This window comes from Nelumbo lutea, chromosome 1, assembly GCF_056320005.1.
Source record: "Nelumbo lutea isolate HS-2025 chromosome 1, American lotus-T2T, whole genome shotgun sequence".
NCBI classification, from domain to species: domain Eukaryota; kingdom Viridiplantae; phylum Streptophyta; class Magnoliopsida; order Proteales; family Nelumbonaceae; genus Nelumbo; species Nelumbo lutea.
The window spans coordinates 192,862,966-193,007,144 of NC_142684.1; the positions used below are offsets into that span (position 1 = coordinate 192,862,966).

Below are 144,179 nucleotides of genomic sequence, written 5' to 3' on the forward strand. Positions count from 1 at the left end.
GGCCAACCCATTTTTGCCTTCGGGTCATAGGTCACTAGTTCGGCTGTCAAGGTCAAACGAGTCAAACTGCTTTGTGTCAACACTATGTGTGTGTGTGTAAAAATACATATTTTATTAAAAAATAATATAATTATATTTTACAAATATCATAGTTATGTTTTTCATATATTTTATAATTATGTTTTACATATGTTATATATAATATATGTATTATGTTACATTTATTTATGTTTTTTAATTCCATTTAAAATTTTTTATTTATAAAAAATATTAGAAATTGTAATTTGGTGCAAAAAAGGGTTTTTCACAAAACATAGCAAGGCAAGGCGCATAATGCCCTTGTGACGTATAGATCTTGAAAAGTTATTCAAAGTAAAAAAAAAAAAAAAAAAAAAAGATAACCCCAATCACACGTCGGAGTGCAAAGTTATGGCTTCCAAAAGTTTGTACATAAACCTACAACTTGGTTATTAGGTCAAATAGGTTTATGGTTGAACCACCCAAGTTAGATGGTTTTTAACCAAAATGGGGGGTTTCAACAGAACCAAACCTAAAATCAAGGTTGAGTGACAGTTTGAACGATTCAATCGGGTAGGTCAACAACAAGTTGAAAACACTGATTATAAATAAAAAATGTTTTATTAATGATGGAAATGAAATGTAAAATTTAAAAGCAATTGTAAGAAAACTATTTTCCTATCAGCTCTCATTAAATCTTATATCTAAGGTATATTCTCTTATTAAATCCTATATTTAAGATATATTTTTCTCATCATTAAATTCTACTAATTAAATCCACAACATTAATTTTAATAATATAAAAATAAATATTTTGAAAAATAATTTGAAAACAAAACCATTTTCTTCCCTATTGGTGGTGGGTAATCAACTCAACCATTTGGGGTAAGCAAAAAAAAAAAAAAAAAGAACTGGGCATGTCATTAATATTGTATATTCATTATACTGAACAAAAATATGTATGAAATGTAAGAAGTATTTTTGTAAATGATGAAAATGGAATGCCAAAATTAAAACCAACTTAGAAATGAAATGGTGTCATAGTCAAATAATAAAATTTTTAAAAATAGAAAATACAAAGAATAAAAAAAAAATATTATACATAAGATATAGTTTTATTAATAATGGAAGTGTAATACAAACTTTAATGTCAACCTAAAAATCAAGATATTTTTTTGGGTCATGGGTTAGTGGTTTGGGTCAAATGGATTAACCGATAATATAATAGTTAAATAGTTAATATTTAACAATAATAAAAAATACAAGTAATCAAAAGAATATATAAAAAATTATATACTAATTATGTCAAACAAAAATTGAGTGTGATAAGTAAAAATTATGTATATAATGTAGATGAAATATATAATTTAAAATTGATTTGAAAGCAAAGCTATTTTCTTATTTAAATGGTGTGTCAACGATCTAACTTTTCAAAGAAATTCATGATGTCATAATTGAATAAAAACTATTTAAAAAAAAGATAGAACAAAAGATAAAAAAAAGTATAAAATTTTGTCAAAGACATTTCAGAACATTTCTAATGTTATATAATCATCATATTAAATAAAAATCATTTTTATTTAAGACAAAAATGGAATATAAAAGTAGTTAGTAGTAGTAGTAGTAGTAGTAATAATAATAATAATAATAATAATAATAATAATAATAATAATAGTATTTTTTTTGCGGGTGTAGTAGTAGTAGTAGTAATAATAATAATAATAATAATAATAATAATAATAATAATAATTGTTTTTTTAATTTATTTTTTTTGCGGGTGCACATTTAGTACAAGTATTTAAGTTTATTTTTAACCACATTGTTACTTTTATTAATTTTCAATTTCTATCTTAACTACGATATATCTAAAATTAAAGTAATTAATATAAAAAAATCATGCATGCAACGCACGTTTTATTTTAATGTGGGCTGATTGACCAACCCAAGTGCATAATCAAATTTCAGTTCAAGGGCCCACATTAGACAACTCATGCTTGACCTTGAACTTTGGCCTTGTGCCGAATTCTTAGGGTTGAGCTTAGATTGAAATTAAACCTGACCCAATCCGCCCAACTTACAACCTTACCTAGTAGTAGAGATTATGGTATCGGAATGCACCGATATGGGATACGTTACGACTACAAGTGTATCCTCTCACAATAAAAAAGAGAGAGCAGCATGACTTGAACCCACATTGGTCAATGCATGTCCAATGCTTAGGAGCACATTAACCACAAAGCCATTTGTTACTTTGTGATAGTAAGTGTAATAAAACAGCTTTTATTAAATTTAATGTTTACATGCAAACAAAAAACATCATACCTTTATTTTCAAAAACTTTAACTATAAATTAAAAAGAACAATATTCAAAATTAGTATTTTATAAAAAAATGGAATAAATAATTTATAAAATCCACATATATATAAAAAATGAATTTTAATTTAAAAAATTTATACAAATAAAATATTTATAATAGAACAGTTATTTTAATACTTAAATTTTATAAATTTGCTTATGATATATATCTTAAACTTTTATAAATTATTAATTAATATTTTAATTCACATTAAATAACAATGTACTTATTATTTACAAAAATAAAAGTACTATTTACAAAGTATTTGAAAATATAATATAAGTTGAATCTATCAAATCCATTAATCTATATTTTATATAAAAATAATAATTTTTAACTTTGAAATTAAAAAAATCAAATATTAATAATGGAATAATTATTTTAGTAATTAAAATTTATGAATTTTCATATGATATGCATTTTCAAAATTTTAATAGATTTGATATATTTTGAGTTAAGATTATATATTTTTATAAATTATTAATTGATATTTTAATTTACATTTTAGAATAACATATTTATTGTTTACAAAAATATAAATATTATTTATCAAACATTTAAGAATTAATTTTTTAGTTGAATGTTTTGTTAATGTTAAAATGTAAAAATAGAAAAATAGAAAAAATAACATAATAGTTGCATATGCTGCCTTGGATGCTTGATTGATATTAAAGCTATTAATATATTTATGGAATTTGTGTGAATTTTCTTAGCGTATCCAAGCATTTTCATATTTTTTCATTTGTATCCATGCGTTTACCAAGTGTATCTGTATCCAACTTGTTCGATACGATATCTGATATCGATACTTTAATCCTTGATAGAGATAATGAAATGACACCCCCTTCCATTTAGGAGGTCCAAGCCAAACCATTTGTGCATGGTAGGGCAAGTAGGCCTCACATGTACCCTACTTCACTTTGTTCCACTCCCACCTTGACTCCTTTGTACCAAAAAAATATATTTTTTCTAAGTCAAACCAAATCATATCATATCGGTTCAAATAGGGGTTGATTCATATTCAACCCAATTACTATGGAAAGAATTCGGATCACCCTTGAACCAAATCGAATTCAGACAATTGGCTACCATTTGCTTCCCCCACAAATGGGTTGGTTATGGCTACCTTTAAAATGAATCCATTCCTAACTAAGATATTGAATGAATTAATTCATGCCAATTTTCAAGAAAAGGGAATCTATTTTCATTCAATGAAGTGGGTTTACCCAGTCAAGTCATGGATAAAGGTTGTTTTCTAGTCTTTGCTCTTGTACGTTTATTATGGGTGCTTGGTTGAAGACTTGAAACTAGGGGTGCAATCGAGTCGAGTTGAGCTGAAATTTTATATGTCCTGATTCGATTTGACTAAAATACTATTAGGTTCATGTTCAAGTTTGATTTAATTAATTATTTGATGAGTACGAGTTTGGCACGAAAGTTCAAAAATAAATGTACGCTTATATTTTATAAATATGTATGATATACTTTTATAATATATAGTATATTTATATATTATATATAAAATATAAAAATACATTTTACGTAAAAATATTTTTCATAATATATATTACAAAATCAAGGTTCAAAGTATCAATACACCTGAATACGGTACACGGGGTATATCAATACTCCTTTGACCTATTTTTCATAAAAAATAGTCAAAGGACTAGGTCTTAAGCTCGTCTACCCCTTGAAATGGGCCAAATTCCTCAACCCTTCTTATTTAATGTATCAATGACCCACTTATACATGATGAAATTTTGAACCTTATATATATAATCGAGATAAAGTCACAAACTTATCCGTCAATATCGATTAGAATTGAACTCGAATTGAACCTAATTGGACTCCAACTTGAACTATTGGATGAGAGCTTGATTCAATTGTATCCCTACTTGGAAGTGTCAGTTAATTGAAAGAAAGGAAGAAAGAAAAATATTGTGAATTAGGACAGATGTCCCATTGACCACTGCGACTGGGAAGTTTCCATCATTCATATTTTGTTTGGGTATATTGTGTACCTCTGTTTCCTTCAAATACAAGATTTTAATGGTAACATCCCTTTCTTACTGATCAACTACAGGCTACAGCCCGTGGGAAGGGTTGAGCTAAGGATTCAGTTAAGCTAGTTCTGCTGCTTTTGAAGTGATCACAAAAGCAACTGAAGTGAACAACCCTAGACAACTGGGCTCTATAAAGAGACAGTTATGTAGGGCCATTATGCTTCAGCCCTCCCAAACGGGTAGTGTAGGCATATGCTAGACTGCCACCCTCCCAAACGGGTAGGCTATAGGCATCTGCTACGAACAAAGTGTGTAGAACATGATTACATGTTGACTCATGATTAGACCTGTTCATGGGCCGGGCCAGGCTCAAACCGAGCTTTTACTGTGTATTAACAAATTTTTTTAAGACCCGAGCCCAAGCCCGGCTCGACCATCAGGCCTATAACTTGGGCACGAAGCCCAAGCCTGGGCCTGGGCCCGAAATTTAGCCTATACTATTATTATTATTAATGTTGAAGCAGTTGGATAGAGAGAGATTGAAATTAAAAAGAAAAGAATAAAATATATATATATTAAATTATAAATATATATTTTAATAAATATTATATTATTTATATAATATATAAAAATACATATTATATATTTTATAAAATATATAATACTAAGTCGGGCCAGGCTAGGCTCGGGTTGGGTTTTTTTGACAAATCCCGAGCCTGACCCGAAACATAGTCGGGCTTACTATGTTAAGCCCGAGGTCAGGCCCGTAGGCCTAATTATATGACCAAGCCTGGCCGGGGTGCAGGCCAGGCTGTCGGGCTACCCGGCCCATGAACTGGTCTACAGTCATGATTAGTTTACATAACTCCTAAGTGTCTTGTTTGTAGTGGATTCGGAGTCAATTCATAGATCACGGTGGTGGTGTTTCGTTGCTTTTGTTAAATCATCAATAATGTCTTGCATAATTTATCCTCAGTCATAACTCTTAGGCTGTGTTTGGTTTGAAGCTTGCTTTCCCTACTTTTTCCTTCAAACAAAATAACGTCTTAGTGTAAATTACTGAAACCTCCCCCTAAAGTTTGATAATTGCAATCACTTTCCCTAAACTTTCTGGTATATTTGCAAATAGGCCATTTTGGTAGAATCTTCTAAAAATAAGCATTAAAATGTCTAAACTATCCATGCAATTACTTTTGACAAAAATGTTTATTTTCCAAAATTTCCTTCAAATGAATCACTACCTCAAACCTTTTCAATATCTTTTTTGAAATTGATTTATTTTCCATCCAAATTTGCCCTTGATATCAATCACTTAGGCTCAGTTTGGAAGGAATACAAATACAAATATGTAGAGTGAAAAATCTTGTATTTTGTATTATTTTGTATGCATTTGTATTTGTACTCCGTCCAAGCTGAGCCTCAAAGGTAAAGTTGTTAGACAGTGTATGCCCTTAGCTTCAATCAGAATGATGTATATTATGACATTTAATGTAAATGAATAAAGTACATATTTGATTCCTGTTATTATGGTGTGTTTATGTGTAATACCCTTAAACTGGACACATATACGACTCGTGTTAGTTTAGAATCTTCACAGCCATTAGATAGATCTAGGGAGATTTATCCTGCCAAGGCTAACACTGATGTGCCGCCAAGTTAGTTGGGGTGGCTTGTCTCAGCTGCTAGGGTGAGACCTGAGGTACATGCAGTGTAGGTTTTCTTAAAACCCTAAACCGGACCAAAATTCCAGTATTGCCCTGGACCTTGGAGATAGATGGGCAAAACTGGAATGTTACACCTGACTCCTAGACTCGATTATGGTACTGCATTGGGTGTCGGATTGAACTGTCTTTAATATGCCAATTAGTGAGATCCTTAGAGGAGGTCAAAACCTGGGTATGTTGGGACAGTCCGAGAATTCATCTGAGTGGGTGATCATAGTGACAAGATCAACCCCTTTGTTGGACAAAGTGAATGATTGGGGATGCACTTTCTATGATTGAAACCAAACCTGTCGGCAGTTGATTTCAACCGTTGAAATTTGTTTTGCAAATATATATATATATTATAGCTTCAAAATGTTTGTAGAAATGTTTTAATTCTTGGGATCCATGTGAGTAGAGAGTGCAGCACTGTACCTTGCAGCCAAGGGAGAGGTCCTCTCTTGTTGGGCAATGTTTGATCATTATGGGCTGAGAGGTTGTGTAAAACCATTGAGGGTAATACCTGATGGACTAATCTTGCATCTGCCCACAATCCTTGGGTTTTTATAAGGTCGCTTGACCTAAAGACCATTTAGTGTAAATGTTGGGCCCATTAAGAGCCCATGGTGATGGACTCAGGGGTTCATTGTCTCCTATAGTTAATTCGGTCAGTCCTTGTAACAAAGGCTGGGCTAAACCCATGTAGCTGATGTGTAGATCAATATTTGGGTCCCATGCCATACAAGGACAACCAACTGGGTAGCAGATTAGGAGGGCTAGTGAGCACATAGACTAAATGGGCATGAAAGCCCAATTCGAACATGCTTAATAAGATTAATTAAAAGAGGGCACTTCTGGGATTTGGATCAACATATAGGATAAGGGATTATCCATATCCACTTAAAGAGTCCAAATCCAAATAAAGATTTGGATCAGGAAACTCCTAATTTGATTAGGAAGGCTGATCTTAATCTGCAAATAAGATAAGGGATTATCCTTATCTCTTAAAGAGAGTCCATATCCAAATATAAGATTTGGATTAGGAAACTCTTAATAGGATTATGAGAACCTCTCTTTAAGGCTATAAATAGGAGAGCAGGGCGAACCTACAGAGATACAACAAAAACAATAGAAATCACAGATAGTTTGCTGAATTAAGAAATAAGAAAATATACAGTTCGACTGCTTCTGTCTTCTTCTCTTGCCGCCCTACCCAGTTTGATCTCCACCAGTGGGAGTGATCAAGAACAATTCTTGATATTGCCTAAAGACAGTTTGAAGTCGTGCTCACCAGTCCTCCATCACATTCTTGTTGAAGAATTCGGTTCTTGTTGAAGAACCATCCTGTTGATTCATCTTCACATCATACCGTGTCATCTTCGGTAGAAATAGCCTTTGGTCTTCTCCTTGGGCGTGAACACCTTCATTGGGGGTTTATTATTACTCCGTATCAGGTATATCCCTCTACTCCCTTTTGGTTTCAGATCTAGTCAGATTTGGTTTCAAGATTGATCATTGAAAATCCAGTTTTCTAAAATAGGGAATGTGATTCCCTCATGGGAGAGAGAGAGAAATTTTTGAAATTTCCCCCAACCTTCCTGCAGGGTTTGGCCATTCATATGATGGATTTCTCATCCCTTCAAAAGCTGCAACTTTAAATTTTGTTTTATTTTTGTTCATAAAGTTTGTATTGTTTTTTTAGAAACCAGTCTCAATAGTAATTGTATATGTATTTTGGACATTTTGTGGCTCTTGTTAAAGGATTCTAACATAAGGGATCTATTTACAACCATATCTAAAAGTTTAGGGGAGGTGATTGCAATTACTAAACTTAAGGGGAGGTTTCAACAATGGTCAAAAACTTCAGGGGTGGTTTTAGCAATTTACCTTAACTCTTAAAGCAAGTAGGTCTTTAGGGGGCACTTGGCTCATTATATAAATGAAGTAACTTCTTTTCTGATATCAATTGGCTGTCAATAAAAGAAAAGGATAAATTGTTGAAACCTCCCTTGAAGTTTGGTAAATGCAATCACCTCTCTTGAACTTTTTGACCCAATTGCAAGTACCCCCTTTTTTAGAATACTCTAACAAGAGACATAAAAATGTCCAAAATACCCATGCAATTACTATTGAGGCTGGTTTCTATAGAAAAATCAATACACATTTTATAAACAACAAAAAAAAGAGAACTTAAAGTTGCATTTTACCTTTGAGTAATTGTATAAAGGGAAAATTTGGAATACAAATCAATTTCAGAAAAGAGGTTGGAAGGGTTTGGCCTAACAATTCATATGAAGAGAAAGTTAGGAAAATAAATATCTTGGTCAAAAGTAATTGTATGGGTATTTTGGACATTTTCATGCCTCTTTTTAGAGGATTCTAACAAAAGGGGGTATACTTACTACTATGTCCAAAAGTTCAGGGGAAGTGATCTCAATTACCAAGATTCAGGGGAGGTTCCAGCAATTCACCCAAAAAAACAAAGAAAAGGTAAAGGTGTTTGGTTTCTCATACATAATAAGTTATATTCTTATATTGAATAGAAATATAACATAATATTAATATCATATCATATCATATAATGTATTATAAAATATTATAATAATTATGAACAATCAACTAACCATTAATAATCATTAATATATAGGTTATTGTTAATTTATTTAATGATTAATTAATTAAAAATTAAATAAATTTTATAATAAATAATTATTAAAAATAATTGAATAATCAAGTATTTAATAAATAGCTAAATGATAATTAAAAATTATCATCATCATCATCGTCATTATTATTATTATTGTTATTATTATATGAATAATTTATGAGAACCTGTATTCTACATAGGTCACCCGTAAGAATATGGGTATAGATGTAAATGATAGAAAGGCAAATGGACTAGTCAATGGTAAACTTTGGAGAGTGATGGCACATCTGTAAAATCAGTCTTATTGCTTTTAGTTAGTAGCCAAATGCTCTTACTGCTAAAAATTTTAAGCATGAATTACAGTTAGGGGTGGGTTCGAGGAGGGTTTTGTAAATTTTACACCCAACCTGCCTCCTTAGACTCCCAACCGGTACCTTTCCCAAAACCTATAACAGGTTGGAATTTCAAAATCCAAATTCTCTTGTTGCACATAAAAATGCAAAACCCTCATTGCATTTAAGGGTGGGATGGGTCGGGTTGGTGGATAGGGTCTAGAGCTCAAAGCTAATCTCCTATTATTTCATGTTAAATATAATTAATAAACAATTACAATAACATGAATAAATACCAAAATTTCTAATGATTTGATTAAAACACATAGATAACATATAAAATATCAATTATCATTACCTAAAATTCAAAAATATTATTAAATTAAACACCTAATACATAAGTTCACATGCCTTCCAACAATATGTGGTACTGCACCCTACCCTTATCATACGAGTTGTAAAAATTCCCAATAGGTACCATGTACTTTAGACCGAGTGCCAATTTAGTACTCAAACTTTAAAATGCGACAATCTAATACCTGAACTTTCAAAATGCGACAATCTAGTACCCATCGTTAATCAGTCATTAAATGGCATGTGAAAAGACAAAAGTACCCTTAAAATATAATCTAATTTTCTTTATCAAACTATCTGCTAAATGATTCAACTATTGGTATGTTTGAAGCAATGCATGTCTGTGACATCGTCTCCTGTAACTTGGTAATAGCTGGTCATACTTGCCATGGGTTTCTAGAGCTGGCCCTTGATCTCTTCAAAGAAATGGTTTCTCGAGGCCTTAGAGAAAGCCTGTCCACATGTTCTTCAGTTTTGAGTATTTGCGGTAATGCTAGGTCTACCGAGAAGGCCTTCAAGTTCATTGCAGAGTGGATTTTCTTGGGTTCAACGCAAATTTGTTTGTTGGGTCCGCACTGATTGATCTGTATCCGCAAGCTTCATATCTTAACCCTGCTATGTAGTTGTTCGATGAATTTCCTGGTAGAAGTTTAGCAACGTGGAATTTGGTTCTTCGTGGGTTCTGTCAATTGGGTCTATCATATGAGGTGCTAGGATTCTACTTGAAGAGGAAATCAGATGTTGGGGTTGATCCAAATGATGTTACTTTCTGCTATTTGATATATGACTGTGCTCGACATAGAATGGATAGAGAGGGCCTCAAGATGCTTGAGACCATGATCTAGGAGGGTTTGAAGCCAGATGTTGTAACATTCTTGTTTGTGTTAATGGGTTGTAGTCACTCAGGTTTGGTGAGAGAAGGGCAATTAATATTTGAATAAATGGAAACAATCCATGCCGTCTACCTAGATAGGAGGCACTATTCATGTATGATTGATCTTCTGGGGCGAGCAGGCTTGTTAGAGGAAACAGAAGTGTTGCTAAAATGCTCACCAGTTAAGGGTGATTCAGTAAGGTGGAGTTCCCTGTTGCGTAGTTGTATAGTACATCGAAATGAGAAGGTAGGAAGAAGAGCTGCAATAGCTTTGCTAGAGCTTGGCCTAGACAATCCTACGGTATTGTTGCAGGCATCGAGCTTCTATTATGAAATTGGTGATACAAAGATGCCCATGAAAATTAGAGAATACAAGGAAATAGGTGAAATGAGAAAGGGGACATGTTACAACTTTATTGAGTCAATCAATCATGGCTACTCTTGACATCATGTGCAACCACTTACTCCTAGTATGTTCACATTATTTTGCTGCAGGTATACTTATCAATCTGTACAGTTAATCACAGCCCAGAAATCATACTGATGACGTACCGTATTGTCATACAATCTACGTTTTAGCTCATTCAACCTCAAGCAAAATCCAGATGACCCACCAGAACTATTTCCCTTTGCTGACTCAAAAGTCGGCATTTATTGTGATGATAATGGAGTCGATGCCAACAAATAAGATATCCATCCAAAATCTATAACATGGAAGGGAAGAATTTGTTGAGTTGCAATATAGAGGTGGGAGTCTAATAGACAATGGCCACTGCACCAAAGGTCACCTTTTGTTCTTCAAGCCTTCATCGTCTGTGTAGAAAGGCACCACCTTCTCTTGCATCGAGATCTTTGTCGACCAATTCCTCAACATGCTTCCAATTCAGAACCTTAACGTCTGTCTCTGATGGCCATCGTTTCTTCATTCCGTGCTAGCGGTTTACAGTTTGGGCAGAGGATACCGAGCAACAAGCACAAGTAGACTCTTCAATTTTTGTCTGGACTATTGAGAGCTTGAGATCTGTTTTATTTTCGTGAGAAAGAAGATAATGAACAATGTTTTTTTTAAGGGTAATTTTGACATTTAAAAAATATTAAATGACACTTGAGGTCATGTGATATAAATAATTGATAGCCCATCAACGGTAGGTACTAAATTGTCGCATTTCAAAAGTTTGGGTACTAAATTGGCACTTAACCTAAAGTACAGGGTACCTATCAGGAATTTTCCCAATCCCAAAACCTATACCCTTTCCAAAATCCGTTTTTCAAGCAAAAAAGAAAACCTGCCTCATTGAGGTGGGTAAGGGAGAATACCCTACTGGGTAGGGTAGAAATTACCATCCTTTAGGCCCTGTTTGGTTCGCAGGAATAGGGGTCTGGAATCAGAATCGGCTATTCCAATTCCAACTATTTGGTTGGGCAGAATTGGAATCCCATTCCCATTCCTACTAGAATATTCCCCCATTTGAGGGAATGGCCGTTTCCTGCCCTTCCCTTGGGAATGAAATCCCAATCTTGATATTTCTAATTCTCATTCTTGTCTGAACCAAACAGACTATGGGAATGGACCATTCCAATTCCAATTTCGGAGGATTCCGTTTCCAATTCCAAATGCAAACCAAATGGACCCTTAATTATATTTTACAAATAAGAGGTTTTTTAAGAGAAAATGAATACCTTTATCAAAAGAAAAATTGAGAAAATGAACAACACCTAAATGACTAGAAACCTAATGTGAACTAAACTCCACCTTAAATCAATGTATTTTACTTAGGCCATGTTTGGGAGTGCTTATTCAAAATAAGTGCTTATTTGGGCTATTAAGCACTTATTGGTATTTGGGAAATAAACCCAAATAATTGCTTATTTTAAAAATAAGGGCTTATTTTTTAAGCCCAAATTTCAACTTTTCTTTAACTGCTTATATAGTAAGCACTTATTCAATTTTTTTTTTCTTTCAAAATTGCCCCTAGTTGAATTTTAAAATACCACTTATAATATTATCCCTAGTTGAATTTTATAAAAGTACTTTTACGAAAGCAGCTTTAAGAAAGTACTTTTATGAAAGCACTTTTATGAAATTATTTTTATGAAAGCACTTTTACGAGAGTACTTTTACAAAAGCACTTTATAAAAGTACTTTCGTAAAAGTACTTTCATAAAAGTGCTTTCATAAAAGTTTTTATAAAAGTAATTTAATAAAAGTGCTTTCAAATGGTATATTTTGAGATTTTTAAAGAAAAATGAAAGACAAAATAGTCACAAATGCTTATTTAAGTGATTATTAGAGAAAAAAAACTACCAAACGCCCGATATAAAATAAGTGCTTATTTTAAAAGATAAGCACTTGAAAAAATTAAATATCAAATGTAAATAAATGCTTATTTGAATAAGCAGTTATTTTTAAACACTCCCAAATATGGCCTTATTAAAATTATTTTATAGATGAAAAATCAAAGATAATTTAACTTATCTAGCGATGGTAAATTGATTAATAGAAGAATAACGTTACCAAATGCTCATTAAAGTAGAGAGCTTCCTCCGTCACTCAATTATAGAATGGAAGAAAAGAGTGCGTTACGGTGGGACAGAAGATCTGATGACTATCTCAGAGGCGTGTGGAAGAAAAGAGTGCTTTTCAGAACTTTATTTTTATTTATTTTACAGTATATAACAACATGATTTTTTTTGAACGCAACGCATATGTTTCTGTTAACCTTATTTAATTAATTTACCTTATAATATTATTAATTTATTAATTAATTGAGAATATACAATAAAATGCATCATTGATTGGGGTCAATCATATATATAAATTATGATGACATGGTATACAAATGGTATTTGAATTTAATTTTTATGTCCGACATTTCATCTATATGGACAACCAAATTAAAACTTCCTTGATTCATCATACAGTAATATACTTTGGCTTCATGCAAAGACTTGGGTTAGTAGAGAAAACAGAACTCTGCTGTTTATGATAATGGATGGATAGATTTAGAGAGTAAAATTTAATCTGGTGGCATGGATTCCGGCTGCAAGCTTATCCAATGCATCCATTCAAGATTGAAGTCCCAATAACAGCTCATGTGCAACTGCCATGGCTGACTGGCTGTAGTAATTATAAACCCAAAGAGTCCAGCAAACCCACTTTGATGTCAATTATGTTACTAGACTTTTGTCTTGTTTCTTTGCTTCTAATTCTACCCTTATCTACCCTTGAATATTGTTTTTTTTATCATTTGAAGTGATACAACGGGGGTAGTCTATCCCCCAACTCATAACCCCAATCGAGGTGTAGGTGGGATTCAATCCTAAGTCTCCACTACAACCAACAAGAGATCTTATCAACCAACTATAATTGTTGGAACCTCTCCTTAAGTTTGGTAATTGCAATTACCTCTCTTTAACATTCTGACACAGTTGCAAGTAGATTTCCTTTGTTAGAATCTTCTAACAAGAGGCACAAAAATGTCCCAAATACCCATACAATTATTATTGAGGCTGGTTTTTACAGAAAAAACAAGGGATAAGTGAATTATACTCTCCCTCAGAAATCTGAAATTACAGCCACCTCCTACTCTATTAGTAACCCCCCCTATAAACCGCATCCTGCCCGTGGATTTGACATCCATTCACAATCAAGATTCAGTCCACCCTAGAAATCTTAGCTCCACATTAGGGGTAGACTTAACGGTTAAAACCCCAAAAAATAATACAAAATTCATAAACAATAAAAAAAAGAAAGAATTTAAACATGCAGCTTTACCTTTAAGTAATTGACATAAAAGGAAAATTTTAAAAACAACTCAATTTGGAAAAAGAGATTGGAAAATTTTGGGTTAGAGATTCATACGAAGAGAAAATCAAAAAGTTGAGAAGAGGTAATTGTTAAATAAAAAAGTAATCAAATTGAATAAATCATTTTTACCTAAAAATATTGAATAAACCATTGTAGAAAAAAAAAAAAAAGCAAGTAAAGATTTCTCTATTTGGAATCTGAAGCAAATTATACCCGCATGCATGAAGAGAGACATGTTCTCTTGCTCTCTTACAAAAAGTGACAGCAAGCGTTCATTTTAGTATATAAGGTACATCAATTCTTGGGCGAAATGGGTTGGAAATTGGAATCAAACATTAAAATTTTAATAAGGAATGATAGGATGTAGTCGTAAACCATCCCATCAGCACTCAGCAGCAACAAGATGGTTGGTGCATCTCCAAAATTAACCACCAAGGTTAGGTTGGTGGCCTTGTGGCCCAATAATAACCCTTCTGCTCTGGGTCCGGGTCCGGGCCCGCTTCAACGACAGTTTTTACAATTTGATCATGGGCTAATTGCTGGGTTAACCATTTAAACTACGACCTAGTGAGCGTATTCTGGTTAGATCTCTTTCATCTCTCGGGTAAATTCAATTCAACTATCTTAAACTTCAAATTATAATATCCAACAGGAAATATCGATCTGTGGAAGCTTTACAGTGATTTTAGAGGTTCGGAAACCGGTTTTGTTCTAACTATTTCTCTTGCTTTATAAATTTGGTGTTCATAACTACAACTAGCTAACTCTTTGAGTTCACTCCAACTTTCATCGAAGTAATGGTCTTCTACTTGATTAATTTCTAAACTTTTCACACTTTCAGTACTCTTTATTATGGGTTTAATTCCCCTTAAGGAACGATGCTTCCTGCCCTTTCAAGCTAGGGTCCCTAGTTTAAGCCTTGATCATTACCTACTACTGCCAAGTCACTGCAATGGGACTTGTCACTGCATATTTATCAAATAACCAGACCAGGGATCCGAAAGAATAGGCGTTCGAAGTGGTCTTTCGTCCAACTGCTGCTACAAATGTCACCTTGTAGCTCAGCTTTTGGCCTAACTTGTTGAATTTTAAGGCCTTAGGCTCAACCCTTACTGACACTCCTTCTGGTTCCTTCACTACCACTACATATCTAGCTCTCGGGGCCCCAACGTTAGTCACCGTTCTCTTGTATGTCAACGTAATGTTCTGGGCACCATTGTCAAAAAGCAGAGCGAATGATGGGTAGTTCAAGTCGCCTGGCTGAAGTGGACAAGTGAAACTCCGCCGAGCTACGAGAGCCATTTGAGATGAAGTGTAGTTCAGACTGCACAGGTAGTTCAGGTAGTCCTCAGTGCCGATATCATAAATTAGCCCCGGACCGGATGCTCTCTCGGGGTTGACATGTCCTGATCCAAATGCAAAAGGTGTTGCTAAATCTGAAGAGGAAGAAGAACCAGCAGCAGCAGCATCTTTGATTGGAGTAAATTTGTTGTTTAGCATATAAGCTGTTGTCATTAGAGCTGATTTGATCGCTGAAGGAGACCAGTCTCTGTGTACAGATTTAAGGAGGGCAGCCAGGCCACTCACATGTGGACATGACATGGATGTCCCTGAGATTATGTTGAACTCAACACTTCTTTTATCACTCTTCAGTCGAGTCGGGCTCACGGTAGGAGGCCAGGCAGCCAATATATTCATCCCTGGTGCCGTAACGTCTGGCTTGATCACATTGGGTGCGATTGGGTTGGGTCCCCTTGATGAGAATGCCGCCATCACTGGTGCAGGATAGCCATAAACTGTACCCTCAAAGTCAATAGAAGCTGTTGGTTTCTTGTCCGAGCTCACGTAGTCTTTAATGGCTTTTGCAGCTTTGGCTCCTAAGGAAGTCGCAGGTAAGACGTGTGGGTCGGCAAAAAGCTCTTCGCCTTGGTCTTCTGCGTTTACTAACAGCATCCCAGCACCTCCTGCCAACTTAACCTGTTCTCCTTTCCCGGTTCGACTGCCCAACCTTCTCTCACAGACAACAATTTTGCCTCGGACAATATCTGGAGAGAGGGAGCCATCAATACAGTACTCGACGGCCTTGCTACCTGAGCTGTCCCCATAAACGAGGGGTAGCATTGAAGTTGGCTTTCCAGAGTAAAGAGATGCACCCTTGAAAGCTAACCCGTTACCGAGCTTTACAGTGGTGGGGAAGCTTCGGTCGAGGTAGCTGGCAGCGACAGTCATAATCCACGGTGCAACATTTGCGACCGTAGATTCAGAAGGACCAGAATTTCCGGCTGAGCATGAGACGAAGATTCCATGCTGAACGGCCCCAAATGAAGCTATAGCAATGATATCACTGTAATAAGGTCGAGAGAAACTTCCCATGGAGAGAGACAACACATCGACCCCATCAGCAACAGCTTGGTCTACGGCAGCTAATATATCAGAGCCGACACAACCCGTTGACCAGCAAACCTTATAGGCTGCAATTCGGGCAGAGTACATCATTCCTGATGCCGAGCCTTTGGCCATGCCAAACAGGCTTGCATCATCAACAAAAGCTCCAGCTGCAGTTGATGCGGTGTGTGTACCGTGCCCCTGTGAGTCCCGAGCCGATCGATAATCGACTGTCTCATTGACCCGACCAGCTACAGCCTCATATCCCTTGAAGAAGGCTCTGGCGCCGATGAGCTTCTTGTTGCAATTTGAAGGCAAGAATTTGGTTCCTTTCTCGCAAGCGCCTTTCCAGCGAGAAGGCACCGGGGGCATGCTGGCATCTTGACTAAAGCTTGGATGCTCAGGCCAGATTCCGGTATCGACAACACCGATTACGATGTCTGCAGAGGCCAATTTGGAACCGTTCCAGAGTCCCTTGCCATTCTGCAGGCCAAGAAACTTGGGAGAGTGGGTTGTGTGGAGACTAAACATGTCGTCTGGAGTGGCAGAGACGAACCCATCTACGTTTCTCAACAATTCCACTTGTTTGGTGGACAACTTAGCAGCAAAACCAGTAATGGCGTTTTCATAGACGTAAAGGAGTTGAGGTGCTGTTGCTTCTTGCTCCTCCTCATCATCTTGGGCTGACAACTCGGTGATGGTATCCATCACTGCTTCATGCCATTTCCTGGTGTCCCCTGGAGAATGATCCAAGCTTGAAATCTTGGTGCGGTCCATGTGAACGACGTAAATCTGTCTTTCAACTGTTGCGTATGAAGAAGTAGTGACACCCATGACAGCCATTAACATGAAAAATAATGTCGGGAACATCATGGTGGCTGGAAAACTGAGGCCCCAAAACAAAAACAAAATCAGTTATATATGTTAGCGGCCTATAAAATAATTAATAAGAAGTTGCCATTGATTTATACCGCATGGATATAATAAATTGCTTATCATCATTATAAAATGCTCCCTCTACAACTTGGGTATGTATGCATGTATTCATGTATCCATGAATGTAGAAAAGATTTAAAAAAAAATAAGTAAAAATATTGGCCTAATAACCCAAATTCAATCTGATCCAAGCCCAACGATTGGATTTGTTGCGGTGCTTTCACCCAGTTTTTAACCTAAATTCAGCAATTTATATCTGGAATTTAAGGATATGTAGTACTTAGAAGTAATCCAGTCCCGGCCGGTTCAGCCTAATCTGATCTACCAACTCTTTGTTTATTATTCAAAAAAAAGGAGAATTTGGATTTTGCAGTACAAGAAAGCATAATAAAGGAGAATTTGGAATAGCCAATAGTGATGAAATCTTGCATATCCTTTAATGAAGTGAAATATGCTAGCTAGCTTTGTATTCATCTTAATTGCAAAGCTATTTAGAGAGAGAGAGAGAGAGAGACCTGCTATTTAGAGCCAATACGTTTCCGTCCTTGCCCAAGTATAGATGAGAAGTAACCAAATTGAAGAGGAGAGGAACTTGTATATATATATATATACGAGGCAATGGCAGACAAGGAGCTTATAAAAGTGAAAATTAATAGCAGAAAACAAAAGGGGTTTCTCTTCCCACTTTCCCTCTCCTCTTTCCTTTTCAAAGTGCACGCCTTAGGGAGTGCTAATGGATAAAACTTTAAAAGTGGGGAAAGGTTGTCCAGAGGTCTACACACCATGAGTCTGTGATGACTGACGAATGTGGGAGTGGGACCGACCGACCTTCTGAAGTTGCCACGTATCATGGCTTAATTTTCTATAATTAAGCCCAATCTAGAAGCTTGCAGACAAACATTAATGGTGAAGACTTTACAATGGTTATTGCATTCCCTGTTAATCGTGGGGCTCTAACCAGACGCTTTAGTTTAATTTTAATTACTGGCCTGGCGAAAACAGGTTCTCGTTATTGCTTGTGAAGTTGTGAATATATATATACAAGTGATGAATTAATGATGTTAATCCTTAGTTTATTCTTTCATTATTCAAGCACGCTGGCTTCTTTGTTTAGTATTGTTGTGGGCTACTATATATACCAGTATATAGTGCTTGCAATGATGCATATATAGGGCCATGCGTTATCTCCAGAATACCAACCCAACATGCTTAGTTGATTCAAACCAAACATATTAATATTGGGTTTATAATTTATCCTTGCCTTTTGTTAAAGATTCAATTTCGCTCCTTCCGACCACCCCCACTAATTGACACGTAATCAGCATTGTTTCAAGCTTAATATATATTTTCATTTTCAGCTTGACACTCAATTCGCTTAATTACGCGTCTGTTTGTGAAACTTGGAAGGAGGTTTGTGTCCTTTATAGAAGGAGTGAAAATAGACTCTCATCATCATGATAGTTGCATTCATCGATCGAGTCAATATATTGAAATACAACCCATTAAGTGAATAAAGTGGAAGTGGACTCCAGCTCCTCGCGTGTGGAATTGAGTGGGGGTATCCTGGACCATTACCATCTATTGTGATAGCTTAATCTCATCTGCACAAGTTTATACTCTGATTGGTTTCTTAATTAATTTTGGGAAGCATATTTGAATTTTGAAACCCCACCAATTAATCAAGAAGGGATGTTGATACTCTTTATAATTTTTTGCCTTTGCATTTGTTGAAAGATGATCATGACCAAATTAAGCAGAAATATAAACAAGTATGGAGGATTGATTATGAATAAAAAGAAATGATTTTCCCAATCAGAGTTCGGATTGGAAATGTAAACAAGTATAGAGGATTGATTATGGAGTGCGATGATTTATATTCGTCAGTTTCAGATCTGAACTTGATGTAAAAGAGAAGAAGTAAGAGAGAGAGGGAAAGAAGAAGAGAAGGAGAAATCAAGAAGAAACCTGTCTGAACCCAAGAGAATGAGAATAGTTCAAATTCTCTCTTAGGTCAGCCAGGATACATAATTTATTAAAATAAATAACATGTCTTTTATGCCTTTATTTAAGTTGGGACTCACCAGCACTAACTAAAACATATATCACCATATTAATAAAACTCAAAAGATTATTCTACCCTTATTTAGTTTAAGTTGGAGAGTATATATCATATAGTCCCAACTTGTTATATATGTAATATATTCTTGTCTGATTCAACTCTTTGGTGAACAAGTCTACCCATTGACTCCCTGTATTAACATATGTTGTACTTATCATTCCACTAAGAACATTTTCTCTCACAAAGTGACAATCAACCTCTATGTGTTTTGTTCTTTCATGAAAAATTGGATTAGAGGAGATGTGAACTGCAGTTTGATTGTCACAATATAGCTTCATCGGAGTGGTAATTGAGTATCCCATCTCCTATAGGAGATTTTTCAGCCAAACTAGTTCACAAGTTGTATGTGTCATGGCTCTATATTCAGCATCTATACTACTTTTTACCACCACATTCTGCTTCTTGTTCTTCCATGTCACCAAGTTACCCCCAAGGAAAGTACAATAACCTGTACTAGACCTTCTGCTAGATATAAATCCAATCCAATCAACATCTATATATTACTCTATTTCAATATTTCCACCACTCTTAATATAGCAAGCCACGACCAGGAACTCCCTTCAAATATCTTACAATCCTTAAGACCGCATCCCAATGTGGAACCCGAGGATTATGCATAAACTGACTCACTATACTCACTGCAAATGAGATATCTGGTAAAGTGATAGTTAGATAGTTTAGCTTGCCCACCAACCTTCTATACCTTCCTGGATCTTCAAACTCCTCACTTGCATCGCTGCTCAACTTGACATTCAATTCCATGGTGTTTTCGCTGGTTTAGCACCCAATAAGCCTGTCTCCTCTAATAGATCAAAAACATATTTCCTCTAACACAAATTAATACCATACTTGGACCTTGCCACTTCTATCCCTAAGAAGTATTTCAATTTGCCAAGGTCTTTTGTTTGAAAATGATCATGCATAAATGCTTTCAACTTGTCAATCTTGGGTCTATCACTGCCGGTAATAACAATATCATCAACATAAACTACTAACAAAATCTTCCCTTCATCAGAGTCATAGTTGAATATTGAATGGTCACCTGACACTATTTCATGCCAAACTTCTTTACGACTTCACTAAATCTTCCAAACCAAGCATGAGGGGACTGCTTAAGTCCATAAATAGTTTTTTTTAGCCTACACACCTTACCATCCTCCCCCTGAGCAATAAACTTGGGTGGTTGCTCCATATACACCTCTTCAAGAAAATCACCAGGAAAAAAAGCATTCTTAATATCAAGCTGAAACAAGTGTCAATCATGTATACCAGGTAGGGAGATCAAAACACGAACATAACCAATCTTGAAAACAGGAGAGAAGGCCTCTGTTTAGTCAAAACCGCATAACTGTGAATAACCCTTAGCAAACAACCGAGCTTTCAATCCCTCAACACTACCATTAGGCAAATATTTGACCTCATATACCCACTTACATCCTACAGTATGCTTACCCGGGGGAAGAGTGGTGAGATCCCATGTATGATTATGAAATAGAGCGGAGAGTTCTTCTTCCATCGCCTGACGCTACCCCGAAGAAATAAGGGCTTCCTAGACATCCTTAGGAATAGAAATAGAAGATAACAAGGAAACAAATTATCGATGGGAAGGAGATAAGTGAGAAACATAAACATAATTGGAGATAGGATTAAGGGTACAACTACGTTTATCTTTCTACAAGCCAATGGGAAGGTCAAGGTCAGAAACGAGGGGTGATGGTGCTGCAAAAGTCACTTTTGGATCCGTCGACAATAAAGAAGCTGGAGGGGCTGGTGCATGTCAATGCGTATACACTTGATGATATGTGGTCATGCAGGAGGAAGTGGCACCGGAGGTTAAGACTTAGGTGTATTTGGAACAAGAAGATCCACAACAGGAAGTGGAAGCGGAAGGAAAGAAAAAGGGGAAGAGACATTTGACCCAGAAAAGAACGGAACCGACTCAAAGAAGGTAATGTCGGGACACACAACACAACATTGAGAACTAGGATTGTAACAATTGTACCCTTTCTAGGTCCTTGAATAGCCAAGAAAGACACACTTCGTAGATCATGCATCTAATTTGTCTAGTTCAAGACCAAGATTATGAACAAAACACACATACCAAAAAACCCAAGTAGTAGGAGGAAAAGGAGATAACGTAGGAAACAAAACAGAGAAGGGAGATTGACCATCAAGGATAGACATAGGCATTCTATTAAAAAGCAAGATGTAAGCACAATATCACTTCAGAAACGTTTGGGTACATTCATATGGTGCAAAAGGGACCGAGCGGTTTCTAAGAGATGGCAATTTTTTCGTTCAGCTACTCCATTTTGTTGGGGGGTGTAAGAGCAAGAGTTTTGATGAATAATACCATATTGTTCTTAATATTGCTGAAAGGGTATAAAAATATTTTCAACCATTATCTGAACCTAGAATCTTAATGTGAATACCAAATTAAATGTGAATTTTAAAATGGGACTTTTGAAAAATAGAAAATAATTCACTTATTTGTTTCATAAGATAAAGCCATATCATCCTTGAATAATCATCAACAAAAATAACAAAGTACTAGTCCAATCAATACCACCCACCATACAAAGGCTTCCAAACTATGCCATATACCCAACTAGTTATTAACACTTCTCTTGACAATGTACTTCAATTCAAAATTTATTGTAGAAAACTAGAAATAAACCCAAAGAAGAGGGGCTTTCTTTTGCCACTTGAAAGAGGGAGAGCCCTGCGATTGTGAGAGGATGTTTACGATTCAAATCACTAATTAGGGTTGCTTTTGGATAAGCTTATGGATTTGTGCTTTAGGTTTTGAAATGTTTTGATTTAAATTATAATGTTTTTAAATGCAAATATCGTCAAATACTCCAAACACTTTTTAGCTTTTTTATGGATACAAACACTTTTTAACGGAGCTTTGTTTTCAAATTTCAACATATCAAAAATCAAAAGTAAGAGCTTTTAATTAAGGATCTGTTTGGGAGGGCTTCAGCTTAAAACAAACTTCAGAAAGCGAATTAACATTTTGGTTGGACGAAAGCCCATTTGAGTTTTTTTGATTTTTTTTCATTAAATATAGCTTCTAAGCTGTCCGTGTAGAGTCCACCTCACAAAGCCAGAAGCCGCTGCATAAAGGCTTTAACTGTTTAACATATATAGGGTATGTTTGGAACCATTTACATTTATTGAAAAAATGGCTCCACATCAGCGCCATATCAGCATCTGGTGGGATAAACATTTTTTGGCTCAAAAAACACTGTTTGGTGTGCCCATTTATTAAAAAAACGCAAATAAATGTTTATCCATTTATTTGCATTGGTTTTCGTGCATATAGCCGTTGGGGAAGCGAGAAATTCTCGCTTTGGACATTTCATGAAATGCCGAGCTGAAGTGGATCCGATGTGGCCTCAGACGTGTCGTCTGATGATCCGGTGCAACCCGGATCTACCATTCTAAAGGTAGATCTTCTTCCTCACTCGATAACCTAAAGCACCAAAGAGAAGAGCATCTGCCGCCGGTGAGAAGGTCTTCTCTTTCTCCATTTTCTCCCTATCTTCTCTTCGCTTTCTCTATTTTCTCCCTATTCTCTCTTTGTTTTGTCTTTTCTCCCAACTTTCAGCAATATATCTGTTTTCTTTGAAGGTTTAAGAGAGTGTTGCCGCATCTGAGTGTTTCTCACCGCCGGTATGTTCTCTGAGTGTTGCCGCATCTATTTTCGTCATGTTATTTTTAATATTTTTCGTCAGTCTTCAACATACCAGTAATATCATAGATCAATATGATAAAAAAAAGTTGAATTTAGTGGATGTGTCTTGGATATTTTACAAAAACAGGATGGGTTTTGAATTTAGCAGACGTTTTTACAGTCAACGCTGAGAGAGAGAGAGGGGGAGAGAGAGTAAATACTAAATACTAATACAGGGGAAATGTAGAGTATATTTGCGGGTCAATGGGTGGTGCCGGTCAATGGGTGACTGGTTTTGGCTCTCTTTTTCTATGGATCTTCGTGGGAATTGGTGAAGAAGCTGGGTATTTATGAATTTTCCGGCTGGTATTAAGAGGGTAGTCGAGGAGGAAGTTTGAATACTATTGAAGAATTCTTTGTCTGCTATTTTTGAGTTTTATTCAAAGCTTTCTGAGGAAAAAATGGCGGTGAGTTTTACTTTTTGTTTATCTTTTTTATCTGCAGTTGAGGTTTCTTAATGTGGGTTTCTTGGGTTTTGATTACTGGTAATGATGGAATTGGATTACTGAATTGAATTCTGTTGCTTCCTTCTTTCTCTTAATTTTGTATTGGATTATGGTACTTGCTCATTCTTTATGTGTTTTGATAGGGGAGAAGGAAATTGGGCAAAGATTTCACAATGATGTAGGCTTATATACAAAAACTTATCTGACTTATTATCATCGCAAATTTGTTAGTATGAAATACATAAGGAGTTTGTGCTTCTATTTTTATTAATTTTATTGGATGCAATTGAGAGAGAGAATAGTAAATTGGAACGTGAAATTTACTTGAATTTGGGCTTATAGCCATCATTATATATATATCTATATATATATTGATGTAGCTGTTTCTGGTCACATACCAACTTTTTTGTGATGTATCAATTTTTTGGCCAAATATCTCGTCATTTGACCTGCTCCTAGGTGGCCTGTGACTCAGAGGATGATGGAGCTCCTTGGTGGCAAACTGCCTGGTGATGAGTTATTTGGTGGTGAGCTCAGTCACATACCAACTTTTTTGTGATGTATCAATTTTTTGGCCAAATATCTCGTCATTTGACCTGCTCCTAGGTGGCCTGTGACTCAGAGGATGATGGAGCTCCTTGGTGGCAAACTGCCTGGTGATGAGTTATTTGGTGGTGAGCTCCCTGGTGGTGAGCTACCTGGTGATGAGCTCCCTGGTGGAGAGCTACCTAGTGACGAGCTCCCTGGTGGAGAGCTACCTTGGTGGACTTGTCATTTGACCTGCTCCTATGCAGCCTGTAACTCAGAGGATGGTGGAGCTCCCTGGTGTAGCGCAACCCAACTACCCTCTGCAGGAGGTGATCTCCTCTCCTTTGTAGGCGGCGAGAGATAAGGAACCTGCAAGAACTGAACTAGGGGGCCCGGGGGTATTTACCCAGCGGGGGCTCTCCGATGCCTAAGTTAGCACTCTGATTGTCGAGAGCTTGAAGATGATATTAGAGGAATGAGAGAGCTAGAGAGCGGGGATTACCTCATTTTTTTCATTCTCTCCCCCTTGTCTTTGGGGGTCAGAGTCCTTATATAGTGGTGTCCTGTCAAATCAGGCGTAACAGCCTCTATCAAGTCAAGCGTAACTACCTCTGTCATTCTGCCGCAGCCGTTACTACCAGAGCTGAGGTGGTAGGTACAGGCGACTACTACAAAGTACGGCTCTGCCAGTCAAGGGACAACTCTCAGGACTGGCAGGCACGATGCCGCCTAGTGAGAGACGTGGGCATAGGCCTCCGGATCTGTCAGGTAGGAGATCTTCCTGCGATATGCCGAGCTGCCCCTAAGTGTCGAACTACCTATGCCGAGCTACCTGTAAGTGCTGAGCTGCCCCTAAGTGGCGAGCTCTTCGTAAGATGCCAGGCTGCCTACGGAGTGGCCAACTACCTGTGGCGAGCTGCCTAGCCGAGCTGCCCCTAGCTATACAGAGCTCCCTGAGCTATGTCAATCTGCTCGAGCTGTGCTGTGCTGCCCGAGCTACTCAGTTGTCAAGATGCTGCACTTGGTTTGCATGAGGTGCCAGGTGTCACAATTTCACCGGAGGGCCAAATCCGCCCTCTTCATTTGCCCCCCACTCCCGAGCTGAGAGTAACTCAGCGAAGGGAGTAGATTTCTTCTTTTGGCCCGTAAGTCGACGAGCTATAAGTGCTGATCCAAATCCTTAGGCTTTGGGAGCTGCCTGCTAATGGCGAGCTGCCTATAAGGTGAGGAGGTCTCCACCAGTTCAGTAGTGTAGCCCTTAAGCTCTGGGGGCAACTTATAGTTCACTTTTGCTGATTTTGCTCATGTTGAGGAAGCGACTGGGTATTTAGCAATAGTGTGGCCCGTAGGCTTTGGAAGCGACTCGTAGTCCACTCTTCTTGGCATTGCCATGCCGAAGAGGCGACTGGGTCTTAAGCAGTAATGTGGCCCGTAGGCTTTGGGAGCGACTCGTAGTCCACTCTTCTTTGACTTTGCCCATGCCGAAGAGGCGATTGGGTCTTAAGTAGTAATGTGGCTTGTAGGCTTTTGGGAGTAACTCGTGGTCCACTCTTTTTTGACTTTGTCCATGCCGAAGAGGCGACTGGGTTTTAAGTAGTAATGTGGTCCGAAGGCTTTGCCTGTGAGGTGCCGAACTGACCAGGCATTGAGCTACCAGTGAGGTGCCGAGCTTACCAGGTGCTGAGCTGCCGAGCTACCTGTAAGGTGCCGAGCTGACCAGGTGGGTGCCTTAGAGCTATGATTGCGCTGCATCAGCTTCGTAATGCTAGTCACACACTCCTACAAAAAGCTACTAGGAGCTCAACCTTCGGGGGCAGCACTACTAACTTTAGGTCGCCAGCTTACACGGGAGCCTTGGAAGGCTCGACTGGTAAGGGCGCCTATGTAGTCTGTTGGCCGCCAACTACCGTGGAAGCCATGAAAAGCTCATCTTTGTAGGGGGACCTTGCGAAGAGGACTGATGAGGCTTTATCCGAATTGAAGGTAAAGTTACTTAGTCTGTTAGCTCCCTGCATGGTTTTGAGTTCATAAAAAATGTAAACTATAGAGTGAGAGCTTCAATTTCTAAAAAGTGAGGACTTAGCTTCCTGGGAGAAGAGGACTTAGCTTTTGTAAAATGAGAACTTAGCTTTTGTAGGATGAGAACTTAGCTTTTTGTAGCGTGTTCTCACAGACGTTGCCAATTGATGTAACCGTTTCTGGTCACACACCAATTTTTTTGTGATGTACCAATTTTTTGGCTAAGTACCTCGTCATTTGACCTGCTCCCAGGTGGCCTGTGACTTAGAGGATGATGGAGCTCATTGGTGGAAAATTGCCCGGTGATGAGCTACTTGGTGGCGAACTCCCTGGTGGTGAGCTACCTGGTGACGAGCTCCCTGGTGGAGAGCTACTTGGTGATGAGCTCCTTGGTGGTGAGCTACTTGGTGACGAGCTCCCTGGTGGAGAGCTACTTGGTGACGAGCTCCCTAGTGGAGAGCTACTTGGTGATGAGCTCCCTGGTGGAGAGCTACTTGGTGATGAGCTCCCTGGTAGAGAGCTACCTTGGTGGACTCGTCATTTGACCTGCTCCTAGGTGGCCTGTAACTCAGAGGATGGTGGAGCTCCCTGGTGTAGCGGAACCCAACTGCCCTCTACATGAGGTGATCTCCTCTCCTTTGTAGGCGGTGGGAACTGAGGGACCTGCGAGACCTCCATCTTTTCCTCATCTTTTTAGGCGGCAAGAGTTGAGGAACCTGCGAGAATTGAACTAGGGGGCCTAGGGGTATTTACCCAGCAAGGACTCTTCGATACCTAAGTTAGCACTCTGATTGTCGAGAGCTTGAAGATGATATTAGAAGAATGAGAGAGCTAGAGAGCAGGGATTACCTAATTTTTTTCATTCTCTCCCCCTTGTCTTTGGGGGTCGGAGTCCTTATATAGTGGTGTCCTATCAAACCAGGCATAACAGCCTCTATCAAGTCAGGTGTAATTGCCTCTGTCTCTCTGCCGCAGTCGTTACTGCCAGAGCTGAGGTGGCGGGTGCAGGCGACTGCTGCAGAGTACGGATCTGCCAGTCAAGGGACAACTCTCAGGACTGGCAGGCACGGCGCCGCCTAGCAAGAGACGTGGGCGCAGGCCTCTGGATCTGTCAGGTAGGAAATCTTCCTGCGATATGCTGAGCTACTGCCCCTAAGTGTCGAACTACGTATGCCGAGCTACCTGTAATTGCTGAGCTGCCCCTAAGTGGCGAGCTCTTTGTAAAACACCAGGCTGCCTGCGGAGTGGCCAGCTGCTTATGTCGAGCTGCTTGTAAGTGCCGAGTTGCCCCTAAGTGGCGAGCTCTTCGTAAGATGCCAGGCTGCCTGCGGAGTGGCCAGCTACCTATGCCGAGCTACCCCTAGTTATACCGAGCTCCCCGAGCTATGCTGAGCTACTCGAGCTGTGCCGAGCTGCTCGAGCTGCTCAGTTGTTAAGAGGCTGCACTTGGTTTGCATGAGGTGCCGTGTGTCACAATTTCACTGGAGGGCCAAATCCACCCTCATCATATATATATATATATAGATAGATAGATAGATAGATAGATAGAGAGAGAGAGAGAGAGTCAAAGTGAAAGTGTCATATATCCACCGTTGGATATGTATTATATCACATATTAACCATTGGATCTGAAAATCGGGCTTCAAATTGAAGCATATGTAATCTGGACCGTTGGATTGACTAATGTATCCTATACACCACAATGAGAATACCACTGAAATATCCATATGTCTGTTTCTTGAAATGCCCCACCAAATAGCATGAAATGAAAAAACATTTATTGTTGCTGAGGTGTAACACCAAACAACAAAGTATAAAACATTTAAAATAAGAGTTTATCAGATAAACGCCCACCCAATAAACACAAACGAAAGTGTCTTCAAATTTTGTAAGATGGGCCCTACACAGAATGCAAAAACCCTGAAAAGCTCAAGAACATGTTATTTCAGCTAAGAAATTAGCTTTTTGGTGAAGCTAATTTTAAATAGTTTCTTCAATGCTCAATCAAAACTGAAGCCCTCCTATAAACGGCTCTAAGTATGGCTTATCACGGACAATGGGATGAAAGTTAACTGGATTAAAACTTGCCAATGGTTTGATAATGCATCAATCAATTACCAGTGGAGATGTAGGAGTGAAAACGGGTTGGACCATGATCCTATTTGAATTAAAATCCAATTCTATTTTGCTGGATTTGGATATACCTTTACCGGATTTTTGGATAGATCAGGTCATACAAATAGGATCCATTTAAATTGGATCAAATTCGGATTACCCCATATCCGATATATAGTAATTTTATAGTTTGATTTTTTGTATTATTTATGATATTTTGTAAAAAGACATGTATACCCTCATATTGTTTAAAATATATGAAAAAAAATGCTTGTATTATTTTTCTTTATATAGACTATTTTGTTTTTTTTTTCTGTTAAATAATTAAATCGGATCGAATAAAATTTAGACATGTGGCATCCTAGCCGTTTGCATCCTTACGGAGATGTGATTCAATCATAAAAAATTTTGGTGATTTTAATTAGTATAAAATAAAAGGGTTCGACTAATAAACTGGAATCATAAACGTTGTAGTGAATCTTGTGATATTTATCAAAATTCATTGATGGATTTTAATTTGTCAAAACTCTTTTCATATCATATCATTTCATTTCCGTATTATAAATTTTCCCATAAATAAATATTGTTTAGCGGAAATCCTTATCTTGGCGGGCCCTAATCTTCTTTGCTTGGAAATCTGACAACGAAGGAGGGACCTCTCATTGCCATCTCATCGTAACTACAATGAAGTGCCCTCCTTTCAATTACCTTACATATGAGTATATGACCCATGAATAAACGATCAATAAGACCCACCATTAAATGGGGGTTCAGCTATCTGATATTCTGATTTACGAGTTTCTAGCAGCTTATTCACTGTTAGATGGTGGGTCCTTATCTTTTTCTTTTTAGACATTTGGCAGCTTAACAAGGCACCTCATATTGTGGCATGCCTCTTTACCGTAAGACAACTTGAATAAATTTAGTCCACCAAAGGCAAGGGTGGTAGGGAAATGATGATGCCATGATGGCAGGCCAGGCCTTATGTATTAATTGGTTCCTTTGATAAACTTTGATAACAAGCGTTAATCAGTCTCCAAATAAACTGTAGTCTGTAGTTAAAGTTTCTATTTCAATTTTCAGTCTTCCTCACTTCAGCAAGACTGAAAAAAAAAATGCTTACCTCATTCTATAAGGTTTCCTTGTCACATTCCTTGAATGGAGATATTCTCCCTGAAGTAAGTAGTGCAATAGATATTCTCTCTTGTAAGCATAAGGGGAATTTTCTCCTAGAGGATGAATCAAGCTACTTATTGGGCCTCTGGCTCTGACATGAGGTATAGGTTTCTGACAGCCGGATTTATGCCAATATTGGAACGTGGATTTGTCCTCCTGATTGATCTCGAGTCATGATTTGCTTACAAGCTTCATTTTAACTGAATTATGGGATGACTAGAAGGAGGATTAGTTATGGCTGCAACCTGTCTGCTTCCACATTTCCGCAGCTTGGTTGTAACTTGTATCAGTTGTACGACTACGACCAAGCAATAGGTCGATTTGAGATTCGGCCCAAAATTATCAAGACCGAGTTGAGGACTAGGCTGTTTTCTGTATGGCCCGGTCCAATTGATTGTACTCATTGCCATCAGTAACCGGGTTAGCAGTTTGATCATCCGGTTCAAATATTTTAAAAAATAAAAAAGTTAAAATAATAAAAAAGTGATCAGTTACCAAATCAACAGTTTTTGGCAAAGGAAAAGTTCAGGGGTGAAAACGGAATCGGATGCTGAAACGGTAATTTCTCTTGTCCAAACAGTCCGACCATCTGATTCAACGGCGGTTGAATAGCAAACTATCGATGTGGGAGTTCGCAAGTCATGCCAGAAACCGGCCAGATTTACCTAGTGGCTAGTGATCTGAATGAGCAGGGATCGAAGTCAAGACTCAACTAAGCCTTTTAGAACACAGACAAATGGGTAAAAAGTAATTCCAAATGCAAGCTCTTCATTCATGCATTGATTCTTTCAATTGGATTTGCATAAATTTGATATCAGAGGTTCTGTGGCTCATACACAACAATTGGGCTTCTTACAGTGTGGTAAGAGCTTCTCCACACCAGCGAACCTGATAGCATGGTTGCAGCTCTCATGAGTTTCGCCCTCACCACAACCTTGAAGCTCCTTTTCTGGTTGGTACGAGAGAAGGATAGAATCGTGGGTTTCACAGTGATCTGAACACCATATGGTGCGTGGACAGTGGCCTTGTAGACGATAGCAGGGGGGCCAACATTGGTGACTCTCCTCAGAAACACCCCAACTGTTTCTAAACGCCCTTTCTTCATGCTCAACTGCATGGTAGGATAGTTGAGAGCGTCGGTGCCGCGTGCAGGTGGCAAGGATGAACAATTTATAGCCTTCGAACCCACAATAATACCCAAGGATGGACCACCGTAGCCTTCTTCACATAGAAACGGAAGGTAGGAAAAGTAATCCATGTCGTAGACTAGACCGGGACTGACAGCTTGGATCGGGTTCAGCAGACCAGCACCATACGCAAATTCTGCATCATTGTTGACTACTGGGCTCATGGCCGTGGCTGCAGATAAATAGCAGAGAGCACATTAAACTGCTGTGATCATGTACATGGAGAATTTGATTATTAATTAGAATGATTTGCCATTAACTGATTTCCAAATTAATCCTATCTTAGCGACCATGCATGAAATCCCGACAAGCAAGAAATGTTGTTTGAGCTTTTACCAGTGGTGATAATGGCGGATTTGATTGCAGCTGGAGACCAAGTTGGATGGAATGATTTTACATAGGCAGCTACACCAGCAACATGGGGGCATGCCATGGAAGTTCCAGACATGAGTGTGAATTTGGAATATTGGGTATCACCCCGCAACCCTGTAAGTGAATTCAGAGGGGTGTATGCTGCCAAGATGTCGATGCCCGGTGCAGCAATGTCTGGCTGTTCATCAATGGTAACAATAAAACAAGTACATGCGCATGTAGTGGGGGTCTGTTGGTGATTAAAGAAAAAAATTAAAGTCCATACCTTGAGAATGCGCTTGGATCCTGGATTTGGTCCACGAGAGGAAAATGAAGCCACAAATGGAGCCGAGATGTTCACCTGCTGGGTTGGGAATATCACTGCCGATGGTGATCTGATCGAATTGGTCAAGAAATGAAAGGCAGTGTGATTCTCAGCAATCCTCACATCCAAGTGATTAATTAATTCCAATCTGATCACTTGAATATATATACCTTGTGGAATTTATGTAGTTGCTAACATCTTGGCCGATGATTGGATCCACCATAGTTCCTGGTGCCATGAAAATCTGAGCTACATCAACTGCGTTGCTACTTTCTAAAATGGTACCGATCCCTCCAAGGCGTTTGACGACTGAATCAGCACCCCACACCATTAGCTCGCAATGAACAAGCTTACCCTTCACCTTGGCAGGGTCCAACGCGTCATCCATACAGAACCTGCTGAAACAGTAACAATTAACGCTGGAACGTATAACTTAATCATTTCCAATTGCTCAGGTGGTTTCCAATTCCCAAATTAAAACTCAGCGCCCATGCAGTGCATGAACAGTAGTGCTCTATAGTTTATGTCTGTCTGTCAAGCAGTTTCTTGGATATAAATATCTATATCCCATATATTTCAATTTGGGTATAGGAAGTGTTGGAAGCTTGATCCTTGACAAAATACCTTGCACCTTCCGCTACTTCTGGTGTGGAATTCATGGCTGCATCAGCCCCACTGACAAGGGGATAAAATCTTCTCTTGGGAGAGAAGAAGTTCACTCCGATTCCCTGCTTGAACCAATAAAATTACACAAATTAATTTATAATATCTCGCTCTAGGAGATGGGTGATTATATAATATATTAATTAGAATTGAGAAATTAATGACTTACGTAGAACTTCTTGCCATTGCCCAACACAACAGTGCTCCTAAAGGAGCGGTCCATGCCACTGGCAGCCACTGTCAAAATCCATGGTGCATGGTTAGACAAGCTCCCTGGACTAGGCCCTTCATTTCCGGCAGACGCCGTCGTAATGATCCCGTGTTTCATGGCGTGGAAGGATCCAATAGCTATGGCGTTACTCACATAGTTAGGGTTGTCTTCGCCAACGGAGATGGAAATAACATCGACACCATCTGTAATGGCTGCATCAAATGCGGCGAGAAGGTCCATGTCCGAGCATCCGGTGCTCACCCAGCACGCCTTATATGCTGCAATCCTCGCAGAGGGAACCGCACCCCGAGCCGTCCCTCGCGCCAGCCCATAGAGGCTTGCACTCTCTACTGGATTTCCTGCCGCAGTCGATGATGTATGACTGCCATGGCCCTGTACGTCCACTGGTGATAAGATGTCTGATGGGTCGTGTTCACCATCAAGCTTGAAATATCTGGCGCCTATGAGCTTACTTCAATATACCAAGACAATCAGGGAAAATTAACTAGTGTCAGTAAACTTGCAATTTTACCGAGTGTTGTGTGGTGTTCTTAACAGGGACAGTTTATTTTCTTAAGAGTGATACCCATCTGTTAGGTGGATAAATAACTTTTCCGGTTAGGGGAAAAGTTGCTAATACTCAATGGAACAAAAATGTCTCTTTTAATAATACATTTTTATGGCCAAAATGATCATTATCTTATTTATCTAGAAAATAAAAACATATGAATAAATAAATTTACCCTGATAAGTATTTTCTAAAAAAAATTACCAGATAATTGTACTTACCAGTCCTAAGGGTCCAACAAGTACACAGGGTTCAACTTTATAACATGCATGGGCCCAAATATGAAAGGCAAAGGCTGGAACTGGAAGCCTAACTCCGACTTGATCCATCATTGGCCAAAATGGAAGTGGCCTCCAAGTCCATTTTATTACTTAACATTTATCCTGGACTATTAAGGCCAACCTGGCCCATGTGCACTGCTGCTGCAAACGGGCAAAACTCAAGAGGACTGAGTGCCACCCCACCCTTAAGTATTAACTTTTTTAGATAAATAAAATAGTGGTTTGATAGCGAAATAGGATGGTTGCAACTTGCAACTTGCAATCAATCCACCTCAACCTCTTTCTTTCCGATAACAGTTATCAAATAAGGTTCACTTCTGGGCTAGGACCCAGGATATCTTCGGATTGGGGCCCGGAACAGATAAATAGCTGACTGCATCTGTGGGACTGTGGCCAGGGAGAGGGAAGGCTTTTCTTTTCGTGGGTTTTGATTGGTCAAAACTCTTTCCATACCATATTTTTTCCATATCATAAATTTTCCTATATATATATATATATAATCAGGTTGGAGTGGATAACCCAGTGGCTTTCTAGTTTTTGGCGTTTAATGGGTATTTGGTTAATGAAGTTTTTCGTTTTGTGGCATTATGGCTACGGGGGATTACTTGCTTGATTTTTCTAGACCAAAATTCGATAACCAAACAGGCCCTTATTCTTACACTCCAAAAGCCTGATATCTCTGTAGATGATTAAATTATGCAAGCAAAAGAACAACTACTCTAACAAAATATATCGATCGATCTTAACAGTCAGAGCACACTAAAAAATTCAATGGTAATAACCTACTTGTTGCATCCAGAGAAGTTAGCATATGGTCCGCAAGTCCCCTTCCATTTCACCGGCGGAGGTTCAAAACCCTTGTCACTAAAGCTCTCCGACTCCGGAGTGATCCCTGTATTAATGCTCGAAACTTGTATATAACAAAAGAAGAAGAAGAATCTAACAATATTGTTGAATTAATGCATCCAAGTACCAGTATCTATTAGGCCCACAATTATGTTGCTCTCCATGTTCGATCTTCTCCTTACTGTCTGAGGAAACCCAATAAAGTCCCATGATCTGGTAGTCTGTGGCTTGTGATATCGATTCGGAAACACAGAGATGACGCCGTTCATGGCTGCACAGAGCTATGCATGTCAATCTTCTTCAAAATACGCGTCCATGACATCCAACAAATTAATGAGAAACAAACATGTTTATGGGAATGGGATTTCACAGACTTGCCAACATGGTCGCTTCGCTGGGTGAGAGCTTTGCCGCGAATGCATTGAAGCTCTTAGTATAGCTGTGGACGATAGACTCCGTGGCAGAAACAACGCTGTTCAATGCTCAATGTAAATTTAGAAATCGTTAACAGAGATCGATCGAAGCTTAATAGAAGATGCATAAAGGGAGAGATTGAGCATATATACCTTCCTGTCACATCTGAGAGGATATCTATGTGCCTCTGAGCTGCAGCTTCTTTGGTGATAGTACGATCTCCCATGTAAACTATATAGAAATTCTGCACACATCGATTGCAGTGACTACATTTAAATCATGAAATTAAAGGAGTGCAATTAGAAGAAGACAGGATTAATGGAAGCAGGCAAGAAAAACCTTTTGCTCGTCTCCATTGACGACAATGAAACTCGTCAAGAAAACGAGAAGAAGAAGAAGGAGAAGATGGTGGCGAGGATATATCGGTTCATCTTTCGACATGTTTACAGCAGAAAAGAAACTTGGGATATATCTGTGTCTGGAGGGGTTCTCCTTTGACAAATGAGAGGGAATCTTCAGTATATATATTAATAGTTTGCAAGTGTGGACAGGATAGAAGAACACGTCAACTAATTTTTGCATTTAGACTTGGGTGGAACAAAACCGTCAAAGAAAGTAGGATCGAGATTTCAAAGAAAGGAAGAAATTAATCCGCTTATCTTGTGGTATTGTCAGAGACGTGTTTTTTTCAAGGATTACCTAATTTGGATTAATTTGGAGAAAAAAATATGGAACATTTCCAATCCTCCAATCCTAATATAGCGGTGGGATTATAGGACTGATGACTGGACCCAACCTTTTATATCCCATTCCCCAGTTATTTCGATTAAAGCTGTTATAACGCATACCCACACACCCACTGGACACTGTAGCAGCGCATTGGGAATATGTTCCCCTTGTCATCATTTAGGGAGATGTTCCCATTATTGATTGATTGCCTTTTGATGCGTAGAGATGTTTGGATGAATTTGTGGATCGGAGATCCGGAGTGATTCTCCACTGGACCGTTAAGGATCGGATACTTCTTTAATTATTAATTACGATCCATATGTAACGATACTTTGAATTAATAGTAATAGTATATGGACTTATGTAGGCCCATCATATGTGGGCCATTCTTTCGAAAGAAGAATTTTTTCTCCTCTCCAAAATCACAACAGATTGTACAATTCTGTTCTAGTACCATCTCTTACAATATAACGTTTTCTTTTCTCATTTATCTAACTTCCGTCTTACTTTCTAGTCCAAAATTGCACACTCTTGGCTTGTGGATGATTACTTCTTACATGTACGTTTTCGATCAAATTACTCATACGATAGAAACCTAATAAGTTTCCTTCTGAGTCTGTTTTCTTCCTCGGTATTTTTATTGGATTAAGTTCAGTCACATGAAATTAAAATATGGAAAGAGGAATTAATGTAAGATTAAGATATATACATTTTGGGCCATCCAAAATCGGTTGATCTGATGAGATATCTGGGAAACTGTCTAGATAGGGTCCATTGGATCAACCATTGAAACAGATTTAATTAAGTGCCTAGCTAGTGCCTACCATCTTTATGGTGAATTGAATTCATTATAATTAATATCTCTCATCTTTCGCTTTAATTTAGTATAATAAGAGTCTTTGATGAGAGATGAAAAGATAAATCAATTCTATACTTTGGTAGCAGACATAAGGAGTGTTATTCAAGTTAAAGGAAAAGTTACTTTCTTTTACACTAAACAAAGGTTGCTAACAATATATCCATTTGAGCTTTTAACAAAGCTTATGTAATGATTTACTTCAATTGAAATGTAAGACTTTCCTTGAATTCAAATTTAAGTCAACCTAAAAGGTTAAATTCTTTTGAAGAGACCCGATTAATCAATGTCCTTCTTTCTAGACCACTTTTTGAGATGTTATGACCCATTTGGCTCAGGCGAATTTTCCTTGAAGAATCATTCGGCCAATGGCCTTGTTTCTGTCATTCGGAGGAAAAGGAGATGGATTAGATTGTTCTTAATAATCTACTACTGATTACCTACTTGAGATGGTCATTCAGTACCTGTGAGATTAAGGCCCTGTTTGATTCGTGGGAATAGGGGTCTGGGATCGAATCGGAATGAGTTATTTCGATTTTAACTGTTTAGTTGAGCGGAATTGATATCTCATTTTCATTCATGTTAGAATGACATTTTCACATTTAAGAGAATGGTCATTTTCTGTCCCTCTCTTTGGAATGAAATCCTATTCCTGCTAATTCTAATTTCTATTCCTATTTTTGTCTGAACCAAACGGACTATAGGAATAAACTATAATCCGATTTCGATTCAAAAGGATTTTAGTTCCAACAAACAGACCCTAAATCTGCAGAACCGTAGGCTCTCCGTGGTATGATATGGCAAATTGGCAACAGGCTTCACGTCACATGCGTCCCACTATGCGTATTTGGTGAAAACCATCAGAAAATATTAGCAGCTATCAAAAGAAAGTATTTACTTTTCTTATACAAAAAAGTAAAAACATTTTTTTTTTTCTTTTGCTAAGAAGGGACACAACTTTTTTTCATCTTTTATTCATGGAGAGTGGGCAGTAAGGAAGATGCTTACAAATTTGGAGAGAGTTCTTTATGCAATACACACGCATGTGAACAAACACCACCCTAACTCCAAGCATGTAAGAGCAAGCATTAAAACATACCATATACTCCTTCAATAGGGTCCTTATACAGAACCCAACAAAATTAGTAAGGAAGACAAACCAAGGCTCGGTTGGAAAGGGTACAAATACAAATATGCACAGTTTAAATACATACAAAATATAAAGTTTTATACTCTACATATTTGTATTTGTATTCCTCCCAAACTGAACCTAATATGTAGAGTACAAAGACATACGAAATAATACAAAATACGAGGTTTTACACTCTACACATTTGTATTTATACTCCTGAGCCTAAAGTGCAAGAAGGTAAAAACAAAAAGAAATGAAGGTATGTGGAAAGAGAGATAACAGAGTGAGAGAAGACAAGACTGCTCCTAATGAAGTAGTAGTCCTCAGCAAGATTGAATGGTTATTAATTTGATGGGCGAGGGTGTTAAAAGCTTTTGAGGTTATACCCGTTAGGCTGTTTCAGCTTTTTTGAATAATTGGGGTTCTTTAGTTTTTAATTCTGATTCACAGAATGTATAGTGGGGATCAATGATTTTTGATTTATTCTGTGGTGCGCGGCTTGCCCTCCTTGAATGAATATGCACTCTTGAATCTTGATCTGCTTATCAAAAAATAAAAATAAGGCCAATGGAAAATTGAGCCCAATCTGCACTTATTGGGCTTGGGCTTGGGCTAGCCTTAGATGACATGATCTGAGCTTTAGTACTAAGATTGGAGGCCTGTAACTCTACGCAATCAGGTCGTGTTTTTACTTATTTATTTATGCCTTTTTTTTTTTTTGTATGCATAGCCATAGGTATGAATATCTAATGATATTTAGGCTCCATTTGATGCAATTTGCAAGACCAATTAGTTAGAGACAAAATCATGTCCAACAGGCTGGGCAATCTATCATGAATAGACACACTAGAATTATGTAGGCATATATCCCACTCACATAAGGTGTGGGTCTTACATGAGCCCCATGTGTATGAAATACTGGTGTGTTCACTTGTGATAAGTCACTCAGCCCAGTGTGCATGATTTAGGGGGTGTTCTATAGCATAGATGAGAAATTGGGTGCTATGTTTTCATCCACACCCCAACAGGGTAGTTGTTCTATAACGTGGACAAAGATGTGTGAACTAAATCACACTACACCTCCATAGGCATTTTATAAGATGTGGTGCATTTCAATCCACACCCTGTGTTTTGATTCTATACATCTCACCTACCACATTTGAGGTGATCTATTGTTAATCATTAGAAATAATATTTTATATGTTAATAATATACATGATAATAAATATTTGTAAAATTATAAGAATATTAATAATTAATAAAAATAATATTCAAAACTTAGTATTTTATAAATTATTATAAATAATAATTGTTAATCTTTTATATATATTAATACGATTGGGGTGCTCTCTCCGTGCATCAAATAGAATCTACTCATCCCACGTGAAAGCATGCCTATCCTATCAATTACAATAACAGTAATTTCTGTTATAAATTATTGTTATTAATTACTATTATAAATAACAGTAATTACTGATTATTACAGTAATTAGTGATTATAATTAATAATTACTATTATTATAAATATTTTTAATAATTAGATATTTACTTTAAAATTATAATTACTGTTATTAAAAAAATACTGTTATAAATTACTGATTATTATGATAATTTAACAAATATATAATTAGTGATTATAATTAATAATTACTGTTATTATAAATATTGTTAATAAATAGATATTTACTTTAATTTTACTTTAAATTAAAATTATAAATATTGTTAATAAATTTAGTAATTATTGTTATATTAAAAATAATTAAAAATGTTATTAAAAGTTTTGTTATTGATTATTTAATAAAATATTATAATTACTATTACTAATAAATACTGTTAATTTAATTTAATTTTGGTAATTATTAATTTAATGAATATTGTTAATAAATCCTATTCGTAAATTTAATATTTACTTTTATATTAAAAATAACTAAATAATATTATTAAAACTATCATTAATGATTATTTAATTAAATAGTATAATTACTTACTATTATTGATAAATGTTATTAATAACATTCTAACAACCGACAATTCGACTATCCAATTCGAACGAATGGCCCGTTCTGACAACAAAAGTTACAAGCAAAAAATTATGGAACCATTTTGGCCACCGATTTTCAGGTCGGCAATTTGGTCATCCAGTTCGAATGGACGGTTCGTTCTGACAACAAAAATTATAGGCAAAAAATTGAGTTTATGAGGTTCATTAAATAGTATCATACGTGTTATGTCATTCGAGCGTATGACTCATACGACCCGAAAACGGAACCATTCTGGCCATTGGTTTTTGTGTCGATGGTTTGACTATTCGGTTCGAACGAATGACCCATTCTAACAACAAAAAATTACGGAACCATTATGACCACTAGTTTTTGGGTCGACGGTTCAATTGTCCGATTCGAACGAACAACCCATTAACAACAAAAGTTACAGGCAAAAAATTGAGTGTATGAGGTCCACTAAGCAGTACCATACGTGTTATGTCGTTCGAGCGTGTGACTCATACGACTCGAAAATGGAACTGTTCTAGCCATTGATTTTCGTGTTGATAGTTCGAATGGACGGCCCGTTCTGACAACAAAAATTTAAAAAAAAATTAGAAAAGGCCAAAAACCATTGAATGGGTCAACGGATTAACGGTTCGACCACTCAGATCAATGAGTCGTTGACTGATTTAACGATTTTTGGCTAGGGACCGGGATTGGGGTAAAACGGAACTGGTTGCCTGGACGGTGCCTAATTAAAAAAAAAAAACGGACAACCCGTTCTGACAAAAAAAATTACAAGCAAAAAATTGAGTGTTTGAGTTCTATTAAGCAGTACCATACGTGTTATGTCATTCAAGCGTGTAACTCATACGACCTAAAGACGGAACCGTTATGGCCATCGGTTTTCAAGTCGACGGTTCAACTATTCGGTTTGAACAAATAGCCTGTTTTGACAACAAAAATAAAGAAAAATGACAAAAAACCATTGAACGGGTCAATAGTTTGACCGCCTAAATCAACGGGTTGTTGTTTGGTTCAATGATTTTTGGCTAGGGACGGAGATTAGGATAAAATGGAACCGGTTGTTTGGATGGTTCCCAATGAAAAAAATAAAAAAAATAGCCAAAAACTATTGAACAGGTCAATGGGTCGATGATTCAACTATTCGAATCAATGAATTATTAACCAATTCAACAATTTTTGGCCAAAGACTGGATCAACGAATGAATCAATAGATCGACAGATCCATTCCAGCCCCTGCTTCGCAGGGTCCCTCCGCTAGTATTAATATTATTATGTTTCCGACATAGTGTTTGAAGATACCATCAGTCCCCAAAGCTCTAGGAATCGTTTTCACTATTCATTATATTCACAAATTTCTGTAATTCTCTTAAAATTTTCAGCATAGAAAACATTGATTCCTATGCTCATGCGGTGAAGAAACTCATTGAAATTTCCCCGAAGTCCAAACTCTATAGATCCCATGTAAATTGTTAGCTTGTTACTGGTTCACTAATTGTCTTCATTTTACATGACCAAACCATTTCAATCGGGACTTTAAATCTTTTCTTTTCGTCTCCTTTTTCATTTTAGAAAGTTAAAGATATTATGAAGGGGCATGGAAAATCCACAAAAAATCAAATCACCAGTGAACAATTTTTTGTTTGATTCCACTTACACTCATATAGTATATATTCTATATACTAATTTCTAGGCAGTAGTCTGTAGGCAGAAACAAGGCATAGTATCATAACTACAGCGGCAAAATTCTGGAATTATGGGGGCCAGAAATCAACCTTTTCTTATGATGAATCTATTGTTTGTGTGAATATTTCCCTTAATTCCAATAGTTATTTTTAACCTTAGTAGCAAACCAACGTTCAATTCAATGAAAATCTATTGCAAAACAAGTTGGTGTTTCATAATATTTAAACATGCAAAACGAATATGAAACAGGGGTTTGGGTGTCACTTGAATAAGTTTTTTCACAAACTGTTGTATAATGAAAATGAAGCAGGGGTTCACCAGTTTGAATATCTTTGTAACACTAATGTATTTTCCAACCACTCAGGTTTGTTTTACAACTTAATTATGATTATAATTCATTCTTATTGTGGATTATTTCCCCCTAGAAAAAGTTATTTGTTTTCTACTAGTTTTAGATTCAACCACTCTTACTAACAAAATGAGTTTTACCAAGAAAACATGTAAATAGATAACTTTGTCACCAATTCAAACCTGGAGGGTTTATTAATTGGACACAAAATAAAAGCGGAAAAAAAAAAAAAAACTCTTCGGATGGACAAACACATGGATCTCTACGACCAACTTTAAACCTTACATGGAAGCCCACTTATTTATTTCTTGAGGCCCATTATTGATATATTCAAATTTTAATCTAGAATAGCCAATAAGCTGAAATCCGATCGGTTTCTTCATTTATTTGCTCCCCCAAGATTCAATTGAAAGGTTGCATGTGTCCTTCTTTAATAACCCTTGTATAATCAGCTTGAGAGGTTAAAGAAATTTGGTTTTCGTCCCTTGGAAACCAGGTTTCAATCCCCTTAGGGAGAAGCTGGTTTCCGCTGATCTGTGGATCAGGTTGCCAGGTCTTCCTATAGAATTCTGGGCTAAGAATGACCTGGAATTGATTTTAACAGACGTGGGTAAAATTTTAAAGGTTGGTGATGATACAGTTAAACTGTCTAGAACGATTTATCCTAGTGTTTGTGCGAGAGTAAATTAATCTCACTAAACCATTTATTCTGGAGATCCCTAGCCATTACTTGTGGGGGTGTTCAGAATCACATCAAGGTTTTCTATGAAAACATTTTTCATCTGTGTATCAATTGTGGGTGGAGGGGACATAAGTACTACGACTGTCCAAAGAATAAAAAGATCAAGACAAATGATGGATGGACAATAGTTCAGGATAGAAGGAAGCAACCCCTCCCCTCCTTTCAGAGCTAAAGTTTCTTGAAAAATATAGAGAAAGGCAACGGAACTCGAACAGGAACCACTGGACCCAAGCAAAAAATTTCAGGGTTGGGGTAGTTAATTCTCTAGAACAAGGTTCATAAGCGCAAGCCATGTAACAATTGAACCAACAAATTAGAACACTTCACAGAAGAGATGGGTGCAAGTCATCCAAATGGACACTATTTGTATACCCAAACCCACCAGGATTCAACAGAAATTTTCCTGTAAATTAGTAGCGCTCCGTGAAACAAAACTCAAAATTTTCTCTCGCCTAGTGTGCTTTCTTCTGATATTTCTTGCAGAAATGAGCAGTCAAACAAAAGCTGAAGATCGAGATTTAATGGCGAAAGCTGCCAAGGCTGCTGAAGATCTCTACTACTTGAGAGATACGTACATATTTTCTTGCTAACCCAGGGGAGAAAAACTCAAGATTACAAAGCGAAGCAGATCTCGCTCTCAAGCTTATTGACTTGATTCCATTAGGTAACCTTCAAGTCTAAAGTACCCATTTCGGATCATTGTTCAATTTTGCTCCTGTGTAGCCATTTCTCATTAAATTTTGAGTATTTAGCCATAGAAGCATTGACTAGAAATACGAGTTCGTTGCTTGTTTAGATGATTGAGGGCAGGCTGTTGTTGTTGCGCCTTACAGACAACTTATTGTAACTTTACCTATTACAGAAATCAATTTGGGTTTGTGGGCAGTGCAAGCAAGTGATGTGAATGTAACGGTTAAAGAACCACCTTTAAGTTTATGGGTTTGCTCCTATTTTTGTTTGGGTGAGCAAAGGCCTTCCACCCACTGCTTTTTTTTCCCTGTTGTATTTGTGTTCCCATTGTCACTGTAAGTCTTATTTTCAGTGTTTGCACCAACACACTGAAATTTTGTCCATAAACTCAAAAAAACTAAGGTTAATTTTCTGAATATTGGCATGAAATTTATGTACTTTAGTTGCAGTGCTTGGTTGCAGTGCAATTTTATTTGCACTAATACAAATGCATAGAAATTCAAATGAAAGAATATGCAAATTTTCGTTTAATTTTGTTTTGGGTTTTACTTTATTTTGCTCCATGTTTTAGTTTTTCTATTTATATTGCAATCAAACAAAATAAACTAAAATTTAAAACAAAAGTAGGTCTGAATTTATACTCAAATCATTAGCAGTTCCATAATTTTGTATTACTACAAATTTATTTGCATTGCAACCAAACACATTCTTAGATGCCATAGCTAGAACATTATGACTAAGGTGTCAGCCAAGGAATTTCATCCCTTTCACAGTATGTTTGGCGTTCAGTTTCTTATGTGTTTAAACTTTACTTTCTATCCTGTATAGGCTGTTCTTGGGTTTGCGCTTCTAGTTTTATTTTATTTGTAAGGGGTAACAGCATATAAGGGCAATTTTTGGGGTTTAATATCAATAAAAGTAATATATTTAAAAACATTTTAAAAATAGGTTAACTTTTTAAGAATAATATCAATAAAGGGCAAAAACACTGTTCATTTTATTCTTCTTCCCATTTATTCACCAGAGCTGCCATCTGCTGCCGCACGCCACCACCCACCACTGCCGTCTGCTACCGCCCATCGCCACTGCCGCCCACCTCCGGCAACGTTGTTGGAAGTGGCCGGAGGCAAAGGTGGCGGTGGCGGGCAGCGGACGACGACTCTGGTGAATAAATGGGAAGAAGAAGATGATGAACAGTGTTTTTGCCCTTTATTGAAATTATTTTTAAAAAATTAACATATTTTTGAAAATTTTTTAAATATATTACTTTTATTGATATTAAACCCCAAAAGTTACCTACACCTATTTGTAATCATTATTATCTATTTTCTTTATTCTTTATTTGGTTTCCACTTTCGCTCTTGAAAACTTTCATTTTGATTTGAGTTGTGTGTCATTTAAGGGACAATTGTCAGTTGAGTCATTATATTCTGTAATGACTTCATCCTTTTTGGGGGTGAACGAATGGGAGGAGGTGCCACTGGCACTAGCGGTAGAGGAGCCGGTGAAGGCTGCTGCGGCTAGGGGTGTCAAATGGACTGGATTTGGTCAAATCGGATCTAGTCCAATGTGAGTCCATTACAAATGGACCAGTCTAATCCAATCCAATGAATATTTTGGACCATTTTGGATTGGTCCAATTCAATATCTAGATCGTTCAATTTGTTCAAATTTATTTTAATTTAGATTGGTTTCAATCCAAAACTGATTCATTGACACTTATTTTCTTAACTTATATTACTGGATTAGATATTGGTTTAATCCAATCCAATCCAATCCAATATAAATTTATTTTGGATGGGCCCAGTCCAATCCAATCTAATAAATATTTTGGACTGGATTGATCCAACCCAATATGTCTTGTTGGTCCGTCGAATACATCCAATTTGATTTTAGAGTGGATGGATCTAGTCCAAAACCGGTCCAGTGACACCCTTAGATACGGCAATGAAAGAGGTTGTGGAGGTGGAGAAAGCGAACCCGCTGAGGAGGGAATGCTTGTTTAGTCTTGTTTCGTTCAAGGAGACAAAACGTGGTTGTGGATCTTCGGATCTTCCTTAGAACAAAAAGAAGGGTTTTGAGGAGTTCAAGTAAACAAGACCTTTAGAAGCACGAATTCATTTCACCGCCACCAACGCTAGCGAAGGAAGATGAAAAGAAGGAAGAAGTCAAGATTCCTAACAATGCCTTCATCTGGAAATGATTCAAATCCGTCGTCGGCAATGCCTCGTACAATCCAAGCCTTCTCGTCCCGACACTCTTATCCACTGCAAGGTCCGGAACATATACAATTATAATATTTCCAAACGATAGAACTTGTTAGATTGGTAATAATTTACAACATTTCTATCTTCAATCTCAATGTAGAAGACAATGAACAGTTCTATCGAATGATAGTTTTGATAGGGACCTATTATATACATACACATTTTGAAAATTTGAATCTTACATAGACATGATTTAAATTTCTAACACCAACTTGAGACAACCCTTAAAATTTAGGATATTGATAATGGATTTTCCCTTTTATTTATTTATATTTTTGAAATCAAAACATTCTTGGAATTCTCCGGTGTTGGAAAGTGGGATTTTGTTTAAACATTTTTAGGGTTTTGTTTAAAATTTGAAAAAGCAATCTAAGGGTACAAATCAGTCCGTTTGCAGAGCAGTTTATCTACTTTCATTAATCTTACTTGGCACTAGAAGTGACGTGGGCCCATCATAAATATATTTAGGATCAGGAGACAAAGTGGGCCCATCATAAATATATTTTTGCATTTAATGAGTTGACGGAGGCTCAGACTCTGTATCCATCTCAATTTCTATTTCAAGATAAATGTTGAAACAGAAATATGCTTCTGACTTCTGAGCAGGGTTTAGGTTTCTATTTATTTTAGTCCATTCAGAGTCCCCTAGAGTCTGGACAAATTTTCATTCAACAAAGCTATAGTGGTCCAATTTCCACTACCTTAGCTAATACATTGGCAACAACACGAGTATTTAAGGAACGTATTGGATAGATGGTTTGGCTATAAAGGAGACTCGACGCTTGTCATGGAATATTAGGTTTATCATCAAAGATGTCCATCGCCATAACCACTCGTAACTGATGCATTTCAGTGGCTTTGTTTATTTTACAAAATTTAAGCAGGTTGTAGATTTTATTGCTAACTTACGACCTTAATAAGCCTCTCTCCCTTCCTACTCTCTCTCTCTCTATTTGCGACAGCGACATCTCTTGCTCCCTCTCTCTTTCTCTCTTCTTCCGTTTTTCTCTACCTCCACTCTCTTCTTCCCTCTTTTCATGTTCTTCTAATCTCAGTCCCTACAACTGAGTCAACCAACGTCGTCACTTTGGTCAAAAGGCAAGCATTTAAGTATTAATAATATGAAGTGTTAAAAAATAAGACGATTTCGTAAATTAAAGAGTAAAATAAATTAGAAGAAGGTATTTTGGACATTTAGAAAACTCTAAACAATTAGATGAACATCTTTCTTTCGAAATTAATTGGTGGAATGCTAATAGAGGAGATCTTTGTCTAATAACCAAAGTATGAAAGTTTAGGTGTCTTTCTGACAAAAAAAATGTGTAGGCGTCTTTGTACACGGTTCTCATGGTTGCATCCTCTTGGTTGCATTGCCATCCACAGGGAGGGTTCCATCTAGCAAGAAGCTCACGAGTGGGTCGATCCAGTTTGGCTCTGCTTCCAGAATGGGAGCGACCTCCTCTGCCCCACCGAGAAAGATAGGCCGAGGTAAGTCCTCTATGTACACGATTCTCATGGTGTTGTGACTCGTGCTGGTTAACCGAGATAGGGCATCGGCCTCAGTGTTCTCTGACATCGGGATTTGTTTGATGAAGTGTGATAGGAAGTTGAGCAGAGCCTCCTTTACTTTTGCCAAGTATGCAATCATAGAGAGCTCGTGTGCTTCGTATTCGCCCGTAACCTGGTTGACCACGAGCTGGGAATCATTGCAGATAACTATGTGCTTTGCTCTTACCTTTTGCGTTAGGTTCAACCCGACTATCAGTGCTTCGTACTCCGCCTCGTTGTTGGATGTCGCAAACTCAAAGCATAGTGCGTATTCCAATTTCGTGCCACCCGGACCACGTAGGACTATACCAGCCCCGCTGCCCTAGTAGTTCGACGAGCCATCTACGTGAAGGATCTAGGGCTCCTCATCCCAGTTCGCATTTGGCCTAACCAAGAGAGATGTCACACTGGTTGCTACTTTACGGGGTTCAAACTCTATTGGTTTGGGAGCTCCGGGTTCACCCGAACTTGGGATCTCGGGCTCAACCGGCCCAGGGGCTTCGATGCTGAATGTGCACTCAGCGAAAAAATCTGCTAAGGCTTGGGCCTTAATGGCAGTTCGTGGCTTATACTGGAGGTCGTACTCGCTGAGCTCGATGGCCCACTTCGTTAGCCGACCGGAAACCTCGGGCTTGAGTAAGACTTGCCTCAGAGGTTTGTCAGTCAAGATGATAACGGTGTGAGCCTGAAAATATGGGCGGAGTTTTCGAGCTGTAATTACCAATGCGTATGCTAACTTTTCTATCTGCGGGTATCTCATCTCTGCTCCCTGCAGAATTTTACTGACATAATAGATGGGCCACTGAACCTGATCTATCTCTTTTATTAGTACCGAACTGACCACCTCGTCGCTTGCCGAGAGGTACAGTTCTAAGACCTTGCCCTCCTCGAGCCTAGCTAGGGTTGGCACAGTAGCGAGGTAGTTCTTTAACTCATCAAACGCAAACTAGCAGTCTCGGGTCCATTCGAACCCTTTGCCTTTGATTGCCTTAAAGAAAGGTAGACAACGGTTTGCCGATTTGAACATGAAATGGCTCAGAGCGACTATGCGGCCATTTAGCCTCTAAATTCTTTTACTTTTCAGGGTGGTCTCATATCTAGGAACTTACCTGATGTGACACCGAAGACACATTTGCTGGGGTCCAGTAGCCGAGGTCAGAATTGCGACTGTTTCCTTTGTGGGCGAAGGAACTTCATTGCCAGATAGTAGGTGCAGACCACTGCCCGCAGAATATGCGTAATTAGCCGCCCTATTATGGCATTGTATGGGGAGGGGGTTGCGACCACCAGGAAATCGTGGTTGAGTCTGACCACGCAAGGCCATGTGCCAACTTCCACAGGTATTGTTATCTTTCCGAGGGGCCTGACTTCCTCTCCGCTGAAGCCCACCAGAGGAGTGATTGAGCCCGCTTCTCTACAACTGTAGCAGGTCAAATGCCGACTTAAAGAGGAAGTCCGCCGAACTACCTGAATCCACAAGTACGTGCTTGACTTCGAAGTCGCTGATCCTTAGTTTTATGACAAGCGCGTCATTGTGGGGGTAGTGGACACCTCGCGCATCATTTTTCGTGAAGAAGATCGGTTCTTCTATCTTCGGCCTCTTTGGAGGGTTCTATTCTTCTTGGGCTATCTCGCGAACTGACGTCTAGGCTGCTGCCGAAGTACACCCTGCTACCACCGAACCTCCCACTATCACATGGATGGTTCCCCGAATTGGCCTCTCTTCTGGAGGCTGTTGCTGCAACGCTTTGGCCGGTCTGTTGCTGGATTTGGGGGCATCCTTTTCATGCTCTCCTTGCCGACCTGCCTTATTATTATTATCATTATGTTGTACAAAATTTCTCAAGTATCCGCGACAAATGAGTCCCTCTATCTCGTCCCGGAGATTATTACACTGTTCAGTACTATGACCGTGATCTCTATTGAAACTACAGTACAGATTTTTATTTCTCTCGTTTGGATTACTCTTTAGGCGATGTGGCCACTTTACGTATGGGGCGTCTTTGATCGTCATCAAGATCTCGGTCCGCCTTGTGTTTAACAGCGTGTAATCCATCCGAACTGCTAAGGGAGCTCGGGACGGCTGGCTTGGCTTTGCGTCCCGGGCCGGGTTTCTTCTGTCGCCTGGGTTGGAGGGCTCACCTTCTCTTTTCCTTTTCTCGATCCCGCCTTTGGTTCTTTGGTTGATTTCTTCCTCTATTCTCATGAACTTGTCCGCGAGCTTGAGGAATTCGGTCGCGGGTTGGCTGGTTACCATGTGCCATTTGAATTCATTGGACGTTACTCCTCTCTTGGCCGCCGCGAGTTGTACTGCGGGGTCTAATCGCGGTATATGCAAGCATGCTTCATTGAACCACTTGATGTAGCCCCAAATGGAATCTCCTTCCCCTTGGACTACTCCGAAGATGCTTTCCTCGGTTCTGGGGCACCGCTTGCTAGTAACGCAATGTGCGGTAAAGACCTGCACGAACTAGGTCCAGCTTCTTATTGGCCCGGGGGCTAGGTTCCTGTACCAGTTGCGGGCCACCCCCTAAAGGTGGTGGTGAAGGCCACACACATGCATGATTCACTGGCCCTAGCGAGGTGCATTTGGGATTGGAAAGCATCGACGTGGTCGTTGGGGTTAAAGGACCCATCATACTTGTCCAAAGGTGGGAGCTTGAAGTCTCTAGGCATGAGGACTGTCAGAAGTTCTGATGTGAGGGGGGAAGGAACTGAGAGAATTGAAACAGCTTTTACCTCGTTCGAGCTCGTCTCTTCCTTACCTCTGAGTTCGGGCAGGACATGGGTGGCAGTTTGGCGACTTTGCCGGCGCCTTCGTTGTTGAGTGGGCCTGGTACTGGCGCTACTGGCCTTTGTGTTGCTGAGTTCAATGGGCCCGGAATGTTGGTAGTCTACTGCTAGGGTGCTGAATCGGGGGTGATTTTACGGGCGAGGTGCTGACTTTACGGGCGAGGTTCCCGACCCGTCTACGAGCTGCGAGGCGGGGGTGATTTTCCTTTCCCTTCGGCCTGGGGATGAGACCTGACTGTTAGGGGGGTTCTGGAGTTGGGAGGCTTCTCCTCGATGAGGGCGTCCACCCTGAGGGGAGGCCTTAACCGGCTTTGGAGCAGGGTGCCAAGGTGGAAGCAGTGACTGGTTCAGGGGTAGTTGGGGGAACTGCTGTTGATAGTGGTGTTGAGAGAGGTGGTGTAGTATTTGGTGCTGCTGGAGTTGATGCTGCTGGAACTGTTGTATTTGGGATTGCATTGCTCGCATGCATTGGATCAGGTCGTCGAACTGGTTCTGGCAGGTCTCCAGGGGAACAGTAGTTGGTTCAGCAAAAGTTGTTTCGATAGGGAGTGGAAGAGAGATGTTCAGGGCAGGAAGTTTTAGGGGCGCCACTGCTTGTGGCGCATTCAAGTTGGGGATCCCATCCACTGGAAGGGGGATAGTGAACTGTCCGGTGCACACCACGGGGACTTAGAGTTGTTCCCCGGTGGTGTTCGTTTCTGTGCCACGTTCAGCATTGCTGGAAGAAGCCATGGGTGTTGGAGTTTTTTGGAAGAAGATGAGGTTATGAGAGTTTTAGAGGGATGCTTTTAGAAGCGTTCCCACAGATGGCACCAATTGATGTTACGCAATCCGGCTGGTCCTAGCTATCAACGGCCTTGCCTCTGAACGGAGCTACAGGGAACCTGAAACGGAGAAGATGAGGGAACTCCGAGGGAAACCCGATGAGATTGCTCCAAAGCTCAAGTTAGTATTCTCTCAAAGGCAAGATAAAATCAGATGGCGCAAAGTTCACATACCTTGTTCTTGGGGGGTAGGGAGCCTTTTATAACCACTTCGCGCACTCACTCCGAGGCTTTTGTCAGGTCGGGTATGATTACTTCTGTGCTCTGCCAGTTCGGGTGTCATCCCCTCTGCTGGGACAGAACCGCCACTGCTCCTTGTCGGAGCCGTCTCTGTAACTGGAGATGGCGGTGGCAGGTGGCGGTGGTAGGTGGCCGTTTGAAGTGCAGCTGTCAAGCGTCAGATCCCCAGTCAGTCAGGTGCACCGCCCTTGGATACGAACTTCCTCGGTGTCAGGCATGATACGGTTGTTCAGTTTGGCGTCCTGGAGGCGAAGTGCTGGAGTGGTGAGCGAGGTGAAGTCTTGAGTTCGGATAGAGGTGTGTCCCGAACTGCCATGGGGCAGGCCAGTTCGGTTTATTGCCCTTTGTGCTTGGCTCGGGGCCTAAGGGAGAATTCGGGCTCCTTGTAGGGAGTTCGGGCTCCTAATAGGGAATTCGGATTGTTGGTAGGGAGTTCGGACCGCTGGTTCCTCCTTTTGGTGCTTGCGCCTTAGACGTGCTGTTGTACCGAGCTGTTGCCTTTGCCACATATTGCATAATTATGAAGTCGGGCCAAATCTTCCTTCATCAGCGTCAAAAATAGTCATTCAAACTACGAGTGATTATAATCACTCCAATTAGAAGTTTTGGCTTCACGAACCAAGTAAAAATCAGTCCGATAACAATTTGAAATGTTTGAAAGAAAAAGAAAAATGAAATGGGAAGAATCTTGAACTTGGTAATGGTCATCGGTGCCATAGCCTACATGTGAAAAAAATAAAAAACCCCAACGGAGGAAGCTCTCGTACTGTCATTGGAATCTATTCTGGTCGGTGAGATCGCTGACTTCTGAGGAGAGCACCGCAACCGATGGAGGGCATTCTTTCGTTGTCATCTGCCGGAGAGAAAAGAGGAGAGGCAAAGGCTTTGGGGACACGTGGCATTATCACGTTTTGTGAGAATGTTTTGAGGCGCCAGGCTGCGAGGAGCAGATCCAGACTCATTTATGTGTTTTTCCCAAATGCACAGCTGAGATATAATTAAGTGGTGGTGTGAGAGCAGATCATCCGGTCTCATGAAGTTCCGATTTGATTCTCACATAACCGTCCTCACACCGTGATCAAATTTGGTCCGTAGGCGCTGTGAGAAGAGTGTGAGCACGGTTCCGTGAGGATCAAATCCAAACTTCTCATTGGAAACATCTCCCTTGAATTGAATTGGAAACATTTCCTTGAATAAAAACCAATAAATACGGGAGATATTCCTGATGCATAATAGGATATGTGTGTGAGGCGCCAGGTGTGAGTAGCAGATCCGGTCTCCCGTCTTACAGGTTTTTAAAGCCGTGCATTAGGAACATTTTCTTACTTTTATGAGGAGACTGTGAGGACTAAATTCAATTTCGGTCTCATGGCGCTGGCAGTACTAAAGTACTAAACCACTGAAGTTGTTTTATCTTTGGATTTGGACTTTGGGTTGACCGTGAACGAGGAAGGTGGACCCATGGTACCATACCGATAGGAGAGAAGAAGAAGAAGTAGGAAGAGAAGAGGCAACTGGAATGAGGAAGTCAGGAACAGGAGTAAAGAAAACAAAACAGTCTCTGTCCAACTCTCCAGTCTCCCTCATTTTTCCTGCGACGATATCAGGCAAATATATTTCCCTTTTTGTTTTTTTTTTTTAATTTTTCTGCGTTTCTTTATCTGTATTGAAATGATATGCTTCTGTTAGTTTCTTCTGCCGTGGGTATCAAATATGCGACAAGAGCGATTACAGTACTTTAATGATCTTGTTTTGACAACCGGATTGGTATATCTGTGACTGTAAACAAGTAGACTTGCTTAGGTTGGTTCTCTGTTTTGAGTATTTATTATCGATAGCCATATCTTTGGCTCAGTTTTAGTTATGGATTTCCTTTGTTTATCGTTGGTAACGAATGCAAATCTGTTGGTTCCTCGGAAGTACTGATGCTGAAGTGTTCTACATTTTTTCTATTAATCTTTAACAAATGGCAAATGAATGGAAACAACCAAGTCCTTTTTGTAGAAGTTCTCGAATCGTCTTTGCCCCTTTGTATCTCAGACCAAATATCGCAAATCTTATATTGAACCCTTAATCAGATTTCAAGCATATCATACTGAGCAGAGCAGACTAACGCAATACAGTTTTCTTTGTTTTTCTTTTATTCGTTCTAGCTCCACTACACTCTGCAGGGGAAAATTGGAAGTAGAACAGGTAAAGCGTATGTTCATAAAGATTTGGCATCTCAACTGGGTGAAAAACTAAAAATGCATTCTTCGGTTGGGCTGCTCGCTGATGCCTTTATCATTAATATACATATGCGGTGTGGAATCTTATATTAGTTCTAATTACACTTTTTAGCGGAAATTAGGGTTAGAAAGTTCTGAACTATTTGATTTCTATGCTTCTTTACTGTTAGAATAAGGAGAAAATAAGGCCTATTGAATTTCCAGTAATCTAATGGCATCTTGTTGGAATAAGAGTGCACATAAAGTAAGAAAATGGGAAAAAAATAGAAACCTAGATCCAACCTGAACAAAACGATCTCTTCAGAATCAGAGCATACTAACTCTACTAACAAGACAATGAGAAACATTTACATAATTATTGATAGACGAAAATATGGATCTACAACTCACATAGATAATGGTCATCCTTGATAAGCATGCCATCTGAAGCAAATGGGAAATGTCACCATAAACTTTTGTAATTTGTAGCTAAAGTGCATGGGTAGCACCAAGAAATCTAAATCCCTTTTTTGTAGTATATGGAAGTGCTACCTTTTCTTTTTGCATCTCATCTTCTATGAATTTGTTTCTTATATGGGGCTAATCGTAAATTTTGTCGTGCATGCACCACTATGATTTTGTTCTTTGAATTCTTTTAGCTTAAATGATTATTTGTAGCTCAGGTTAATCAGTGAATAATTCTTTATAAAACTCCACATCCAAGATTTATCTATAAAGTTCAAAAAAGTTTATAGATAAATCTTGCATTTTGGAGTGGAATAAAAAAAAAGGATTTACCTATAAAGTTGTGGTAGATTTATATGCCTTGTCTTACTCAACATTTTTAGCATGAGAGTACAACTTTGTTAGTCATTTTTAGGCATCAATCTCATGATTCTCATCCATTTTGGACCATCTCTGTTCCAGCCATCATACTGCCTCTACCAAGAATAAACCATTTCAGGCTTCCTTTTCTTTTTTCTGTGATTGGAACACATATTTTTGCCATTATTGTCTGATGATCATTATCATTTGGCAATTTTCATTTGTATGCCTATAATTAAGTCAAAGATAATCACCCTCAAAAAAAAAAAAAGAACTCGTATTATTTGGAGAATTACAATTCCATGATCATTTTAAAATTATAATATCAATCTTGCAATTCTGTTATTGATAAAAAAAAATGTCAATCTTGCAATATGGTCCCATCCCTGAATGGCAGAATCAAATAAGTCAAAAAATCATTTAACCAAAGAATCCTTTTTCACTTTTGTGAGGTTGTAAATCCTTATTTTTCCAGAAATCCTGGAGAAACAAATTGAGATACATACAGAAGTTTCCATTTATTTAGTTATGTAGATACATTTTCACAAAGTGATAAAAGATAATTTTCAAGAATTTGACTACCAGACATGTCATGTACATGCGTTATAGACATACCAGTTCTACTATTAAACAAAGGAAAATCTGTGATGCCAGAAAGACATGATACCAGGAGTTTGACCAATCAAAACCCCCTGTTAATTTTGATGAATACCCACCTGATTTGTTACCACTTTTATAATGCCGATTGATTGGTTGTAAGTTTTCCAGTATCATGTCTTTCCCACATTATAGTCAAACCCTTAAACAAAATATAATCTTCCATATAACTTTAAACTGTTTTGTTGGAAAAACATGTATCTTTTTCTTTTAGCAATAATTTTGTAGTTACATAGTTGTCATGTAAATCATATTCAAAGAGCATCCTTTTTTACATTGCAAACTTCCACAAGGTAATGTGGCATATTTCACATAATAGATGAAGTAAACTGTATGCAATGATCTGCATTCAGCTTTGTTGAGGTCTATGTTTCTGGTTCTTTTTTATCCAGATGGTAACTTGTTTGAGGTGAAAATATGTCTAAGTTATCCATATGGCAACAAAAGAAAGGGTACAGATACAGGTGGTTGTCAATAAATACAAGGTGAAAAATTGTTCATCTGGAATCTGGAAAATCATCAATTTATGATTTTTTTTCACTATGCATTTTTTTTTTGAAACTAAAAGCAATTTTTTAATTTTTAACGTTAGAAAGGTAATGGGTTTGGTTACTGACTTCACTGCCATGAAATGCAGTAGCATTCTTAAAAATTTGTTCTCAGAGACGAGTTCTATTTGCTCGTCTGTGACATGTATTATATAATTTCAACTATACTGTCCAGTGAGCACAAAAAAATCATATTTATTCTATAAAATGCAATCTGCATATTTCAGGTGTTATTATGTCCTTTTTTCTAATTTTCACAAAAGCAACAGCCATCAAATGGTAAAAGAATGTGCTGACAAAGATCTGGTTATGAAAATGTGATAGTGAAACAGAAACCTGCACCTGTATGAATGGTGCATCATCAACTGCTTATATTACATACTTGAATTCAAAAGTTACCTAACTGCTACTCTGCTAAGACTTGTTTCCCTTTTGTCAGAGATGTTTGACTAGAAGCAACTAATTTTGAACTTACATAGAAGACATTATCTCCATAAAGTATTTTCACTTACGGCTCATCTTTTGCAACAAATGAGATCAATGTGTCTACCTTTTGCGCTTGGATTTTAAAGTTGTCACTGATTGAGAATTGCTGTGCCAATTCCGTTTTCTTTGGTTGATGAACCAATTGTTAATTTGTTTTAGCTGTAAGCCTGTCTCCTCCACAAGTTTGGCCTTATCATCTTCCTGTAAATATCATACAGGTACATGTGTAAACAATTAAACTGGGACTCTAATTACATAAAAGAGCAGAATCATAAGCCCTAATTTAACTGGATGGCAAAAAGCAGGTTTGTCAGTTCAGAAAAGTGCAGATTTTATGAGAAATACATTTTCATTTTAGTGTAAAAAAAAATGATGTTGTCTTTGCAACATATAATAAGATATACTTTTCCTGTGCCTTTGTGAGGAAAAGGCATTCCTCAGAAGTGTAGGTATAATAAGAAAACACAGGTAGGTATTCTGCTTTCTGGTACTTGTTTGAACAGGTAGCTATTCTTATGGTTCTTTCGTCTCTGTTTTCTCAGTAAAATTTCACTTGGCAGTGAAATTTAAACTACTTGTTTTTGCTATGCATAGATGGTTCTTAGCTGACATAGTACTTCCTCTTGAAGGTTAACATCCTCAAAATTGATCAAAATAAGGTTAATATCTTCAAAGGTATGGACATCTCTCCAAAATGCTACATAGAATGGTGAATGGGATTAATTTCCAAATTGTATACCTCTTGCACTTAAGTGGCTACCAGACTGCTTAACAAAAAGAAGTGACTGCAAAACAACACTCGACTAAATAGAAGTCTATCAACCTTGGGAACTAAACAATGCAGCAGAAACAGCTCTGCAAAGTGTTTCCATACATGCTCCGCACTAAATTAGAGTGAAGAAAAAATTATTTTCACCTGCTCAGCTTTCTTAGGGATCTGATTAAACTAAAAACTGTTCCATTACTGTTACTTATTATCTTCCTAAATAATAAAAAGAAAATGTTAATGGGGCTTGCAAAGCTTGTCTGCTAGTTACTGATCATTGAGATTCTTCTAGGCCCCAATGTATGTTATAAACTTTGAAAATGTTTAAAACCACTTTCCTTTTCCAAATCAGAAAATGCATATGAATAGGGAAAACATTCACAAAGGGAAAAACTTTGGCATCATTTATCTTCATAGCATTTCAAATTATATAATTTCCAACCTTCAGCTTATCCCTATATTCCAGTCTTCATGCATGTCAAATTGCTGTTTTTCAAAGCCAATAACCTTAAGAAGGATAAGTCTATTGCTGTCCCAGTGTTGGTTCGTTGGCAGAAACTGTTGCCTGCTCTTCCTCTCCTTCACAAATATTCAAATTCATGTCTTGAAGGTGTTTTATTACTGTTTCTTCAGTAATACTGAAGGATGATGTAAGGAGTCTAGGCTCTTGAATCTAGAACCAACTGGGGTAAATCAAATAAGGGATCTAAGAATGTAAGTTCATATAAGAAGGATACAAGAGTGAGTTAAAAGGTTATCTTATGGAGTTTGCAATTGCATCTTCTTCCTATCATTCTTCTTTTTCTTTTTGCTCATCTCCTTCTCTCTCCTTTACTTGGCAGCTTTCTTCATTGTTTCTGAATTCTTTGTCACCATTCCCTTTGGGTTCCATTGCATGGTGAAGTTCCTAATTTTTTTGTTCTTTTTAGGGGTGTATAGCTCAAACTTCAGGATGTAATTGAATCTTAAGTTGCCAAGTGTTTGTTGGTTTCACCAATCAAAAGAAGTATTTATTAGATGCGATTCTGATCAAGCTGCATCAACTCGTTCTACCATTGATTCTTAGTTGTTTGGCACTTGTTTAGAATTGTAATGCACCCAAAAACATAAGTTGCAGGAGATCTTGGTAAGAAGAATATAAGGAGGATTTCAGAGGGAGTAGACAGCATGAATTTCACTAGGGAATTAAGGACTTAGATTGGGGAAAGTTCTATATTTCTATGATTGGAGGCAGAAGGGGATTCATGGGTGGTTGTGGGGTGACTAAGTTTAATTGCATTGGGCCTTGGAAGCATAGACATGCCATAAGGAGAGGTAAAACTGCTGGATAGGGAGTTAAGAGCTACCTTTTAGATGGACTCAGAGGTCTGCCAATGGCATGGCTGATACCTTGGCAAGAAGGGAGTAGTAGTATCCAACTTTTTTATTTTCTTGGGGGTGTCTTCTTGAGGAGGAAACATGTAACGTAAATTAAGAGTCATAAACGGGTGTAAATAGGAGTAAGTAGCAAGGTTAGCCCATTGTCAGGGATACCTAGCATATACTGATTGTACACCATTCTTTATCTAAACTTTAATAAAATTGATCAGTTACTGATAAAAAAAAAAAAAAACATGGACTCCACTAGGAAATTCTTGGAATAGAAGAACAAATAGTTTTTGAGGCTTCTATTTTGAGATCAATCTTCCATTTTTTTTCATGAAGCATATGTCTATACAACAAACTGGGTCAGCATTTTGGCACAACTCCAAGATCTTTGATCAATGACAAACTACTTGAAATGACAAAAAAAGATCATGAAAAGCACATCCTTATTGGAGAGCAAGAGATCAAGAAGTAATGAAATTTTATAAATAACTAGAAAATGAGACTAATAGATTATGAAGATATCAACAACCTAAGAGGATCCCCTTGCTGATAGACTTGATAAAAAAAAAAAAAAAAAAAAAAAAAACTAGAGAAACGTCCAGGAGGATTGATCTTCTTTCAGACTATGTTTTGGTTTTCATTTGGCATATAATATTTTAGAATATTTCAGTTATTGTTTATGATTGTCATATTTCACTAGACATTGACTTCTTTGACAAGTAAAAATCATGCCCTCAACAAATTTATATTATAACAATGAAAACTAAAGAACTTAGGAAGCTTTTATTGCTTTTTCCACATGTAATACATTTGAAAGAAAAAGAAATAGAAGTGAAATAAGCCACAGCACAGTATTGTAAATTATATTTATGAGTATGCTAAGAATTTGAAACAAAAAGTTGCAATTGCTTACTGTAGGGTAGGGCCACTTTGAGTGTTGTTGCCACCAATTTTTCAAGATCGTAGTTGTATCACCAGGCAATTTCCCTGCCCTTCTTTTTCTTAAGATTTCCTCTCTTACATCTTCAATTCTTGACCTAAAGCCCTGAAAGGCAGGAAATATGACACATCAGCTTGCTGTTTTGTTGGTCGTGTCTACTAAAAGAATTGGGAGCTTCAGAAAAACGAAAGAATTGGGAGATTTCCAGACACTATCAAGTACTTTACCTGCTTCAGCTCTATCTTCAACTCCTGCCTAACCCTCTCCATCAGAGATCTTTCAGATTCAGTTGGAAGCAGTGGACCAAATGACATCATGTCATGCCCATCAGAACCTGGTTGATCTAATGCAGAATCCATCTGTAGTTCATCTTCATCATCGGACATTGTAGCACCTGTTCCTTCCCCAAGAGTTACTCCTGGAATAATGAGCAGATGTGACTGTCAAATCTTGTACATAGAATTAAATGGTAAACCAAGCTGCCACTGTAACTTGTGAACAGTCATGGATGGGAAAATGTTACATTGAATATTGAACTCATGGATCAAAATTTCATCACAGACCGGCCTTAAACTGGCCCCTCTGAACCAGTTTTGGAAAAAAAAAAACACAAAAAACAGTACCGATACAGGCCAATACGCCAGTAGTATCAATATTTTGAACCTTGATTAAACTATTAATTTCCTACATGCATTTTAATTGTGCTCTCTTTATACCAGTTTAATTTAAGCTTTCCCTCATAGATATGTCTAATGCAAAAGCAACACAAGGCAGTTCAGAGTAGATTTCATGACAGTTACCTAGAAAAGACATGGGATCTTAAAATGTCTAATGCAAAAGCAACACAAGCTTTCCCTTATAGATATTTTTCTTGTTTCTTTTTTTTTTTTTTTCTTCTTGTTTTTTCCACTGCCTAAAGTGATTGTGGTTAACACCAAGACTGCATGTCAAATTTATACTCAGTTTTGAACAACAGAATACTTTCTGCTAGGAAACCATATAAAAGATTAAGTAAATTTAGATAATGATAAAATGGATAGAAACTCATCTAGAATTAAATATACAACCACAGACAACCAATTGAAATATAACATGGCCAGAGTGGCAGCTCTTGGTCTATGGTTCTACGCTTCTGTGCATTCCAAGAGTTCATGACTATTACCAATCTTTAATAAAAAACACTCTTCACTTTGGTCAAAATCAGTATAACCTACAGTCTGGTTTGAGATAAAAAAAAAAAGAAAAAAAAAATCATGATCTTCATCATTATCATCTGATTTCACTTTATCTTGACCATAACTTTCAGTCATAAATGTAACTGCATCGTTTTTCTTAATTATCATCTGTTTCTTCGTCTGATTCTACAACTTCGACTTAAATCATTCAAAGCCTCAAGTTCTCTAATTCTCAGCAATCAAATAGGATGCGATTACAAGAAGGTGCTTTTTACCGTGATTCAAACAGAATTCTCAGAAGAATTTTCAAGGGACCTACATAGATAAAATTCTTATTGCATAATTATTTGGATGGAAGTAATTTGGGAAGATATAGAAGGATGATACATGGATCAAAGTAGCTCCTAGTATCTAATCATTTTTAGCCACATAGAGAATGGTGTGACAAACCATGTCATCCATCCAAAAGGTTGGTCCATCTCCAATGATGTCATCTAATTGAGCCCTGTTATGCCATTTGTATATGGAATGGGGTGAGTTAGGACATAACAGCCCAAGTCCAATATATCTCATTTCAAGGAGCACAATTTTTGTCACTGATACACGAAATCCTTAGTGTTTTGGGTACCTTTCTTTCTCTCAAAAATCTAGGCTAGTTCTAACTTAACAATCTTTCTAGCCTACCACAATTTAAGAAATAAAGAAAAAACCATGTATAATTTAAATCCTGTTTATTTCTTATCTTTCATGTAAAGAAAGAAAAAATTATTATTTTTTTTCTGGCCGCTAGGTTGTGCTCCGATGCATCAAGAACCATTTTATCACCTGTGGTGTTCCAATTTCTCAAATTCGTTTCAACAAGCTAAAGCTGTCCAGAACACCTGATGGCCCATCAAGTTTGGTTAAAAAATAAATAAGATAATCCTTATCCTTTACCTTAACGCTATGTTTGGTTTGAAGGAAAAGATAGAGAAAGGAAAGGAAAGACAGGGCAATCTAGGCAAGGTTTGTAAAAGGTTTTCCTATCTTTCTCTGCATTTTCCTTCAAACCAAACATGGACTAAGAAAAAGTCTATTTTGGTTCAAAACATCAAGAGCCATCCCTTGGGTGAGTTTTTCTTATATATTAACATGGAAACATTTCAAAAGTGTTAACTGGTAAATAACGAATTCAAAAGTTTGACTGGGGCTAACAATTAAAGAAAATGGCCGGGGCCATTTTTAGACTTAAACACATTATTAGGATTTAGGATGATCCAGCCCATTTCCAACCTTAGTCTAACAAAAACAAAAAGATTTAAAAAAAAACATAATTAAAAGCTTGTTGCAACCATTGTTTTCCCTTGCTGGTTATTGGCATGATCTTTAATTAATAGCCTTCAGAATTCAAAGAACCTAATAGTGCAATTGACACTGGTAACTAACGCAAATAGACACAAGGGAATGTGTAGGAATGGCAATGGGGTGGGGCGGGGTGGGGAAGGGGAGCCTCTCCCCAATCCTGTCCCTGTGAAAATCCCCATCCCCATCCCCGTCCCTGTCCCTGCTAACGGGGATAAGGTTATTCCCATTCCCCGTAATTTTTTATAATGTTAATCATTTTGTTTTTATTTTTTATTTTATTTAAAAAAATAAAAATGAAATAATTAAAATTTACAATCCTATTAGAAATGATTCAAGCATGTTCAACCATATTTTTAAAAATATTAATATATAGACGTATGTGTACATATATAATGTATGCATACATATATATTAGTTGGAATTCCATAGGGCGGGGAGTGCTCTCCCCGTCCCTACTAACGAGGATGAAAATTTTTCCATCCCTACTAACAAGGATGAAAGTTTCCCCATCTCCATCCCCATGGGGGGAAAATCATCCCCATTCGGGGCGGATCCCCACGGGGATTGGGGGAATGGGGCAAATCACAAAATGGGGCAGATCCCCACGGGGGAAAATCAACCTTTTAAGCTGAGGTTGAATGTTTTTGTTTTTTTTGTAGGAAAAAAAAAGCAGAATCATCCATGCTATACCAATTCCTCAACATTGTTCCTCACACACAAAAGACGACATTTGAGCACAATGAGTCCTTAAATCAGTGCAAATTATAAACTAAAGGTTAAAACGTAAGGAGGGAACTTTTCTTCCCTATAGAATCACTGTCTACAACTCTTAAAATTAAAGTTTACTATCAATATGTTCAGTCAATTCTTATTATGCTTCTACCAAGGATGAGCAAATGGGTAGGTTCTACCCAGAATCAAATGGAACGACCTCAAATTGGCCTTGAACTGATCTATCCAATCTGTTATAGGTACGGTCTGGTTCCAAAAATTCTTGAAACTGGCCCCAACCCAAGTTGGTTTCAAGGTCTAGGGGTTTATCGTACCTGAAACAACCTGATGAACTGACCTTACTTGGCCTCGGTGGAACCTGCCTTGGAACTGAATTTGCCTTGAAATAAATCCCAAAATACTTTTGGGTATGTAAAGGTTTGAACCCAAACACTCATGGTTACAAAGGCCATGGTTTCACCTGACCATTGAATTAAGTTATTTGATCATTTCTTTTCATGTTAATGTTTGAATGTGTGCAATAAGTAATGTAGAAAGTAATACTTACAAAATTTAAATTTAAATTATAAGTTTTGAACCATATAATGATAATCTACGCATTAAGTTACTCAATTTAATCAATGAAAACAATATAAGTTTTAAACAATATATTATATTTATTAAAAATCAAGTTTTCAATGAGCATGTTTCTTTTTCTTTTTTTTTCTTTTTTTTTTTTTTGGGGGGGGGGGGGCGAGGAGGGAGTAAAGAAAGAATAGATTCCATGGGGGGCAGACCCTAGAATTGACCCCAGAACCCCCAAGGCCAGAACCGACCTTCACAGGGTAAGTTCTGGTTCCAAAAACCTGGAACTGACCCCTAAAAGGTAGGTTCCAGGTTCTGCCATGTAACCGAACCGACCCATGCTCATCTTGGAACTAAACTAGTCAAATAGGTCTGTTGACCAAATTTTATTTATAAAAATATGGGTAGATTTTGTTCTTTCCAACACAGCAGACCTGCAACACATATTCTCCCCTATGATATTCTCGTTTACATCTCTAACAAACTGATATTTATTTTCATAACTTAACTTCAAGAAAATTGTAATTTTATGGAAAAAAAATAAAGCTTTTCAAAAGACCATTAAGTCTTGTTTTTTAATAGCTTTTATCCTTGAATAAACACCATTTTAAATGGAAAGTGACAGAAGATATGGTGCTATTTAAAAATTGTTAAATTTGACTATTCCGATAATTATTATTTAATAATAGAATTATATTTATATAAAAGGAAATTTGGATATATATATATAGGCATAAATAAGAAAATTGGAAGCGAGAAAGTGCCTCTCGAGCCTATGTTTCTTCATGGGAGAGAATGTAAGTTTCCAAAAGAAAAAAAAAAAAAAGCATCCCTCGTTCTTTGCTTTCCAAAACCATCTATTTTTCATTCCCAAAATTAAGGAAAAATAATTCTTTATTAGGAATAAACTGTTCTGACATTTTTCCAATGTAACCATAATTTTCATCAACAAATATGCAATAAAGAGATATTCTAATCATCCTTAAAGGTCGGACTTGCATACACTTAATTTTTATGAAGCAGAAATGTTAAATTGCTCTTTATATTCATGAAAATATTCTTATGTATGGAAAAGATGTTGTATGAACTATGAACTCAAAAGGCTATGAATTTGGCATGTTAAAAGGCAAATATTTCCCCTCCTAAAATCAAAACAAGGAACAACTTGTTTCTAAGGAGAAATATGATCCCTTGTCTTCCAAGCATATTATTTTGCCAAGGAATGATTGTGTCACAAGGAAACGCCAGAATCATTCTAAAGTGATCCTTAGCTTGTCCAAGGAAAACTTCTTTAATTTCCTGGTGTAATCACCTTAGGAATATAGATACATATATACACATGTTTGTGCATACAGATATATATGATCATTTTGAGGGATGACATGGCCAATATAGGGTCAAGTTTCCATGTAATAAGTTGCATTTGACAAGTGTTCAGTGCTCTAGTCCAGATAAGCCCTATAAACTATTATTGGATTTCTCTTGCCATAATACATGATATTTAAGTTAAATGTACATTTGTAGATTGATAACTATAAACAAATATTTCAAAGTCATTGAATGAGTAAATAGAAAGAACCCAAAGACTCAATAGAATAGGACAAATAAAAAATAAAAATAAAAATAAAAAAAAAGGCAATTAACTAAGTTCGCAAACAAGTAAAAACTAGTCCTTCAGCTACCGAACTCCAATGCTGAAGATTCTGGATCTATTCACTTAAAAATCCATCTAACCAATATGAATAATTTATACTACTAAATAACTTTAAAATACTTGCTGAAAATAGTAGGAATAATCATAGTTTACAATCTCCAGTTTCTTACAATTTAAACAAAACGATAACAAGAGATCGGCTTCAGTGCTCATAAGACTGCTCACATCATTCGCGCAGTCCCTTGCAGCTATGTATTGAGAATATCTCTGTATTTGTCTGCTCTTTTGTTCATGGGAAGATATTCCCAAAGGACTGTGCAAACGGTGTGAGCACGGTCTTGTGAGGCCTAAAATCCTGAAAAAAGTTGGGTAGTATGATTTTTTTAGTTGAATGAGTTAACTCACAATCACTTCTGTTGTTTGTATTTTTGTAATACATAAAAACATAATACTGTAGAGTGTACTTGCAATCCATATCATATATGTCAAGATGAATATTTTATTGAAAAATGGTTTCTCCCTTCATATAAGGGCTATATATCCAGATGTTTGGGAGTGGGAGGGATGAACTGGATACATACCTAAGGGTTACCCAGATGTTAACGAGTTAACCTTTGGCATTGTTCTGAAAGACATAAAGGGCTTATTGTATTTTAGCCATTTCCTCTAGATGGGCGAATGTTTTATCCCTTCCTAAGGGCTATCCATATATGTTAAGGAGTGGCTTTTAGTCTTTGATCTTGATCCTAAATGCATTTTGGTTATTACTAATTAAGAAAATTATTTACCAACTAGCAATAAAGCTAAAAGCTAGAATAAAAATAATAAGAAATTTGAAGAGTTGGAGTTCGGAGATGCTTGTAGATAAAGAAATTTACATGTTAAATGTCATGAATGATGCACATTTTTTATTGGTTAATAATTATGTTATAAGATCTAAATCAATCAGCCAAACCTATTATTTTATGCCCAATGGTTTATGTAGTACATATAGAGCTAGAAGTTAGCACTACAATTAAGTGCACGTATATATGATTGGATGTAAATAATGAATATGTAAGAATTGAGTCTTCTATCAAAAGTTGGATTTCCTCTCTTCTATGAAATTAGTGGTTTCAGGGTGACGGATGAAGAGAGGAAATCCAACTATTGATAGAAGACTCAATTCTTACATATTCATTGTTTACATCCATATATATATATATATATATATATGTATATATTGGGAATTGAATAATAGTGGTTTGTTAGCTGAAGATTCTGTTGGATAAATTATAGCTAGTCGACAACTGTTGTTTTATAATCTTAGAGAAGGTAAAGATTTGTTGCAATTGAAATTTCATATTTTTCAAACTAGCTATATATATCAAATAAAGTGTTCATGTTCAGATAATTTCATCATCATTCTCCCCAACCGTCAATATTCTTTTGTTTTCTCCTTTATTTTTTTTTAATTTATCCAACCGTCATTATTCTTATTCTGCCTCAGTTTTACAACTTGAAAAAGCTTTTGCTAATTCCTTTTTTTCTCTTCGCAAGAGTTGGAAAAAAATAAAGTGTGTGGTATAGTGTCATGGGAAATTGCCAAAGTAATAACTAATCCAGTTTGTTCACAATACAAATTAATCTCTAGTCAAAGGAAGCCTTCAATTTCAAAAGATGGATGCATACTTGTTTTGTTTTTGGTAGAATAAAAAGAAATGGGATATCTCATCATTTGAGCGTTATATTTCACTTTCTACTGTCTTCTTAGCTTGGAGTTGTGGCTCAAAAAGGAAATACTGAGTACACCTATGGTTATAGAAAATGAGCATCCCTCCATAAGAAAAGAGACCACCCCAAACCGAATAGAGGGGATTTTCAAGGGGAAAAAAGAAGTTTTCCTCAGATTTATGTGTGAAATTTTATTTATGCATGCATGGAACTTTTAACAGTTGAAAAAAATTCCCTTTATATATGAAATAATCGTTTGCAACCAAATAATGTAAGGGGAAGACTTGACTTTTGTTGGTCTGATCAAAAGTGTTCGATCTACCCTGATATTATCAGTCAATGTTTGGGGAATCTCATTCAACATTTCCTGCACAGAACTTTTTGATTGTTTTGCCTTCTTTTTGGCATGTGATATGCATCTGCCGAAAGGAATTGCACTAATTCTATCCGCAAGTCCAGACCTCAAAACCAGTCTAAGAAGCTGCCACCTGCATTAACTAGTACTTACTTTCTGTACCAAAATCCCAAAAAATGAACACTTGGGTTATTATTATTATTATTATTATTATTATTATTATTATTATTATTATTATACATCATTCACTTTCCATGTTTATGAACTTTTTACATGAATATCCATGTGATGGCAGCTGATTATCTCATAACTTTGTAGCACTAAATAAGAAAGATATTAAAAAAATAATATTTGAAATATATAACAACTTTGGTTGTTTCCCAAGCACTCCAGTACATGTCCAAAGATTCCAAACTCAGCAAATCAAGAGGAATGTAAGCAAGAAGGTTCATGGGTTATCTAACAAAACAAATAAAAAACAATCAGAATACAAGTACCCTCTAGAAAGGCTAAATATTCAAATGAAACATCACCGGTTGTTGTCATTCTTTGTTCCCTCCCTCCATCACCCAACTAACTAAACCTCTCCTAACTATAAACTATTTCCTCCGTGGTCCCACTCCACCCACCTCTCTCCCACGGAAACACAGACTTACAAGTAACCCATATAGCTTTCCCCCTTATCTTTCCACCCACCAAATCCATCCAACATTAAAAGAACAAACAGATTAAACAAGAAAACAGCATCTAAAAAAAAAAAAACCCATCAGACTTCTTTATCATCTCTAAAATTAAACTTCTAATAATATTATGAGACAGAGAGACAGAGACCCTGAGAGTGAGAGAGAGGGCATACCGGTGAGAGATTGGAAGGACTGCTCTATTTCACGGCAAGCCATAACAGCTTCGACGGCGTGGACCCGAACATGGTTTTGGAGCTGTTCTTTGAATGAACACAAAACTAACAAATATTGAGCCTGTAAATAACACCAGATGAAACCATATTAAGGGTAAGGGAAGATTAGGGGGGAGAGTAAAAAATAACAGTTGAATATGAAGAAAAGGAAACTGGAATATCACTTTCGAGAATAACCTACCAAGAAGTTGTCAAGCTCCTGTCTCTCGTGGGGAGAGAGGACATGGTGTTGCTGTTGATGTCGGGAAGCATAGGATCGAAGGATATGGTGAGACTGAGCGAGCTGTGCATCGATGAGAGGTAAGTGATCGATTGGTGTAGCAACGCGGAGACACCCGACATGAGCGGCTAATAGCTGCTCATAGAGAGGATGTGTAGCGATCTCGGCCTTGAGCTGCCGCTGTTGATCGGCGGGAACAGCTACCGAGACCGACACAGAAACGTCATCGTGTAACCCACCAATGCTTCCACCACCAACCCCATGACCCAACATTCCTAAACCCGGTTGTTGCATTAGTAGAAGCCCAAGCTCAAACCCAGCAATCTGCTGTGTATGGGGAGTATGGAGCTTTTCTTTGTACAAAAGCTGTGTAATGCAACAGCTGAAAAGGAAACAAAGGAGAAGGAAAAAGGGTTGGAAGGGACTGAGAAAATATTATTACGAAAGCTAAAAGGAAAGATGGGTTTGAAGGACCACAGCCCTTTATACTTGAGCGTGAGTGGCGAGAAAAAGCAGGCAGTTTTCTCGTTATTGGCGATCTCACCAGAGACCCTGTATTGGGATCCGAGCACACGACTTTCTGTACAACCTCTGGACTCTGGACACTTATACAGTGGAGAGAGATAGAGAGAGGGAGAAAGAGGGCTAGATTGAATTGGGTTTACAATTTTTTTATTGTTTTTGTTTCGTCTCAGAACTCAGGACACAGATCAAACCTGACGCAAACCAACACAAGATAGAGAGAGGGGGGGGGGGGGGGGGGACTGGGAAAGGAGGAAGAGGAGGAGGTCCAGGAGAAGAACAAAAGGGTGAGAGAAAGAGAAACTAGAATGAAGCTGAATGATTATTAGTAAGAAGAAAGAAGATGAGTCAAGCCAAGCAGACAAGGCTGTCCCTATTCTCAGTCCTGACATTTTGATTGCTTCCTATATATTTCCTTATTTTTCTTTATAGGATCTGGTGCTGGGTATCTCTTAACCTTAACCCAACCTATGCTTAGCTACACGCCTCTTTAATTGATTAGGCCTTCGTAAGTCTATGTGGGTCTCTCTCTTTCTCTTCCTTTTATTTATTTTACATCTATTATCAACAGTCGGCTCATTACCAAACAAGAAAGAAGAAAAATGAGAGTCGGCTGAGGGTTGAGCTATCTCTCTTTGGCTGGCGTATGATGCTTCTCTCTCTCTCTCTCTGAAAGTCTGAAATTTTGATATCTGAGGGAAAGCAATAGGAAATACCGTTTGTTGGAACTTATTAAATGACTCACCACCAACTTTATACCTTCCGACGTGGCTGGGATGGGACCCAGTTGTGCCAATGATCCAAACCATTTGATACATCACATTTAAAAAGTCGTGGCAGGATTAAGAGCAAACGGTTAAAAGGAATAAGGACTGGTTGAATATTAGATCCTTGCAGTCCCTGCACGTGCACAATGCGCATTTTGGTACTTTTCTTCCTTCCAGTTGGTGGGCCCATACCACACCTAAAGCTGTTTAATTTGAGGCGTAAACAAACCGAATAAAGAACGAATTTACACTTTTTTTTGTTTATTTTATTTTCTTCTTCTTTGTTTTAATCCTTTTGTTCTAAGATCTAACTTCTTCGTGGGGTTGCGGTACAAGCAAGAAGCATTTATTCATATTTATTATAAATATATAAAAAACACAAAGGAAAGGATCATCTAGAATCTCCAACAAATCACCAGAAAGGTGGTTGAGTACCCAACAAGCAAGATCCAGTGTATTACTCGATCATAATACTCCACCCCCCATGAGCTCGGATCTGCTGACTACAACCTGTGCACGATCGGATGTGCGGCTGTAAAGCCTTGTGGAGACCCCTCAACCGGCCCCCCGCCCCAGAATTTAAAAAAATAAAAAACTTTGATTTATTTTATAAAGCCCAGTTTGGTTCGCAGGAATAGGGGTATGGAATCGGAACCAAAATGGATTATTCCGATCTCAATTGGCAACTGTTTGGTTGGGTGGAATTAAAATCTCATTTTCATTACTGCTAGAATGGCATTCTCCCGTTTGAGGGAATGGCTATTCCCTGCCCTTCTCTTGGGAATGAAATTCTATCTAGGAATGGCAATGGGGCGGGTTCGGAGTGGGGATTACATTCCCCATCCCCGACCCTGACCCCCAAATCACCCCATCCCCATCCCCGATCCCCGACCTCAATGGAGATGAATTCCTCGTCGGAGACCCAAATCCCCAAATTCCCCATCTATTACGCCAAACCTTCCCTTTCTATTGAAGCTCACCATCATCCTTGAGTTCCCATTCAAGTTTCTTCCTTTGGGTTCGGCTCACACTCTCAGCATTTCATTTGGGTTCGGTTGAAACTGTATTTGAACTCGAACTTTGAAGTCTGAACTATATTAGATAATTAAGATTTATTTTCTAGATTCTAGAATATAATGGAAATCAATAAAAGTTGAGAGAAAGACTGAAACTAAGAGAGAGAGAGAGAGAGAGAGAGAGAGAGGACTGTTAAGAGAGTTTAGGTCGATGATGAGAGAGAGTTCGAAGGGTGATGGCGACGGTGGTCGGCGATGATGATGAAGGTTAAAGGAAGATCTTTGTTCTTTGAGTATCTCTTCTCTCAATTCTCTGGTCTCTGTCGAGACTCAAGTATCTCTTCCTCCCCTCTGTCCAATGTTGACGGGCGAGTGGGCAGTGGTGACAGTCAATGACGACAGTCGGTGGTTGGTGAATCGGCGACGAAGATGAAGCTAGGGTTTACTGGTTCAATCGCCTCTCTTGTCTCTTCTCTCTTCTCTCTGTTGAAGACTCAGTCAATTTTTAGAATTTTAGTCGAAGGGTTTTCTTCAAGTGTTTATGTTTTACTATTTTATGAATAAATTAATAATTATTATAATTATATATATTATTATACAATTATAATATTAATCGGGGGCGGGGCAGGGCGGGGATTGCAATCCCCATCCCCATCCCCGAACCCGATCGAGGATTTAAGGACCACCCCATCCCCGACCCCGGCCCCGCCAAAGTGTCCCCCATATCCGATCCGTCTTGTCGGGGAGCCTGGGTACTCGTCGGGGATGGGGAAAATTGCCACCCCTAATTCTATCCCTAGTGGTTTTAATTTTCATTTTCATTCCTATCTGAACCAAACAGACTATAAGAATAGACCATTCCTATTCCAATTCTAAAGGATTTTGGTTCTGAATCCGATTGTGAACCAAAAAGACCCTAAAATGCAATAAGAAGCTTTATACAGATGGATATCTGAAGTCCGCTCCTATTCTATCATATTCGGATATTCCTATTTCGAATCTTTGGATTGGATAAATAGGATTCAAACAGAAATCGGATCAAATTTGGATCAATCCCCTATTCGATCCAATATATATGTTATTTATTTATTTATAAATATGCTATTTATATTGTATTTTTGTAAATTTGTTATATTATTTATTTTTTCATAAAAATATGTATATATGTGATTAAAATAATTGAAAAGATACATGCTTTTTTGTTTTCCTTTATTTAAGTTGTTATATTTTGTTTTTCTTTTAATAATTTATTTTTAAAAAATTAAATTGACCAGATCTTATCCGACTTCCTTGTCGGATTTGAATTCAAACCAATGTTTGTGAGATCTAATCAGATCAGATCTACTATTCTCACATCGAACTGGATTCAAGTATACCCTAATTCAAATCCGATCCAATTCGTTTGCATCCCTAAGCTCATAGATATTAGTGCTGATTCGGAATTGAAATTGAAATGGTCTATTCCTATAGTTTAATTGGTTCATATAGGAATTAGAATCAGCTAGAATGAGATTTCATTATCAAGGGAGGGAGAGGAAATGCTCATTCCCTCAAATTGGGGAGTACCATTCTACTAGGAATGAGAATGAGATTCTAATCCCACCCAACCAAACAATTTGAATTGGAATTAAAATGGCTCAATCTAATTCTTATTCCAAACCTCCATTCCCACGAACCAAATAGACCATGAGATTCTCAATCATGTAAAAGTAGTAAGAAATTATTTAAATAATGCTCATAACTTAACAATAAATATGATTTCAAACAAAATGAATTAGTGAAATAGAATTCATACACCTGATTCTATATAATTAGGACATGGCTTATATGATGATGATTGATGATTAACTATAAATCACACGTGAAATAAAATGGTTGTTGATGAAATCAATTTGACATGAGATAAGAATAGAGGTGTAAAGTAGGCCATGTCGAGTCGTCACGGCACAGTCCATGGGCAGCCCACCCTAAAGGTGACCCGTGTCATGTTGGCCTGTGGGCTGTCATGGGCTGTGCCATCCTCCCTAGTGGAAATTTTGGGGGTCGACTCGGCACGGCCCACAGCCCAGGCCTAAGCGGACCTGTGTCGTGCTGTGCTGGCATGCAGGCCTGGGTTGGGCCGAGCTGCAAGCTGTGTCGTGGGCTTGGACCGTGCTGGGTTGGGAGGGATATTTTGGTCATTGTAAAGTTATTTATAACTTTACCCAAAATGCCCCATAAACTAGTTGTTATATAGCTGTTGGGGGGCCATTTATGTCATTTTTTCAACCCCCATAAGCAAAATGCAGAAATACCCCCCTAATATAGCTATTTATAACTGTTGTGGGGGGGGGGGGGTATTTCTGTAAACCCCCCCCCCCCAAAAGTTGGGCCCAATGGCTATATTCTCGGGCGGGCCAAGTGCGGCCTATTACGAGCCTGGCAAGCCGTGCCATGCTGGCCTGTAGCGGGCTGTACTTCGTGCCATGCCGACACGTGGGTTACAGGCGACATGACACGTACTATCATGCCATGCCATGCCGGCCCATGGGCCTTGAATCCCTGACCCAACATAGCACGGACCTCCATTCCGGACTTGGCATGGCCCATTAGCCGTCATGCCAGGCCGAGCTAGGCTGGTCCAAATGCGGCCCGGCCCGATTTAGACCTATAGATAGAAATCTATATTTTTAACACTACGGCCCACCTTAATAAATTATTAAGGTGGTTCCTCCTGTATTGGTATACATGCCACCTTATGACCTCAGCTCCTATGAAATGAGAGGCTTAGGTGTTTCTATAATCTATATCCTATAGAATGAACAGTAGTGATCCGATACATTAGTAATCTAGTATAACACAAAAAATTATTATGAGGCCCTCTACGTGCCTTGCACATGGAAGGTTAAGTTTCAGAAGATTTTTTCATTTTGAAAATTAATACAACATAATCATTTTTTTTCTTCTAAAAATGTTACCAAATGCCAACTCAGTTTGTTGGACAAGACATGTGGCAAGTGACAGGGCTTTAGACTGCACTATGATTACTGTAGCCCCACACCCCAAAGCTTTTGCCTGAAGACAAATACAGACTAAGGACATAATTTTAGTGAAATAGAATGATGAGCATATTCAATTAATCAAGTATAGCTAAAGGCTTAGCTTAAAACTACAAATTAGGGAGGGTAATTTTTCTTATTTCCTTGATTCCTGTATGGATTCATCCCGAATAGGGCAGAGATGGGGATGATTTCCCCAATAGAGACAGAGATTGAGAAATTTTCATCCCCATAATTAGCAGTGATGGGGTAGGGACAAGGAGAGCACTCCCCACTCCATGAAGACCCTGATCCTCGACCTGTGTGATTCTCATTAATATATATATATATATATATATATATATATATATATATATATATATGATTATATATATATTATATATGTATATATGTACACATATATTTATATATTAATATTTTTAAAAATATGGTTGAATATGTTTAAATCTTTTCTAATAAGATTATAAATTTTAATTATTTTATTTTTATTCTTTTAAATAAAATAAAATAAAAAGAAAAATGGTTAACATTATAAAAATTTATGGGGAATGGGGATGAAAATAGGGATGGGGATTTTTGTAGAAACAGGGTGGAGAGAGACTTCCCGTCCCTGCGCCGTGCCATTGCCATCCCTACTAGAAATAGTGTTTGAGAGGCTGGGGCCGGATGGCTTTTACTGCTTTCACCAAACATAGTTGTTCAGCTTTCCATGCCATGGAAGTCGAAGATCTATCACAGGAAAGCCCTTCCCAATGGGTATTAAATTAGATTAACTCAAACAGTGATGGAGGTTATAGGGGAGGATGCGTTTGAAAGGAAGAAGAGAAAAGCCATATTGATATTTAGCTTTCAGGAATATGGTTAGATAGCTCCAAGAGGATCCTTTAATAATTGTTGGGAAACAATGATGGTGCCATTAGCCATGGTTGTCCTCGGAATACTAATTATCGTGTTAAAAGGAAGAGCGAGCTTGACATATTTTGTCAATTTTGATTCATTCTAAAATTCGAATGGGCCAAACAACTTTGGTCCTCTTGGGTATAATGCCCACCAGCTTTTTTCTTCACTGTCTTAATCATGATTGATTCTCCTCAATGAAATTTATTGTGGAATCACTTAAAAGGTTTAAGGTTCTGTCTTCTTCATATCACACTCCAAATCTAGGAATTTGATTTTTTTTTTTTTTTCCTTTTGTTGGACAGTTAAAAGGGATTTTCACTTGCATCTCAAAAAGGTGATGATTTGGGCCCTTTTTCTCGGGTAAATGGTACACACCCCTAATAATAGTGAAAAATATATAGTCCTTTTAAGCAAAAAAAAAAAAAAAATGTAAGTATCCAAATGTTTCAGTTATCATTTTCTTATTTTCTGTACGTTTATGTGCCCCCACAGTTGAGATATTGGGTATGGCCAAAATACGATATCAGCAAAATCTTATTGTTTTTTGTTGACATGGCAATTATTTTTGTCTTGAAAAGAAAATTCATAAATATTGGCGAGCACCCCATAAAATGATTCATTTATATCCTACTGTAACCATGATTTTCAAGGCCACCGGACAGCCGGACTTGAAAACCTGGGAACTGGTTAAGTAATCAGTTCCATTTCATTTTAAAATTGTTTTTTTGGTTAAAAATCATTGATTTGATCAACGATTCACTGACCTGGGGCGGTCGAACTGTCAACCTGTATAATAACTTTTGTATATATATTTTTTTAATTTTTTTAAGTCAAAACGGACTGTCCATTCGAACTGAATGATAAGACTGTTCAATACGAGAACCAGTCCCCGTAAGGGTTCTCTATCCAGTCCGGTTTTAAAAACCTTAACTGTAACCATCACCGTAACATTTTCTTGTGACCGACAATAAAACATGGACTAAAAGTTTTAAATTGAAAATATTGAGACGTCTGCTTTTTAAATTCAAAATTTGCTGTGGTGATGGCCGCAGCATAAGTAAACTCATTCAAAACACATCCCTTACTGTTATGGTATCCGCATTGACATGTAGGCAACATTTTGCAAGAGAATGGGTGCAAAAGGCATGTGTGGATGTAAATACAAATTTTGTAGAATACAAAAGGCATATGCATTGATGTAAATGCAATTTTGCACAAAAGTACAAATTCAGACTCGATTTGGTTTTGCATTGATAAACAATGTGTTGTGTTTGGTTGCAATGAGTACAAAAAACGAATTTCAAGGCTGGAATCTACCTGTTTTACAATGACCAACTTCGAGTCATGTTTTGAATGCAAAAAAAAAATGTCAAGTAAAACAAAATTTCTTTCATTTTCAATATACAAAGACCTATTCTTATCAAACAACTGCAAAAATAAACTGAACCAGAGTACAAAATCCTTTCGATTCTGCACTTGCACCATCACCATATATATGCAACTGTAGTGAAAACAGTTGGTGACTATAGCTTATTGATTATATGTTTTCTTTTGAGGAATGCTAGTAAACAACGAGTTTATGCAACTCTTAGATACAAAGTGCTTCTCCCCACAGACCACAGACAGGATGGGATGCATGTCAAAATTGTGAATATTGTTTTGTAGTATATCCCAGTCCCACCCACCATGACTATATAGTTATTCTTCTTTTACTTTTGATATGGAACTAAATTTGAACTTGAACTAATCCTATTACCACTGCAAATATGGAAACAGGCACAAACATTAAAGGAAAGGCCTGTGGTCAAGGCCTGTGGTCATGATGACCACAGAGCTTAGTTGATCCTGTCCTCACATGCCCAGTTATGATATCCTATTCATTTGATATCTTATAAGTTCTCTTGATACTCAAAAGCTGCAAAGTAAATCAGCACATCAAACTCCTACTATTGATTGCAACATCACTTGTAACTTGGAACAAATGATTAGTTCAATCCAAGAAAGGTCCAAGGCCCACAAAGAAAAAGAGCAGGAAATCTCTCTCTCTCTCTCTCTAACCCAGCTGCTCAACACCCTCCCCCCCTCCCACAGAAAAAGAATGGGTTTTGTGGGCCCTGTAATCGGGCATTTGGATCAACTTCTTGTATATCTTCGTCCTAGGGGGAATTTAGGACTTTGACGTATATGTAGGGGTGGGTAACCACACCTGGGCTCGACATCCCATAACCACCAAATACGAATCTATCTGAATTAAACTTTCACGGGCATTGGGAGTTGGGGTGATATATATTTGGGTAAATTTCTTAAATTATTCTTATGCTTTAGCTAATTCATTAAGTGTGCGTTTATTGTTTGAAAATCGATTAATACTATTTTTACTGTTTTTGATAATTGAATAACTCTATCCTTATCATTAGATTCTGTCATTACATAATATTTTAAAAATTCAATTTTACCCTCCACCTCTAACTTCCCCCTCTTTCTCTCTCCTTTACCCAATGTTAACTTCATCCCCTTCCTCCTCCGACCTCTCTCTATCTTCCCTTTATTTTCCTTCAACTGTCCCATCAACGCCATATCACTATCGGTTTCGAACCTTGCAAATCATAGCCTGGCTCCAAGCTCTCTTCGATTCAATAGCAGAAGCCATTGATGTGTAAGCAACGCCACCGAAGAGATCGACGGTAGCGGAGTTCTCTATTTCTCTCTCCTCTTTCTCAAGTATAATCAGCCTTAAACCTTGCTTTAATACCAGTGATGAACCATCCATTTCGATTCGCTCGCCATCTATTCCAATCTTCAATCTGCAAGAGTAAAGAAATCCTCCGATAATCCAGAAAAGCTCGATCTGCGCCAAATGACTACTCCAGTAATCCATTGATTGAGAGAGACCCCTGGTTTTGATTGAGAGAGACCTCTGTTCAATCTCGATCTACACCAGACAACTCCGGTAATCTTTGATTTGATAAATGGGATCTCCATTATCAAAAACAAGGTTCACACAACTAAGGTAGGTTATGTTTCTTCATAAAAAAAATGTAGGTTCACATAACTAATGGGAACTCCATCGACTTTTCAATCCGATGTAGCGCAATCTGGCTGCTCCCTGCAAGAGATGATCTGGCTACCGGTAATGATGGGCTTGATGAACCTGCAAGAGATGAATTAGAGAACCCAGGGTTGTTTACTCGGCAGGGTCGCTCCGATGCTTAAGTTATCACTTGGTTTGCGAGCTAAAAATGATATTAGATTGTGAGAGAGCTAGAGAGCAGAGATTACGTGTCCTCATCACCCCTGGGGGGGTGAAGCCTTTATATACTAGAGTCCTTGCGGGTTCGGTGGAGTAGTTCTGGAATTCTCACTACGACAGGATCCGTTTCCGTGTTAGTTGGGGATAACGCTACCAACTGATAAGGCTGACCATTTCCGCCTGAATCGGGGAGTGGGGAGATGATATTTAGCCGTTACAAGGTACGATCCCGTATGATGCAGAGTACGATGACGAGATCTCCGGGGTTGCCATGCGGTGATCGGTCAGCATTGCCTGAGCTTGTGCTCTTTAAATCCGACTTGATATGAATGCCGAAGTGCCTTGGGACCGAGGTGGTCCTAATGTGACCTTGCGCCGAGGTATACTCGTCCCGAGGTGGTCTGGTTATCCGAGCTCAATCCATTGGCGTGTCAGACTGAGTTGTTGCCCTGCTAGTTAGGTCGTGCCCACGTATCCTCCTATTACTAGGTCGAGTCAAATCACCCTTCATCACAATCGTCCATCTTTGCAAAGGGAAGAAGAAATGGAACATCTTTGCAAAGGGAAGAAGAAATGGAACAAACAACCATGTTCCCAAAGTCAGTGTCGCTCAAACATTTCCTTACCAGTCACCACCGTTCAAGTCTATGACCAAATTCGCAATCCATTCCTTTTGTATTTCCTTCTATAGTTAGTATTCAAGGTTGGGGAAGAAGGCTAACGGAGATGGTTCCGTCAAAATGGAACAAACAATTATGTTACTAGTGTCGAGTTGAGTGTTGCTCAAACATCTCCTTACCGGTCACCACCGTTCAAGTCTATGACCAAATCCACGATCCATTCCTTTTGTATTTTCTTCTGTAGTTAGTATTCGAGGTTGGGGAAGAAAGCTGACGGAGATGGTTCCGTCGAATCCATTCAAAGGTCTCGTCCGTCTAAGTCTGCAAATAGATCCACTCATATTTGCTACTGTTCAAAGCTCCTTTGAATCCATTCATAGGTCCTGCTCATCCAAGTCTCCTTCCTGTCCATTTTCTTTAATCTTTTGAACCATCTTGTTACTTGGCCAAATCTGCTCAGATTTGCTACTGATCAAACCTCACCTGAGATGGGATTGTATACAAGGGAGGTGGAGGGGGAAAACGAAGAGGCGAAGGGAGTGGAGGAAGAAGATCACTGCTAGAAGTTTGCATGGGCGGCGTTGATTTTGATCAATGATCACTAGACTCGACTTGAGCAGTGAAGACCAGACAAAAGCAGAATTGGAGGAGCTTTCAAGGGTAAAACAAACATTTCAGTATTTTGTTAATATTTTATTAACGATGCGAACGTTAAGAGTAGAGCTAATCAATTAAATACACCATAAGAGTAGTTTAAGAAATTTACCTTGTATATAATAACGATGGACAAGGAAATCTGTGATGAATTGGGATCTGCTCCTCACATAGGGCACCTCACAACGACCTCACAAGAAATCCCACCATGCATTGGGAATATCTCCCGTAAATAATAACACAAAAATACAAAATATATTTCCAGTACACAATGGGATGTACAAGTCAGTGTGAGACGCCATGTGTGAGGAATAGATCTGGTCTCATCTCAGACAACCATCTATAGCCATTGTTATGAGTTTGACCCTCTTCATTGATTACGTATATGTTTGGCATCAATGTTGCAGTTGTAGCATGCTGCTGATGTGTGGCTTGGAGCACCGTTTTCTTAGAAAATTGTGCCTTTTTTTTGTTTGGAATCGTTGCTATTAGATAGGACGTTTCCTAGAGCAACAACTTTTTTTATTTAGTACCAATACTACATCAATGCTCTATTAGTAGCAACAATTACTTTACTTCAAGCCATGCCTTCCTGATTTCCAAAACATGGCTTAAAACACCGTTTTCTATAGAAAAACGATTCCAAACATATAACTGTTTTCTTCTGAAACACCATTTTTTTTTCCTATATAACGCTGATAAGACGTTACATTATACTAGCCAGGCTAATTATTATAGCCTAAAGTCGTTCTATTAAAGTGGGTCTCTTCCTTCTATGCATGATTAGTTTTTGTTAATAAATAGGCAATCAGTATGTGAGAAATGGAGAAAGATGTTTGCTGTATTTACTGTATTTGGTATAGTCTTGCTTTTAACAAGTCTTACAAACAACTGAGTGAAAAGAGCATTGGTTGTATTGCTGAAAAAACACCAAGGGCACACAAGTCACTATCTCAAAGATGTAGTGGAATAGCAAAACAATATTTGTATATTTAATCCAAAATAGTTCGGATAACTATATTATATTATATATTTGTAGGTAAGTTTAAAAATAAATAATAAATAAATTTACAAGTAAAAATGATTGAGATTTTTAACTCCATTTGGATACAGGGTGTGATATTTGAGTTTGGATTCAGAGAAAAGGCATGACAAACCCAACTCCGCCCCGTTGACATTCGGTTGCTTACAGATTTTTCTTGTTTGTAACATCTATTTTAACAATTCAAAGTAAACCATATCTAATTTATATTCCTTTTTACGAGTTATGATTTGGTGAGCGCGTTCTCATGAGTGAGTCACGAATGCCATATTGTTAGAACCCATTTGGAAGAGATCGGATCTGTTCTTCACAAGCACATACTGAGAACATCTCATCTTCTGTACTTATTAATAAATATTCATGACAAATGTTTCTAATACACAGTAGATGTACGTATGAGACGCCCATTTGTGAGGATCAGATCCCGTCACCATTTAGAAAGGTTTGTGCGTTGATTGAGCGCCCTTTACTACTGAACAGCTGAAGCTATCCAGATTAGCCTTCACCGAAAAGTCAATTTCTCGACTCAACCACAGCGGTTTTCGGCTTTTCGGGGTTTTTTTAGCAAATACAGCTTCCTGACTTTCTGTGTGGGCCCTACCATGCAACCCCAGGAGAGCCGCTGCGGGAAAGCCCTCCCCAAACTATCACTTGGACCAAAAAACCGGATCTTGCACCCGTTACCGACCCAAATCGATTGGAAAACTGCAAAAGTTATTTTAATCGAATCAAAAATTCAAATGATTGGCTTGGTAGCGAATAAGTCAGAGAAGAAGAAAGAGGTTGATTGATTGTTCTGTTTCTCTCTCTTTTTTTTTTTATTATTTGTTAATAAGCAAGCGACTTTTTTATTGTAAGTAAGCGGTATATTTTGAAGCCTCCGATTGATGATTGATGATTGATCTTAGTATGCCTTCAATTCTAAGCCGAGCCGAGCCGAGCCGGATGGGTTGGAGTTAGACGATGACGTATCGAACAAAATAAAAAAGGAAACATTGGGAGTGGTGGGGACACACTCAGCTGTACATTTGTCGCATTAGTTGCCGGTTTTGACAGGTGGGTGTGGTCCCCACTATAATATGGTGTTGTCGCTTTCCCACCCTCCCCTGACCCCACCACCCTATCTATTCTAATCCGGGTATACCAAACGAGTTCCGAGTTTGGCTCAGAATTCAAGATTAGCTGATCAGGGCTTCAAGCAATAGCAATGAGATCCTGCCTGCTTGCTGCTGCTGCCGCTCATGCTCCGGTCCGGTTGTCGGTGCGCCTCAGAATCAGATCCTTGATATTCATATTCCAGAATCTCCGTCATCGGATCAGCTTGCTCCCACTTTGTGGACCCACTTCATGTGTCCTTGGGGGAGTTGGACTTGGATGGGGCTTTCCTTTCATTTTCCTATCTCTTTATATTCTCTCGAGTCTCGCCTGGACTATATCATGACGTCTCATGCTTCCTCCTAGGACCTGCACTGCATTTGGGTTTATTGCCTCTAGTCCTCTTGTCTCTGCCTACAATACATCCAAGATGCATTGACGATCAATTGCATCCTGGATGATCCCATTGTCAGACACAAACAACAGGGTGGGCCATCATGTGATGGATAGCCATGTGGCAACGTCGCTTCTTACATTATGTGAAGTGATCCCCGTCAATGGAAAATGGTAGAGGATTTCATTAAAATACGAGGCCAAAAGGATGCATGCCCACGTGGCAAATCAGGACAGTTGGCCTAATAGATTTTCAAGAGATTCCATCCCATATTGTTTGTTGATTTCTTACCCACGGTTCTTATCTGCGACACGTAGCCATAATTTTGGCCAGGTCAGAGGACTACTGTCCCAAGCGTATTATTGACAGCGAAACACGTCGATGTCGGCACAGATTATCTCAGGATCCAACGATGAACAGCATCGTTCCCTTGAAGTTGAAGGAGACTGCCATGAGAGCGCTCGCATTGGAATAGAGTAAAACAAACCGTGAGACGTGAGTGGTGTTTATTTTATTGTTTAATAATAATGCTGCAAATTTGGGGCGGGGCACCGAGTGATGAAAACGAGTGGCAGGGTGGTCCTATGATTTGCTGGAACGAGAACGCGCTGTTTACATCACCAATCACCAATCCAAGCTGTAAACTATCCCCTTGGATCGAGCGCACTGGTGAAAGCAGTAATCAAACCAGACAATTGATTGGTTTGCCCGAGGTACAGAACCCGATACAACAGTCCAGAGTTGGGATTCTCCTCAGTCCTCGGGATGGATGTTATATGGACAGATGACGCTGCCACTCAACAGTCCACAGTCCAGACACCTTTCCACCTGTAGAGAGGGGAAGCCCATGGAGCCCATAAAACACTATTATTAAAAGCCCATGGAAGATGCAACCCTTCTAAATTGTCAATGCGTCCCAAGTCCTAACAGCTATCAACTACTACTGTTGCGAACTATATTTCTGTAGAGGGGATGAGTGACTCATCTGACGCCATCGTTTCTTAAACCCAAAGCTGCTTAAAGTATAATCTAATGTGCTGTTGGTGGGGGCAGAACTATCACACCATACTTTGAAATTGAATCCATCTGTACTCTTCTCTCTGCACCAAACCAAAGAAGAAGAATTTTATATATTCGTTAGTTGGATGTTGTTGAGTACGAAACTTAATTCGGTGCTGTTGCGTCACTCACCATCTTACCTTAATTGAAGTATTAAACAATTTAAACGACGTAGACTATGAATATAAGAATAATGAAAAACAACCTTGGGGTCTTGAGTCTTGACCGTTATATTATAAAGTACATATTTGTGATCATTGGCTTGCCTGACTGTCTCTTAATAAAGGAGGAAAAGTTAGAGAGGGTCATCTCTCCTCCTTTGCAATGCAATCTCATCTACACTAGTGTGCAAATCTTTCATACTTTTGCACCAATACAAATGAAATTGCACTACAAATAAACAAAGCCAACAGAATAAATTGAATTGTACTTGGCAGCTCAGGTTGCAGAAGAGATAAATGGGCTAAACTTGCTATATGGAATGGTGGGCCTCAAAATAAGGTGAAGATTTTCTATACCAAAGTGATCATATACGCCACTCTAATTGCCCACTTGGAGGAGAGTCATTAAAAGGCTAGCTCGAGGTATTCCTCCCCTCAATCGATGTTTCATTCCAATGGCCCTTGTCCGGGTCCATATCCAGTCCCATATAAATCTGCCTTATTCTCTTTTAACCTTCTATTTCAACTATGGTAGCCCATATTTCGCTTAATTACAAAACTAGAGAATGATTATAATTTAGTTTCAAGTATACTATTTAGTTATCAAAAATTAAATTAAAAGAAAAAAAACTTATGCAGGTCTTGCATCTTTGTAATTGGCAATCTATTTTATTTGAAATCTCCTATTAATTTATGTTTTTTTTTTAATTTGATTTAAGATATTAAATGAGATGTTATTGGTAAACAATAACCCACTTTATTTGGTATTTACTATTTATCTAATAAATTTATTTTGATCTATTTATTTTTAAAAGTTAAACTAGGTTGCTTCCTAAAATTTGAATCAAGATTGTAATTAATAAAGTATTTTCTTTTTGAAAAAGAAGATCATTTAAAAACAAATGTGGGTTTATGATAATCTTTTAATGGGTCCCACCATTTGTATTTAATAGACTAAGGATAAACATGTATTAAACTAATAAATAACTGTTTGTTGGGAATGTTTACGAGTGAAACTACCCATTTTTTGAATCATATTCTTTGAATTAATAGGATACCACATGTCTAAATGGTGGTGGTTGGTTGTGAGCTTTAGCAGCAATTTCTTAGAAAATGCCACATGTCTAGCTTTCCAAAAAATGAGAAGCCCACATGTCTGAATGGTGGGAGGTTATAGCCTGGTAGAGAGTTATGGGCTTTAGCAGGAATTTCTCAAAAATTGTAATGTATCTAGTACGAACACATAATAATAATAATAATAACAAATAAAGTTGTATTTGATAACATTGCTTGTTTTGCACGATCAATACAATTTGGTGGTAGATATGTTTTGTCACATCATATATGAGAGTAAGTTCAGGTAGAATGATTAGACTTCACCTATCTGAGCAGGAAATCTCTAATTGACATTTCAACTATAAACAACAATGATCAATCCCACTGGTACTTTTAAGGATTGCTTGTTGTTTCAACCATAGATAACAGTTTTATGCCAATTTGTATTAATCAATCCAAAGCATTTCAGGTAAAAATGGCAATGGTACCAAATACAACTGAAAAGTGACATTATTTCCTAGTGTTTGTCTTTCGATGATTATATCTATGCAAGCACACAAGATTAGCCATGCAAGTGACAAGCATTAGTATCTTTGAAAGAATAAAGCAATCCAGAATGTATGTGGTTAGGCTATTGAGGAGCTCTTATACACATGTTTAGGCTGCAACATGAATCAGTATATACTTAGAATGAAGCCACTCCAATTTCAGCCCACTCCATTTTTTGTGGGTGTTGGCCTAGTTCCCACTCCCTATGGGCTGTCATTGGATTGGATTTAGTTTGAGAGTCCAGATTAACTATACACGAACCCCACAGCACATTGTAGCTATACATTGGGAACATCTCCATACTTATATCATTTATGGAAGATATTTCTAATGCACAGCTCCAATGTGCTGTAGGATTGGTGTGGGGAACAGTCTATGGGAAGCCAATCCAAATTCTTAATTTAAACCCAACGCAATTAAATTGGATTGGATTAGACCATAGTAGACAAACTACCATATTATTGGATTGGGTTAGCTTAATAACAATCCAATCCAATGTTTACTCCAAGATTAAAGCAAGCATTGTGGTACATATTGGTTTTTGGTATACCATATGTAGTTGCACAATAGGAAATCATAGAGAGAGAAATGCCTTCTTAAACTAACTTTTAATAATATAATGTTGGGTGGGGTGTTAGGTAGGTTTGAATTCAAGGACATCAAATCATCAAGTTGCATGGTGGGTTAGGGGTGTAAGTGAGTTGGGCTACTCACAAGCTACTTGAGTACCCAAATTCAACTCACAAATAATTGATTTCAAACTGAGCTTGAATAGTTAATCGAGTCGAGGTCAAAGTTTCATAATACTTAGCAGTCACAAGCCGATTTGAGTATTTAATAAAGTATCAAATTTTAATATATTTTTATTCATAATACTGTCGATATATTATGTTATTTAATATTTTAAGAACATTAGTGTTAACTATTTTAACAAGAAATAGTCATTTATCGTTAATAAGGGGCTGTTCTACAACATAATTGTTTTTTGCTTTCGTTTGTTTTTAGAATCACCACATCAGCATAAAATAAAAATATGTTCTTGATCTTTGTTTTTGTTTTCTAAGAGAAAAAGAAGTTAGTTTTGTTATAAAAAACAATACATGTTTTTGGAATCAACAAAAATATTAGCTTTTAAAACAAAAACAAATTTTCTACTATGGAAATTATATGATTTATGAAATATGGTGTCGAAAAAATCAAATGAAAACATGTTTTTGGAACTGGATTCAGGAACATGTTTTTTGTTTCAGTTTTAAAAATAAAAAGCACACACAACCACGAACATATTTTTCTGTGTTTATGTTTTAAGAAACAATTTGTTTTCAATGAAATGGGGCTTCGGTTTATTTCTGAAACCATATTCAAGAACATGTTTTTTGTTTCAGTTTTGAAAACAAAAAACACACAACTAAAAACATCTTTGTGTGTTTTTGTTTTAAGAATCAATTTGCTTTATATGAAATGGGGCTTTGATTTGTTTTTGAAACCAACAACAAGAAAAACAATTGATGTTATAATAGAACACCCCCTAAAATTGTACAATACAGCAACGCAAGCTCGCATTTGAGCTAAAGTTTGGCTTTATGGTAATGAGTATGTTAAGTATGGAATCGAGTTGAGTTTGAGTAAAAAAACAAAATTTGGTCGAACTTGAGTTGAATATCAAGTAGTGAGCTTTTTTAGTCAAGCTGAGTTCAATTAGGCTGCATTTGACATTCCTTATTTTTGAAAGTTTATATCATTTTTGCAGTTACAATGGGGGTAACCCATAAACCCCCTTCCCCCCAACCCAGGTGCAGGCAGGATTAGATCCCAAGCTTCCGCTACGACTAACAGGAGGCCATACCAACCATCTGGTTTTTCAATCCAATTAAATATGTAGTTTGAGCCTTTAAAGCTGTTTATCATATAAAACGTGTGCAATATAAATAAAAATGATTGTACTTATACCATAATAGATATCTAATAGAACATTTTTCTCATTGGATTGGATTGGATTGGATCATACCCTTTTGAATTTTGGCTGGGATTGTATTATAGCCATTATAGTAAGATGGATCGGATTTTTAATGGAATAAATTGTCCAAACTTGAACCCATACACCCTCAATGAGCCATCTTATTTTAAGGTTGCCAAACTTCATTACAAACTGGATGGGCTGATTCTTGGGCCATCCCATTGTGAACGTTGACTTAGGTCAGATTGGGTTTGGATTAACCTGATCCAAGTTTTCTCTATCCATGCAATAGCAACAACAATTTTCGATGGATTTCAAGTCTTTGAGGTGGGAGCCAACTCATCTTGGCCCAATCGTTTCATGCACATTTTCTTTATTTCTTTCTTTCTTCTGGGTGTCTAATGTGACTTTGGTACCAATCTCCCATGGGGTTCCATACGCTATATGCTAGACCCAGTTTAATCTTTACATGGATATACACAACACGAAGCCCACCGGCGCTCATATGGTGGATAGTTTGCCTTTTCCACAGGTTTTAACAGTGAAAACGGATTCAGTTCTTACAGCCGTGCTTTTAGAGCATCTCTATAGTTATATTTTTTTTCATTTAGGAGGAAATGTTCACCATGCATAGTTGCAAGTGTTCTGAGGACTAGGTGTGTCAAGTGGACTGAATTTGATCAAATCCAATCCAGTCCAATGTGAATCTATTATAAATGGACCAAGTCTAATCCAATCAGATGAATGTTTGGGATCAATTTGGACCATTCTAATTTAATGTCTGGACTATCAAATCTGTTTAAATTCATTTTTATTTAAATTGGTTTCAACCCAAACCTGGTCCATTAACACATATATTTTATCTTATATCAATGAGCCAGATATTGGCTTAATCCAACTCAATCCAATATAAATTCGTTACGGATGGACTGGGTTCAATCCAATCTAATAAATATTTTGGACCGAATTGCTCCAATCCAATATATTTTGTTGGTCCGTCCAATCCATTCAATTTGATTTTGGACTGGACGGAGTCCAATCCAAAACCGATCCATTGACACCCTTAGTGAGGACGGTGTAAAAACAAATTTTGTTCAATTCTTGAACAGACACCTCCTCAGAAAGAGGAATGCCAACTGGAAACTTCCAAAAGCTAATTCATCCCAAGACGACACCACAAAAATAGGAAGAGTTTAATTAAATAATGTACATCTGGACTGAATATTGGGGAGGGGGGGTGGATGCTGATTTTTATTTCACAGTAATAAAAAAGAGGACGATTTGGCTTGAGCCTCTATGGGTTCAGTTTCAGTGTATATTGAAGATTTGGTAAACTTTGGGTGTGGAAACACAGTCCAAGGGAATCCTATAGATACTCAATTGTGGGCAGGCCCACTAAAATTTAGGTCCAGAATTTGGCCCAATGGAGGCTAATATGGGCATTTTGGTATTGGGGTCAAATTTAGGGTTGGGTCATTTGGATGAGGTAGGAGATCCTGGCTGGGCAAAGCTTGAGGTGGTCAACAATTGTTTCTAACCAAGTTCAAATAAACAATGAATTCAATTCAGCCTAATTAAACCCAGGTATTTGGGGATGCTATCATGCTACACAGATTCTGTCCTGCCATTGTGCTTGTGTTTTTATCAAGAGCCATGTTTCCCTGTGAAATTGGAGGTCCTTGTATCATTTCTCACCATTTCAATTCACTCAGATGTTAGATTGTGTCTCACTCTACCTACTCCTTAAACTTGCTTGGGCCCTGTGGAGCCCATCCCTGCAGGATTTTTGGGCCGACTGCATCTACATAAGGCCGATCCATGAATCATTCCCAATTTCCCGTTGCGAAGGCGTGTAAGAAATGCGGAACCATGTCTCTTATGATTTATCCCATTTATTTCTTCTGTTATTGCGTAGGCATATACTCTCATCTAATAAATGCAATACTGCTTTTTATTGGAGGAGTTGTATTGTAAAGCAGACGACGACATGAAGATGAGAAAACAACAAGAGCAGTTTGTGTCTGTATCGTTATACAATTCATGATGAGTTTGGAGGGATTGTAAAGGGTGATTGATGGTGACGATAGGTGAGATGTAAGAACATTACATTTCTGTGTCACGTCATTTCAATTTCCTCGGGACTCATTTCCGTGCTCCTTTCGCTTTTTCTAATTTTCTGCGGCCAGCCAAAAAATATGATGATGGCTGCAGAGAGAAGCCACAAGCCAGGCAGGCGGCAGGCGTATGCCGCTGGTTTTGCATTTGTTTGAATTCGAGATGCTTGTTTGGATGACAAAGTGAGAAGAGGAAGAAGCTGACTAGCTCAGGTAAGACATCATGTTGGAACAGGTTTTTTGTTGGGAGGATATTCCAATAGTTGAGAAGGCTTTTTGCCTCTAGCTGGTTATAATGTAGACTAAGTTGAGGTGAATGGATGAAGTACTATATCAAGATTCTAAAATTAAGAAAAAAGTCAGAGGCTCAAGGAGTTGTTACTTTGGTAGGCACTCCGATGCTCAACTTAGTGGTGTGAGAAAGACGGTTGGGTCGAGTAGTTAAGAATAATGTTGGTCCAAGCATGAGAGGCAAAGTAGCAATATCAAGAGTCAAAAGTCCCTTACCCTGAGTAAATGATACCTTTTTATAGCCGAAGATTCGTGTCCTATTTGGATGAGGCTTTCGGGGTTGTCGGGGTAAAGTTACCTGCCGAGGTCTTCCGGATAAGTTTGTATCCCCGACGGAGTTGTTTCCCATGTCTATGCAGGACTCTCCTTGGTCGCACTTATCCGTCTTGCATGGTGTCGGCGTGGCTAAAGGGATAAGGCAGTCACGGAGGCTTCCACATGGCGCCCATAGCCAGCTCAACCATAACCCGAACACCACTTCTGCAGTTCCGAAGTCGAGGAGTGTAGTGCTCGGCCATAGTGTGGCATGGAAAAGCTTTGCGGTTCTTGGCTGAGGAACTTTAACTTCAGTTGAACATGTCTTTTTGAGTTGAGCGGTTTAGGGTGGACTAACTGGTTCAACGCTCGTACCATTTTCGAGACGAGTCAGCAGGTGCGTCATTTTGTTTCCCCAAGGCTATGTGCATGTATAGAGCGGAGGCATCGTTTCATCTTCCCTAGCTATCAGTGGGTGGCATTGAATGGACGTTGTTGATCTGTCTTGATCTGGGCCATTGGGAATCCTATAAAAAGGGGGTGAAGAGCATTGCCACTTTGTCATTTGCGAAAAGTGTTCTTTAGAGCTCAACGAGAAGTAGTCCTTGGCTAGTGCTTCGGTTTTCCACGGTTTTAGTCTTCATTTTGGTAAGATATCTTCTTCCTCGTCCTCTGATTCTTCCTATTCATCTTCTTCTTTTGGTTCTAGTAGCAAGTCTGAGTAGGGGACTCTTGTCGAGGATACCGCACTCATGGTCCGTGAGGGTGAGGCCGATGGCCAAGGGGCCGAGGTTGACAGTTTTCAAGGTTAGGCCATGGAGATGGAAGAGGTTGTGGTCTGGGGGAACGAGGCCGATGAATTCAAGGTCGAGGTAGTGTCTGAGAAGGGGCCCAACATCCCTCCATGGGTTGACAGCCGCTTTGGGTCTACTCTATGATGTCTGACTCCTAGGGATCTAGCCCAAATCAGGGCCTTGTACTACATTCCCAAGGAGTAAGAGATGAGGTGCCCGAGTGCTATTCAGCAAGCCACCTCAACTCATCTTGGCAAGCTCTATGTCTATAAGCATAGCCTGATGGTCTGGCTGAGGCTTCCACTAAGTGAAGGTATAGTCGCGGTATTAAGGTGGTACCGCATCCTGCCGATCCAATTGATGCCCAACTCCTTTAGGTACTTACTCAGCCTTCTCTGCTACTATTCGGTCCATAAGTTAGAAGTTACCCCACCGATGTTTGTCCATTTTTTGCAACTGAAGAAGCACCTGTTGGGCTACTACTATTTCTCAGCTTAGTAGCATAACAAGGTGCTTGTCGGGGCTCCGTCTTCAGTAAAGCGCTGGAAGGAGAGGACCAAGGTGAAGTTACCAACTGAGGCTGAGCTTTCTAAGGAGGAGTTGGCATCCATAAGTTAGATAGAGAGGATAGACGTGCTCGAGTACACATCATTTTCGACGTTGATCTATGACAGGTTGATGAATGACACGTCCGAGCAATACCAGTCCGGTTCGTAGGTTATATTAGGTTTTCTTCTTCGCTTTCCAAGATCTTTTCCTTGGTATTGATTTCATTATGGACTGTGCATGTAATGAGATGGCTAGTTTTGAGGAGATGGCTCAGCATATAAGGGCCATGACAGAGAGGATGCAATCAAGCAAGACCTCAGGTGCATAACCGTCGGTCGCCGAGCAGTAGGTGAGGTCAGCGGAGTGTATGCCTTGATAGGAAAAGAGGCCGAGGCTTCCAGAGGAGGTGGTGGTTGTCAACCCAGAGGAGGCCACTCCTTAGTTTGATCATCCACCGCCAACGAGGGAGGGAATGCTAGAGTGTAGCGCGGCGTAAGGCTCAGCGGGTGAGTATGTGCCATAGTGGAGTGTTTGGCCGGGAGACTGTCTCAAAATGGAGGGGGTCCTTGAGCAGCTCGTCCGAGGCCTGATGATGCCCGTCATTAGGCAAGAGATCAACAGTTTGACCAACGACTCCCTGGAGAGTGGCCTTGCATCAGATAGCGACGGTAAGTCCTTTCCCCTTCTACGATTGTTCACTATTTCGTTCATCGTATTGATGGTTGATCGTTTTGCAGTCTACTTGCTTGGTTGTAGGCCTCGTTGATCATCTTCGCACGTCGCAACACCTTTATGAGGCGCAAGAGGCAGAATTCGAGTAGGTGAAGGCAAAGAACGCCAAACTGAAGGTCGAGCTCTTTGATCTAAAGCGTGGTGTCGAAGAAAGGGACGATACGTTCATAAATTGAATGGTCGCGTCCACAAGTTGAAGGAGGCGTGGGATGCACTTAGAAAAGAGCTCAGGGAGGTTGAGGCGAGGGTAGCTTGGGCGGAGGAAGGAGTCTCTAAGTATAAGGCCCCAAAGGCCTATCAGAACTACTTGGACGACTTCACCATCGAATGGGGTTTGCCTTCTAGTAGCTGAGAACTATGCGTTGCTTCTTGAAGGTGTGTGTAGTGATGCATGTGTCGCATGTTTGGGCGCCTAGGCCATTGGAGTTTGGTCAGGCGTTGTGTGCAATGTGCGCTAGCCAGTTGGATGAAAAAATAGAGCACTTTATTAACCGAGCTATTGATAGTATATCCTTAGGTTCCCTATGTTCTAGCTCCTCAGAATGGGCTTCCCATCGATGTCTTCTAGCTTGTAGGTGCTTGGTTCGAGGACTTTGGTTAACCTATATGGTCCTTTCCAGTTTGGTCCGATCTTCCCTTCTCCAAACGCGAATACTATGGCTTTGCGGAGGACGAAGTCACTTGTCTTGAACTTCCCTTCTTCTAACTTTTGAGTCATAGTACTTGGTCATTTGGTGTTGCTATGCTACCATTCTAAGGTATGTTTGGTCGCAGGTTTCTTCCACTAGGTCATGCTTTGTATGAAGATCTTCACTATTCTACACAACGTTATAGAGATCAATTCGAAGAGTGGGGGATCCAATCTCTATGGGGATCATTGCTTCGGCCCCGTATGCTAGGCTAAATGGTGTCTCTTCGGTAGCTATCTATGGTGTGGTCCTATACGCCCAAAGGATGCTCGACAGCTCTTCGACCCACCTTCCCTTGGCCTTGTCAAATCTGGTCTTCATGCCATGGAGTAGGATTCGATTGGTCACTTTGGTCGTTGCTCTGTGGTCGGTGAACAGCCATAGTCTGGTGGTCTATCTTCAGTTCAACGCAAAAGGCTTTGAATTTTCGATCGATGAACTAGGAGCCGTTGTCGATGATGAGGACTCAATGATACCAAAACGGAAAATGATGCTCTGCCAGAAGAAATTTTGGGCATTCTGTGCGGTGATGCATGCCAAGGGCTTGGCCTCCACCCACTTGGTGAAATAGTCTACTACAACGAGGAGGAAGTTCTTCTGCCCGACCGTAGTATGAAGATGTCCATTCCCCATTGGGTAAAGGGCCACAGACTAGTGATGGGCATCAAGGGAGATGCTAGCTGATGATGGAGATTCGAGTGTTTTTGACAACGGTCACAATTCTTAAGGCAAAGTACCCTTACCAAAGTGCCCTTGCCGAAGTGCCTTGTAAGGCAAAGTTCGGGCATTGGGATGGTCTCTGCGGATACCCTCGTTATCTCCTTGAGGACGTAGTCAGCCTCGGTTCGGGGGAGACACCTTAGGTAGGGTAGAGTGTGTGACCAGCGATAGAGTTGTCCTTGGATGAGGCAATACTAGGCTGACCTGTGTACAAGCCTCTTTGCTTCAGTTCGGCCAGTTGGCAAAGCGTCGTCCTATAGGTACTGAGTTATGGGGTCCATCTACGATGGACCTTGCTGAACAAGGAGGATGAACAGGGATATTTCTGAAGTGCTAGAATGTTCAAGAGTGTCCATCCGGATTGTCTAGTCGAGGCCTATGCGTGGTAAGCTAGCAAGCTTTGAGAGTGTGTCAACTCGTATGTTCTCGGCTCGAGGGATTTGTTATATAATGAAATGTTCAAGCCGTTGGATGTGCTCTTGCACCCTTTACAGGTATCTCACCATGGTTTGTTCTATTGCTTCAAATTGGTCGAGGATTTAGTTAACCGCTAGCTAAGAGTCAATGAAAGCCTTGACTTGCCTAGCACCGAGATCCAGAGTGAGCCGAAGTTTGGTGATCAGATCTTCGTTATTGAATGCTTTGAACTCGAATCTGAAGGCGTGCTCTAGTATAGTGTTGTCCAGACTGAGGAGGATGAGCCCAGCTCCACTGCCTTGATGGTTAAACGATATGTCCACATGGAGGGTCCAAATTGGTGGGACCTCGGCTAGATCCTACATCGAGAAGGTGCACTCTACTAGGAAGTCAGCCAGTGCCTGGGCTTTGATGGCGGGTTGAGGCGCATCGTTAATGTTGAACTCACTCAGCTCCACACTCCATTTGACTAGGTGGCTAGATGCCTCCGGCCTTTGCAAGACCTTCTTGAGAGGCTGGATGGTGAGCACTCGAACGCTATGGGCTTGGAAGTACTGCTTGATCTTTCTTATCGAGGTAACTAGGGTCAAGAAGACCTTCTCCAGGTTTGAGTATCAAGTCTCTATACTGAGTACCTTGCTGGTGTAGTAGATTGGCCTCTAAGTCTGAACTTCCTCCTTTACCAAGACTGAGCTGACCACCTTGTCTCCAATCGAAAGATAGAGCAGGAGTAAATCTCTTAGGCTCAGCTTTGTGAGCAAAGGTGGTGAACTAATGTACCTTTTCAGTTCTTGGAAGGACCATTCACATTTCTCAGTCCACTAGAAGTCTTTTAACTTTTTTAACACCTTGAAGAAGGGCAAGCACTTGTCCGCAGACTTCAACATGAACCTGCTGAGCACGACTATCCATCCAGTAAGGCATTGCACTTCTTTGTAGGTCCAAGGTGACTACATGTCAAGGATGGCTTTGATCTTTTTTGGATTGGCCTCAGTCCTCCTCTACATAACCATGAACCCTAGGAATTTGCTGGAGCTGATGCCGAAGGCACACTTCATTTGGTTCAGCTTCATTCGATACTTCCTGAGGGTGTTGAAGACTTCCTTGAGGTTGGCTAGGTGTTGCTTGGCCTTCTTGCTCTTTACTAGCATGTCGTCTACATATGCCTAAACATTTTGGCCGAACTAGTCATTGAACACTTGGTTCAACAGTCGCTAATAAGTAGCATCGGCGTTCTTCAAACCGAGGGGCATTACCTTGTAGCAATATACCCCTCGATTAGTTATGAAGGTGGTTTTCCCCTAGTTATCCGGATGCATCTGAATTGGGTTATAGCCTAAGAATGCATCCATGAAGCTCACGTGTCCATGCCCTGTCATTGTGGCGATGAGCTGGTCAATCCTCGATAGGGAGAAACTATCTTTGGGATAGGCCCTATTTAGGTCAATGAAGTCAATGCAAATCCTCCATTTTCCATTGGCCTTCTTGATCATTACTATGTTTTCCAACCAGTCCAAGTAGGTCACTTCTCGGATAAAGTTGGCATTGAGTAGTTTCTAGACTTCCTCATTGATCACCTGCCACTATTCTGAGGTGAAGCTCCTCATCTTCTACCTAATAGGTCGGTAGGGTGGATCGACGTTTAGGCAATGAGTAATGACCTCAGGGTCAATCCCTGGAATATCTGCTACCAACCAGGCGAACACATTGGCGTTGTCCCTCAATAGTTGCACTATGTCGTCCCAAATTCGGCCTTCCAGGAGGGGTCCGACTTGGACTGTCTTCTTGAGGTCTTCGTCAGAGAGCGGTACTTGGATGAGGTCTTCGACGGGCTGGTCATGTTGTGTCCGGAGCTCGTCCCTCAAGTCTAAGTTCTCCATGCTAAGTCTCGACAGCATGGGGCCTTCCTCAACAAGCTATCAAGTAACATTTCCATGCGGTCCTTTGGTTTCTGTGGGCCATGCCTACTCCATATGGGGTTGGAAACTTGACGGCCAGGTTATGTGTGGAAACCGAGGCTCGCAAGGCATTTAAGGTTGGCTAGCCGAGGATGGCATTGTAAGGAAAGAGGACTAGAACGACGATGGAGTCAACCATCACTATGGTGGTGGTGATGTCGTCGTCCCCAATCAGAAAAGGCAGGGTGATCTTCCCCTAAGGCATGAGAGTTCCCGAAGAAGCCCACTAGGAGAGTGTTGATCGAAGTGAGACGGTCCCTGCTGATGCTAAGCCGCTGAAAGGCTTCTTTGAAGAGGATTCGGCTTAGCTTCCTGTGTCCACCAAGATGTGTCAAACTTCAAAGTTAGCCACTCCAACAGTTATCACGAGGGTGTCGTCATGTAGGGTTTGGCCCCCCTTGAGGTCGTCTTCGGTGAAAGTGATCAGTTCATCTTGCCGCCGTCTCTTCTGCTCCTTGTTTTTGGACTAATGTAGCCAGACATATGCCTTGCAGGCCGAGCTACTCTCCCCTCAGAGGCCATTCCACCTGAGATTACTACGATGACTCCTATTGGGGGAACTCGGATTGGAGGTTTGTCAGGCCAACATGCTTCCTCTTTTGACTTATTCTCTTTGATGTCTAAGAACCCACTGAGGTACCCACGCTTGACAAGGTCTTCGAGGTGGGGGCGCAAATCACGGAAGCTCTCCGTCTCATGGTCGTGGTCTCGATGAAAGTCATAGTATTTGTCTTGGCTTCTTTTGTTGTTCTGTGATTTCATCTTCTCAGACCATTTAATGAAACTATGGTCATGGATCTACACCAATATCTCGGACTGAGGTGTGTTCAAAGGAGTGAAGTTTTTGTATGTTGGAGGCAAGGTCCTCGATCTTCAGTCATATCGTTGGTCCTATCTAGACCTGTTCATGGGCCGGGTGGCCCGACAGGCCGGCCCGGCCCCCGGATGGGCTTGAACATGTTTATAGGCCCGCAGCTTAAACTCGGGCCAAAAATCCTGGCCCGCAATAAATTAGAGCCGGGCTCGGGTTTTGTCAAAATAGCCCGGCCCGACCTAAAATTAGACTTAAAATGGGTTATGTGATTATGTCCATTTGAATAAATATTTTGATTTAAGAATGTAAAACTGTGTTTTAAAACGTAAAAGAAAGGGAAAAAAACCATCTTGTAGGCCCATTGTTCATTTAAATAGGAAAAAAAAAACCATATGAATTTTTAATTCTAAATTGAATAGGGAAATTTGTAATTTTTTTTATTAGGTCGGGCTTCGGGCTCGGGCTTTTTATCAGGGCCGGGGTCAAGCCCAAGTTATAGGCCCGTTGGTCAGGCCTAGCGCATTTCCATTAATGATGAGTAAAAGCCCAGCCCGACCCATGAATAGGTCTAGTCCTATCTCTTACTATCTTGATCCGACCTACGCTCGTCATGATCTCTCCTCTTTCAGTCTTGCTACTCTTTCTCACTCCTTTGCAATGCCTAGGCTTCCTCAGCATTTATGTATTTTTGTTCATGTTTAATGAGTGTCGTTAGGTTGGGAGGAGGGTTCTTCTTCAAGGAAAAGTTGAGCGTGGAAGATCGTAGGCTGCTCATGATGGTTGTCACTGCAATAGACTAGTCCAGAGATTGGACTTGTAGGGCCTCGACATTGAATCTCGCCAAGTACTCTCCTAGGGTTTCCCCCTTCCTCTGCTGCACTTGCATAAGACTATTCGAAGTCTTCCAATGTCTTTGGCTGGCCGTATTGCTCCAAGAATTCGGTCTCTAATTGTTCCCAAGAAGATATGGACTGCGGAAGAAAGGAAGTGTACCATGTCCTAATGACTCCGTGGAGGGTGGCGACAAAAGCCTTGCACATTGTACTTCTCGAACTACGGAGGTCGCCAACCAATTGGTGGGAGTTCATCTATGATCTCTTGGACGAAGACTAGTTCTTTTGTTGACTGGCTGTGGTGTTCGGCGGCTCAGGCTATTAGAGGAGTTGTGCTTTTGTTCGCTTGGTTGTATTCCAGTTCGGCCAGGTGCTCTTTTAGCTCTTTGATATTGATGTCTCTATTGGCTGGGGCCGTGTTTGTGAACCTTTCTCCCTTCGGTATTGTAGGACGGTCTCTAACTGAACTGGATTCGACAATCGAGATCAATTGTTGTGGTAAATGTTGAATGAGCCGTTCTTTTGCCAAAACCCGAATGGAACAATGCGATTTGTTGTGGTCATCACGTGCATGAGACCGGACTGGAGAGTCTAGTCTTCTTGACAGTTGTTGTCTTTCTTGATCAAATCAGAACTTATGCCTTTCCGGATGGCACTTTTTGGGGTCTGTGGAGTGAGGATCAGCTGTAGTAAGCGCCTGCATGGTAGGGGGAATGGTCTGGGGGGCCTGTGCTAGTTGTCCAAGTGTGTCCATCATTGCAAGAATCCGGTCGACCTTTTGCAACATCGCCTAGAACTGTGTGAGGCCTATCGTTGCTTGCTGTTGGGGATCCCGAGGTGGAGATATGTGGTGAGAACGAGATCCCCAAGATGGTGATCAGGCTCCAGAGTGGTCGGATGCGGTTTTTGGCATGGTTCTTGATTGCACGAAAAGAGATTTGGGAATGGCTTTTCATACGTTTCCCATAGACGGCACCAATCTGATGTTGTCCGATCTAAGGTGGTCTTAAACCAAGATCACAGTTAAATAGTCCTGCCGACTGATGAAGCCAAGGTGGAAGGATGAAGTCGTGCACTAAAATTCCGAAAATCAAGAAAAATGTCAGAGGCTCAAGGAGTTGTTCCTCGAGTAGGCACTCCAACGCTCAAGTCAGTGGTGTGAGATAGATGGTCGGGCTGAACAATTGAGAATAATGTTTGTCTAAGCAGGAAGTAGCATTATCAAGAGTCAAATGTCCCTTACCCTGAGCGAAGGTTACATATTTATAGCCAAAGATCCGTGTCTGACTTGGATGAGGCTTATGGGGTTGTCGGAATGAAGTTACACGCTGAGGTCTTCGGGATAAGTCCATATCCCCAACAGAGTTGTCTCCCGTGTCTGTGCAGGACTCTCTTTGGTCGCGCTTATCCATCTTGCGTGGTGCCAACGTGGCTAAAGGGATAAGGCGGCCACGGAGGATGCCACATGGCGCCTGCACTAGCTCAACCATAACCCAAACAAGTACTACTCCAGTCGCTTTTATATGTTGTTAGAGGGTCGATTCAGTCCTCACAAAATTGTGCCCACACCCTTTTCAGCCATACATTGCTCATGGGCAGCCCGTGCAAAGTGCAGGCCGTGTCGCCCTCCCCTGGGATAACTTGGGGTTTCGGTCCGGCATTGCCCACGACCCATGCCCGTGTGGGCCCGTGCTGTGCCATGGGCCGAGCCTTGGGCTAGGTCGGGCCATGCATCAGGCCAAAGCTATTTATTTAAAAAAAATAACAAAAAACTTAAAATTTTAATTTTATATTAATTTTGATGTATACAATTGCTTATATATACAATAATTAAATAAATTAGTATAATAAAATTTAAAAAATATTTACTTTATTAATATATTATATACTATATATTATTATATAATTATAATTTATATAATTATATATAAAATATATAAATAATATATATGGGCCATGTCACAGGCTAGGCTACGAGTTGGGCTGTGCCAGCATGCGTGCTGCAGGTGGCACGACCCACTCGATAGTGCCATGTCAGCTTGACCCATGGACCTAAAACCCAAGGCCCAACATGGCCCGCAGGATTGTGTCGGGCCTAGCACGGCCACGGACCGTCAGAAAGCGGAGTAAATGCATCAATGTCAGAAAGTGCAAGGGAAAGGAAGACAATGATATTTTGATATAAAAAAGGTGGATGTTGATACACAACCGTCAGAAAGTGTCAGTTGTTTCTTGGCCTACTATAAAAAAAATGGGAAATTAAAAAATTTGGGGTAGTGTTAAGTTAATATCTGAATTTTTAAATATGTCATTACAGTATCTAAATTTTCAAAAAGTGTCAAATTGGTCCATACCATTAATCGACTGTTAGTTATACGTTGAAAATATCAAAACAACCCTTTAAGAGAAGATACTATTTATTTTTATTTTTTACTATGATATGAAATGGATGGCACCTAATTGGTTAAATAAGTATTTCTAGGACCATGTTGAACGTATAAATGCGAAGAGTGTTTGTATCATAATATGGAGGCCGCGTTCTGTGCACCCATGGGTGCATTGGACTTGTGCACCCTCGAATGAGTGGCAAATACATCATCTCATCCGTGTTAACCGTGAATTAACGGAAATTTTCTCCATTACTAATAGTTCGGCTGGTTGAACTGGCCATTCTTGACTCTCTTTCCCGTTTTTAACTCTCCTCCACTGAACAGAAGCATCCATCGCCATCGGCAACTCACTACACACCGGCATCGTGAATGCATAAGCCACCGATAGCGGGAAAAAATCCACCATTCCCCGCCTTGATTGGGTGACAAGAACTTTGTATCTGCTCCTCATAGAAGATATAATCTTGCAAGTAATTGGAACACTGGGTCTGTCGACATTAGGAAATGAACCGACAAAAATGGAAAGGAGTAAATGTCAAGTAAATGAATTCCGGTGAGAAGAAACTGGAACCCAGGTAACATGAGTAAATGATCCGTCAAGTAACTAGAATGTTAACTAACTGGAATGCTAGATCTGTGGATCCAGTTACCTGGACTTGATCCGTTGCCCTCTGTCGTGCTCTACAAGGCTGGTTAAACCAACAGAAGAAGCTAGCATTCAAGCCAACAATGGCGAGAAAAAAAAATCCATTGTCTCACTGTTAGACTTGTTCATGAGTCGGGCCGGGTTTCCATTCTGTATAAACAAAATTTTCTAAGGCCCAAGTCCGAGCCCGACCCGACCATCAGGCCTACAACTTGGGCCCGAGCCCGGCCCTCATAAAAATCCAAAGCTTGGGCCTGGGCCCGAGCCCGAAATTTAGCCCATGCTGTTACTATTGCTGAAGCAACTGAATAGAGAGAGAGAGATTATAAAGAAAAAAATAAAAATTGTATATATTAAATTATATATATATATATATATATTTTAATAAATATTATATTATCTATATATTTTATATAATATATAAAATACATATTATGTATTTAATAAAATATATAATATTGAGTCGAGTCGGGCATTTTTTGACAAATTCCAAGCCTGGCCCGAAATACAGTCAGGCTTACTGTGTTAGGTCCGAGGTCAGGCCCACGGGCCTAATTACATGACCAAGCCCAACTGGGGTGCGGGCCGGGCCATTGGACTACTCGGCCCATGAACAGGTCTACTCACCGCTTGAGAGATAACAACAAACAAGGGGGAGATATACTCCGGTGAGAAGAAAGGAGGGGAAGAAGAAGAAGAAGAGAGATGGAATGGGTTGCACCGAGTTCAAATTGGTCACTAAAATCAGCCACAACAGGAAGCCCGTCGGTGTTGACCCACCTTCGTTCGCTTAAAAAAAGCCCGCCGGTGTAAGGCTTCCATTTGTTGAAAAGAGAAAACAAGAAGCCCTTATAAGAAGAAGAAGAAGAGGCCAATAAATGTACCGTCGGAGTTCTTCCCGTCGATTTGGGTCCCATTTTAACGTGCAAAGCCCATTAACGTTATGAATGTTGATCCTGGACATGTAGTTGATTATGGACTCTATAATATGAGAATTGTTTGGTAATTCTATTATTTTATCTATCCTATAAAGGGAATTGGGATCTATTCCTCACTGAACGCACCTCACAATCACATCTCACCCTGTATTGGAAACATGTTCCTGTAAATCTATACTATTTGTAAAAGATCAAATGTCCCTTCTTTTTTGGATGTTTTCTATCCCATACAATGGGTCACTTCAAAAACTGTTCAAAATTTATTCATAAATTATAAATAATTTTATCCAAGATACTAACACGTGCAAATGCACATAAATATTTATTTATTTATTAATAATAAATACAATAAATACAATTACGAAAAATGTTTTGATACATAATCAAGACATACTGTAAGGTCGGTGTGAGGCGCGATTTGTAAAGAGCAGATGCGTGGAGGAATTGGATGGAGTGGGCCCTACCTCCTTAACTACTCTACACGCAACCCAAAAAGAGAAAGGAACGGACGGTCATGGTATGGTCTGGTCCGATGTTTTTCTATAAAAGTAAGGAATTTCCCACGTGTATAAAATAATAATAATAATTATTATAAATGACAAATAAGTACTGCCCATAAATAAATAAATCCGATCCCAAACCTTAAAGTTAGCCGTATCCGCATTCTCTAGAATTTAATTCGTTCGCGAATCGCGATTGGCCGCCTCGTTATCTTCGGGGGCGGGCGGAAGGACGACGACGGAAGACAAGAAACTCTCTTTACTCATCTATTTATATTCATTTCTCGCACTCTCTCCTCCCTTCTCTCTCTCAACTCTCCCCCTCTTACTGTTGCTAATGGCGGAAGTTGGACTCAACTCTCCTCTTTTGCAACCCGAACACTTCAGAGACTCACCCCCCGAAGCCCAACTAATCCTTGACATCGAAGTCGATGGCTCTGGCAGCTGCGATTCGCTTTCCTCGGTTCATTACAATTATCCCGCTGTGGATACCTCCGAAGAACACAAGCCTTTCCATTTCATCGGTGCTGGCAGCTTTTCCGTTCCTCCCCAGTCCCCGGTTGATCCGTTTCGGAATTATACCCCCGATATTCAAGGTCTCTATGAATGGCTCAAAATTTTGGTGTGTATTCCCATTGCAATTGTTCGGCTTGTCTTGCTCGGTCTTTCTCTTGCGGTGGGTTACGTCGCCACCAGATTCGCTCTGCAGGGTTGGAAGGATAAGCAGAACCCGATGCCCAAATGGAGATGTAGGCTGATGTGGATCACCCGCCTCTGTTCTCGTTCTATTCTCTTCTCTTTCGGGTAAGTCGCTGCCCAGGGTTTATCCTTTCATTCCTATGGTCTTATTCTATCCGATCGTTGAGCTAATCATTCCTGTGGATAATAGCTCTAAATCATGCCAATTGCCAAGTGATAAAGTGGTTTCCGACAAGTATGATTTAGTGATCAGCTGTCCTTCCTGATTGTTCCTTTATTATAGGGTGTTTACGGTCCGGTTCGATGTAGTTTGGAGAAGATCTCCGACCAAACCATTAAATTACGTTTTGAGAAATTTCTAAATCGAAACAAATCGTTTTGGTATGGAAATTAAACTAAACCAAACTATAATAAAAACCGCTTTATTACGGTTTAGTGCGGTTTTTAATATGATTTGGGGATTTTATGATTTTTTTTCAAATATCTCTCTTAAAAATTAAAATCTAAAACTTAAAACTTTTATTTATTATTTTATTATAAAATAAAAAATTCATTATATATTTATATTTTTAGAAATTCCATTTAAATATATTATATATCATATATTCATATTATATTATATATAAAATTTCGATATGCAGTTTATGGTTTGGTTCAGTTTATAAAATTTAATAAACCAAACCAAAACCGCCAACTGCAATTTAAAAACCGTAAATTTGGTTTGATTACATTCGGTTTTGTGGTTTGAACCGTATTATAAACACCCCTAGTTCCTTATACATATTTTGGAGGTCTTTTATTAGTGGACATATCTTCAGTGTTTAAATTTCTCTAACGTACTCCTTTCTTCTTCGGAAGTTCCTAAAATTTGCTGAGGGAACTGTCAACGAAAGGGTTTTCAGGGTTTTTTGCGGAGAGCTTAACATTTGTGCGAGCTGCTAAGAAACTTAGGCCAAAAAAAGGCATATCAGATTGGGAATTGTTTTTAAATGCACCACTTATTTTATTCTCCTTTTTATTAATCTGGGGAGGAAAAATCAATCATGAATCACTCTATCCAGGCAATGTCATAGAGGCACGTTTTTCTTTTTTCGCTTCATGGGCTACACAACAGGGTAGCCCATCCCCTTTCCCTTAAGCCCCCGAACCCCTGGTGGCAGCGGGATTTGATCCCAGGTCTCTACTCCGACGAGTGAACCTAAATCACCATCAGTTGGCATCTAAGAGGCACGTTGAATACGTAAATGTTTTGGATATTTAGATTTTAACCACCTCATACCCATTATATAGGAGAAATAGACCTGGGTGGACCATTGAGGACCTCTCTTTCTCTCTGTAACTTGTAATAATAAATATATTAGGGACTTCCAACCTGGAGACCAAGGATTAAACCCCCCTCCCCCCTTGTATATTTCAATACAATGTTTTAAAAATTGATCCAGAGAACCATTCTAGTCACCAGTTTCTGAGTTGATGGTTTGATCATCTGGTTCAAATGAAAATAGACAAAAATCGTTGAATGGATTGATGATTTGACTGCCTGGCTCAATAGATCGTTGACCAATTCAATATTTTTGACTGGAGACCGGATTTAAGGTAAAATAGAACTGATTGCCTGAACGATTCTTGGTGTGACCATCCGGGTCAACAATAGTTCAAAACATTGTTTCAATATGTTCGTGTCAAATTTTCTTTATATTATATATTCTGCGTTTTCTTTATCGTATTTTTCCTTTTTTTTTTCTTTTACCTTAATGTGTCACAAATTAAATTTGGGACCGGTGAATTGTCAATCACTCATACATGTATTATCTCAAAGCTAATTGATGTTGTGATCCCCATTTCTTTTATTATCAGTTTCTTTGGTATGGGGGTCCATGTTCACCTTTTATTTTTCTTGGTTTGCAGTATATGGCTCTGTAGTATCTAACACAAATTCTCACCTTCAGAAAACCTCAAATAGTTAAGATTAAGGCTCTATTGATTTGAGTAAAACCTTCCTATGAATAAATAGTTTCACATAATTTTAAGGAGGTTTCATTCTTTTACTTCTCCTCTTCCCCCTGTCCCCTAATGATGCAATTCCATTCGGGTTCAAAACTAATGCATCGTTTTTTTTTTTTTTTTTGGTTTCAGCTATCATTGGATAAAGCGCATAGGAAAACCTGTTCCAAGAGAATCTGCTCCTATTGTTGTATCTAATCATATAACATTCATTGAACCCATTTTCTTTTTTTATGAATTATTTCCAACAATTGTTGCTTCTGAATCCCACGATGCCATACCTTTCGTTGGAACAATTATTAGAGCAATGCAGGTAATTTTATGCCTCTGGTCCCCCAAGTATGTTGTTTATCAGAGTTTCTGCCAATGGTCACTGGTATTTATGTAGGACACATGTACTTTATGTATTTTATTGCTCTGTGATGTGATTAAGGCCCGAATTATGTTTTTTCTCTTTGTATTATGTTCTTAGGTTATTTATGTCAATAGATTCTCAGCACCATCAAGAAAGCATGCTGTTCATGAAATAAAGGTAAACGGGCTCTACGTCTTAAATGAACTGTTTACCTTACTATGGTTTCTTCTTTCTTGTCTTTCCCCAGTCAATTGTTTGATATAGTTCAAGAAAGATATGCTAAATTTATCATGTTACATATAATTTCCTGACGTTAATTAACTATTTTCCATGCTTTTACTTACAAGATTCTTTGGCCAATTTCAAAAATTCCAAGAGGTCAATGGGCTTGGTCAAATCATCATGCATTACTGGCAAATGGTAGTCATATTACCAACTCTCTAGCCCGTCTTTTCTGTTTACTACCAAAATTACGTAAAGTTCTAATCACTGAACAACATTGGACAAGGCTTCCTGAATTCTTTTCCAAGCTTATGCTTATTTTTGGACTTGAAGTAAACCTTAGTCATCTTACTAGGCTCTTATCCACTGCCTACATTCCTTTCCTGTTCTTTGTTGGGCATTCCCAAGACAGGTCAAGCCACTTTTGATGCTTTGAACTTTTTGTTTTTCTCTCTTGAGAAAGGGTACTGATTTGTCTTACTCCCCAGCCCTCCCCCAGCAGTCCTTCAAGGAATTTATGCTTGCAAAATTATTCCTTGAGCAAATTAGTAAAAGAGTGGCATTGGTTTCGCTTTTGTTGGTTTGTGTTCTAGGACTTTTTCTATACAGTGTTAGTTTTCATTTATTTCACAATTTCCCCAAGACATAGGGGAAATTTCTCATTTCCCCAAGAAGTGAAACAAGAATCTCCTGAAACAAAATTTTCCAAATATATCTTGATGTCAGCCCAATATTTTATGATTTTCAATATATCAGCATGCTTTTCAATTTATTTTGTGCAAATATTCCAAATTTCAACAAATCTTGGCAGAGGGTGGGCCTTTGTTCAATGGTTGGGTTGCTCCATTGTTACCTAGGTGATCAGGGTTCAAATCTTGGAAACAGTCTCTCTGTATGTGCAGGGGTAAGTCTGCGTACACAATGCCAGACAAAACCCACATCTATATGTAAACATAGACATATTGATCTAAAGATTCTAATGATTAAATATGATTGCAATCTAAAGAATCCAATTAGGGAAATTGTACTGGCAGCTAAAGCATGTATCTTTTGCTCTTTTGCAATTGGTTGCTTTTTATTTTTGTTCTTGTTTGTGAGAGATTTAGCACCATAGGTCCATAACCATAATTGAACATATTTAATTCTTCCATCAACCTTTTCATTGATAAGGTCTAAGATATTGATCCTTTTCTACAAATTCGTGTTATCAACTCTAGTATGTGGATCTTGAAATTTTTTATCAACCATTTGCGTCAACTGCCCTAAAATATTTTTCACTTTCTACCACCATCCCAATACTTAAAATCCTCGTCTTCTATTCATTTCTGCAACCTAAAACTCTTAGAGCATGTGGCAATGACAAATTACTTATCCCTGCAACCTATAAAAGCCCTGAGATCTTATTAACCACCTATTAGCTCCATCTGTAGTAGGACATCCTACCCTGTCTCATGAGCAGGGCTTCACATCTTGTTTTATACATTTAATGGTTGGTAGAATCTTGTAACTTAATAAAAAAAGTTTCACCTTTGTATTTTTTACTTAATATTTATTTCTCTAAGGAATGGGCTATTAGTAAATACTAAATAGTAGCATCCTTTTTATCAAAGAGGGTCTCAATTAAGCTGGTTCAAGGTTGAGCACTGCTCAAGAAAAGGTACCTAGGGTATCAGGGACTGGCTAAAGACAAATAATTACAACATTAGAATTTCTCAAACAACTCTTATACTCTCAAGTTTTTTCTCTGTGGGACTTCTTGACTTTTTTGGCTTTAAATTGGATATGAGAAATTAATGATTTCAGGGAGACTTCTCCTAAAATTCAATACATCATAGGTCATTTTTTAAGCAACCATAATTTATTGAAGTTTTGGCACTGTATGCCATTTCTATCCACCTATTTGTGATTAGTCTAGCCATGGTACTTTTTGGACTCTAATGACAGTTCATTTTATCTTATTATATCTAGACTCTAATAACAGTTTTATCTTGTTTAAGATAACTGTCCTATAGGTTGATGGGGTAAGCATAATTTGTAAATATATTGCAGTTTAGCACCATTCAATGTTTAAAATAAGGAAATTGTAGTTTATCTATTTTTGAAGAGTATAGACACGTATAAGAACTGATTAAAGTCTCGGTTATGATTTCTTATATAAATCTTGTCTTTTGTTCTTATCTTCAATGAAATTACATTACATTGTTTTTTTTCTCCTGTGATAGCAGACCATGCTTATTATTGCATAATCTTGAGGGTCAACATCTACGGAAAACTCTTTAAACTTGCATAACAGGCTTTGAATATGTTGCCGTGTTTTATGTTTAAATTTATAGAATTAGGGTCAAATATGTAATTTTATATCAATTTATAAGCTATTTGATACAGAAATGTGCTTTTAAGGATCTGAATACAGAGAAAGGCTTCCTGCAATAATTTTCCTCGAGTTTTGTTGTTTCCTGAGGGTACCACAACTAATGGGAGGGTCCTTATATCATTCCAACTTGGTGCGTTTATTCCTGGTTTACCAATTCAGCCAGTGGTTGTTCGCTATCCCCATGTACATTTTGACCAATCTTGGTAGGACTTTTTGTGCATGTGGAATTTCCTGTGTCTGAAGTGATATCTTGTTAGTGGCTGCTTCATTTGACACTGAATTTTGTTTAGGGGACATATTTCTTTGCCAAAGCTCATGTTCAGAATGTTCACTCAATTTCACAATTTTATGGAGGTAAACACTCTTATCCTATACATGTTTATTTTCCTTATATATTTATCATTTTTTGCTTTAGCTGTTAATCTTTTGTAGAAATTGTCTATTGAATCTTCTTTATGTTATTCCACTAGAAAAAATTGAAGCTAACTAATACTCTATGCCAAGATCATTCCTTCTTGCTTCCTACATCATTATAACTCACTGTTTATGTATCCCTTCCAAGTGGACTTGTACATTCTTTTAGTTCATCTTGATTTCTTTTCTCTTTCATAAATTTTGTGGAGCCACTGCGGATCCATTGTAGTGGCTTCTGATATTATTGTGGAGTTCTTAATTGAGGATTCTTGTCTGAATTTTACAGGTAGAGTACCTTCCTATTGTCACCCCACTTGAAAGACAAAAAGAAAGCCCTGTTCATTTTGCTGAGAGGGTGAGCACATATTAATGATCTCACTTTTTGAACATGTTTTTATCTTTGGAGATATTTCTAAAGCACACAAGAGAGAACCTTCTCAAATGAATAAGTAATTCCATTTGAAGATTGGGTAATATAGAAAAGCTCACCAGGTTCTCATCATCATGCCCTATCAACATTTATTTTCAGCATACCTGTTGGACCAAATCTTTAATGATGATTCTACTTTGTAACATGATTGTATCAATACACGATCTAGCAGAGCTGTTTTGAGAAATACGTGAGGAGAAGTCTCTCTGAACCAGTAATGATTACTTAACTCAATCATAGTCCCAACCATTTGGACTGGTTTCACAAATCTTGTCCTGCCCTCATGCTTTATCAAGAGCCATTTGCCAAGTCTTAAGTCCTTGATCATTTCTTACCACTCCATTTCATGTTTCCTTTGGTCATCCCTATGTTCTTTTACTTGCACCAAGTTACTCACTATTGCAGTCATTGGTTGGTTATGCACATGAAAAAATCATTTAAGTTGATTTTCTCCCATCTTATTGCAAATTGGATTGGAGCTACTCCCAACTTCACAAATCCTCTCCAATATACTCATTTCTAATATGTCCTTTCTAGTTGCACATCTCAAATGCCCTTCTAAAAAGTTTGCTGTTGCACTTAGACTACAACTCCCACAAGAGTAGGGAGAAGACCAATCAAAAACTGCAATGAATTTCTTTAGACACATTTACAAGCTGATTAAAAAAGGACCATGCCAAAGTTGGTTTTTATAGTGAGGTGACCAGTGTTTTAAAAGGCATGGGAGGCGTACGCCTAGAGGTACGCCTCCAGGTGAGGTGCTCCCAAAACGCCCTGAGGCGTATGCCAGAGGCGCTAACACCTCTGAGGCGTACGCCTCATGCGTTTTTTTCATGAGGCGTGCTAGAGGTGTACACCTCATGCGCTTCATGCAAATCTTATATAAATAGACAGAAAAAAAAAAAGAAAAAAGGAAAAAAAAAGGAAAGGAAAGGAAAATAAATGGAAGGGAAAGAAAAAGAAAGAGAAGAAAAAAAGAGAAAAGGAAAGAAAAGAAAAGAAAAGGAAAGGGAGTAAAAGATTTTTATTCTTCTTAATATAAAAGATTTTTATTAAAAATAAAGAAAAATTGAGATCCCCCCTTCCTCTTCATTCTCCTCCTAACCCCCCTCCTCTTAAGGAGGCTTACGCCTCCTTGTGTTTGGGAGGATTACGCCCCTTGCGTTCTGAACTATGCCTCATGCCTCTAGGTAGTGGAACGCCTTGCATCACGCCTCCGCATTTTAAAACATTGGTGGTGACTGGTAAGCATTATGAAGTTGGAAAATATTTCCATACCTTTCGGTGAGATCCTCACTGCTCTACAGATGAATTATACCCACAATTTCCCCACTGAGCATGATTTTAAATTTTGGTGAAATTTCAAGAAAATTTGATTTTGGATATGTTAAAATAAAGTATGAAAAACTTTGCATGAATTTGTTTTGGCCAAAATGTCAGAATCCTTTTTGAAATTTAGGGTTTTGTAACAAAATAAAAATAAATAACATAAATATAGAAAGTAGCATAGAATATTAAGATTATTAATTAAACAAGGAAATTTCATGAAAAAACCTCTTAGAGTTCTGAAATTTGAAAACTTTTGTTTCAAATCTTGGGTCCAAGATGGTTGAATTTCTAAATGTAAGGCTTCTCTTCCTGGTAACCTTTGCATTCTGACAACATAGCCATACCAATATGTTCTATGGAGAGATTTGACCAGAATATTTCCTCATATAGTTACCATATGAAGCAACGGCTTCCTTTGGATTAAGTTTCTGTGACAACCAATGAAAATAAGTTTTGTTCCTTCCTTTCCTCAGATTCCATGCCTGGCCATTTCCCCTTCCAGTAGATATTTAGGAACTGTCCAGGCAGCAGCTTTTCAATAAATTTATCCATCCCATATCTCTATACTTGTGCTTGTTTTTATTAGTTTTATTTATATAACATAATAAAAGGAAAACAAGTAAGGGCAAAGTGAAAATTATATGGTCTTTTTTCCTTGTATGTGTTAGGGCAGGGGAGGTACTGTACCTAGTGTTTGTGCAACTGCACTGATTTGGAGCTATTTTCTAAGAATAGAATAAAGTGCGTTGCTAAGATGGACATTTACCATAAATGAACTGAAGAAGAAGTCTCAACCATCTATACTTTTATTAGTTTAAACTTTCCTATTTCATTTTTTATGACTGTTGATACATTCTCCTTTTACTTTATATTTCTGGAACTTGCTTCATTCTAGGTAACACAAATGTAGTCCAAATATATTACTATGATGATTGGTGAACTTCTAGGTTTAATGTGAAGTGGATATACATGACCATGCTATTCTACAGGTCCAAGATCTCTGTTTGTTAATATGGGCTAAGTAAATTATTCAAGGATTACAAATGCATGGCCAAAAGCTCTTGATTAGCAGTATCTTCAGTATTAAATTCTCAATTACCTTTTAGAAAGCATCATACTTTCTATTTTCTAGTGCTGCCTCTTGAGATGTGTTTTCTAAAATTGCCCATTTAGATTATGGGGTAATAAATATCTAACTATCAGTTCCTTGTTGATGAAATGCTTTGCAGACTAGCTATGCTATTGCAAGTGCACTCAATGTTGTCCAAACATCTCATTCCTATGGCGACTTAATGCTTCTGGCTCAAGCAGCCAAATCACAAAAAGTAAGAAATGCTCCCTTTACATGCTTTATTGCTAAGATGGCCTTTTTTCTTTCTTTGTCTGTTTCTAACCCTTAATAGGCAGGGTACTTTAGTTCCTGCAATCAAATTCTGGTCCTTAAATCTTGAAATGATTTTACAAATTTTAAAGAACAATGCACCTGTTGGAATGATGAAGTTAACCTTGTTATTTAGAGGGATAATATCATATCCAATTTTGTTGGTGAATTTTTTTAATCAGTAACAGCCACAATTTTATTGACTGATGAAAACATGAGTTACAATATCAAAATGTGTCATGCACCACACTTTGATAGGCTAGCCCCAGCCACCTACTCCCTATAACATCTTTTACATTTTTCTTTCACAGCCAATCTTCTTGGACAACAATCGCCTGATACAATTAAGTTGTATTGGCCTCTTGTCCCTCTAATACATCAGCTAACCCATTGGCTGATCTCTGGACACAAGTTGTCCTTGTCTGTCTAGCCAGGCACTGCACCTCTCTCGTGATATGCCTATATTTCCAAGATCCTTCCATATTGTTCTTAATCCAACCCATTATTACTTTGGAGTCTCCATCCATCACTTGACTCCTATAGTTGAGAGATTAACCATTCTTATTCCTTGTAAGACTGCTAACACCTCCGTCCTTGTCAAATCTCCATTTCTAATGGGTTCTGATGATTCACAATCTGGTCGCTCCCTGCTAGAAGGCAGCTCGGATGTCAGACTGGCTACATGGCCGGGTCAAACTTCAAGGCAAGAAGATCAGAGTATTCCATGGTGTTTTACCCAGTGTGGGCACTCCAATGCTTAAGTTAGCAAAGGAGATTTAGAGAGAGCTGATAGTTTGTAAGTATGAGAATACCAGAGCTAAATCGCACGTACCTTGTGAGGCTAGAGGTGAAGCCTTTATATAGGCAAGCTGCCGTGGGCCTCATGATGCGTGTCCGAGATCACCGGCCCGCCAAACCCGGAGTTAGCTTCGCACCCGAAGATGGACTTCGAGTAAGCTGATAAGGCTTATGCAGGTCCGTCCGAATTGGGCGGAGTGAAGATAAGGTCCGTTGACGTGCGCCGTGATCCTGAGGAGATCGGAGATAGTTGGCTTGCTTCTAGAAAGAGGCTACGTGGCACCTCGGAAGGTCGGTGGATGTAGTGAGCTGCTTGGGACTCGGTCTTAGTTGAGTGACCTGAGGTGCTCGAGGTGACTAGGACTGCTGAGGTGTCCGAGATTGTTGAAGTGTCATCATATCACTCAGTTGCTCCACGTGTCATCTCATCATTGGACGGACCAAATTATCCCTCATCAGGTTCCAAGTAAAAAGTGAGTTTTAAATCATATTTCTGAAAATTCCCTAATTCCTACTTTATTGATGCTTTTGTTCTTACTATTTAATCTTGACATCCATGATTGTATTTCAAAGCTTGTTCTACTTCTTTTTTCATGAACTGTTATATCAATGCATGGACAAAGGATTTTAAAGTACCAGAAGGTATTTAAGTGGAAAATCAAAGTTTTAACTGTTTGGCAGCCCCTGATTTCCTTTCCAGATTTGAGCTGGCATTAGTAGCCTAATTTGTAATTAGGCTGTCTTCAATTGAGTGAGTCATCCCTCACTGACTTGATCTGAATGACTGAAGCATTGTAGTTGTTCTTATACCCCATGTTTTTCTTTTCATTTTGATTTCTATCATTTCTCTAACTGCTTTATGATATTGGATGGCCTTCCTTCTGGGTCTTGAAAGAGCAGGCACTTGGGAGTCCATGCATCTAGGATTTACTTTGTATTGAATAGTTGTCTTTATAGGAATTTGTTTTGTAATTTCTGCATGGGAACATGTCCATAGAAATTATAGAAATTCAATCATTTCAGAGGATCTGCAACCAATATGTGTCCGAGTTTCTACTCATGTCTTCAGTAGAAACAATTACATTAGTGTCATGTCTTTCAATCTTAAATTATTCCTACACTGTGGTCCCATTCTTGTGCCCTATATCTATTAGTAAGCATAACATCCAGTGTGTTCCATGTGCTTACTCACATTACTGTTAAATTAAAATTTTAATAAGAAACTTTTGTTGTTGTTGTTGTTATTTATTATTTAGCATTTGTTTATTATTATGTGGCAGGAAAAGGCCTCAAGTTATATGGTGGAAATGGCTAGGGTGGAAAAGGTGAGTTTTTTTTTTTTTTTTTTTTTGTTGAAATATCTCAACATCCAAAAACTTCCCTTCAGTTGTACTTTAAGATGTTAGAGCTAGATTTTCATCCAGGAATGTGCATGTAGGAGGCCATTGCTTGGTGCTATGGCAAAATGTTGGATTCACAAGCAATGAGAACACAGGTTCAAGTCTGAGAATGGACACCTTGTGCTAAAAATGCCTGAAGTTAAGTCTCTGTTCAGTCCACCTCTCCCAAGCTATGTTACCTAGATACAGTGAGGACACAGCTGGACATGGTGTCAGATACAGAATTTACACTAGTAATTAAAGTATCTGATACAATATGGATAACCAGGTATCCAGGTATCACTATCATAGCTCCCAAGACCATGGATAACCAGGAACAATATCAACTAACGTCCTTTATCTATGTTATGTAGTAGAAATTATTAGGTTTGAATTGCAAGCCCTTCATCAAAGGGTATAGACAACTGAAACAATTTTCTCTTCATTGATGAATAAAACTATTACCTATATCATGAATATAACTGGAGAGTGTGCTCAAATATAATCTACAAATGTAAAAGGGAATGGGCTTACCAGTCGAGTTGCTTAGAGAAGATCCTGCATGACTGAGGATTTTTCCATGTGGAAAATGAGTTTGGTCCATTGTGACTCCCTGTTTTCGTCCCACCATCCATGTGACAAAGTTTGGCCTGAAAGACTTGGCCACGTGTTTAAAATAAGCCTTTTACAAGTCATCAATTAAAAAAATTAAAATTTTCAAACAGTTAATATTAGTTACAAAAACCACCAATTCTGCTTTTTTTTCTAGGTAGTGTTACTTATTAATATTATGCTTGATTATTTATTTATTATACTTTGCTGCAATAAGGAGAAAAACTGAATTTGGATTATTCTATTTCATTCTACAGTTGTTCAACTTAAGCACCTTGGAAGTTCTGGAATTTCTAGAGAAATTTCTTGCTATGAACCCAGATCCTAGGTAACATCTAACTGACATCCTGCTCTTGTTTCTTTTAGATAAAATCGTATCACATTGATGCTCAATGTGTATTAAACATCTTATTGAATGCTGAAATGATTTTCCTTTTTTTCTTACTTTTTATAGTTGTCATCATTTATCATCTAGACCATCAAGGAAGTGAGGAACCATAGAGCATATTTCTTCCCTAAATGTTGGCAAAGGGTGGAACATAGACTTCCCTTGCACTGAAATGAAACATGGCTGCACAGCTTGAACCAAGCATAAAGTCTTTTCTAATGCTATAGTTAAATTTGTTTTTTTTTTTATCAGCAGAGGAATTTTATTTAAATTAAGAGAACAAGTTACAGTATTACAGTAAAAACAGAAACACAGTCATTGCAACTTGCAAAACAGTATTACAACAAAGCCCAAAGAAACTGCTGCCTGTAAACTCCCTGTTTGGCTAATGAATTGGCCATCCCATTTGCAGTCATTCTGATCCATGTGAAAGAAGTATTAAGTTCCCTTTCTAGGCTTTCAATCTCCCTTAGGGAATGTCTGTAAATCCAAGGAGCATTACCCCAAGTGTTAGTCCATGATATCACCAGTTTTGAGTCCCCTTCAACCTCCAAGTTTTTTAAATCTGCTTGTTTGGCAAGTTTTAGCTCCTGAAGCAGTGCTAATAGTTCAACCTTTATTAAGTTACCTACCCCTAAAGGTCCTGAATACATTGCCAAAACGTTGCTTGAGTCTCTAAATACACCACCAAAGCTTGCCAATCCCAGGTTTCCTATAGAGCTCCCATCAAAACTCAGCTTTATTTTGTTAGTAGTTTGGGGCTTCCTTTCCATCACCTCTCTTTCTTTGTTCTTAGAGGAGTATGCTACTTCTTTCCACACCCTTATTATATTAGCTTGATTTTGTTAGGAGCCAAGTATTTTTTACCCAGCATGCAACTTTTATCTTTATGGTTTCCACAAATACTTCCTTTGACCTCTACTTCTCATTGAAGATTCTTGCATTCCTTTCCTCCCATAAGTCCACACCACAGTGGAAATATTACATACAACCTAAATCTGATGAGATTAATAAAGATTGGATATAGAACTTGATGTATTCACATATTAAGCATTCTTCTCTTTTGTACTCTTGCACACTCCTGGGTAAGGTGTATATGTATGTGATGTAATGTAATATCAGTATGAAACTAAAACTGCAAGGCTTCTCCATCGAAACATGAAACAAGATTTCAAATTATGTTTCTGCATTGAATAACTCACAGGGTTTAAACTGTTGCCAAGTTGGGCGCAATGTGGCCCTTCTGTTCCCAATGGTTAGTTGTTTTAGTCCAAGTCAAAATTCCATATAGAGGAGAAGCAACATAATTAAATTCGTACAGATTTGATCAGTTCTTGTTCAACAAGCTGTACAAAAAAGTAAGTGTTTTGTTAAAGGAAATCACTCATTTTTGGGGACACAACCACTAATTGTGATCCGGGGCTCTTGTAACTTACAAGATTGCATTTATTAAGATGAGCAGGACTGATCATTGGATGTGTCCCTGTCCAACTTACTTGAGGGAGGGCCTAAACGAAAAATCAGCATAATCGGATGTTTTAAACAATCTGGTTCTCACCTCACTAGAATTCAAACAGAACTCTTGGCCCATATATGATATACAAGAATTTAAGCTGATGTTTTGCACAGTTAATCTTCATGGTGGGACATATGGTGCCAGTAGGCTATCTGGTGAACTCTCTAGCTGTTCGTAGTGGAGACCTGGGATCTAATCTTGCCATCAGGTTTAGGGGTTCTCAGGTTTGGGGAAGGGTTTACCCCACCTGTGTAGCTCATTTACACACACCCCAAAAAAAAACCTTAAAAGTGGGGTATTGATGCTGGGGCCAGGCCATCCTAATGCAAGACAGGTTGCAAGTTATGGGGCCTAAGCCATCTTGTAGTTTCCTTGTCTTTCAACATGTTACTTTGCTCCTTGACCTACCACCTGATTGGTTGTTTAAGATAAATGATGATTAACTACAGATGCAGAATTCATACCCATTAATTTTTAACTCTTTACTAATAAAGAAAAAAGTAAGTTTTTACAAGTTTTACATGTAGAAGTAAGAGTGAACACCTATACAACAACTCATGTCGTCTCCCCCAAGTGTGACTACGCAAAAATACAAAAAATTGTAACTGAGCCCATATGTATGTCATCTTCAATAATGTATAGAGCATTCCAAAATTGCTACGAAAAGAAGCTCCATCTATGTCTGCAAAATCTATCAACATGTGACTGCAAAAATATAAAAGATGTAACCAAGCCATGTGCTGTATTAAAATGTCTAAAGAGCTCCAAAGTTGCTACCAAAAGAAGCACTATGTCTGTAGAGTCTATCAACACCATGAGCGGAGACAGGATTCTTATAAAATCTGGGGTGGGGAGGAACTCTACTAGGATGCAGGCCACCTTATATCACCCCCAATGTATATATAAAGGTGTTGGCTCCAGCACCTGGCAATACCCCAGTTCGAAATTAGAGATCCATGTGCAAGCATAATCTTCTAGGAGACTTGAACTTTCCATCAAATACACTTCTATTTCCTCCAAATCCCCCCGATAAATAAAATTTTTCTGCTCCCATTAGAGGAAGGCCAAAGAGAGAATATCTCATGGGGAAGAGATGGGCTAAAAACACATCTAGGGAATAAGTGAAGAAATGAGTGCGCTCATACTAAACCACCTGGCAGTGGATGAACAAGTGACTCATTGATTCATTGCTCAATTAGTCTAAATATTTGATGGTTGCGAGTTATCTTCTTTTGTTTAAGAATGAGATTCCATTCTTAAGCTGAATTTGAGGAGTTCTCTTTCATTCTTTAAGAATATTCAGGTGTCATTTACTTCTAAAATAGGGTATGGGGTCTAGGCAACTTATGAATTTGTATTTATGATACAGTATGTGTTGTTCTGTATATTTGTTTTACTAGTAGCCAGATGCTAGTGTTTTTTATAGGTATACACTTCTCATTTTTCTTTTGGCCATTAAAGTTAATAGGAAAGCAAAATTCATCATATTCTCATTATTTTGTATTCACAGTGGACGTGCCAAATTCCACGACTTTTTGAGGGTTTTGAAGTTAAAAGCAAGTCCTCTTTCTGAGAAGGTTAGTTACCAGGATGGTCTTTAACCTTTTTTATTTATTCTAAGTTCTCAGAACTTGGTAATTGATTTTTCCACCTTTTTCTCCTTTTTGGAAGCTTTAAACTATTATGCTATGAAATCTCTCCTGAACTGCATCATTGGTAAGGTTTATCATTTATTTTCTGTTTTGGCCATTCAGATCTTTAAGTTCATAGATGTGGAGAAGTGTGGATCAGTTACATTTCGACAGGTAATTGGTTGTTGTATTCTGTCTGTGCTAATTACTCTTATATGCTAAAAGGCACAAAAGATGCATAATGGATATCCTCTCATTTGGCAGTGCAGAGCTTGCCATTATCTTTAGAACTGATAAACACAGCTGATGGATGATGTTCCTCCGTTGATATTTTTGCACCTTCCATGATTGATAACAAATTATGTGCCAATAGATCTTACATCGCTAATAGAAACAAATTAAGTACAAAGTAGGATTTTGAACGAGGAACAAATACAAAATTCTCAACTAATAGCAAGCCAATGAAAAAGTATGATGTCAGAGGGCCAAAAATCACGAAGTATCAAAAACTGATTTCGTGCTTTTCATGTTTTTTCTATTTTTACTGTGTTTTTTACAGGTAAAAAGCATGTCAAACAAGCGCATTCATGTACTTCTCGTACTTTCATACTTTCAAAAGTATAAAAAAATACTTTGAAAAGCAACCAAACAAGGTCTTATTTTACCATAGAATCAGCAATGCTATTTGCAGATCTAGGTACCCATTTGAACAAGTAGTTCAAGCCAGATGCCAAGATCTTTACTTCTCGCATTGAGTGTCTTAATACCCAAGAGCCTTCCATTGAGGAGCAAACCAATATAAGTCCACCTAGCAGTCACCTTCACCACCAAGTTTTAGTAGTTAGATGACTTGGCCAGTTTAACTAATTGAAGAAGAGCATTCCCTCCCTACCTCCTTATCCAGTGTTGTTTTGGTCAATGACTCAAGTTACATGTTTGCTAATGCGATTTGCAGTCATCGTTGTTTTATCTTGGTCATCATCATCATCGTTATGTTTTATTGTTATTGTTGTTGCTTGGCATGCCAAAACTGGATTGCGGAACCTGCAGTTCTTTTTTGGATCAGCTCATATCCTGAAGCAGCCATTTTTCTCGCGAGTATGTGAATTAGCCTTCACAGAATGTGATGCATTGAGAAGTGGTTACATCTTGAAACAACAGGTATTGTGGTTATATCTCCTTTCCTTGGGTATTTTCCCATTCGTTTTAACACCTTTCGTGTTCTTGTTGAACTTGTAACAGCTGGGAGACTTTCTTAAACCAGCGATATCGGATGCGTCCGAAGATGAGGTAAGCAAACAAGTAACCCGGATCGGCTGACCACAATACATTGCTGGCCACATTCATCCAGCCACACAACAGGAATATCATAAGAGATGTTACTTCCCAATGTGCAGCTAGGTGAACACGCCAGCGAAATGTTGTGTCTCAGAACCGAACTCGCAAACAAGTGCCTGCTATTGGGAATTTTCTTTTCAGCATGCAATGTTCACCATTTTAGAAACGAGACGGCTTACAGCCTGCATATTTGGCTAATAGGTGAATCAACTTTTCAAGTTATTTGATTCAGACGACGATGGAAGGGTCAGCAAGGATGATTTCATGGCCTCCCTTAGAAAGAATCCTTTGCTACTAGCACTTTTCATGACACAACGGAGGCATGCGATGGCAAGGTAGAACCGTAGAGGTTACTTGATTGACAGCTTTATTCGACCAAGGATCAGTTGGATAAGATTACTGTATTTTTTCTAATTTTTTATGTGCTTGTGATTTTTTCTTCTTTTTTCTTTTCGTGGTGGGGGTAGTACTGTGTCATATATGGTGTTAGAATTGGCTCCATAGAATTTTTTTCTACTATGGGAGCTTCTTAAATATCTAACCCTGTAAAAAACTTCATTACGGAGTTTGATTGAACATTTATGTATTTTCTATTTACAGTAAAAAAGAAAAAAAAAAAAAAACTGATGGAAAAATGAGAAAAAGAAAGGTGCTAGTACAAATGGGGATCAGAACAGATTACAACATTTACAGTACAAGTGCGACGTTGCCCGCTCGTTTCACATCACAACACATTTATCTTTTGACTTTGATTCCTGCTTAGATATGCTGCCAGTTTCCCTTGGCGTCTGCAAACAAGGGAAATAAATTCAATCAAGGTAGAAAATAATTTGTAATAAAATTATAATGCAAGATGGGCACATTAGCGTTTAAGTCTGAACAAGAGAAGTGCGAAAAGCAGTTTCATCCAAAAGTAGAATGTAGGATGGCATTTGCAATAGGGAGAACTTGGGTGCGCTCAACCTGAGCCTTGCCCAAACCCAGGCAGACTTATACACATGCATGCTTATATGCAAAACAAACAAAATTTCTGTTCAAAGGTTTAAACTAATGATACTACATAGGATCGTACAACTTTTTAACACATTGGACCAAATGAGCCCAATTAAACAACCTGAGCCTGGCTTGAGCTTGAACTGTCAATTTAAAGTTCGGGCTGAGCCTGACTTGAGATTGATCATTCAGTTATGTTTAGTACCATATCCTTCATTAAATTATGGGTGCTAAAAACATTTCTTATTATATTCATAAAAAAAAAAATACATTTCTTATTACATCCACAAAAGTCTTTTTCAATCTACCCTTGGCACTTTCAGCCCCTTCTGTAGATGGTCTTTTTAAGCACATATCCTTTCTAAGTTTTACCACTCCATCTAAGCATTGGCATTTCTGCCACTCATTTTTTGGACATGTTATCTATTAACTAATACACTGCTACATATAACACAGTTGGCCTTACAACTATTTTATAAAATTTTCATTTTAACCAAAGTGGTATTTGCCTATCATATGAGACTTCAGATGTGACATTCCATTACATGTCATTAACAAACATCAGGCACACTAAGACATCTTGAATATGTTTAGTCAATTCATCTATGACTAGTGCAAATAAGGACCAAGTGTTAAAACCTTGGTAAAAAACCATTGTAACTGTAAAATTTCATGTCTTTCCCACAAGTTTTCTAACATTGTTTTGGACGAGTGGTAAACAGATTGTATTAATAAATATAAGAGGGTGAGAAACCCTCGGCATATACAAAAAGGTGCCTATATATGCACAGAGAACTTTACATTCAGGTCCACACCTATTTGCCTCTCATACATATGCTTTTCCTCAGATCTAAGGCCCCGTTTGGTTCGCAGAAATAGGGGTCTGGAATCGGAATCGAATGGGCTATTCCGATTCCAACTGTTTGGTTGGGCGGAATCAGAATCTCATTCCCTTTCCCGCTGTAATGGCATTCCCCCATTTGAGGGAATGGCGATTCCCTGCCCCTCCCTTGAGAATGAAATCTCACTTTTGCTCCCATTCCTGTCTGAACAAAACAGACTACAGGAATAGACCATTTCTGTTCTGATTCTGACTGCAAACCAAATGGACCCTAAGATCAATGAAAACCATATGGAGATCTCTCTTCCTCTCTAAACTTCTCTATCAATCGTCTTAATGAAAAGATGGATTTCATGATTACACCTCAATAGTGCACATCTAAAATAGCATCATGTTACATCCTTACTGCTCTAGTGCCCAAAAGGAATCTTGAATACCTAAGGAAGCTAATGTAATTCATGTAACAGCAAGGAAACCCCCCCCCCAACACCCTCGGGCAATTGCAAAATGCCAGACATACCTATGACTTCAAAAGATGGTGTAGAGAGAATAAACAGCATATTTTTCTACATCATAAGTCCTCTCAAGAGGAATGGCACTGGATTTCTGGCTTTTTGGTTTACTGGGGTTGCATGAGAAGTTAGAAAGGGGACAGCTTGATGGATTATGCATTATGGACTGAACCAGTGGGATAGGTATTTTATGGAAATGGTTCTATATACCATTTTGTGGGGCAATCTGGAGAGAGCAGTTTTTAATAATAGAACATATAATGATAGTAAACCTACACATTTGGCCATAGGGCCAAGGTAGAAATTCAAGGTATTTGTTCAGGCATGACTTAATTGTGGATGAAAACCTAGATTGAGTAACACTAATTGTGTAACGTACTAACATGAGCAGTTCCTGTCATGTTGTTCACCCCACCCTATACATATGGTATTGGTAGGAGTTAGTAGACTAGGACAACACTAAGTATAGTAATGGAACCAAGTCCACAATGACATAATTATGCACTAAAGAAAAAAGCAAACTGATTTAAAGAGTCAAATTCTCATTCCTTTGTATGCTTCACAGCTATTTCATCCCTTGATCAAGAGGAACTGATAGTTCAGGGGAACGATAGGTTGGAGATTCAGTGGACAAGAGTTCAGTCTGCAGTCATTATGAAACCCACTTCAAGAAGGGGGGCTGCATTGAGAGATGTGCATGGGAAAAAAACATGGTAAAGACAAGACACTTCGACCAGAAAAAACCCTGAGTACATGTTTTTATTCATAAAGAGAAATCAAATGGATTTCAAGGGGAGTTTTTTGGAACATGTCAATAAGCTAGCCCCATGCTTCAAGTTGTCTCATGCACCTCGCGCATGAGACAACTAGGGAACAGTTGTACTGGGCCCAATAGTAAATTTATGATGTTTCTGTATCAATGAGTGAGGCTGCACCTCGCGCCTCATTTTGGGATGCTTGTAACAAACTATTTATCATTTGCTTCTAATGAAATCAATTGAATTTTATCTATAAAAAAAAGGCAATTAAAGTTATAAAATAAAAAAAAAAAGTTGTCTCATGCCATAGATAAATCCAGACACACAAGAAATATGTTATACAAGCATATTCACATCTTTATGCACATAAGATACACACACACATTGATGAATTTCATAGGCGGCTAGGTAACAAGGCACTCCTATCACCTACCTTCTCCTTGGCACCTTGAAAACTACGACATCGCATATATTTGTTTTAATATGAATTCTATAGTTTTGAGATTTTGGAATTTGGATCCATGACCATAAGAGTTCGGCAAAAGTTTTAAATGCTGTCTACCAACCTGACACAACCCCCCTCCTTTATCCGGGCTTGGGACCGGCAGTGTAGGATAAGCCCACACTGGCAGAGTTTGAGAGAGTGATAAAATGAGAAAAATAGAAAAAGATGGTTTGGTAAGGTGCATAGAAGACCACCTACAGCACCCATAAGAAGAAGTGATCTGCTATAAGTTAAAAGAGCTAGGAAGGCTAGGGGCAGACCAAAAAGGACATGGGTCAAAATAGTAAGAAATGATTTAAGCACTCAAAATTAACAATGGATAAACTGAAAAAAAAAAAAATAACAACGAATATGGCGTTAAGCAGAACAAAATAGCAAAAAAAAAGATTCATTTGCCAACACCATATAGTTGGGAAAAGGCTAGATGATGATGTTTTTGAAATTTTATTTTTTATTTTACTTTATGCTTGGAATTTTTTTAACCTGAAAAAATTATCCATCTACTTAATTTGCATAAATCCTATTTTTGAAAATTTATTTTTTAATTTACTTCATGCTTGGAATTTTTTACCTGAATATCCATTTACATAATTTGCACAAGTCCTATTTTATTCATACAAATACAACAAACTGAACTTATTTATGATTTCCTTATACATTTTTTGATACAATTTGTTTCTTGTATAGTACATTTCTATACTTATTTTATACACATATTCTTTTTAATAAAACGTTAAATTTTATTTTGTATTTTATTTTACATTCATAACCTTTTCTATCTAAATAAAATAATATTGTATTAATAATTTCTATGTTATTTATCTTTATATTTTTTTATAGAAAAATCACAATAATCAATTTTAGCTATAGATTGGTGGGTCCCATTATGACTTGTAATTGGATGAACATATAGATGAAACAATGTTTTAAAATGCATAGACATGATGCAAGGCATTCCATTACCCAGAGACGTGAGGTATAGTTCTTGAGGTGTGTACCAGAGGTGTACACCTCATTCATCTGAGGCATATACCTCAAAGGCACCCACACATCCAACATACACCTCGTAGCATTTTTTTGAGCACCTTGCATTGAGCCTTGAGGTGTGCATCCAGGCATATGCCTCGCACACCTTTTAGGCCTTGTTAGTTTTTACTTACCTGGGTAAGTGCATTTATCCAGGCAAGTGTTTCCCAAGTAAACCTTGCTTGGGTAATAAGCATGCTTCCAGCATTCTTGTACACTTAACGGTTACCCGACAGACCCGAACCGTTTTATAACGGTTCTAGATCTATGAATCACTCCAATGGGTCAATTCTGGTTCTAATTTTTCTGTCTCGGTTATTATCGGTTTGGGACCGGTTTTGGCTGTCCTGAACCAACTAGACCCAAACCGATTATATATACCTATTATATTTTACATATTTTGTTATTCTACATGTAATACAAGTATTTTGTATATCTAATATTGTAATTTTAGGCACGTTTAAAACCTAAAACCCTTTACATTTTCCAGTTTGTCACATTTACTGATAATAGGTTATTGAATAAAATATTTTTTTCTTATAAATAAATATAGGTCTTAAGTATTAATAGGGTTTTTTTGTTTAATCAGGTTCAATCGGGTTATACCGATTGTCCCAATTACTAAATGGTTCAGTACCAGTTTTGAAATAATAGAACTGATCAGGTCTGGTTCGATTCCAATACTATCGGTTTGGAACGGCTCTACCCTGTCCAGAAACAGACCCGGACCGCTGACAGCCCTAGGTCAAGAGAGAGGTGAGAGGGCAAGAGCGCTTACCAACATGGTTCAGCAGATGGATAATTGATCAACCCAAGTTAAGGGAAGGTATCAGTTACACCCTCAAGAATTCTCATTTACCATGGGACCCAATACAAAAAAAGAACGGTTGTGGTCAGCTTACCAGTTAACCAACTTACCCCCGCAAACAAAGGAGGCCTTAAAACATTGTAATGAAGATACTATTATCACATGTGGACATGTGATTTCTTTGGGTTGAGAGTTATACAAGATTCTTTAGGGGCATTCTACAACATGAATTGTTTTTCTGGTTTCCAAAACAAACCAAAACCATCCAATTTAAAAATAGATTGTTTCTCAAAACGAACATGTTCTCCGTTGTGTATGTGTTTTTTGTTTTCAAAATTGAAACCAAAAACATGTTATTGAATTTCTGGTTTTAAAAAACATGTTTTTATTTGGTTATTTAACATCATGTTCCATAAATCATATAATTCTACACTACAATTTTTTTTTTGTTTTAAAAACCATTATTGATGGTTCAAAAAATGTGAAATTGTTTTTTGAAAGAAAACCTATTAGTTTTTGCCTTTCAAAACAAAAACAAAGTTCAAGAACATGTTTTTGTTTTTTGCTGATATGGCAATTTCAAAGCAAATGAAAACAAAAGGCATTCATATTGTATAACACCCCCTTAGTCTAACCAGATAAATAAGCCAGCTTTTTTTAAATTTTGACCAACATTATAGATTAATATATTTTTATTATTTTACTTTTCCAAATTCAATGTCACATAAATGAGGCACACGCCTCACCAATTCTAGGCACGATACAATGAGGTATACGCCTCATCACAATTAGGGAATAAGCCTCTTGCTGGGTATGAAAAGTAGGTGAGGCAAGGCAATTTGGCTCCACCTCACCTCAAGGCATATACCACATGCCTCACCTCATCCGCCTCTTAAAACATTGAGTCAGATGGACCATTCGAGTTTCATTATCAAATCAAAGTAGAGCCTTGGCCTCTAGAGTGAACATCTCGTTGAGTTGGATTCTGGAGAGATCAGCTCTCTCTAGATAATAAACCTGCTAGATGAGGATTCAAGTGTTCTTTGCATCATTACAAGTGCTTGTTGAATAAGATTTCTTGATTAACCACATCAAGAGAGATTATAAATATTAGCTTCTCTCATCCAGCCACCAATGTCATAAAACTAAATTCTAATGACGGAAAACCGAGTAATCCAGGGAAGAATATTTATAAATAGTGATGGTGCTTTTAAAGAGCACCATGAGTTTGAAAATGTTAAAATATTCTTGGGTGGGGTTAAAATGGCATTGAAAGAACAAACTACTAGTGTTAAAATATTATTGGGGGAAACAATACATTATTAATACACAAGGCAAATATGCCATCTAGAACAAGAAGACCCAAAGATAGGGGTGATCATGGGCCAAGCATAGGCCAGACTTTGCTCTTGTGATATGGTTATAGCCTGAGCCCAGGTCCAGCCCAGCCTGGGTTTCCAGGCCTATGGCTTTTATATATAAAATATTAAATATATAATATTTTTATTTAATGTGTATAAAATTTATATATAATATGTATTATAGGTGTCATATTATAATATTTATTATAAAATAAGATAAAATTACATATATAAACAAGTGCGGGTCAGGCCTAATGTATTGGACCTAGGCCTGGCCCTAAAATTTGTGGGCCTGATGCAGGCCCGAGAAGTGCTTGAAATGATCACCCCTACTCAAAGGCCCCACTTAATGTCCAGAAAAACATAAGTCCAAGTTGGAGTAGGATGGTAACTATAAGACACGTTTTGGGGCAGGGGCAGGATCAAGGTTGGAGACTAATTGATGAATTGAGGGAGGATATGATGAATGTGAGAAGGGAGGGGGTTGATGCCCCTAAGCATTATGAAGCTAAAAGAAAGGACATAATTGGCACTTATTGCAAACACATGACCTAACTATTTAACATGCATAAAAGCTCATAAACGTTTGAAAGTTATTTTCTCATTCAGATCCAAATCTTCATTTCATATTTATTCACATATTTGTAAATGTTCTTGTGTTACCAATAATAACCCAGATAAAAAGCAAGTCCTTCGTCCAGTTTCAATACTTGAATCCGCACTCAAAAGACTGAAAGTAACTTAGGTGTTTCAAAAGGTAGGAAACATTTTGAAAAAAAAAAAAAAGAAATCCATGGCAATATGATATTTGTAATTTTTCTGGTAATAAAAGAGAATTTTCTTAAAATAAAAAAGAAAATACAGAAGATACAAAAGACCAGCCCCATCTAAAAAAACACAACATCCAGACACGTGACAAGAAGATACAAGGTGAGAGATGGGTCAAGGGTATGATTTTGGGAGGAAGAGGAGTGTAGGGAAGTTGTGTGAGCTATGCCCAAGGTTATACAGGTTGACTGATTATCAAGTTATGGTCAGTCAATGTTATGAGATGAGGGGTGATCAGGTCATGTGAAGTCCTAAATTTAGAAGACCCCTGCTGAATCAGGAAGTGGAAGAATGTTTCCAAACCAAACCAGTAACACTGGTTTTTGGAAAACTCTGAACCGAAACTGAACTGAAGCCAATTGGCTAACTGGCTGATCGGTTTGGTTTTCAACAGGTTCAATTAATTAGTTTTTTGGTTTTTATAATATATATTATAAATAAATATACAATATAAATACTATAAATAAAATATATTTAAAATAATAAATAATATATTATATACTATAAATAATGTATTTCTATATATAATACATATATATTTATTTATAATATATAAATAATACAAAATATATATGAAATATATATATAATAAACATAAATATATATAAGTATATATACCAGTCAGTTTGGTTAGCCGCCTGTTTTTCATATTAGTTAACCAAAACCTAGCCAACCGGTTCGGTTAACCGCAATTTTCAGTTCAATTTTTCAGTTTTTGATGATCACCCCTAGCCAGAGGTTTCAGCTTCTTCAAGGAATGGTCTATTGGTGAACTGGAAAGAGTATAGGGATGGAAAGTTTACAGCGAAGTCTTTTTACCTGGTTTAGTCAAAGATCAGCTGGATTCAGGTTAGGTGGAAGCAGTATGGGGAAATCCAGTTCCTCCTAGAGTGGAAGCTTTTGAATGATTGGTAGCCTTGGACAGTTTTTTTTTATAGGAAACAGTAACTTTCATTAGATAAAACCAAAAGAAACAACTGTCACCTTCCAAAGAAAAGGTGACCCCTGAATAACAAAAATCTTACAACACTGCACAAAACAAAAACTCCCGATTCACCCCCTGTTTTGCTAGGTAGTCAGCTAAAGCATTTGCTGACCTCCTAGACCAATATAGTTTTGCATCCAGCTCCCTTGTGAGGCTCAATAATTCCCTTACCTGTTTGTCTAAGGGACCACGTTCCCAACTATTTGATTGCATCCAACCTCTACTAATTTTGAATCCCCCTCCACTTCCAACTGTTGGAAACCCAATTGCTTGGCCCATCAAAACTTCAGCTCTAAGCGAGCCCCCCACACCTATTGGGCCAGAATACAGAGATAAGATTTTTCCTTCCGCATCTCTAAACACACCCCCTATTCCCGAATGTCCGGGGTTCCCAATAGAGCTGCCATCAAAGTTCAGTTTGACATGACACTGCAAAGGAGGAGACCAAACTGCTTTTATGGTAGGTGATGAAGTAGAAGATCTTGCTAAAATATTCCACCTCTAATCAAATCATCTATAGAGACATCCTTGAACAAGTCAAGAGTTTTCAGCCAATGTACTGCCTTAATGATGATCCCTTCAATAACTTCAGAAGCTGATTTTTCTTTCCCTTGGAAAATCCTATTGTGTCTCTCTTCCCATACTGCCCACAAGATAGCTGCCCTCGTTGTTCTCCACATCACCCTTCCTTTCTTCTTTGGTTGTCGAAAAAAGCTAGGGTCAAATAAATCCGCTACATTTGTGGGAGGATTCCACCTACAATCAAAGAGAGAGGAGAACCAATCCCAAATTAGAGCACTAAAAGGACAAGAAATTAATAGGTGATTCAGTGTCTCACCATTCCTCAAACAAAGGATACAGACATGAGGTGACAAGCACCAATTTGGTCTCTTTCTTTGAAGCACCTCCAAGGTATTGATTTTTTCGAGAATCACTTCCCAACAAAAAGCCCTTACTTTTGGGGGGACCAGAGTGCTCCAAACTTCTTTAACAGGAAAAGATGAAACCGGGTTAGGAGAAAAGACCAAGGAATTGAAAAATGAAGAACAAGAAAAACTACCTGTAGAAGTTTCTGCCCAAACTCTACTGTCTGGAGAGGAGTGGTCTAGAAAAACTGAACTTAGAAGAGAAAAAATATCAATTGCTGATTCCACTTTTGAGTCCCTCAAACCACTCCTTAGTCCCAGATCCCCCAGAAGTACGAAAAGAAGAGATAAATTTAAATTTTTTCAAAGAAAGGGAATAAAGGTTCGGGAATCTATCCTTAAGAGGAGATTCCCCAATCCATAAGTCTTCCCAAAAAAGAATTTTATTACCCACACAAGCATCATACCTGATGAAAGGATAGAATAAAGGCAAGATACCAACAATATCTTTCCACGGGGAACAACGCGAAACCCTTGGGTCGGGTCCAGCGTCCCATCCATTTGCTGCCATTCCATGAATGCTTATTATCACCTTATGCCATAGACTCTCTTGCTCCTTAGGAAACCTCCATAACCATTTGCCTAACAAAGCTGCACTTCTTATTCTAATATTTCCAATCCCTAAACCCCCTTTGTCTTTCTTTCTAGACACCACTTCCCATTTTACCCTATGATCCTTTTTGGTATCTCCAGGCTCCCAAAGAAAATCTCTCATTTTTTTCAAACTGGTTTGCAATCTTAACAGGCAATTTGAAGGTAGACAAAAAGTACACTGGCAAATTTGCTAGTGTTGACTTAATTAGAGTTATCTTTTCTGTTCAGACTACTTAAAAAGAAGGGGCTTCAACTTGGTAAGCTAGTGTTATCTTTTCGGTTCAGAAGAAGAGACTGTTTATCATTTGTTCTACTCCTGCAAGTGTGCAAATTTTATATGGAAGTTCTATTCTGTCCTATTTGGAGTTAGTGTTTTCCAGCCAAGGACATCAGATGAGTTGTTCTCTAAATGGCCAAGGATCAATGGAAGCAGGAAATCAAGGATAGTATGGAGCTGTATCCCATTTTCTGTGTGCTGGGCTTTCTGGAATGAAAGGAAAAGGAGATTGTTTGAAGGCAAGTCCAAATACATCAAGCTTCTGGTGGCCTTGGTTGGGCAATTTGTGCCAGATTGGATTTTGGTGCTCCTTGAATTCGAACAAATTAGCAGATCTGATTTGGGGGGAGAAATTTTGGAATGTTGTTGAAATTCAGAACTGTAATAGTGAGCAGTTTGTCTTTTTTAGTCCTTAGTAGTTTTGTATTGCTGAGGTGCCATCTTGTCACCTCTTAAATTGTACCTCTTTTTCTTTTTAATAAAATTTTTCTTCATTCTTAAAAAAAAAAAAAAAAAAAAAAGATACAAGCACCAAAAGACATCCTCCCTACAAAACATAAACAAGATATGAACATCACGTTCAAAGTATCGACACAATACACCCCATATCAGGTGTATCATATTGTATCGGCAAGGTGCCAAAACGCTTTTTTAAGGATAATCCCAAAACCTCTAATTTTATACATTAAACCATGTTTAACCTTCCCCCCTTCCATATTTTTGAAAAAAAAAAAAAGCTAAAAAAAGGTAATGTGTGTCGACACTTTGAACCTTAACATCACCCCACAACTTTTTTTTTGATAAATGATGATAATTTTATTATATCATAAATAGGTTTTGAGATTGAAAGATCAGACATCCCTCGAACTCACGCCTCCCCAAACAAGATACAAGGAAAAAAAAAAAAAGCAACACAGATCACAATTGAGCACAGAAAAGGTCTTCCCCGTTTGCCCCTTGCATGGCTGACACATCCGCCAAAGCATTTGTTGATCTTCCCACCCACTGTATAGAAGTAGACATATTCCTTATCAGCCATTTGAACTTCTAGATTTCATTTTGGTAACATCAAGCAGCATTCTGGGGGTTATTCAGCCAGCCCACAACTACTTTTGAGTCCCCTTCAATTATCAACTGCTTTACCCCTATCTGGTCTGCAAAAAGAATCCCTTGGACAGCAACTAGTAATTCTGCCCTAAGAGAATCTCCATGTCCCAGAGGAGATTCTCAATACCCACCCACCCCCATTACAGAGGGTCCTAGATTGCCTAGGCTGCTCCCATCAAAGTTCAGCTTCACAGATCCTGCAGATGGGGGAAGCCACATCACAGCTGCCCTGATCTTAGTGAAGGAGCAACTTACTACTGATAACCAGGTTTCTCCATTGCTACACTGGAAGAAACCTGCAAACCAGTGGAACCAAATCCATGTCCACACTCTGGACAGATGCCCCATAAAAGCAGTTGCTTCCTCCACTTTAAGCTTTGTTTGCTAATGTCATTTTTATATATCATATATTCAATGTTCAATGACTAATTATCTCAACCCCATGAACAACAAGAATACCAACATTATGGAGGGAGGGAAAAAACTTGGAGTTGGCAGCACTCAATTAAAGGAGTCAAAGGATGCAAGGCCTTGCATATGAAGCTACAATTGAACCACACAACAAAGCAATCCCTAGTCGAGAATCAACAGAAATGAAAATTGCACTTCTGTTGCAAATACCAACTTCCCCCCGAAAAAAAATTGTCCCAATAACTGACACTCCAGAAAAGAAGCCCTAATAGACATAACATAACACCATATCTTGAAACTAGGACTGGACTGCTAACTCTGAACCTTCATAAAAGCCAGCTATAATATGCAGGTAGGTCCAGGACATTCAAACTACTTAAGTTTATAACCACCTTCTGCCTGAGCTTGACCCCTTTAACCAGGCCATGTTTGGATACCTAAAGAGATATATTTAAGCATAAGGACAGAAAAATAAAGATTTCTCATAGTCTTGTCATTTTATTTTTCTTCCATTTTCCTCATCTTCTTACTGTTGGTCAAAACAGAGAAAACCTCTAAAGTTTCAGAGCCTAGCAACCAAACCTGGGATAAAAATTTTTTCAGGAGGATCATCAGAGAAATATGAAATGTAATTTCCTCAGTATCTCAAGATTGTCTGTTAATAAATTAACCTCAACTTTTTTATCTTATACCTTGTATAGTTTCTTAATTTCCTGCTTGATTATTACTGTCAACTGGCTTGTATAGTTTCTTAATTTCTGGTCTAAAATTTTCATTTTCTAGGATCTTCCTTAAATGTATCCATTCTGAAATCTCTTTTTTTAGGTAATGAACACTGGCACCAAAGGTTCTTACAATCCAACATGTGTAACTCAAAGTGCTCAAGATTAGGCTCATAAAATAAAATGAAAGCAACCAAAAAGCGCATTCCAGATATTACCTGAGGGCTAGTTACAAGCCTTGAACTACCAACGGATGGCTGTTGTGAACTATGCCGCTGGGGCTGGTTTTCAAACTCCTGTTGTTGTAGAGCTATTGCAAGTTGAAGATCCGAACTGCCAAAAGTTACAGCACAAATAGGAGAGGATTAATAAACAATAAACAGGCAATATTAAAAACACTACAAAAAAGTAAGAAGGATTTTCTCATATGAAGGCATTAAACACTTTATAAAACAATGTTATTAAGCATAGAATGGATAAATTCCATGTCATTTCCCCAAGGGGTCAACTGCAGTCAAGGCATCTTCAAGATTTCAGAAACCAGTCCATGTTCTTAAGGAGTTATCTTCTCATAATGAAGCCTAAGCAAATGCAAAGAATGACACTCATTCAAGAGTATCTATTATCCGTTATGCCCATCTACAAACTCTTTATTTCCTAAAAATCCCAGACACATGCTCAAGTTACATCTTGCCAAATTTAATTAATTTTTTATCAATGACAAGATTTCATTAAAATCCAAGAAGAATTACAGAGCAGAGAGGTAACATTTCTTACCTCTCCTCACCAGAATTAAAAATATAATACAAATTACAGTTGTGCCCAAAACATTTGATTTCTTCCCACCCCTTGTTTTGCTAGAACATCAGCAAAAGCATTAGCAGTCCTTTTGACCCAGCTGAATTTCACTTGTGTAAACCATTTGAATTTCTTCCTCTCACCATTGTAGATCCAAAAGCCGGTCAATGTTTTAAAAGCATAGGGGTCAATTTGCGCCTGAGGCGCACACCGTTTTATTCAAGGTGCAAAAAATTAAAAAAAAAAAAAGCTAAAAATAAAAAATGTCAACAAATAAAAAAAAAAAGCCAAAAGTTTCAAAAAAAATGCAAAAAAATATAAATATTAAACATAATATTAATAAAAATATAAACTTAAATTTTAAAATAAATGTTTTAAAAACATATTATCTAAAATTAAAATACATAAATATAACATGTAAAGCATATTCAAATGAGAATTTAAAAATAAAATCAAATATATAAAACATTTTCAAGCATATAAAACCCACAATCTCTTTTTTTTCTCAATTGCATTACTTCAAGTAGCTAATGTGATGTAAAACATATTACATTCCTGATTCTACGAGATGCCTTTGTGCCACACCCCTCGAGGCAAGCCCAAACAAGTCCACATTAGGTCTTAAATTCTTAGTTCTCACACAAAAATAATGATTTATAGTTTTAATTGCTTTTTAAGAAGATATTTTATTAGGACAAATGAATGAACAACATTACCAAATAGGGGGTAATGTGGACTTGTTTGGGCTTGCCTCAAGGGGCGCGATACAGGGGTCCACGGGTGAAGCCCCCGACCCAGCCGCTAGACACAAAAAAAAAAAATGCAAAGACATCAAATTTTCAAAAAGGCACACGCCTGGGATAAGGCACAAGGCGCACCAGGCATGTGCCCTTTGAAAGGGCTGCGCCTAGGACCTAGGCGAGGCACCTACCCTAAAATGCGCCTTGCCTATGCACCTAGGTACACCTTTTAAATCACTGAAGCCAGTTCCTCCCTTTTCTCTCCCACACCAATTGGACCTGATAATAACCCAATAATCTTTCCATCCTTATTCCTAAACACACCACCAATACTAGGACCTGAATTTCCTGCACTACTCCCATCAACATTTAACTTTATAAAACCATTATCCAATGGAGTCCAAAGGGATCTTAAAACAGTCTTATAACAATCTGAACTAGCCACAGCCTTCCAGTTATTCATAGCATCAACTGAGGAGAAATCAACAAAAAGCTCCAAAGTCTTCACCCAATGGACCACTCTAATCAGAATCCTCTCAATAATTCCCTATTCGCTTCTTTCCTTTTCAGAGAAAATTCTGCCATCTTGGAGTTTTGTTCTTCCCAAATAGTCCACCTCACTGCAGCTCTTACACATCTCCACAGCAATCTTCCTCTTTTCTTAGGCCACCAAAAGAAAGTAGAGGTAAACAGGCTTTGCACATTACGTGGGGGAGTCCACCTACACCCAAACAAGGAAAAAAACCACTGCCAAACAGATTTAACAAAGGGACAAGAGATTAATAAGTGGAAGCAAGTTTCTCCATTAGCCTTACAAAGAACACACCAGCGTGGGGATAAGCTCCATTTGGGTCTTTTCATTTGAAGTAGATCAAAAGTATTTATTCTTTCCAGGAAGACCTCCCAATAAAAGCCTCCAATTCTTGGAGGGACAGGTTTACACCAAACCTCCTTAACATGAAATGCAAAGCACAAGCTATTAGAGGGTTGGATTAGAACCTTAAAAAAGGAGCCACAAGAGAAAACACCAGAGGAGGAGAGGGTCCAAATACAACTATCTGAACTGCAAGGGACCAAAAACAACCCATCAAGGACCTGAAGCAAGTCCAAAACATCAATTAGCTCTAAATCCCCTACACCCCTTCTCAAGCCCAAATCCCAATCAAGGTCAAGTCTTGAATTTCAAGGGAAGGTTCCCCACCCAAACATGTTCCCAAAATTTTATATCAGTTTCAGAACAATGGCCATACCTGACAAAAGGCAAGAACAGCATAACAGCATGGATAACCTTCCAAGGAGAGGCACAAGTAGCCCTAGAATGAACACCAGTATGGCAGTATCCCAACCATCAGCCGCAAGCCCATGAATACTTACCACCACTTTTGCCCAAAGTTTATCTTTATCCATAGGTAATGTCCACCGCCATTTACCCAATAATGCCAACCTTTGTAATAAATTATATAGTTCTAGACCACCAAACTCCTTACTCCTACAAACCACTTCCCAACAAACTCTATGGTCCCTTTTTCCTCCCCTGCCTCCCACAAGAAGTCCCTCATCATCTTTTCCAATCTTCTGCCAACACCCACTAGCATCTTCAACACTGACATGAAATAGATAGCTAGCTATAGCCCTACAAACCACTTCCCAAGTAACTTTATGGTCCCTTTTTCCCTCCCTTGGCTCCCACTGCAATCTATCTTCTAGAAGGTAAGGCAGCTATAGCCCCCCAAGCTTTGAAGAAATCATCAATCTTAAAGTCTGAGAACAGATTCAAGGCCATAACCCAATGTGCAACTCGCCCACTCTTAGGGTTATGACCTCAATCATGACCATCTTCATATTCCGTTAGATCATCTTTAATTATTTCTGTAACCCTATTACACAGTATAACTAGCCTCTCCCAACTGGTATTCCAACAGCTCTTTTTAAGAAGTGTGAATCTTCTTCCCTACATCTAAGTTCATTGATGCACCCCCACACACACCATTAATTGCCAAAAAAAATTAATTAAGTTTCTAACATCTACAGATTTTTTTTACAATATGTTAATGATTTATAAGAACATAAAATTCTACATATTTTTGAAGTGTTAATGCTAGAGTATACCTACAAGTGTTTCATGCAGTATCTGGTGTTATATCAGGCCATAGTTGTCAAGCGATGCCTAGGCGATAAGGCGTTATTGGAGAGTTGCCTAACCCAAATGCTTACATATTTATACGAAAGACACCACACAATATTTTACATTTTTATTTTATTTTATTAATAGTAGTACAATAAATATTGTTAAACTAAATTATTTATTGTGGGTTTATAGTATTAATATTGTTTTTTTAAGAATGAGTAAATAATTTTATTAAAGAGAATAAAGAAGAGTACAATCAGCCTTGGAGGCACGAGATGCCACCTCCCCTTTAGGATGAGTAGACCCAATGACTTGACTGAGAAGCAGCTGTACAAGGCCTACAAATTGCCAACCAACTTGGGGTGCACTCCAAGGTGGTAGTGGATTGGCTGCTGAATCTGAACAGTGCCGTTTGGGGCTAGATAGACCTCTTGAAAAAAGTAAAATGGGTCACAAGGAATATGTCAGTCAACTTCAAGTGGATTAGCAGATTAGCAAATGCCTTGGCAAACTCTTTGGCTAAACAAGGGGCTTCTCGGGCTTCTTTGTATTGGGCTAATTTATAGTATTAATATTGTTATTCTTATTCTAGTTTCTTTTTGTTATTTTCTTATCTGTTTTGAGTTCAATCAAGACACAAGTCAGTGACATAGTCTTGAACCCTTTAGGACTTTAAAACCTAAATTGGTAAGTTTGGTGTTTGGAGAATCCCTTGGTGAGGCCTTACCCCTCCTGTTCCGGTGTTTGGAAAATCCCTTGGTTCAGGGGATAGATGTCAAATTGTCAATTTGGAGGATGAATGGAGCTGGAAGTGGAGTGGTAATGGCTGCTTCTCAATCCAGTCATTGGCCCTCAAACTTAGCAGTTCAGGCTCTACGGGCTTTCCTATCAATCAGATCTGGAATCCAATCAGCCCTTCCAAATCTAATTTTCTAGTTTGGAATATGGTTCTAAATAAGTGCCTTTCTAGAACTAATTTGGAAAGAAGAGGTTTACAGCTTCCTGATGTATCTTGTGGGCTTTGTCGCCTTCTGCCCAAATCTACAGATCACCTTTGCCTCCACTGCCCACTTCCATCTCAGGTGTGGGAGAACTTCCTGAATGTTGTGTGGATCTGTTGGGTTATGCCGGGCACTCTCAAAGACCTTCTGTGCTGCTCGAAGATCAGGGGTCTCAAGAAGAAAGGAAAGTTGGCGTAGAGAACTATTCCAGCAGCTTTCCTATGGTCCATTTGGTCTGAAAGAAACAACAGAATCTTTTGTAACAAATTCAAAAATCCAGAGGAGTTGATGCAGGGTGCAGTGAGCAAGCTGATTTCTTGGGTGTCTGTAAACTCTGAATTCAAAGCGTCTAAATGTGCCCCAGTTACTCAGGTCCCAATCCCTGTGGAGTCTGTAATCTGAGTTGATCCTTGGCCAGTCCTTCTCTGGCTAGGATTTAGTTGTATCCTCCTTTCTATTTTGAATAAATTTGCCTTACACCTTTCAAAAAAAAAATAAAAACAACTTGAAGATTTTATCCAATTGACACACAAGAACAATCAATAGGACTTCTTCCTAGGACCAAAACAAGGGCTCAACCCTTATGTTTGTATTTTACTTTCTTATTTTTCTATTCATAAATATGTTAACTTTTTTATCAAATAAATATGTTGACTTTCTATCTATTGATATGGGGTTTATACTTATTTCGTGAGAATTTTGGTGATTATTAGTTAAAGATCACTACTTATTACTATAAAACTTAGGGATCTACCCTAGGATTCATATTTTTTAATTTTAAAAAATGCATCACCTAGGCAACAAGGCACTCCCCTATCGCCTAGCTTCACCTTGGCGCCTTGAAAACTATGTATCAGGCATGTATCATGTCTGACACCAGCACACTAGGAATGCACAAGCATCCAGATGTCACAGGCTGTTATATTGAAAACACATTTTATGATGGTTCAAAGCTGTCTCAGCCTTCATATTAACCAAGAGCAAATTTATGGTAACAGGAAGACGCTGGATATAGAAGAGTTAGCTATAGCTCTGGGCTGCAATGTGGGCAGCCTTACAGCCAGTCTTACGTATACACAACAGACATGAGAATCAGAATCTGAAGCATATCCAGGAGTCTGACACAGCAAGACAAAGAAGTAAGGTCTCATGGATGTCTATTGAAAAGTAATAAACTATTAAAATAATACATATTTTATTGAATTTTAACATTATAAATAGACCTGGCAAAAAGTTGACCCAACCCGCAAACCCGACCTGACCCAACCCGAAAAATAGGGTTAGGGTCTCATATTTTAGCAACCCGAATGTGAAAATGACCCAACCCGACCCGACCCGAAAAAAAACTGGGTTGGGTTGGGTTGGGTCATGGGTCAACCCACTGTCCCGATTGTCAAGTCTAATTGGGATTATTTATGCATTGTTAGAAGTTTTCCACTCTTTAATTTTTTCTATTTAGTCTTTACTTTTTATTGTTTACTCTTTAAATTGTTAAATGTTCAAGTTTTTTTTATATTTGGAATTTTAAGGTTAATTCTTCTAATTTTGACATTTTTCATGTAATTTTTCCATATTTTTTTTCATTTCAATTATTTTTTGGGATGACCCGAATTGACCCATGGGTCAACCCTAACCCGAACATTTAGGGTTAGGGTCTAGCATTTGACAACCCAACCCGAAATTCAACCCGAAAATCAAACCGAAATACCTTGACCCAACTTGAACCCGACCCACCCAACCCGATTGCAAGGTCTAATTATAAACCTATAGAAAAGGGTCTAAACATTGTGTTTGTTATTTTATAACATTTTATAGGGAAAATGGCATTTTGTATTTATTAACTGTTCATTTATGTCGAATAAGCAAGGAAAAAAAAAAGAAAAAAAATGTCACATCCAAGCATCCTTCAAGAATCCATGGAGTATTGGTGTCTAACACATCTCTGACACAGAAATTTACTTTGGTTAGGAGAGACCTTTTTTATGATTAACAGTGTTGATTCCATTCAAAACAGCACCATACTACCCAAAAATACTGGATAGAATGGGACAAAAAATAGCCCAAAGGCAGTAGAGGATTGTAAAGTAAATATTACAAGTTACTCCTTGGTCTGAGTATTCCTCATACAAGATTTTCTCAGGTTATCTGTTATGGGCCCGGGCGTAGGATCTTGTCACGGGTCGATCCACGGGGAGAACCTCTTGCTCCCCCTTGCGCCTTTCCTTGCGTGCAGACCCTATTATGGAAAACCGAATGGGTGATTTGTCCAAGAGACCACCCGAACTCTCCTCACCCTTCTCTTGATTGGAAACTGAATACTTTATTCCCAAATCACAGCTCCTTAAATAGGAGATTACAAGAGGAGACTCCTTACTCCATTCGACTAAGCTAGGACAATCCAACTTTAAATCAAACTCCTACTTCTAACAGACTTCTAACAGAACTCAGTTCCTATCTCTAATAGATAAGTAAGAACAGAACTCCTACTTCTAACAGACTTCTAACAGAACTCAGTTCGTATCTCTAATAGATAAGTAAGAACAGAACTGGAATAAGTAAACTATTGGCGAGCTAGCAAGAAGAGCTAACGTGGCAAGAAAGGCTGTTGTGTGGGCCCCTTCTTCCCACGAATGCATCCACAACATTACTCCCCTCTTGGACTACGAGCTTGTCCTCAAGCTCGAATTCAGGATGGGTGTCGGGAAACACCGTCAAAGGAATCCCGGATAGGTGGAATGACTTTGCCTTCCTGGATCGGGTCCCAATGAAGGGGGTTCATCCTCATCTTCCTCTTGTTTCACCAGGAGGCAGAAAAGTCTCTTGCACTTGTGCCCTGCTGAGTAGAGTTCATCACAATTAAAACATTGCCCCCTCGCCCTACGTTGTACCATCTCAGCCCTGGGCAAGTGCTTAATAGGGGGTGTAACGACGCTGCTCCCCACACTGGATGCTGATCTGGAATTGGTGCTCATCTGTGGCTTCCGTTCTTGGCTGGCTGCTGAATATGGAGCCACTCCGAGTGGTTCCGGGGATGCCCATGCTGATGGAGGCCGCCCTATACTGAAGGTTTCGTGGCCGAGTTGTAGTTTGCGTTCGAAGGCGCGTGCTAGGTTCATGGTTATGACCAGGTTGGGAGGGTGTTGCATCTCCACGTCCACTCTTAGGGGTTCTGCTAGCCCCGCAGTGAACATATCGACTTGCTGATTTGCACGAACCGAGGTTGCTCTGGCGAGAAGGGTTTGGAACTAGCGTTGGTATTCTGCCACGGTTCCAGTTTGCTTGAGGTTGATTAACTCGCCCAGCGGGTTGCTTGTCAACGGTGGTCCAAACCTGAGGAAACAATATGATTTAAATTGTCCCCAACTGAGCCCAGGTTCTTCTTGCTCCAATCGGTAGAACTAGAGCTGTGCCTCTTTTGATAGGTGGAAGGCGGCCAGACTGACCTTATCTTTGTCATCAGTGCGCTGATTACGGAAGAACTGTTCGCAGCGATACAGCCATCCTAACGGGTCTCCGGTGCCGTTGTAAGATGGGAATTCCAGCCAGCCATACTTGGGAATAATTGCGGCTGTCGGGGCAGCGATCTGTTGTTCGCTGGACATCTCTGCCCAATCCGAACGACGACTGTTTGTGGTGGCAATTCCCTCAAAACTTCTTTCCTTGTTGGAGAGGAATGCTTCCAGCAAGCGTCGCAGCTCCCGGACATCATCCTTGACTTCACAAACCTCCATGCTGGTTTCTGCGAGCCTATGTTCCAGTTCGTGGACCCTGGAAGACAGCAGCTCCTATTCCCCCATGACGGTAGGCTCTGATACCAGAATGTTATGGGCCTGGGCGTAGGATCTCGTCACGGGTCGGTCCATGGGGAGAACATGGGGAGAACCTCTTGCTCCCCCTTGCGCCTTCCCTTGCGTGCAAACCCTATTGTGGAAAACCGAATGGGTGATTTGTCCAAGAGACCACCCAAACTCTCCTCACCCTTCTCTTGACTAGAAACTGAATACTTTATTCCCAAACCACAGCTCCTTAAATAGGAGATTACAAGAGGAGACTCCTTACTCCATTCGACCAAGCTAGGACAATCCAACTTTAAATCAAACTCCTACTTCTAATAGAACTCAGTTCCTATCTCTAATAGATAAGTAAGAACAGAACTCCTACTTCTAACAAACTTCTAACAGAACTCAGTTCCTATCTCTAATAGATAAGTAAGAACAGAACTAGATAAGTAAGAATAGAACTGGAATAAGTAAACTATTGGCGAGCTGGCAAGAAGAGCTGACGTGGCAAGATAAGCTGCAGTGTGGGCCCCCCCTCACTGCTGCTGCCAGCGGCGGTAATTCTTCCCACGAATGCATCCACAACATTATCTGTCTTAGCTAAGAAATCTGCCAAAGAATTTGCAGATCTAGAGGGCCATATAAATGAGCTGTTCAGATTGTAACTTAGAGCCTGCACTTGTCTAGGAGAATCCATGCAACACCACTGCCATTTTTTTTCGATAATTATGCAACACCACTGTCATTATAATACATGGGGCTGCCTTTGGAGGACAGAGTCTTTTTACAAATCAATCTGAGAACCAAATGTAAAAGAAGATCCACTTTTTGGAACATTGGATAGAGCCATTACCCAATGCTGGCCCTGGTTATCTGGGTCTTGGGAGGGATGGACTAGGTATGGACCTAAGCTTTAGCAATTTTTTGCACGAAGTGGCAGCTCACAAACTGAAACCTGTTTTTCTCACACTTAGCCCAAGGTTTTACCATTGCTTGCTTGGCCTCTTACTGGAAGGTCGTATGCTAACCAAATCATTTTGTTTTTGATCAGCAACACAGGAATGATTTCATTAATTAGAAAAAAAAAAAAGAAAAAAAAACTATGGATACAACAAGAAGTTGTGAAAGAAACCAGCTTCAATAAGCTGACCCAAATCAAACTTACAAATGAGCCCAAAACATGTGTTCTTTGAACCCCTTGCTTAGCTAAGCTATCTGCCATGCTATTGGCAGATCTCCTCACCCATCTCACACATTCACACGGATTGACATGTCCCTTGACAGCCATTTAACTAACCAAATCATAAATTCACTTTTGATAAAGGATGCTTCAGCGGACATGACCACTCAACTCCTTTCTCTATTCAGAATCCTGGTGGTGGTAGAAACAAAATAATAAATTTGAAAATCATCCAAGAGATTTCCTTTAGCACAATTAACAAGATGAATCAAAGTTCCACTTCATCAGTTTATGTTACATGGACACTTTAAAATAGGTGCTTTACCCATATTGAACACAAATGAACAGCAATAATGACATGGCACTTGAGGATTCTTCTTTCTGTAACATTTATAATATGTGACTAAAGAACCTCAAAGTTGAATGGTAAATTTGAACATAAAAGATATTTTTATATTTCTTTTTCATTAGTTAACCCATCATTTAAAGAGCATAAAATATATCATCAAAAAAAGTAAGCATAGGAGAAATGTCCCCAGATATTATTTTTTTCAGGATTGCTGAGCGCTGTATCCATGTCAGATTCCAAAGCTTCAATCAGTTTCCAAGTAATATAGGTCATCAATTGGGAGAAGGCTTGCTTCCCAAAAAAAAGCTGGAATGCTGGACAACTGGGTTAGAAGGCTTGAGACAAGTCAATATCCCTTTGCTAAGTAAATGGTGGTGGCAAGTCAGTCAAGGAATGGATAATTCATAGTAAAAGGTTATCACAATAAAGTATGGAAGTTGACATTTGGGATGGGAGCTTGTTGAAGATAGGACCTTTATGGGTGTGCAATATAAGTTGAGAGGTGGGGATAAAATCAGCTTTGGGGCTGATACATGATGCAGAAAGCCAGAAATATCCTCGCAAGGTCAATTTTCCAGCTCCATATGATATTATTGTTCATAGAGAATAGGTGGTGTAGGATTGCTATAAAATGGGTCCCATGAGTAGTTCAGCAGGGGAGGTTCTGAAAGAATATCAATGGTCACAATTAAGCATTGGCGCTAAGGCTTCACAAAAAAGTGCACCATACCCAGTTCAAGCTGATTCAAGAATCTGGCAGTGGGATCTGCCACTACCAGATACTTGAGAAACCTCACAATGCTGTAAGACACTTCAGAAAGCAGAAGACTCATCAAAATATTAATATTTCAAGAGTTTTTTCTAGGTTGGTTTGGTTGGGGGAGGTCTACTGGAGCTTCATTTGGAGGTGTTTTGAAGGTTTAGAGTTTGGTTTTGATTGTTTCTTTCTTTTTCTCCTTTTGGGTGATTTCTTATCACCTTCCTTGCCTCTTTTTCTTTTAATAAATTTTATTTCACTTAAAAAAAAAAACAAAAAGAATCTGGCAGTGGGATTCGGGATTCATCTGAAATTGTTCACAGTGTACACACTTTCTCTTGATGTCCCCTCAAAAGGCTCAAAGTCAAAGATGAATTACAGTGTCAACAGAAACATTGGGAGACTACCTAAGGCCAAGCTGTTGGCTAGAGGTATGGCATAACAAAAACCAGATAAGAAGATCGCCACTTTGTCATCCACTGCAAATTCAGGACCCTCTGAGGCAATTTTATTCTTGTGTGTGTGATTACATTTTAAAAGGCAGCTAAACAAAACTTTCTAAAGCTGGCAGAAAAAGAAGGTTAAAGCAAAGAGAAAATATTGAGGAAAGGAAAATCAAACCCATTCCTTCCTCTCTAGATCTATACAGGCCTTCTAGATGCTGTCATAATGGGCCAATAATTAGATTTTGACAAATCTGATGTATTCAGAAAACTCCTCAAGCTAAATAAATGCGAGTTAGAGCCATTCCAGAAAGCCCAAGAACTTGACTGCCAACGCATGTGGACCCCATATGATATGCAAAAGATTCATTCTCAATGCAAATCTTCTCAAGATTATTTTAGACAACTCTTTTCAAGATTTGGTTGGATCCTCAAGATTTGCTGAATATTTCAAAGGACTCAGAATCTAGCAAGCATTTCCCTTATAAGATAATATGCAATATGCACTTGGCACCATTTGACAGTTCCCTTGCATAGTGACATTCATAGATGGGTTTCATGTGTGTATTTAAAATTTAAATACTTAAAACAGTGATGGTTCATCCTTCCAAAAAGGGAAAGGATAGATAGACTGGTGAAGAATAATTACTTTAAAGTTGAACCAGCTCCTGTCGAATTATCTATTCTAGCAATATAGTCCTGGGGCAAAAAAAAAAAAGTTGCATTAATTTCTTGGAAACCACTGATAAAAACTTCAGAATGACTGATGGTCAAAGAGCTCCATACAGCAGTACTAGCCAAAGCATTTTGCTCATCCCAATGGTCATTGACATGATTTTCTACTTTAAACTCCTTAAAGCTGCCCGTCATAAACACTGTATCTCCATTTACCTGAAAAGGCATAGTTCTAAGTTAAGAGTAGAAAACAAGAAATGGCATTTATAACTCCTGGAGAATTTCCCCCTTTGTGGAAAGACAATAGGAATGATGGCAACAAACATTTAGAAAGGTCCACATAGCTCGCAGAAGTACTTATCCCTGCATTCCCTTGGCAAAGAGAATAAAGATGGAAACATACTTACTTCATTTAACTTTTCCCAAACCAAATCAGGCTGATTTATGTAACCTTGGTCAGTGGCTAAGAGATATAGTTCACCATGAAACTGCAAACAGAATCAAGAATTTACAATTAGCCTGCAAGTTATGCTGACAAAATCTGTACTATACTAGATTTACCTTTCAAAAATTCAACAGCTACAAGAATGATCTGTACTTGGTAGACAAGAGAGAACAAAAATAAATTGAAACTACAAGAAAACCCTCCAAAAAGAAGTTAAACAATATGGCATAACTGACCTTGAACATAGTGCTGAAATGATTATTACGGAAAAAAACACAAAGCTCACGTTCCTTCAGACCTTCCTGTAGGCAAAATAGGCTGCAAAAGAAATTAAATAAAAATAAAAGGGAGAAACTAATAATAGGCTGTAAAGCAGAACATAAAGGCTTCAGTTCTGTTCGTAGAGAGAGAGAGCAGAACAAAGAGGCCTCAGGTTTATGGAATGAACTTCCAAAAAATACAAAATCAAAATACCCGTATATGGTCAGCTGGCTCGCATTGGTTTTTAAGAAGTTCCTAATCAATTCCCCTGAAGATATTTTAATAGAAAGTTATTTATATACACGAATGCCAAACAATTAAAAGATTGATCATGATGTGTTAAGTGATTTAACCTTTCTGTTGAGTAATTTCATCCTTGGGACTTAAGTCATCTTGTCCGCCTTTGTCAGCTTGCTCAGCAAGAACCACCTCACCTTCATACATAGGCTCTCGGTTTTCATAAATTTTTAGACCCGAATCTAGTATGCATTCCTCTCCTTCATATATGGGCTCACTGCCATCAAGGCTTGAGGTGGCACCCTTTGTTATATTATCCTTACGCTGGCTTCCACCACTAGAAACATCAAAATCTGCATTTGGTGCAGATGGGCAAGATGGCACTGCTGTTTCACAACCACTTTGATCATCTGCTGGTTCACAGTGAACTTCAGATGTGGCAGTAACTTGCATACATGTTTGTTGAATTTGTTGATCCTCTCCACCAGTAAGCATATGATCTTTGGATGCAGAGGAAGGATCCATGTCAATAGAACAAGTAAGTTCACTTTGATTCTGGACAATCACCTCATCTCTTATGTTCTCCAATATTTCAGCAGAAGCAAAATGCCTTGTCGGTTCTTTATTGTTAGTTAACTGATCAAGGTTAATTCTGTCACTAAAAGATGAATGATCAGATCCTCTTGAAATAATTTCAGATGATATCAAATCAGTGTTACAACCACTTGAAGCATTCAAATTCTGTGATATAGATGGTTCTAGCTGATGGTGGACTTGAGGATCATCACAATTACACCCAACATGCATATCTGCAAGGGCTTCTGATGTGTTACTCTTCATATGTTCACTTCCATCTGAATTTACAGGCCTATTGCTCCCATTGGCATGGGGTGATGGACACTCGCCAACTGAAGTTTCCGATTCAGCTTCTGACAATTTCAATACTCTCAACAGTTCTGCTTCCTCCTCCATGTCTCCCTTCCTTGCTTTCTGATGCCCTGAGATGGAATGTGGAGAATCATCAAAAGATTTACACCTTGAAATGCATGGTGATGGAACTCCCAAAGTTGCAGTAGTTGCAGCAGCAAAATCAATACAATCTTCTTCAGGGCTGCTCTTATGTTCTTCACTCGTATTTCTTGTTTCAAGGGCAACAAGCTCCCCCATAAGAGTGTTGTATGACTTGGACCCAATTGCATTGAAAGTATCATAATCCTATAATGTTCCACAAGAAACAATTAGCTTTGGCTGAAAATTTATCATTGATATCAAACCAATTGGCTGGTTAATAGATTCAAATTTTGGCAAAACATGTGATGCACAGAGAGACCTTTAGGGGAGCTGTTTCTCCAACCATATATGCTGAATGTTAATAGAGATGCTTCTAGCTGAATCTAGTAACAAAGGCAAGGTGGTTTGATTGCCCAATCTCCATAGAAGTCATCAGCATTGGGAGCTAGACAGTATGCTGAATTTGTTTTAGATCTTGCCAAATCAGATGGTGAGGGTTGAGCAGGAGGATGAATGGGAGTGGACTGGAAATAGGAGAGTGATGGGGTATTCACTGTTAAGTCCATTGTAAGACATCTGAGAGCCTCTCAAATTACTTACTTCCCCAGTATTTTAATTTGGAAATCTCTTGTGCCAACAAAAAATGGGTTCCCACCATGGCCTACAACTCCAGGGAGGTGTTTAACCAAAGAAAACCTGCTAAGAAGGGGGATTCTGCTGGAGGATCATTCATATGTGATGTGCAATCAGGACAGAGAAAGTGCTGATCATCTCTTCATTCATTGCAGGCTGGCAAGGGGTTTATGGATTCACCTTATAAGGGCTGCAAGCTTGAGTTCAATATCTCCTAAAGTCCCTAAAAGAACTTTTATTAGCCTAGCAATTCAGGGACTGAGCAAGAGGGGCAAGGTTGTATCAGAGTTGGTGCCTGCAAAAATCTCATGGACCTTGTGGACAGAAATAAGAGAATCTTCAATAACAGATGTTGAGCTGAGATGAGCTTATCAATGTATCTATTGGTAGATTGGGTTTTTGGGTTTCCGCCTTTAAAGAGTTTTCCGGTCAACCCGTATTTCAGCCAATTAGCCAAACCAATTGGCAGAAGTACCTTGTACCAAACACAAATTTTTCAGGCTCAAATTTTTCAGCTATTACATTCACCCCTTACAGTGAAAAGTTTTCCACATTGTCTTTTAATGTAAATGATGTGGAAAACAAAGCTCTCAAAGGGGCAAAAATAATAGTGGAAATATTTGTCCAAAAATTTTTTCATCCCTTATGCATTAGAACAAATGGAATCAAAAGAGGAAAAAAAAATCAATAGGTTTACATGTGGTTATCAGCACTACTTCATGGATCAGGCCTTCTAATCACCATTTCTCAACCCAAGC

General features: G+C 38.5%; 5 protein-coding genes and 2 long non-coding RNA genes across 8 annotated transcripts in view; 3 read left to right on the top strand and 4 right to left on the bottom strand.

Annotated features, from left to right (window-relative positions):
• Window positions 1-14,698: 14,698 nt before the first annotated feature.
• Window positions 14,699-18,060, bottom strand: SBTI1.1 (subtilase family protein). The gene is made up of 2 exons (XM_088961911.1): window positions 17,933-18,060; window positions 14,699-17,367 (listed from the first exon to the last, which is right to left on the bottom strand). The coding sequence occupies exon 2, from the start codon at window positions 17,352-17,354 to the stop codon at window positions 15,030-15,032; it is 2,325 nt and encodes a 774-aa protein (XP_088818037.1). The 5' UTR covers window positions 17,355-17,367; window positions 17,933-18,060; the 3' UTR covers window positions 14,699-15,029.
• Window positions 18,061-22,920: 4,860 nt separating this feature from the next.
• LOC148880091 (uncharacterized) lies at window positions 22,921-23,982 on the top strand. The gene is made up of 2 exons (XR_016112970.1): window positions 22,921-23,055; window positions 23,173-23,982. It is a non-coding gene; the product is annotated as an uncharacterized LOC148880091 (long non-coding RNA).
• Window positions 23,983-30,296: 6,314 nt separating this feature from the next.
• LOC148880092 (subtilisin-like protease SBT4.14) lies at window positions 30,297-34,999 on the bottom strand. The gene is made up of 11 exons (XM_088961912.1): window positions 34,745-34,999; window positions 34,558-34,649; window positions 34,366-34,463; window positions 34,119-34,262; window positions 33,932-34,037; window positions 32,255-32,768; window positions 32,047-32,150; window positions 31,593-31,817; window positions 31,384-31,492; window positions 31,083-31,296; window positions 30,297-30,918 (listed from the first exon to the last, which is right to left on the bottom strand). Exons 1-11 carry the CDS (start codon window positions 34,985-34,987, stop codon window positions 30,374-30,376), a joined length of 2,394 nt encoding a protein of 797 aa, XP_088818038.1. The 5' UTR covers window positions 34,988-34,999; the 3' UTR covers window positions 30,297-30,373.
• A 16,595-nt stretch (window positions 35,000-51,594) lies between these two features.
• LOC148880093 (uncharacterized) lies at window positions 51,595-58,607 on the top strand. Its single transcript, XR_016104464.1, has 3 exons — window positions 51,595-51,877; window positions 55,623-55,668; window positions 58,184-58,607. It is a non-coding gene; the product is annotated as an uncharacterized LOC148880093 (long non-coding RNA).
• Window positions 54,785-67,727, bottom strand: LOC148880094 (homeobox protein knotted-1-like 7). The gene is made up of 5 exons (XM_088961919.1): window positions 66,702-67,727; window positions 66,461-66,581; window positions 58,295-58,485; window positions 58,041-58,172; window positions 54,785-55,194 (listed from the first exon to the last, which is right to left on the bottom strand). Exons 1-5 carry the CDS (start codon window positions 67,032-67,034, stop codon window positions 55,054-55,056), a joined length of 918 nt encoding a protein of 305 aa, XP_088818045.1. The 5' UTR covers window positions 67,035-67,727; the 3' UTR covers window positions 54,785-55,053.
• Window positions 67,728-99,275: 31,548 nt separating this feature from the next.
• Window positions 99,276-116,978, top strand: LOC148880095 (calcineurin B subunit-like protein). Of its 2 annotated transcripts, none has more exons than XM_088961921.1 (14): window positions 99,276-100,264; window positions 102,296-102,476; window positions 102,636-102,695; window positions 105,154-105,317; window positions 105,405-105,468; window positions 105,815-105,883; window positions 108,517-108,612; window positions 110,747-110,791; window positions 111,715-111,785; window positions 114,872-114,938; window positions 115,116-115,166; window positions 116,043-116,153; window positions 116,235-116,282; window positions 116,390-116,978. In XM_088961921.1, exons 1-14 carry the CDS (start codon window positions 99,798-99,800, stop codon window positions 116,555-116,557), a joined length of 1,662 nt encoding a protein of 553 aa, XP_088818047.1. In that variant the 5' UTR covers window positions 99,276-99,797; the 3' UTR covers window positions 116,558-116,978. The 2 variants fall into 2 exon arrangements, with proteins under 2 accessions (XP_088818047.1, XP_088818048.1); XM_088961922.1 differs by having other exon boundaries at window positions 116,532-116,978.
• The window catches only part of LOC148880096 (uncharacterized), a 30,098-nt gene continuing 2,781 nt past the window's right edge, over window positions 116,863-144,179 (bottom strand). Inside the window, exons 5-12 of the mRNA XM_088961920.1 lie at window positions 141,894-142,992; window positions 141,754-141,808; window positions 141,516-141,597; window positions 141,242-141,322; window positions 140,946-141,050; window positions 140,809-140,858; window positions 129,203-129,317; window positions 116,863-117,118 (exon numbers count right to left, since the gene is read on the bottom strand). Of these exons, the coding sequence (XP_088818046.1) occupies window positions 117,050-117,118; window positions 129,203-129,317; window positions 140,809-140,858; window positions 140,946-141,050; window positions 141,242-141,322; window positions 141,516-141,597; window positions 141,754-141,808; window positions 141,894-142,992 (1,656 nt within the window). The 3' untranslated portion in view covers window positions 116,863-117,049. The remainder of the gene's footprint in view (window positions 117,119-129,202; window positions 129,318-140,808; window positions 140,859-140,945; window positions 141,051-141,241; window positions 141,323-141,515; window positions 141,598-141,753; window positions 141,809-141,893; window positions 142,993-144,179) is intronic.

What these genes read in the sequence shown, in the direction of transcription:
- SBTI1.1 (XM_088961911.1), bottom strand. Translation starts at nt 17,354, where the DNA reads ATGATGTTCCCGACATTATTTTTCATGTTAATGGCTGTCATGGGTGTC.
- LOC148880092 (XM_088961912.1), bottom strand. Translation starts at nt 34,987, where the DNA reads ATGCAAAAATTAGTTGACGTGTTCTTCTATCCTGTCCACACTTGCAAA. An exon ending in CGAAGCGACCATGTTGGCAA is followed by an intron (nt 34,263 to 34,365) that starts GTCTGTGAAATC and finishes AGCTCTGTGCAG; the next exon opens with CCATGAACGGCGTCATCTCT. An exon ending in GATCCAAGCGCATTCTCAAG is followed by an intron (nt 31,297 to 31,383) that starts GTATGGACTTTA and finishes ATTGATGAACAG; the next exon opens with CCAGACATTGCTGCACCGGG.
- LOC148880094 (XM_088961919.1), bottom strand. Translation starts at nt 67,034, where the DNA reads ATGCAACAACCGGGTTTAGGAATGTTGGGTCATGGGGTTGGTGGTGGA. An exon ending in GTCCTTCCAATCTCTCACCG is followed by an intron (nt 58,486 to 66,460) that starts GTATGCCCTCTC and finishes TCATTATTCCAG; the next exon opens with GAGTAACTCTTGGGGAAGGA. An exon ending in CAAAGTGGCCCTACCCTACA is followed by an intron (nt 55,195 to 58,040) that starts GTAAGCAATTGC and finishes TGATATTTACAG; the next exon opens with GAAGATGATAAGGCCAAACT.
- LOC148880095 (XM_088961921.1), top strand. Translation starts at nt 99,798, where the DNA reads ATGGCGGAAGTTGGACTCAACTCTCCTCTTTTGCAACCCGAACACTTC. An exon ending in CAATTATTAGAGCAATGCAG is followed by an intron (nt 102,477 to 102,635) that starts GTAATTTTATGC and finishes TTATGTTCTTAG; the next exon opens with GTTATTTATGTCAATAGATT. An exon ending in GTTACATCTTGAAACAACAG is followed by an intron (nt 116,154 to 116,234) that starts GTATTGTGGTTA and finishes AACTTGTAACAG; the next exon opens with CTGGGAGACTTTCTTAAACC.